General features: G+C 44.1%; 1 protein-coding gene across 1 annotated transcript; it reads left to right on the top strand.

Moving 5' to 3' along the window:
• Positions 1 to 53371: 53371 nt before the first annotated feature.
• On the top strand, positions 53372 to 112317 carry LOC311322112 (cadherin-18-like; the record flags this gene model as incomplete). Its single annotated transcript, XM_084454135.1, has 11 exons — positions 53372 to 53605; positions 64332 to 64626; positions 69014 to 69133; positions 85166 to 85333; positions 86155 to 86342; positions 86584 to 86837; positions 88481 to 88617; positions 94681 to 94802; positions 97277 to 97394; positions 107975 to 108226; positions 111812 to 112317. The coding sequence occupies 11 exons, from the start codon at positions 53372 to 53374 to the stop codon at positions 112315 to 112317; spliced, it is 2394 nt and encodes a 797-aa protein (XP_084310261.1).
• Positions 112318 to 144179: the final 31862 nt, after the last annotated feature.

The following is a 144179-nucleotide window of genomic DNA, read 5'->3' as shown; positions in this document are numbered from 1 at the left end:
TGCTACTCTTTTGTGGTAATGAAGGAGTGGAAATTAGATATTTTCTTCATGAATATGAATACTATATGAAATGTTTTAAGTGCCATTCATTTTATGTGCATCATACAGTATTTAATTCCTGGAGCTCTAAACTGTGTGTGAAAAGTAGAAAGGCCCCTCAGCACTTCCTTTCAAGTCTGGAAATTCAGAAAACCACACAAATGACTCTGCTCTTATAGTCTGGAAAAGATGTGATTGTGTACCAGTCAGTTTTTCGCTTGCATTGTGGCAACTCTAAGCAGATGCAGTTATGCTGTTCCTGCATTTGTGAAATGTCCGACCGTTTGCAACTAAATCAAAGGATTTCATGTACATTTAGATACTGTACAGTGTAGTATGATGTGATTTATTTTGACGATAGTGTTGCAATGTTTCATTCTCCCATTTTCTCATTCCAAGAGACGCTTGTTCCATCTAGAGTGCGTTATTCAAAGCGCATGCTAGGCTAACAAAGGTGGAATTTGAAAGCACAGCCGCGTGAAGCATCGTAGAGCTGGGCTTCGTTAACTCGTGCTATCCAGGAATAATCATGCCTTCTCAAGCATGAGCCGCAAAGCGTGTAACCAAACAATTATTTCAGAAGTAGAGAGCTCAGCAGTCAGTTGTACAACGATTCCCCAGACTCCCCACCCAAGGGCATGGCTTATGGATGTACGGACGTACGGTATATGACCCTAGCCATACTGTATCGCTGATCTATCCAAACATGTTCAAATGACCTAAATAAGAGTTATCTGTTCTATTGTTGTGAAATACAATGACTATAACTAATGATGATTGCACCCACAATAAACCTAACCTTTATACTAACCTATGAGAATCCTATAATTTAGAACGGGCACCTCAAGAGCTACTAAACACCTCAAGCTCTGGACTTGGATGGGATTTAGAAAGTAGACGGGCCCCAAGGGAGAATAGACTTGACTTTTGCTGAGACGCCGAGTATAGTTTTTTATGTACAAAACAAAATGTACTTGGCAATGGAAAAAATGAAATGTGGCTAGTGCCCGCCGGTGGTGGGCTCCGGTACATGTGTGATGAACTAACAAACCAATCAACTGACCAACCAATCTGAAGTCCCGTCCACTCGATTTCAGCGGGTGTGGGACAACGAACTAGAGGCAGCAAGGCATGGTGGGAAACTCCCTGACATCTGACAGATCTGCACGGTCATCATTTTCAGTAGATGTGAATCACAGAGACTTAACACTTAACACCTAGCTTACCTCACAGGGATAGCTGATGACTTCTAAATGGCGTTTAAAAGTCAATGCAACATGCTACCCCTCATCAATTTGGAATAAAATGCTATAATGGTTGACCTACTGTAAACAAACACAAAAAAAGAGATAAGAATTAGCTTCATGTGTGGAGACATGATTATTTTGAGGTTCTCCACAATAAATTCCCTTCCCCCTCATGACCTGTTTATGAGAAAATAAATGCATACATTAAATGAACCTTATACTTAATTGGGGTGCACTATTACAGCCATAGATAAAAGAGAAACATAACCACATCTCCACATGCTTTCATCATAGAAAACAAGATAGCGTCCCTCATATTGTAACCTTGTTACACATAATTTGACTTTGCTATTTTTCATAAGCATGTTTTTTTTTTGAAAGAGGAGCGAGACCCTTAATTGTGTGCATTTGTTTACTTCGTGGTATAGTGATGAGGCATGTGGACGAAGGAGAAACTCAGCATGGTGCATCGTCGTACAGTAATTCCCTGGGGAACTCAAATCAAACATTTTGTTCGCCTACCCTGATATCTGCCCCCTTGAACGTTTCCTCTCTCTCTCTCTCCCTCTCTTTGTCTCTCTCTCTCTGTCTCTCTCACTCTCGGTCTCTCTCTGTCTCTCTTTCTCTCTGTCTCTCTCTCTGTCTCTATCTCTCTCTGTCTGTCTCTCTCTCTCTCTGTAGCCTTATCGTCTCTCCATCCAGCTCTCTCACTCCCCTTTTCTCAAAAACGATGTATCCCATTACCTATCTCACCGTCTCCACCTATATTCTCTTACCCCTCCCACCCAACTCTCTTTCATCCTACTGCATCCTGAAACATTGTCATCTGTGTTGCTGTGGTCATAGATCCGCATGGCCAGCAAGGGGTTGGTCGTAGTGGAGCTGTGTGCTCCATGTCAATAAGCCCTCGGCTCAGCGGAGGGCCGAGGCTCACAGCACACCCGGTCCGATCGCGCCGCCCGCCCCGGCCACAGAAAACCCTAGCAGCTGATGTCAATAGGGTCTCTGACTCACTCTGCCGCCATGTCTGCCTGCGCGCGTTCACCAGTATCGAGTGTGTTCGATGATCGATGCCTGGCTCGGACCACTGGCTCCTCAATAAAATGAAGTCACTAGACGGCGACCGAACGACGACAAGTGGGAGGGTCATCTTTGGATCAAACGCACTGGGATCGTATTGTTTGTGATGTGACAATCGGAGGCTTTTTTTTGTCCTTGCAGAACTGTGTAGAGTGCAGATACCACTGCAAGGGAGGATATGGGATCGATACAGGCCGCTGGATGGCTCCCATTACCTTAACAAGAGAATGATGAGTGGGATCATCCACTTTGCCACTCTTCCCCACTGAGGTCGTGGCCAGGCCCTGTTCTCTCATCCTTCACAGTGTTTTTCCATTGGCCCTAACCCTCCTGGAAGCTAAATTCTCCTAGCGATCCCAGTGGGATGTTGATTGCGGTAGGTGTTCACCTGGAACTAAAAACACTGCTTGGTTGACTCACGTCCCTGCTTTGCAACATCCAAACATTGGCATTCGATTGCTTATTTTGATTCACTTACCGCTGTGAGGTCAACATGCACATAATTCAGCATTTTGAACAACCGGTTGTCTAAAGTAGTGCTGTGTTGTGACTGCCTGCTTGAATTAGTTTTGATTTGACTTAACAGTCCTAAAAGCAAACTTAATTGATAGAAGTGGAAGGATTGCTGGGGATAGATTCTGCAGTACCATTAGTATTAGAAGGAGAGTGGAACTCCAATGGGAGGAGTGGGTACCATTTGATTAACTCCTGTGTAAAAGCTGCACTTATGGGTTATTGTGCTGTATGTTAGTATGTTTTTCTTCCACTTGTGGGAATCACATTTAGGGAATGTCTGAAAAATGCTACTGGTTACACCACGGTAGGTCCTGAGGGTTAAGAGGCTTTCTGGTTTACTTTGCTAATCCCAGTGGTACGTCCCCATACTGTACATGCAATGAATGTTAGTGTGTGGTTCTGATACTGAATTAAAGATTGGGGCTGGGGAAAATTTAATTATTCAGAATCTTAATTTATCTCAGAGGTAATTAGCACTGTAGCATTTTGACCTTGGCAGAGGTGTTGTCATGCAACTAATGCGTAGCGGCCTTAGCTGAAAAGCACGCTCCCTTTTGGAAACTACGGATTAAGGACAGACATGCCTGTGTTTCTCACACAAAGTACCTGAAGTAAGGAGTGAGACACATTCAGCATGGTCAAATGCTAGAAAAACTGGGGCTGCATCAGCAACATTATTCTGTTGGTATTCACTCTTGTTTTGAGTTGCTTGGTGGATTGGATGATTGCACTCTCCCACAGTAATAAGGGAAAAACAACACATATTGGCCATTTTTACACTTCATTCATTTTGCACTGTCAGGGACCTCAGTAGTGTGTGGAAGTAAACGTCCACGCCTGCAGACATACAGTCTTGGCGGCAGCGGCGGTATAAAACATATAACCCGCAACCATGAGGGGCAGTAAAGCACTGCTACAGTGAGGCTACTAGACTTGTCTGACAAACGGTTGCCGTTGCTTACACTAATGTAGGCTATGTTTCTCAGTTTGACCGGTCTGAATTGCGAACTGCTCTTTTGGATTAGCTACAGCAGAGACAGTAGCCGACATAAAATTGGTTATTTAAAGGGCTATCATTTTACCAACTGATCGGACTTCATTCTCATTATTTAAATTCAAAACCGGAAACTCAGAAATCCCACATTTTCAACTCCTATTTTCAACGATGCAGTCACAGTAATACAGTAGTCACTAATTCATTTTGACTAATTCGATTCAAAGCACATGCTACCATGACTGCCGAGGTGGCTCAATTGATAGTGTTACAGACTTCTAATTTGAGGGTTGCACGTTCGATTCCACATCCCTGCTGTCGGAAGGACATGGAAAGGATTCTACATACTTAAGAAGACATTCTTTTATTTGTAGTAGGAGAGGTAGATTATCAGCATTTATTACCAGCCTCAATTGATGCTCGCGTGAGGACTCTTTTCATTTTCCATTCATCCAACTTTGTGTGCACAGCGGTCCATATAGCCTACTTTAACCAACAAATACACTTCCCTCTCCATTTGCGTTAAATGCCTGGTGCGCATTTTAAATAACGTAGGCTACACTTGCCAACACACATGTGCTCCTGCGTCTCTCCCTGAGTTCTCTGGAACTGATCGCCGCAGCCCTTGCCTACACGCACACTAACAACACTCACACAGTCGGTAACACATCTCATATCCAGGACCAGTCATTTTAAGGACAGGCATGCCCGCGCAGGGGTATTGCGATATGCAGAGTGCACCCACTAAGAGCCAGTTTCGTAAATTAGCCTGATCCCTGTGTCCACGTCTATTCCCTGTGTTGATGTGGATGGTGCTTGTGTACACTGTGAATAGCTAGCTAGCTAGCTAGCTAGCATCCTAGCGTTAGCTACAGTAGCGTTAGAATACGAACTATGCTAGCTAGCTAATGCCAACAGTAGCTATAAGAACAGTAGCTAATGCTAGCTAATAATAATGACAGTAAGAATGTAAGCTAGTTAATAATAATGACAGTAAGAATATGAGCTAGTTTGCTAGCTAGTAGTGTTGTTCGCTAGTTGCTTGTAAAACGTTGTTGTTTGCTAGTTTCGCCAGCTAGTTTTGCACTCGGTGTTGTCTCACCAAAGTTGTTTGACCGACCCAAACCACCCTCAAAAACGCTCGCAAATGTATACCCCTCTTCTATCACTTGTTCCAAAAATCTAAAAAATTTAGAGTTTAACATTTTTTTTGTATGATTTTTCACTGTGCCCACCCACATCCATTGTATGACCAAAACGGTGGTAGAGCAATTATCAGACTTTCTCAAAAGTGCTCGTTTTGTCAACTTTTTGATCTGAACCATTGTATATGATCATAACTCTAGACTCAGACAGCGAGCGACTTAGGCAACAGTGGTCGCTCTGGTTGCATGCATCGCATAACCAGCTCCCTGGCAGCCAAGAGCTGCAGACACCGGGGGGGCGGGTCATTCATGTGTCACTCACATTATTGAAGATGTATTCTACTGCCATTCTGAGGTAACCTGATCTGCTATTGGTTGCTTTTTCGGCGATGTCGCTGCTAATTTGCATAAAGTTGAACTCTGCCCAACTTCAAATCTACGCTCAGATCGCTGGCATCGCGTTGCTCACTGCCGCCGAGGCGTCCGTCGCCCTATGTCACCATATGTAACCCTTGAACTTGAACTTGAACGTAGCCTCAACCAGAACCTTTCCCACTAGAGCAACATGACCAAATTGTGTGTAATGTTCATTTGGTTTTCAGAGCTATAACACATGGGCCTGATTTCTTCCCATCAGTAGCAATTTAATGTGTCGATCGTATGTTGAACTAGGAGGTGAAAGCTTGTTTAGAAAAACAGTTTATTGAGAGTATGTCTTTCCCCCTAGCAGTGGCATGACCAATCATGGCAGTGTGTAGGAAATTGAGATTCCCTGTGATTGGACCAGTCTAATATATAGTAGAGTACAGGAGAGGGAAATTACTTAAAATAAATTATTCTGAAGATTAGGGCACTATAGGGTAACCAGCAACTCCCCTGAAACAAGATTCAAGTGACCCATCCTCCCACAATGTGGTGAAATTAAGTATGAAATTAATTTTCTGTCCATAGTATATGTGAAGGTTAAAGAGATCTGAAGATGAGGGGGAAAAAAAATGTGACTGGAAAAATGTGGACATTTCATATGTGGCTCCTCACATGCAGGTGTGTATTGGAATATTAATGGTAAGAAGGCTTAATGCTATTGTTACGCAATTCCAACAAACAGATGCTTCACACAGATGGATCACACCTAGACCCCGTTTAGACTTGGTTTTAGAATGCATTTTGGATGATCAGATCACAAGTAGACAGCGATAAATACAAGTGTAAACGACCACCAAATGCATTGTGAAACGTTTACTCAAACCACTTGCCGAGGTGGTCTGGGACACATTTGATCATATATCTTTAGTAGCCTAAACGCTAACGTATCCTGATGCGTCTCCAACAAAGACGTAACAGGAAAACACATCATCAATGCAGGATATTTCTCCTTTTTCACCTTATCCTTCACTCTTTTGCAAGTTGTAAATGACTTTGTCTTATCAATCAAAATAGTTGGAATAGTGCTACAGTATTATGTACATTAGTTCTACAAACATCTTTGGTTGCTTTCATGCAGACTTTTGCATCTGCAAAAAAATAAAAATAATCTGACCGAAGTCAAACCGACTGGTTATTGATTTGTTTACATGAAACAGCAGTGTGACATGCACGCAGGCAGGAGTGAGTGAGTTACTATGGTTACTATTATGAACACAAGTGGTCAGCTGGACACATTTGGTGATGCATAATACATACAGGTGTAAACAGCAGTGTGTCTCGGTGTCCACTTGTGATCTGATCGTCCAAAATGCATTCTAAAACCAAGTCTAAACAGGGTCCTACTCTTTCATTGTGATTTGATAAGATGATTTGATAAGAAACCGGTTGATATCATGCAAGTTACAGTAGGCTCTTTATCAAGCAAAGCGAGATCTTTAACTGGCTATAAAACGCATCACAAAAACACTCTCTTGAACAGTGTTTACAGTCACCTTGAAGCAATGGAAACGCAAGTCACAAGTGTCATCCGTTCTCCTTTCCAAGGGGAATTTACGGCATATGCACTTTAGAGTTAATTTTAAGATTATTTTTTTTGTTTTTAAATCTTTAATGGTCTCGCCCCGCCTTACCTCTCTGAGCTGCTTCATCCCTACGCTCCTACTCGGTGCCTCAGGTCAGCTGATCAGCTGCTCCTGGAGGTACCGAGGTCAAAGCAGAAGATCAGAGGGGATAGAGCCTTTTCAGTTGCTCCCAAATTATGGAACGACCTACCTTTGCACATTAGACAGGCCTCCTCACTGTCCGTTTTTAAAACGAGTCTTATAACCCATTTTTATTCCTTGGCTTTCAACCCAGCATGAGACTTTGCTATTGTTTTATTTGTTCTTATTGTTTTTATTGTTTCATTGTTTTTTATTTATTGTTTGTTTGTTTTTAAGATTACTTATGTACAGAACTTTGTTTGAGCTATGGTTGTTTTTAAAGTGCTCGATACATAAAGTTGAGTTGAGATGTCACGCGGCGATGCTCTCTCACTCCAACCATTGTGATGTTGGCGAAGGTGGTAGCATGAGTGTTGTGAGCACACAGACATTATAAATGTTCTAATAATCCACCCCCTGCGGTCGCAGGTCTCTGAGAATAACTGTAACTGATGTCCAGAGGTTACCCGAGCAGTCTGGTGTGACTGTCCCGAGATCAATTAATGTGTGAGGTGAGGAGTCAATGGCTTCAGTGAGAGGAGGAAGTGGTGCAATTAAAGCCGTGAGGCAGCATGCCATCTTACATCCTCAGTTGATTTATTACCAATTAAAGCGAATGGACTTAGCCTTGGCGAGATTGTCGGTTACACTGACTCCATCGGATCTTCATCAGGAGTAATTGTGCTTTGAGGTGGGAAAGGGGAGAGGGTCGTTGGCCATTTTAGTTGAGAGCATGCAGGAACTCGATCCAGGATAAAGATAGTGAAATAGATGAAATAGCTATATAACTATAGTACTAACTCAATGTTGGTGTGTTTGTCAATTAAAAAGAAAAAGAAGAATATTGCCAGGGCCCTGGGTGTAAGAGGCAAGCAGCCAGCATGGAAATAATGTTTCTACAAGGCATTGCCATATGGATACAATGAATTACCACCAGTAATGCAGTTCTAAGCTGTCATAAGCAGCACCGTTTACAGTAGGAATGGAGATGAGGATGTGTCTAAATGCTTTATGATTCACTGCTGCCCTCTGCTTTTGAAGGGAGTGACAAGGGGAATCTTTTTGTGTGTCAAACAAGACACTTACTGTACCTCATGGTCGACGTTTGTTGTTCCCAAGTAGACCACATAAACCATATGGCTGGAGAAGGTTGGGGGAATTGATGGAGCCAGAAGGTTTTTATAGGTCAAGATTCACAACCTGCCATCCCCATATCACTTTTCAGGGTGAAGGTGTTGTCGCTTAGACTGGACTGGGGCCTATTAATTTACACTACTTCACAGGGATGCTTTACAGAGGAGGAATGTTGCCAATAATCCTGATGTGTTGTAAATTCACTGGGTTTCCATGTGCATCTTGGAGCAGGGTAAATTCCTCTTGGAGATGGGTAAATGGAACATATCATAGTGTTTGCATGTTACAGTATGTGAAGGCAATATTCATTGATGTCCAACTTGACAAATGTCTTACATTATCTGAAATGGGTAATAATTCATTTCTGAATAAGGGCAACATTGTCCAGAGTGCATGACCCATATCTTTGCTCAGAAAAAATAATTTCAAAACCTCTTATCAAAGTCCTTTTTATTCATGTACCATGCCTGTGTTGCCAAGTGTCTGGATTCTAGGGGGGTGCCCAAATACAGATAGGTTATTCGGAAAGGCACATATATGGAAACAGATTTTTTTTTTCTACCCAAAGTTACTCATTATTATTCGGAGGGGAAAATAGCATGCGTGGTGTCAGCATTAGCCTATCGTTGATGTTGATGAGTGAATCACAGCTGATGCTGCTGAGACAACTGGCAATGCCTACAGCGAGGCAGTAAAAGAGGACACATTTTCACTCCTCCATTGTCAGATGTTGAAAGAAGTTGAAAGGTCAAGCAGCAAGTTTTTTAATTCAGCTAATGTTAGCTGGTCTACGTTTTGGTAGGTATGGATTTGAACGCGCGTTCCACCGGTAGACTTTATATCCATTGCAGTAACGTTATGGGGAAAAACATGCTTAAGCCATAATGTAATGTTATTGTCAACTAGACAATAACTTCAAAAAATTGTTTACCTGTACAGTCTGAGACGAAATATGGCTTGTAGATCTTTACTGTGTAGTACTGCTGCCTCCTTTCTCGTAGTACAGCTGCTAAGTTTTAAAACAGCGTTGCACATTTAGCAGCGCACTTCGTTCAAGTCCAAACTCCATTTTGATCGCTTCATGTTGTCTTAACTCTGAGAGCAAAGTTGCTAGTCATGTGACAGCTAGAATCTGAAATGGTAGCACAGCGGCATCTACTGATGTATTTGACAGTTGTTTTCCATCACATCCCAGCTGAGTTATCCTGATATCAGACAGAATTTTCAACTCGTTCACTTCATTGAGAACTTCAATTTAGAATCTATAAACCTTTAGTGGGCGGACTCGAAAGTAGAAATATATTTCAGAACTAATTATATGCCAATTATAAATCAATTTCATGCTTTGAATGCTCAAAATGCATTGCTAATGAATATTAAGTTATCAGAAAATACGATTCAACACAACTTCCAGTATAAACCATACCCACTTCCGGTTTCTATCTGAATACAAATATGAATACAGATAATTATGCTGATTGAACAGATACAGATAATGACTTCTCGGCACACCCCTACTGGATACACCAGTACAACCTTCCACTATAAGGAAGGTTGTTTGAATGTAGCCTTTGCACAACTCATGTTGTTAATTAATGGACTGCGGTTCACCGGCAGGTGATCTGCTGTTTTAAAGGAAAAAGTACCGTTCATTTACTGTGTTATCTTTAGTCTCTTTGCATGTGATTAGCAGAAAAAACAACAACATTGGTCTACTTCCAGACCATCAGGATGTACTGTCAGATCTGACGATGCAGTTCCTCTCATGGGGGTGAACTATTTGCCATTTTTCAAGCACACCAATGCAAACAACTGGGTTGCTTTATTTGTCAGCTCAGGATTTGCCAGTTGTGTTTTCGGTTAAGACTCTTAAACTGCCAATCCAGTTTCTATTTAATAATGTTTGATGGTGGCATGTCCATCTCCATGCAAGGATTATGGCCTATGGTTGTCATATCCAATTGCAACTGTAAACCGAAACAGAAAGAACATCACAATGAATATTTATGTCTATTACATAACACAAGAACACACACACCTACTGTACATGGACCTGCAAGAAATACCTTTTTTAAAACCTAAAACTAAAGTTAATGCACAAATTATAGGAGTCACTGGGACAATCAGGATTTGTGTTGCTGTCTTTTAACTGTGTTGATTGTCTGTATGTGTGCTGTCTTCTTTTTTTTGGCATTCCTTGGCATTCCTTTTCAGTGAGTGAGTGAGAGAGAGAGAGAGAGAGAGAGAGACAGAGGGAGACAGAGAGAGACAGAGAGAGAGTGAGTGAGTGAGAGACAGAGAGTGACTGAGTGAGTGAATGGCTGTTTACTATCAACAGTATCTCTAGCTCTAACACATCTCTCACTCGTGTGTGGTGGTGTGAAACATCATTATCAGAATGCAAGATCCTGATTTAGAAACTATGCATTTTCACTAAAATCAAAGTGATTTGGAAAGTATGAAATAGCAGGCTGGTATTGCAGGAGGTTTTTAGATGGCAGTCTGTCCACCAAGCCCTCACCATAACCATCACTTTGATAACCTGTTTTTTTTTTTTTACTCCTCTATATCCAACCATATACATACAGTACATACATACCATAATGTCAAAACATCTCACTAGGGTCACGTAAATCCAGTGAATTATCTTGACCTTAACAGATGGGAGACCTGTGTTGGAACAACTTCACATAATGTAACAGGAAAGCACCATAATGTGGGGTGAGCACAGTGCAAAGTTCCTGGTTTGCTGAAGATAGCTCCCATTTTCATTCGCGCAGATGCGTTGCCACCCAACATGCGCATGGTCTCAAATCCAGATGAGCTATTCCCTGCGTCACTGCTCGGGCCATGTAGTCAGATTTAGGAGGAGGACTTCACACTTTGGCTGAGGACCAAATCCTCCAGGACCAGGCAGAGGAGGAGATCCACTCAGATATGATTTAATATCCACTCATGCAAATGGCTTCCGTGGCATCGACCTAAGTGTGTGCATGTGCATATGTGCGTCTTTGAGGGTGTGTGTCTGTGCATATTCATGTGGGTGCATATTTGTCTTTGTGTGTATGGGTACACACTTGTGCATATATCAGCGACTTGAAGTATTTTCACAGGTGTGGTAGAAGCCCCATGTTTGTACCATTATGCTCTATGAGCATTCATACATAAACATTTTCTAACAAATACAAAGCCAACTGAAAGGCCTCCAAAGGTGGCAGCAAGGATTCTTCAGCCTTTCTTGGATCTGGGGGTGACATTATATGTTTACCATGGGAAATTCATCAACTGAGCATGAAAAGAAAAGGCAGATTGCCCAACTTTGCTTGATTAAATCCCTGACAGAGAGTCAACATACCACACTACATGTGCATCAAAAAAAAAAAATAGGAGGCTGGCTGAGGTGGTCTGGAATTGGGTTTTATCTGTCTTTTTTTTTTAATGTGATTTGAAGTATCAAATAATGCCATGTTATAGTGAAATTGTATAAAAATTCCCTCTGCACTTTCAAGTGACACAGAGTTGGCATTTCACAGTCGATCTGTAGCTATGTGGCATGCTCACAGGAACTTTTACTTTCTGGGCAGCAAATTATGCCATACATATCTGCCATCTGCTAGGAACGGCAGCAGAAGGGTCTAGAAAGAGTCTTATTTTGGATCCTGAGGGGAAATAATTCAATTCTAAATTCCTTTCTGACAGAATGTATAGAAATTCTCTCAGGCATGTATCAGCGAGGCCCAAGGAGTGGGCGATGTTGTTCCAGGCAGGGCAACTAATCTGCCAGCGCCTGTAGAGAGTCTGGCCCCACTTGGAGGTGCCGATGCTGGGGGACGGCTGCAGGCACCTCAGCCACCCCAGGTCCTTGTGACAGAAGATCTCTGTGTGCCAGGTGGACAAGCTTATTGTCTGGCTGCCTTATCTCTACTTGGCCATTCCTTTGGATGACCATTGGGACTGACAGCCGGAGCCTTGTCACAGGAAGACATGCCTGCAGTTCTCTTGAATGACGGTTACGTATTGTAACTCTAGTTCTAACTCTAGTTCTATGAGTGGAGCGGAGCCCCCACTGGGCTAGCTCCTATTGTGAAACCTAGCCAGCTACATTGACTGAAGAACAAAAAACCATACATGCTGTGTCCAACCAGGTCTAGTGCACCACTGTATAAGCGGGCTTCGCCTGCACATCTGCTCCGAATGGGAGTCTGGTACTGTATACTCATACGCCACTCCCTGGAAGGCAAAACGCAGATACATCCGATGCCGAGGAGTTATTGGCATGTGGAAGTAAGCGCCTTTCAGGTCTATGCTGGTGCAAAAATATTCTAGCATGTGCCGCACCGTAAACATGTGGAACTTCAATTTTGCCACCACCCTGTTGAGAAGGTGGAGGTCCAAAATTGGTCTCACGCCTACCGTCTTCTTTGGCACGAGAAAATAGCTGTAATAATATCCCTCGTTCCTCCGTTCCAACAGGACCACAGTCACCGTTCCTTTCGATAAAAGCTCCGCAATCTCTGCTGACAGAGCTGCGGCTTAATCGGGACGCGGTATCACCGTCTCCACAACGCCCCAGAAGGGCAGAGGGGAGCAGTGAAACTGAACGGAATAACCTTATGTCAGAACACGCTGTAGCCAGCTCTCCAGGAGGCACTTCTCCTGCCAGACTGCTAAGATCCTGGCCTCAGATCGAGGAATCTTCCGTAATCTAACTTGGCCCTGCATGGAAACATTCCCACCGCCGCTCTCACGAGTGTGGTGTGTAAGGCAAAGGACAGTCACGCACCCCTGTGCACCGTCAGTAGGTGCGTCTCTGAGCCTGTGTGTGGGCAGCCGGCGCACCGGTGGGGACTGGACACTCTGGGCTGGCTGGGTAGGGAGAGGCGGTGGTTGGAGCGCCGTGCCTGCACGAAATAGAAGAGATATGCAATCAGGGATAATCCTAGCACAAAAGAGTGCAGGCATAATGCAAGGGCTTCTGTGCTGGGGATCTAGACACACCGTCTATAAAGGCCCTCCTGTGTGGCTGAGAGCAGCATGTCTGCTGAGTTTACACCAGGATGTATTAATCAGTGATGTACTGTGGTGAAATCCACATCTGGTCAGACAATGTGGCTCGAGTATGGGCAGCCAAGCTAGTGGACCCACGGGGGTTGAACTGACTGGACATCTCATTGCATTATTAGAGTGCACAGTGCTTGTCGAGTTAATCCCCCCCGTCTAGGGATACAATGGTATGAACAACAGAGGACTCGTTTGAAATGATAACTGTCCATTCTGTACGGAGGATTATTGAAGCAATATAATTATGCACTAGGGGAAAATGCACATTGAAGCCGAGGTGTACTCAGGGGCGGCGCGTGCACTTGGCATACAAGGCAATTGCCTAGGGCGCCGAGGCACTAGGGGCACACAAATCTCCGCTAGCCCCCCCCCCCCTGCTCAACAACTTGCAGGGGTGCAGTATCGTTATTTTGCCTCTAGGTCGGCCAATCGCCTTCCATCGGGCCTGGGTGTACTATGCTCCTATAGATTTAGGAGGCCATATTTTGCTTGTAGCACAGGAATGTCCTCTTGGTCATTTTTGTGAGCAGGCTTTGATCAATAGTCTGGCAATCCCCCCCTCCCCGCCTCAATGTCCAGGTATCCAGTACTTTAAGGGGCAGATGTACTAACATGTTAGCGCCCCATAATTTTGTTGCAACGTTTGCCTAAAAACATGGTACTGTATATTCAAACAGACAGCACAGCACATGGCCAAATTACTGGGTCAGAGGCAAAAAGCACTTCTTCGCATTTGCGGTTTTATTTCACAGAACAGACACACACATTTGTGGGCTACTCTTTAGGTACTGTATGTCTGATATGCATGGTGCACACCAGAAAGAGAGCGTGCCTGAGATGCCTTTCCTCCACCGGGGGTCGTAGTCCCAGACCACCTCCCCAGGCTGAAAGCATAATGCTATGTCACAAATCACTAGACTGCATACATACAAGTCACTTACCATGCGTACATCACGGTTTGAGGGCAGTAACATGCGCTGATTGCGCCAATTTTGGGTTGCCATAATGTAAAGGCAGATTTCAAAGTAGTGTCAAAAATGCACAGCGCCAAATTCAAATCCCAACTGTCACCCTTAACATTCAGAATCATATGTCTCTCTCTCTGTCTGTCTGTCTGTCTATCTGACAATTGCCGGTTGTAGTCCAAGGATCGACAAGATTTGGGTTATGATTGCTAACAACGATGTATCTTATTGCTGGACCTCGCACAATGAAATATCACTGTTGCACCATAGGATTTTGGGTAGTACATGTGGAAATAATTCAGAATACTGTCAAAATTCCGTTTTCAAGATAAAATTCTGAAAAATGTCACACTACATTACCATTTCATGAACATTTTGACATTTATTTCATGAGCATTAGAGATGTATAAATCAAGAACACAGTAGCTGCATATAGTACTGTTAACAGTAAAACATTTTGATTCACTGTGGGTTCAATTTTTTATATTTCAAAAATCTGGGAGGATTGTTTGTGGAGGACAGACGGAAGATGCAGTGTAGCAAATATGTAAATTGCCCAAAAAATATAGGAGGAGATAGGTTTAATTAGTTTTACAGTTTTTGAGAAAAACAGAGTGATGGACTTCATAATTCCAGCCACCTTATTTCTACTCACTTGGGCCTACATTTTGGTGGTGTTTGCAAAGTGATAGCCCATACATCCAATTTTTTATGAATTTCAAAGTTTGAAACTTTAGGACTCAGGACTATTCCCCCATGCCAGTTGAGGACTTTTGGCATAGGACTGGACCTACAGTATGTGCAACATTTGGTGATTTTTCATGCATGGGAAGGCAGATTTCCTAGGAAGAATCAGATTCAGAAGAATATTGACAAATACAAGCAGGACCAGCAGCTGAGCTGCCAAGCCCCTAACAAGGAAATCCCTTAATGTGATCTTTTCCCTAAGATGATAAAGAGGGATTACTGAAATAATTAACAGCAACCCAAGAAGAAGTGGTTGATCCTGGGCTTGTTCTCTGTTGCCTCACACAAGTCACTGCCAGCAAGGGTGATTTATCAACACTGTTTGCCAGAACGTTGGGGCTCCTAAGTCAACACGGTCTGCTTCTGTGCTGAGAAAGAGAATATCCCACATTATACACCTTAATGAGGTAAGAGATTAAGACATTTGCCTCAAATCAAGAAGGCTCTATTAGGAAAAGGATTCAAAATTACTTATCTCACTCTCTACCTTCCAGTGCAGGTTTGGGGTAGAGCATGATTGAGTGCTTTGTTGATTATGCCTTACTGCTCACATTAAAGGACCATACCGGTTTAAATATGATTCGATCTCCTTAAATTAGTCACCCAATGTATATCATATTACCACAATAAATTTTCCAAAGCAAAGCTCACGTTAAAAGATATTTACATTTTCACGTTTTACTTACTTTTCAAAAGTTGAACGTGATGGCTTTCAAACATATTTTTAAATTGTTCTCTCGTTGCGCTGACCAACTCGCCCCAGTTAGTTTAAAGTAATTTTCAGTAGTTTTTATCTTTTATTATTTTTGTTTGAATCCTTTGAACTCCTGCGCTATATTCTCTAATCCACCTACGCTAGATTCTCTATCCAGCGTTCCTAGCAACGGCTACCATGTAAACAGGAAGAAGACAGACCGTTGGCGCTGGCTGCACAAAGAGGGTTAAAACGAAAATAATAACAGCTGAAAATTATTTGAAACTAACCAGGGCGAGACTGTCAGTGCAATGAGGGAACAATTTAAAAATATGTTTTAAAGACATCATGTTCAACTTTTGAAATGTAAGTAAAACGTGAAAATGCATGTATCTTTTAACGTGAGCTTTACTTCGGGAAATGGATTGCGGTAATGTGATATACGTTGGGTGACTAGTTTTAGGAGATCAAATCATATTTAGACCGGCATGGTCCTTGAAGACATTATTGCTATTTTGATGCTAGAAAATACCAGTAAATGGCCACACCTAAATTGTAGGTAAACAGAACAGTTAACCAGTCATATTTTTGTACTCAAATTATAAATTCAGTTGTGGATTTAGGATACTGTTAGGTACAGTTTATCAGATCAAGGCATGGCATCTCTGTATTGTCACTACGGGCTACCATGTCCTTATAAGTCCTTTTTACAAAAAAGAGAACCACCTTTGTTTTAATGGAAGAGTGGTAGTGGACAGACAGGCAACATGCTCTATCTCAGGACTGGATGACAGACGATAGGATTCATCCCTGCATCAATATAAACCTGTGGGATGAAAGATCCCCACCTTCCCAGGTCACGACGTGGCCCCACTTCAAAGCTGCCCTCGATAGCAGAGGAGTTCACGGCTAAGATATTTTGCTTTCTTGAATTGGATGTTCCTCAGAGGACTATTTAAAGCCATCTGTCTGGAATGCTGGATTTCCTCTGACTCAAATCCCCCTGGAGGTAATGTGCGTGTCAAACAGTGAGGCCTCACCCTGACCTCGTCTGAGAAGTATGTTTCCTTAGCAAACTTGAGTGGAGATGTATGACCCCCCATCTTTCAGGGAATCATTGGTTCAAGATGATGAGAGGCGTTAGATGGTTTTCCTCAGAGCCAAAAAGCAGCTATTGACCTTATGAAGTGTGACATTGATTACATATGATTGAATGTGTATAGCCTTTGAGAGAGACTCACTTTGTTTCTCGGAAAAGTAATCTTTAGAACTTGAAAGCTAAAAATGAAGAAGGAATGGAAGGGTCTCTAGAAAGGAACTGATGCCTACTAGTTGACCAAGAGGCCAAATTCGACCTTTGTTGACTTGACCCACTAACAGAGCCTGATAAGGTGAGAAGCTTATCCCCCGGGGTTCCTCAGTCGTACTGTACCGTGGCAGCTGTTGGTTTTCTTTACCAACAGACATTGACATGCCTGATCTCTGCCAGTCAGACACATAAGTAGGACAGGGACGGGTTGTTCATTAGGGCAATATGGGCAACGCACCACCATAGGGAAAAGAGAGATTTTTTTTTACGCTAATACAGTAGCTTCTCGTTTATCCTGCTTCTGTCCAATCAGTGTCAAGTTGTGTTCTGTTGAGTACTGCCCCTTTTGGATGATTTCAGTCTGGTTGAAAATCGTCCAGCTTGTTTTCACTGACTTGAAACCATTGAGACGTGAAATCATTATTTTTCGTACTTTATTTTATGTATTTTTTTTACATGTAAATGTAATAAGTAGCCCCCCTCCCCCCCACCACCAAAGGATTTGGCAGGAACCACCACACTGAAGTAGGATTACCTGATATGCTCCTGAGTCTCAATCCCAGCTCTTTCTCTCAAAGATTACAGCAGAAGACAACCACAAGCAGGACTGGGAAAAATTACATGTTCAAACTGCCTCTGAAACGTTTGCATTCAGATTCCTAAAAAGCAAATGTATTCCTAAAGAGCATGCCAAATATATATTTTTGAAATAGCAGGTGGCTCTAAAATATTATTTATTTAGCTAATATTTCCTTCATTTGATAATGAGTTTAGCCCATGGTAGGTTGTAGTGAAGAGGGTTGTTCCTTACTGTAGATAATGGCAGAAATAAAGCAACCCCATCCAGGGCATATATATATATATATATATATATATACATTCTTATGTTAAAATCTGCAGGACCCAGAGCCATTTCCTTTTAATGGCCTGGCTTTTGTGGGAGTGAACATAATGAGTGCCACCTCAAGGCTCAAGAGTAGGAACCCATTGTGTGGGAGAGAGAAACTGAAGTGAGGCCCACATGCACACCCATCTCTCTGCTTCCACAGTTCTCTTTTTTTTATTAAGTGATCATCAGTATGGCTTTAGAACCAACAGGTCCACCTCAATGGCAGTGATGGAACTAGTAGAGGAGATTTCCACTGCAATTGACAATAAAGAATACACTGTGGGGGTGTTTATAGATCTAAAAAAAAAAAATGCATTTGACACCATTGGTCATGAGCTACTAATGAAGGAACTGGAGAGATATGGTATTAGAGGGATAGCACACTTATGTCTAAGAAGTTACCTTGAAGATGGATATCCGTACATGCAAATGAACAATGATAAATCAGAATAGTTGAAAGTGACATGTGGAGTTTCACAAGGTTCTTTGCTAGGCCCCAAACTATTTATGCTGTATATAAATGACATTTGTTAAGAGTCTAAATTGTTAAAATATGCTTTATTTTCTGATGATACAAACTTATTCTGCTCCGGGAAATTTTGGAACAGCTTCTGAATACAGTGGGAAGGGAGCTAAATGCATTTAAGGCATGGTTTGATATTTAAAAGTTATCTTTGAATTGAAGTAAAACACAATTTATTGTATTTGGCAATCTGCAAATCAAGAAATAAGTCACAATTAGGATCAATGATGTAGAAATAGAAATAGTATATGAAAATAAATGTATGGGTGTGATCAATGATCATAAATTATGGTGTAAACCTCACATAAACAATGTAAAAACAAAATGTTTTCAAAGTATAGCAATATTATATAAAACAAAAGAAATCTTGAATCAAAATCCACTATATATGTTACGGTCAATGTGAGAAAACGGGGAATGTGAGCTTTTCCCGGTTATTGCGCAGGAGAAACATGTGCGTTTCTCACATCTCCCGGGTAATGTGCACATTCCCCGACCTTGCGGGAGATGTGAGAAATTGGTTAGTATTTCTCACATCTCCCGTACGGTCGGAGATTGTGCACATTAACCGGGAAATGCTTACAATTCCCGACCTTTCGGTAAATCTAGGAAAGCGCAACCGTATGCAAAACTTCTGCGCAGCCGGGTGGTGGGAGAGGGCTTATGTGACGCCTCAGAGGGCATGCACCATAAGAGGCACCCACGGTTGTTGGGCTAACGTTACTGGCGCACACTTGTGAGAGATTTTTCGTCTTTTCGTCTGTCTTACACTATCACCAGTGTAACTGTAGGGGAGGACCGGGACGAATGAAACACTTTTTGGTTTGATCAGATTTACACAGAAATTATTAAAGAGGGAGATTACATTTTTTGATGACAAACAACTTGTACATGTCCTTTACTAACCTATTAGTTGTAAGTTTCGTTCTGTGGTGTAACAGATCAATTCAAGACGGCCGAGAACAGAAGATGTGCATTGTTTCTCTTGTCCCTGCCGTGCGGGGCGAGTGAAACAGGAGTGGGACGAGTGAAACAGTGAGATTGTTTTGCTTATTGTGTTGCGTAGCCTCGCGGCTTGTAGGATAATTATCTTAACTTTCAACACATGTATAATAAGACCCAATTTAATGTTTCCATTAATGCAATTGATGCTATGTATTTGAAAACCATGGGCAAAATGTCAAGCGCCTCTTGTTCTAAGCGCACGAGCCCTCTCCCACCACCCGGCTGCGCAGAGGTTTTGCATACGGTTGGACTTTGCTAGATTTACCGCAAGGTCGGGAATTGTAAGCATTTCCGGTTAATGTGCACAATCCCCGACCTTGCGGGAGATGTGAGAAATACTAGCCAATTTCTCACATCTCCCGCAAGGTCGGGGAATGTGCACATTACCCGGGAGATGTGAGAAACGCACATGTTTCTCCTGCGCAATAACCGGGAAAAGCTCACATTCCCCGTTTTCTCACATTGACCGTAACATATATACGGTGCTGTTCCATGCATTACATGTTGTGTGGAGGTATGGGGTAGCACATACAAAACAAACACTAATTCAAGAGCCATATTAATTATTAATCGAGCAGATTACTATGAACCAACCAATGCAATATTTATAAATGTACATGCTTTAAAATTTTGGGATCTAGTTGATCTTCAGACTGCACTGATGATGTATAAAGCTCAAAACAGCCAACTTCCTAACGGCATTCAAAGGTTCAAAATGAGAGAGAGAGACAATATGAACTTAGATGAATGGGTACGCGTCAAAAATTCTAGGGTAAGAACTAGGGATGGGCATCAATGATCGAAGATCGATAATTGATTTATAAGGATTTTGGTCAATCACAAAAAAATGTGCTCGATAATCATTAATAAATTCAGTGGAAATTAGTTTGTCTACGTTCTGTGTGAGAAATGTTTTTGTTGAATTAGTCGGCTACGCGATGACGCAACAGGTTCCCGAAGTAACGGTATAGTTGATGCATATTAATAATTAGCCAGTCCAGCAGCAGCAGAACAGCCTAGCCATGTTGAAGACGAAGCGGGCAAAACGAAGTTTGGCGTGGGATCATTTTTATATTTAACAGGCAACACGGATTAGAGGATTGTTATTGGATTGAAGTGTCTAGTTTGAATGCCGTTTTGAGTGCAATCTCGTCAGCATGCGTGGACAGCCTAATGTAGGCGTTATCAGAACACCAGAAATAAAGCTATTTTCAAGGAAACATGCTTCATTTGTTATTTCTGCCATAGGCGTTGTTTTAATGGGAAAAAAAAGCTTATCAATTAATCGATAGTTGATTGTTAATTCTTTCAATTATCGAAAAATACATTTTGATCTTTTTCCCATCACTAGTAAGAACAAATACCAACTACCGACACCCACGCGTGTCGGGGTGCGGCGCGGTTAAAGGGTGTGCTATTTTTGTGTCCAGTATTGAGAGAAACTTCCTGTCACCAGTAGGTGGCGCTCTAAGCGTGACTTAATACCGACGCATAGATGTGTTCAGGACGGTACCTTGATGAAGTGTCAGAAATGTTGTGTAAATCGGACAATGTATGTAGGAGTTATGATGACTTCCTGCTTGACCTGTAGGCGGCGCTATAAGTATGACTCAATACTGACCTACAGATGTGTTCAGGATGCGACCTTCATCAAGTGTGAGCAATTTGGGGTAAATTGGATAATGTATGTAGGAGTTATGAGGACTTCTTGTAAGCAGTAGGTGGCGCTATAAGTACAACTCAATGCTGATGCACAGATGTGTTCAGGATGCGACCCTCATCAACCCTGAGCAATTTGGAGTAAATCGGATAACATATGTAGGAGTTATGAGGACTTCCTGTTTCACCAGTAGGTGACGCAGTAGGTATGACGCAATATTGACTTACAGATGTGTTCAAGATGCAACCTTCATCAAGCATTAGCAATTTGGAGTAAATCAGATAACGTATGTAGGAATTATGAGTACTTCCTGTTTCACCAGTAGGTGGCACTGTAAGTCTGACTCAATACTGACTTACAGATGTGTTCAAGATGCGACCTTCATCAAGCATGAGCAATTTGGAGTAAATCTGATAACGTATGTAGGAGTTATGAGGACTTCCTGTTACACCAATAGGTGGCGCTATAAGTATGACACAATACTGACACATTGATGTGTTCAGGACAGAACCTTCATGAAGCGTGAGAAATATCGGACAAATCGGATAATGTATGTAAGAGTTATGAGGACTTCCTGTTTTATGGCGAAATGTCACAATTTTTGATAACTTTTGAAGACTTAAGATGAAGCTGACTGAATATGAAGTTGATCGGATGAAATCTGTAGGAGGAGTTTGTTAAAGTACGAACCATAGAAATGGTCAAAACAAGGAAAAAATGGCACATTAAGAGCAAAATGGCTGACTTCTTGTTGGATGTTGGGTATAGCTCCAAGAGCCATTTTAGTGTGTCTCGATGAACTACATATGCCCACTGAATTTCGTTCGCCTACATCAAACTGAAAGGTCGGGCTCGCCATTTTAAAGTTTCCAGGGGGCGCTCTTGAGCCGTTTTGCAACGCCCATTTCCGTTACCCATGAAATATCAAATTTTTCACCGGGACTGACGTATCTGCAAAGTTTCATGCGTTTTCATCGATGTTTAGGCTGCCAAAAAGGCATTTGTTTGGGGAGAAGAAGGAGAAGGTAGGAGAAGGGAGAATAATAATCCTTACAATTTCAATAGGCCCTCGCACCGCCAGTGCTCGGGCCCTAAATATAATTGCATATCTGTTAAAGGGGTAAGATTATTGAATAGCTGTGACAAAGAACTAAGAATGTGTAGCTCAATTTTTTCTTTTTTTTTTTTCTTTTTTTTTTTAAACATGATTAGTAAGTATAAAACTGAGGCATGAGTAGCATGGTGTATGAACGCTGTATTGTATTGTGCATGGAATGTGACGGTAATATGCATATTTGGGTATGTGTGTTTTTTGTTTAGTTTTTTTGCTTGTTTTGTTGTTTGTTTCTCTTTCTTGCAATGTTCTATTTTTTGGTATAACCCAAACTAGTAGTATCACCCCTATGCATCCATGACTGTCTGTGTACACATCCGTTTGGGAGTATAACCAAGGCTTTAGTCACAGAGGACGATTGAAACAAGACTACTACTTGAAAGCCACTTACTGTAGGTGTTAGCTTCAGACAATGTATGCTTGTCACTGCATAATTTACCAAATTGTCCATGACAAGTGTGCTGTTAAAGAAAAAGTATTTCTGAATCGAATTAATTGGCATAGTATGCTGATATCATAAACAGTCATATTTATTTAACTGATGCCTGTGACCTACCTCTGACTATGATCAGGGTGTTTCGAAAATATATTCCAAGCTGATCCACAAACCTATTTCCATTCTTCCAGATTTGATAGACACAGCTGAAGACAATGGACTACTTGAGTGGTACAATGGCTGACTACTTGAGTGGTACAGGGAGATTAATTAGACTAATTAGACTAATTAGTCACATGGATGGTGTTCACGCTGTACAAATGTAATTGTTTAATAAATGCAGAAATTGCATTTGTTACTTTTATTCTAGTGAAAAATAACAATTTAAAGCAGTCATTATTTGTTATACAGTTCACTTCATTTACACTATTACACTTAGTATGACTGAGTTAGAAAATTATTTGGAGAGAAAAAATAAATGTGGATGAGTAACATGCTATGTCTGTTTAGATAATAGCATAAGATGTGAGTAAGTAGTATTTGCTTTTAACTGGCGCCCCTCAAACAATCAATGTCCATTCATTGCGGTTTTGTGTCAAGTTTCAATACCAATGAAACTGTAGATATGCTGTTTGGAGAAATAGCCTTCCAACAAGACTGATGTGCATTGGCAACAGACAGACATGACCCTGTACTCAAAAACAAAAGTAGATTCATGCAGCAGAGGCAAACTGTTTATTGGAAACCATTTCATTCTGGGGCAATTCCAAAGAACCTGTCCACTGAAAAAGAAATGGTAAACACAAATGACAAAAGGCGTCAAGGAAAACCAAAGTCGGACTCATGGGGATGTGAGACGTCATCAGACATGTAGTCTCTCGGAAAGCTTTTATTACGGGGTGATTCACTGGCTTTGTGGTTACTTTCCTTGGCCCGATCCCCCAAAGTCCCGACTTAGATTTCATCTGCAGGCATGTCACTCGGGCTCACTATTGATTGCCTCAGTGATCCAAAGGGCACAGTGAATCACCAGCTGTCCCTCTGTGATAACAATAAACAAACCTAACATTTGAGCCTGGCTCCAATTTGATTGATTATGAATTTAGAATGACCTGTCCTGGTAATTTGATGACATGCATACAGTATCCTTGTAATCCCCTTCTTGTAGCTCTAGAGATTATATACAGTATAGCTTGATATTCTCATGTTAAGGGGGTGTCTGGCTCCTTTAGGGGCCGTGTCCACATAGCGCCTCTGAGCGCCTGCGCCTTTTACAATTGTTTTCCAATGAGGAGAGAGTGTTGGCGGCCGCCTATAGAAAAGTGCAGCACCCAGCGTCTTTTTCCGAGCGCTCCAACTGTTTTTGTGCGGAGCGCTCCGAGCTCTCGATTTCAAAGACAAGAAGCTCACCGGGGGGGTAATTGGTGTCCGTTGGTGTTCGGACATCAAATTCGCTGCAAACTATGAATCCTGTAGGGTTTTATTGATAATTTTATGAAATCCATTGACTTGTATTGACACGACCGTTGTAGATGTGTAGATCAATCCGCAGAGGGGATTCAGGAAGCAGAACTACTTATGGTAGCTATTGTTATTGTTTATGTTGCTAGGCTACCTAGTTTGCGGAGGTTTACACACGTATGTGCTTCGACTAAATAGTTATATGCTAAATATTTAAAAAAGCCTTTCCAGATGAACTAGAATCTTACTTTATGGCAAATTATATGTCAGAACGCCAACTAACACCTCGGTGAGTTTCTTGTCTTTGAAATTGAGAGTTTAACATGTTTTTTGAATGATTTTTCAAGGTGCCCACCCACATCCATTTTATGACCAAAACGGTGGTAGAGCAATTATCAGACTTTCTCAAAAGTGCTAGTTTTGTCAACTTTTTGATCTGAACCATTGTATATGATCATAAGTAACCTTAAAACAGGGCTAAACATGATTTTCCCTTTACTACTCCTTTAAGGTGTCATGCGAAGAGCACTTCCATGATATGAGCATCCTGCAAGGTCACTACACTCCACCATTATTCTAGTAGCTTGAAAACCATGACAACCATTTCTGTCTGGTTTAGTCATATATGACAGCCGCTTGTAATTTGGTCCTCAACTAGGCCAAGGTCATTTTTCAAATTTTTGACAGATTATTAATGTGCAGATTGTAAGATTGAAGTCTCATACATTGAAATCTGAACATAGTTGAAGAAGGTATGCTTATTTGCTAGTACTGCTAAATCAACTTAGCTGAGAAATCCCCCTCCAAAGTACAGGAACATTTTTACACCTCTGACTGCCAGGTAATGGGCGTGAACAATAGCTTGGTAACCCCGCCCCCTGCCATTCCCTCACTGGACGATCTGTCATTTTCTGTCAGAGTGGCTGTCAACTTGGGGTATTATCTGTTAGAGCGGCTGTCAACTTGGGGTATAGTCTGACAGAGCCAAGTGGGGTGCTCTCTCACTGATGACCCCACACTCTTTGAGTCAGTATTAATCTTGTTCTCAACTGCATTCACAACACAATATAATATGAAGTTCAAATTTCATGTTTTTTTTGTCACATACATGATATAAAATGCAAGCATAAGTAGTAAAGTGTAAAAAAAAAAGTAAGGAAAAGGCAACAGTCTAAGTGTTAAAGTGTACAGAGTCAGTTGTCTGTTGTATAGACAAGGTGCATATTGTTCATTGTGATCAAGTGTACAACATAGTAATCATAACAGTCCCCAGCTCAATACTCAAGGTAATAACAACAGTACTCGACTCAGTATTCAATATTCTAACAATGCAGTATGTGCAAGAGTGCGCAAGTCTGTGCAAGAGAACAAGCAATGCTTCAGTAAACAGAAAAAGGCTGTGGCAGGGGTGTGCCTTTCTCCTGCAGTGCTGTCCTGATGATCTGCAGTGAATCTACAAACAGACAGTCTTGTTCTGAGCTGCTGTGGAGTTTGGCGGGGGACATGTGACGTCTCGTCCCTTATCAGAACAGAACTCTCTGATCTTGTCAAAGAGATACATCTGTCTGGCCATGTCCAGTCCGTGTGGGGCTTGCACAAGAATACCTTCTTTGGGGGGCAGGACATCAGGCTTGCGCAGCAGCTGGAACTCGACTCCTTGTGCATCATGGTGTTCCCTGGCCACAACCATGCCAGGTCTCTGAGCATCAAAACTGCAATAGAATAGAAGGAAGAAAGTACATTAAAATATTGCCCACAGTACTGGCACTCCATATAGATAAAATACTACCAGAACGTGTTGATTAAATAGACTAGCTAATGCATGAGCCGGTCACCTCTTCTGATATGATGGGGTACCACCTCGAGGGCCACAGCTTTTAGAGAAGCGGGGTTCCCGTGTCCCGCTTCATTGTGGTGAACGGCCATGGGGTAGTTTAAGTTGTTCATGTGGATTGTAGTTTTGTGTTCGCCGAGTCTTTCTTTGAATCTTCTTTTTGTTCTACCTATGTAAAAATGACCACATCGGCATTCAAGACGATAAACTATGTGTGAAGTACTGCAGTTAGCGAAGTGTTTGATCTTGTAGGATTTATTAGAAAATATGTCTATAAAAGTGTCAGTTTTGATGTTGTCACAGTGGCAACAGTGTCCGCAAGGTTTGCGCAGCCAGGGGGTCTTTGGTGGAAGGTAGCTGTGGGCCAGTTTATCCTGCAGGGTGGGGGCTCTCCTGTAAGCAAAGGCGGATGGGTGGGGGAACAGTTGTTCTAGAGATGGATCGCTCTGTATTATGTTCCAATTTCGCTTAATGATGTTTTGGATCTGGGTGAGTTGCTTACTGTAGGTTGACACAAAGTAGACGTTGGAGCTCTGTGATGGTTTTGCTTTGCTGTCAAATTCCTCTTCTTGGTCGCAGATGCACCAGAGCCACCAAAATTGGACAAATGGGATATTTGTAATCAGGTGAGGGGGGTGAAAACTGTTTGCGTGCAGAATAGTGTTACGGTCTGTAGGCTTACGAAAGACGGTAGCGTGCAGGTCTCCTGGAAGTGATTTTGTGATTTTAAGATCTAAAAAGTTGATCTTGCTTTAACTGTATTCTAGAGAAAGCTTCACACTATCGTTGGCAGAGTTAAAGCTACTATGGAACTCCTTGAGATTTTCTAAATCACCGTTGTAAAAAAAAGATCAGATTATTCTCTCTCGGTGGGGGTTTGAGGGTCCCAGAATGAACTTCTCCTCCCATAGTCCCAAAAAGAGGCATGCAGAATTCACTCCAAAGGGAGCACCCATGCCAGTGCCACGTTTTTATCTGAACAACTTGTCCTGGAATACAAAAACATTATTATTAAGGGTCCATTCGATTAGCCTTAATAATAAATTGTTGGGTGGGTGGTTCTCTGTTCTAAATTGTAAAAAGTGCTTGGCTGCATCAATACCTTCCTCATGTTTGATATTACTGTAGAAGGACGCCACATCCATGGTAACCATGTATCCATCACCGATGTTTTGGATCTCATTGATTTTCCTTAGGACGTGTGTGGTATCCTGGATGGAAGATGGAAGGGCAGAGACGAATGGTTTGATGAAATAGTGCTCTCTGGTTAATAAACCTTTACCTTTATTGGAAGACGGTGTGCCTTAGTTTTTTATCACTTTTTTTTTTCTAACTCCCTGGATTACTTGTTCGCATTATACTTCTACCCAGCCCACTTTAGAGCACCCGCCTCCAACTAAGCCACCTTGGACCCATGCAGCACTTCTTTCCCTCCTTTGTTTCATTGATTCTCTAATATGATATTTGAGTGAATCATATAACAAAGTACAGTAAGCACTTAGCAGAACAGGCTCATAGAAAATGCCGCAAGGCAGAGGTGGGGAAACAGAAAGCAGAGAGCCAAAGGTAAAAAAATTGGTAGGGTTGGCTGGATGGGGACAGCTGACGACACAGTGGAAAGGAGCTAGTCATGGGGATGCAGCGGGCCTTTCCAGGAGCCATAGGGTGGACTTTTGGCCGAGGACGAGGGGGGGGGGAGTGCTCCGGGGCCTGCTACAGCGTGGCCTGCAGGAGACAGGGGGAGTCCACAGGACCTGTATAGAGTATAAGAGGGAGAGACACTAGGGGGAGGACAGGGTTAGTGGCTGTACTGGACATCCACAGCAGACACGGGGGTATCTATCGGAATCAGGGTGGTCTGCGGGTGACAGTGGAGCATCACAGATATTAAACATACATAGATCTGACTGACAACCATACCCATCAGTACATAGAGTAGCATCACTGTTGGGCTGGGGGTTTGCCTGTGTGTCTATTGCATGTGGATAGATGGAGACCTTGGCAAAAAGGGTCAGTTGCCTGAGGTGGTGCCAGAGGTGACAGCATGCCAAGGTTTACAATTCAATGTTAACCTGCCTAGCATTTACAGTTTGCAATATACACTGACCACTTTCCTATTAAGAAAACCACATTCCATGAGAATTGCCGGCGGCATTTCTTTTATTACACGCTGAATATTGATTTAAGTCAAAACTATTAACACCCAAACCCACACACGCACACAAACATCATTTCTATGACAGCTCACATTTCCTGGTTGCTAGAAAATGCTTGCCTTAACTCCCTGATGTCAACCAATGTTTAGAAGTCGCAGAGTGGTCTTCTATTGAGTAATGCTCTAATACTGACAGTATCTTCTTCTTCTTCTTGAACTCCTTTTTGTTTTTGCTTGCACTAGCACTGATTTTTCAAGTCTTCACTGATTGGAGATAATCAAGAATATATATATATATACTCACTGGAGGATATGAAGAGAAATGGAGTGTGTGTGGGGGGGGGGGGTCATCCCAGGAGAAATAACTGGTATTCCTCTAGCCTGTAGATACTCTGATCAAGGTTAACACAGATTTTCTGAGGGGGGATAATGGTGTCCTGATGAGTGACCTCTGACCTGCAGTAAAGCCTTGAGGTAGAACGAGTGCTTCAGAGTCTGCCTCATTATTGCACATTAGAAAGATATTCAAGGTCATTTCAAAACATGACTGTGAATCTGCATCTCTGTGATGCAGCATCCTGCTCTCCATTTTTAAGAGTAGCCGTGAAATGCCTGTGCAATGGAGAAAGGCATTTAAACTTTATGAATGTGTTTCTAGACATAATGTATTTGATGCATTTGTAAATGTTTTAAGGAGACACATGTCGTGTAATAAAATAACAAATGCTTTGCAAGGTCGGGGGTGGAGAAGGTAGGGCTAAAATAATTTGTGATCTATGGGTTGCAGGTTTGAAAAAAAGCCATACATTAAGCAACCCTTTTTGATCTATAAACCCTACCCCTCTAAAAATATATTTTTTGTGCTAACCCATAACCCTAACCACTGAAGTTGAATGACTTACCTTAACCGTATCTGAATTGCACAAGCTGGAAAATGTGTGCACATGGTAATGCATTTCTGAGTGTAGTAAAGCTTTGCTTTTGACCAGGAAAGCCTTTTGATAAAGCATTTGTATAGTGGTATATTGTATAGTGGTAAATTGTACTGTCTTATCACATTGGAATTAGCCCGTTCATTACAAAGACTGTAGTGTCAGTGCTTGCCAGTCGTACAAAGCTGTGGCAATACACAGGGAAGCATTTTCTTAGATGAGTTGCTAACAAGTATCATCTTCAGGGGTTGGATTTTGGTAAACACCTTGCATTCTAACGGAATAATCCTTCCTGGGTAATATAAAAGATCATAAATATTGTTTTTGTTTTTGTTCACTCCTATTAGACTCAAAACACATTAATTTCCGTTTTGACTGGGTAAACCAATCAGCGGTTGTTTAAAAGAGATTGGATTTTTTTTTTTTTACACTTTGCAAAGATTCATACGCCCTGACCCACTTCTATAATTGTACCTCTTGTTTTCATTATCCAGTGTTCCATCATTCATTGGGAGTGCAGAAGCTCGATTAGGAGTTATCACTCTTGCCTCTGTAGTCACATTGCTTCCTGTATTTACCCATCCCTCAGAATAGCACCAAAGCAACATTGCATGATATTGTTCTTATTTTATGAAAATGGGGGGTGGGGGGGTTACATGTTAAATACATTTCAACTCAAGACAGGTTATGGTTTTCGGCTTCTCTGGCCTGAAGGTGAAAAAAGCCATCTTTGTATGCCTCTTGTCCTATCTATGCTATCTGCTGCTCTACCTCACAAGCTACCGTATAGAAGCGAATGCACTGCTTAAAAAAGGCTAAGCCATGTGAATCAGATGTCTCCCCAAATCATGTGCTTTTGCCAGGACCCAGCTTTACAATTTTCTTTCCAATCAAATCTTATCATGATAGCTAGCTAAGTTTCCAAAGCTATGTTGTTAGTAGGGCTGGGTATCATTTCAAAAATTACGATACCAGTACCAATACCAGTACCCTTAAAGTGATACCGATACCAATTTAATACTTCAATCGATACTTTGAATCTCTTTTTTACATTTTTTCCATTCCATAACCATCATGTGAATGGAAGCATTCAGTTGTGTAAAATACCATCAATCCTCCCACATTCAAATAATTTTTACAAGAATACATTTTGAAAGTGTTTAAGTATCAAACTGCATTTATTACAATATAACTACTGACAGTGACTACACATTTTTAAGTCATCCGTGACCTTACAGCTAATGTGAACGGTGTGTCAAGGCTGCTGCTGGGGGTGGCAACATCAGCAGTAGCAGTTGTGGTGGTAGTAGGCCTAGGGTGGTCTTAACATTAAGCATAACATTAGTTAATAACATTAGCCTCTTTTGATAAAGATCGTGCTAAGTTTGTCCATGTACAGTAGGTTATGTTGCTGGCTGGCATGACTCAGCTTTGGACACAGTTGTCATATTTTACAATTCATGATTATACTTCTTCATAATGCAATTGTCTTACATTTAGTTGTGCTGTAAGCCACATATTTCAATGCTACATGCACTCTGTTGTGGCCTCCTTCATCACCAGTTTTGCTGTGATGAAAGTTATTAGTTTAATTTACCCCACCGTGCTCGGTTTTGAATGCGACATAGTAGTAGTTTTATTAGGCCTATATATACTTTATTGATATACATTTTCAGGGCTCTCTAAATTGCAAGAAAGTGCAGTTATATATAATCAAAACTCCAAAATCTGGCACCACCCCACTCTGCACCCCCCTTGGCTTACCTAGGTTCGTTACTCACCGACCATCACTGTCTCTAATCCACCGTTTGTGAGACCTATCTGCCCACAAACCGAAACCAAAAAAAAAGCATCCACTTTCTTGTTAAACCAAAAAAAAAGGCCAGTCTTTGAGTGCTGCGAATTCATACTTGACACAAGATCCTCTCCAATTGGGATGCAATAGGTGAACATAGACTGCAGAAAAACAACTATTTGTTTTCAAGTCTGAGCAGCCATTTGAGTTTCCTGCAGTGGAGCCCAAGGGTATCTGGATTCACAGTAGCCTATTTTACACAGGCGGAACAATAGTGTATGTGTTTTAAATGGAAGACTTGATGGCCGTCCAGCAGACATAAATTAGACGGGTTACACGAGGCAAACGCATTCTTTATTCTGGCCTGCCGATGTGTGTCTCAGCACCGCTGGAGACTGCTGCGTTTGCCATTTGTCTGTGTCCCCAGCATGTCCCACACACACACCCACCCGAAACCAGTAGCTTGAAATGAGATTCACTCAACTGCATAATCTCAGTTCTGCTTAGCTGTGATTAATTGGCCAAATGTTTCTCATGGAGAGGACCTACCACAGCAGCCATCACACACGCATACATTTTTTATACCTCATGGTCACACGAGTTTAGCCTATGCACACTGTTTAAATAACAAAATGGCGACAAGTTTGATTCCGTCGTGGTCATGTCTTGAGTTAGACCTGTCTAATATGCCGTGTCGCTTAGGGCTCTCCTGCAATTAGCCACTTTGGTGAAATGATATACAGTACAGAGTTGTCATTAGATGGCAGTCAGGGATATGGACATCATGCAGAGAAATGGCCTGTAGATCAATACACACAGATTCCTCAAAGAGCCCGAGAGACAGCCACAAGCCATTATAGAGCAGTGTTCTCCACAGTTTTTCCTGTCAGATATGACTGGAGCTTGACTGACAGCTTTCTGACCCTCATCAATATACCATCAATGAGCTCCATTCACTATCTGTCAGAATGGGAACCTGTACATGAACCATGCATTATGCAGAGAGAGACAGAAAATGATAGGTTCGGTTTAAGTCCTATTGATGAAAATACGCCAAACCAAGTAAAACAGTGCTACTCTGAGAGTGTCCTCAGAGTAGAGAGGGTTTGACGTACGAAAAAGGATAAATAATAGTCAAATTATTTTAAATAACCAGGCCAGGTCCAGCCTGGCTTATGTGTGTGGCTGGCTTGTTTCTGTACAGGACTGGTAGGACGGAAGCTAATCATGCCACTGAAATAGCTGTGAATTTAAATGACATGAAATAATGTCTGATAAATTAAGATGGGTCTTGTCGTCTAGACACATCAGTTCCAAAACTTAAGCAACAGCATTTGTTTAGTTACATATAGACTAGAGGAGTTTCACTCAGCATAGACGGTAATCTCTAAGTATGTCCCGTGTGGGAGTCCACTACTCTACTTGTGGAATTTAGATAAGGTATAAAAAGGCAGTGAAAGGATGAGCGTGTGGAGGTTTGGGGTATAGTCCAATAAAGTCATCCCCACCGGGTCTTGAACCCCGGTCTCCCAGGTGGGTGCCCAATGCTCTGACCACTACTCTACTTGTGCAGTGGAGATCGGCAGGTTGGTTTTGGTGTCCTTCTTCCAGTCCCTAGTGTGGGTTAGGGTTAGAATTGGGACAGGATCTGACCTATAAGGCAAGATGTAAAGGCTGGAGTGAAAGGATGAACATGTGGAGGTTTAGGGTATAGTCCCATAAAGTCATCCCCACCGGGTCTTGAATCCCGGTCTGGGAGTTAAATGCTCTGACCACTACTCTACTTGTGCAGTGGAGATCGACGGGTGGATTTTGTTGTCCTTCTTGTTTTTTGTGTGCTGGGAATACTGCCTTTTGTGGTGCCAACAGAGAGATGCAGGCCAACATTGTCAGGAATAAGGGAGGGAGGGAGTGATAACCAGACAAACACTATACTAGCTGCGCGGCTGGCCAGACACGCACAAAAAGAGAGGACTCGGCCCTAGGTAAAAGACGGCGGAGAAGCGATACGCTGAAGAGCCGGTGGTGTCTTTGATGCTTCTCTGTCTCTCGACGGCAGTTTTCTCCATGCCTCTCGTCTCGGCGCCAGCCTCCTCGGCTCTCCCGGGTCTAATCTGTCTCCTCGTTGGGCGGCCTCTTTACTTTATAGGCCTCCAGCCCCTTCCACCCCACTCGCTTTTCACGTCCTCTACTCACTTCCCCTCTTCTTGTCTGCCTAATTGATGGTCGGACACTTCGGAGTAGCCCTCCCTCCCTCCTTCTCTCCGACGTGCCGCAGTCCTGAAGGGCCTCTTTCTCTCCGCTGCCCATCTTCCCTCCTTCCACCCCTCCACCCTTCTCTTTCACACCCCTCTATTCATTATTCATGAAGTTTCCCTTTGCATCCAGGGGAGAGGGAGTGAAGAGCTGAATTCAGAGGTGGACTCCGCGGCTAGCCTTAGGGTGCCTGTGTGTGTGTGTGTGTGTGTGTGTGTGTGTGTGTGTGTGTGTGTGTGTGTGTGTGTGTGTGCGTGCGTGTGTGTGTGTGTGTGCGTGTGTGTGTGTGTGTGTGTGTGTGCGTGCGTGCATGCGTGTGAGTGAGAATACAAAGGGAATAGAGAGACAATGAGGTAATATACAAAAAGTACAACAGAAAGATGTGTAGAGATATGAAGGAATAACAGATGGAGAGAGGGTGAGAGAGAGAGGGTGAGAAAGAGAGAGAGTGTGAGAGAGAGGGTGAGAAAGAGAAGGAGAGAGAGAGAGAGGGCGGGAAAGAGAGAGGGTGAGAAATAGAGAGAGAGAGAGGTATTGTGAAAGACAGAGAGGTTGGCGTAAGCCTGACAGACACGAATTTAGCTCCAAATCGACCAATCAGGACTCCTTCTCGTGGAGCTGCTGCAGTGAGAGAGCCGTAGTCAGGCAGGACTGGAGGATGGCTCATTGAGAGCGTGCGCGCACACACACACAGTCATCCCATTGCGTGCACACACACACACACACTACAGAGGGAGGGAGAGAGCGTGAGAGAGAGAGAGAGAGAAAGAGAGTAGGCTCTCCACTAGCTGAGCTCTGAGCACTGCCCTGGAAAGACCGATGGGGTAGATAGAGAGAGAGAGAGAAAGAGAGAGAGAGAGAAAAAATGAGGAATGCACAGAAAGTCCTGCATCCTCTTCACACGCCGAGAGCTGTCATGTCCGCTAAAGGATTTCGCATCAGGTATGGACTTACTTAAAGTTTCTGATGCTGCTGGTTTTGTGTCGTCGTGAGTGTGTGACTTAGAGCTTGTGAATGCATTGTGTGTATATCTATGTTTTTTGCTTATGCTTGTGCGTTCATACAGTATGTGTGGGTATGAGGGACGAAAAGGAAAAGGAGAAAAAAGAGAGGGGTGTGTGTGTGGGGGGGGGAGATGGGGGGGGGCGTCATGCAGTGCTTCTCTGGAGTCATTTTTGGTGCTAATGAGTGTACCTGCAGCTTGCTGGCATCTTCTGCTACCCCCGTGGCGAGCAGTCCCTAATCCTCGGTAGAGTTAGGAATGGGTTGCTGCTGCGGGGGGGGGGGGTTGAGGGGGGGGGGGGGGGCGCTGTAAGCGGGGGATATCTGATCTATCTGAGGCATGTTATCCCAGGCAGACATGCGCTGCAGGAAACGGGAGTCCACCCATTGATTCCATCCTTTTATTAGCTGAGGTCTTTTCTCCGCATCCGATTCCGTCTCTCGACAGGGGCCGGGAGGCAAGAAAAGCCAGACCTGACCCTGCTGACAGTGTGTCATAGGATTAGGGAGACAGACCCTTACAGTTTCTGTAATGTTATAGAAAGCTGCTCTGCTGTGGGACAGAACAGATTATCCTGAAGCCTCAGGGTTCATTTTTATGATTTGTTTCTGGCTAGAAGGGACGGTCCGAGTGTGATGTATCTCCTCATCATGGGACTCTGTGGCTAAAATACACGTTTTCTGCTTCGTGATCATCTGTTAGATAATCAAATAACACGTTTGAATTATGCCCTTAATTGCTGTTGTTTTGCTGCTGAATATCTCACCCACCGTTACAAAAATAACACGTGTGTGCCACAATGGAGACTCAATTCATCTCGCCACTTGAACAGAGCTCTTTTTAAAGCATTTCTATTGGAATATGCTGTGCTGTAAATTACAGTGCATCAATCTAGATCGGCTCTCCTGCTACAAATGCTAAATGCGTGCTAGACATTCAGAGCACAATGATAAGTGACCTACCTGCATCATGCTCATCTTAAGGGGGGTGACCCCTTTTCTTTAGAAAGTGTCCATGGGAGACAATACTTTCTGGAGACTGAATTACCTTTTACTTCTTCAAATGTTTCCTAGCTGCCTGTGTGTGTGTGTGTGTGTGTGTGTGTGTGTGTGTGTGTGTGTGTGTGTGTGTGTGTGTGTGTGTGTGCGTGTGGCTTCATGTACATATGTATGTGTGTGTGTGTGTGTGTGTGTGTATGTGTGTGTGTGTGTGTGTGTGTGTGTGTGTGTTTGTTTGTGTGGGCATATGTGTGTCTTTGTGTGTGTGTCTGTGTGTGTGCGTGGCTTCATGTACATGTGTGTGTGTTTGTTTGTGTGGGCATATGTGTGTGTGTGTGTGTGTGTGTGTGTGTGTGTGTGTGTGTTGAAAATCCCAGGACCTCAAGGGTCTTTTTTATTGGCCACACAGTGACAGTGAATTATAAATATGTATACACGCATGAGGGGCGAACACAGCACACAACACACACATGCTTTCTTCGGGTGTAGTCAGAGGAAATTGTTCCCTGCATTTATCACATCCAAGCAGGGGCAGCCAGGAGCAGTAGGCAACCGTCATTAATGGCGCCCGGAGACCAAGTCCAAGTGCTCAGTCCAAGTCCTGGTCAGAGACAGGACTGAAGAGCATCTGTTCTTCTGCATGCTTTTCGTATTTGGTTCTTTGGGAGGAAACCCTTGGAAACTCGGGCAGAACGTGCAAATGCCACACAGAATGGTCCAGAGACCTTGCTATGAGGCGACAGGACTAGGTCTCCCGCGTGTGAGAGATTCCGGGGTTCAGTGTCTTGTACAAGGACACTTCGGCACAAGTCTCTCCGTGCTTGCCATGTGAGTGCGGTATCTTTTCCCTGACCGTAGCATAGAGAGCAGTCTGTTTCCTGGGTGGCTGGGGTCTCTCAGGAAACTGCTGGCCTCGGTCTTGCATCTCCTAGTGTACTGTAGATGTCCTTGAGGTGGGGGAGTGACCCCCCCAAGGTCACTTGCAATCCTGAGAGCTGCTGCTTCCGCACCAGGTGGTGATATTCCCAATCAGGATGCTCTCAATCGTGCATGAGAAGCTCCGTTGAATCTGGTGGGACGCTCTGGATTTCCTGAGGTGTCTGAGGTGGTACAGTCTCTGATATGCTTTCCTCACCACAGTGTCTATGTGTGTTGAACATGTCCGGTTCTTGGTGATCTGGATCCCAAGGTACTTGAAGCTGTCCTCTCTCTCAACAGGGGTCCTGTTGATTATTAGGGGGGTGTAGTTCCTCTCCTGCTTCCTCCCAAACTCCACCAGCATCTACTTTGTCTTGCTGACGTTCAGATGGAGGTTGTTTTCCTGACACCACTGGTCAAGGAGCCTCACCTCCTCCAGGTAGGCCCTCTCATCGTTGTTGGAGATCATGCCTATCAATGCTGTGTCGTCGGCAGACTTGACAATCGTATTGGAGTCAAAGGTGGCTGTACAGTCATGCGTGTACAGGGATTACAGTAGTGGGGACAGAACAGAACTGGGGTGGCTGTAGCTCAGTTGGTAGAGCGGGTCGTTGAATGATCGAAGGGTCAGCGGTTCGAATCCCAGCTCCGACTGTCCACATGTCGAAGTGTCCTTGAGCAAGACACCTAACCCCAAATTGCTGTGAGCCCAATGAGCAGGTTAGCACCTTGCATGGCAGCTGCCGCCATTGGTGTGTGAATGTGTGTGTGAATGGGTGAATGAGAGGCCATTGTAAAGCGCTTTGAGTGCCGCTAAGGTGGAAAAGCACTATATAAGTACAGTCCATTTACCATTTACCCCTGGAGGGTTTCCGTGTTGAGGGTGAGGGAGAATGAGGCGTGGTTGCCTACCTTCAGCACCTGGGGTCTGTCTGACAGGAAGTCCAAGATCCACTTGTAGAGTGCATCGCTTTGCCCCAGGACCCTGAGCTTGGTGTCGAGTCTGGGTGAGGTTATAGTGTTGAAAGTTGAACTGTAGTCAATGAACAGCAGTCTCACATAACCCGACACGTTCCCCTTACTCTTGTCTAAATAGGATAGGGTAGTGTGGACGATGTGAGCTATCGCATACTCTGTTGATCTGTTGGGTCTGTATGAAAACTTTAAAAGGTCCAGTGTGCTGGGCAGTGATGAGCAGATGTGTTCCTTGACCAGCTTCTCAAAGCACTTCATCACCACGGAGGTGAGAGCTATTGGGCGGTAGTCACTGAGGCAGGCTGGTCTTGGCTTCTTGAGTACAAGGATGATGGAGGACTTCTTGAAGTATCTGGAGACAATGGACTGGGCCAGGGACAGGTTGAATATCACTGTGAACACAGGAGCCAGTTGGTCGGTGCACACCTTCAGGACCCGCTCTGCGATACTGTCCGCTCCTGCGGTTTCCTGGTGTTGACCAGTTTAAACACCCTTCTGACATTGTGTTCAGAGTGAGTGAGTGCTCTCTCTTCTCTTCTGTTCTCCTCCAGCTCAGGTGCAATTGCCATCCGGCCGCTGTGGGTCTCAAAGCGTGCATAGAAAGTGCTGAGGCTGTTCGCGAGAGCAGCATCTACACCTCCTGAGGAGAATGGATATCCCTTATATTCTTTTTCATATTGGGTTCTTGGGAGGAAACCCTTGCGAACAATGGGAGAACATGCAAACTCTGCACAGAAAGACCCGGGAAACCTTCTTGATGTGAGGCGAAGTATTGCGCCACCATGCTGCACATGAGCGATTTTTAGGGTTCGGTGCCCATTGAGGCAGTGGTTGTACTCTCTTTTATACACATTATCCTCGTATCCTGAATCGGAGATTTCAAAAGCTTGTCATGTGAAGACCAGCAGTGCACCAGCTTTCAACTTCTTTTCAAGGCAATTGAAGAGTGCAGCGCAGTGATCTGTGGTGTGGAGTCCAAATACTTTTTCAAATAATTTCCATTACTTATCTGTGCTTGATTAGGGGCCGGGCAGCTCAGCTGCTGGTCCCTCTTATGCTGTTTTCACACCGGGCACAAATTTTTCCGGCCGCGCGGCGAGTTTACATAGAAAGTCAATACAATTTGCGCGAACTGGGCGGCGGATTCGTGCGGCAACCCATTGGATCCCGCAGCGAGATTGGGGCAAACTGGGCGGCGCAAATTTTCTCGCCGCGCTTGGTGTGAACGCAGCATTATATCTTCTTCTTCTTCTTCTTCTTCTTCTTCTTCCTAGGAAGTCTAACTTCACTGCATGAAATATAAATAAATATAATAAATAAATACAGTATCTTGAATTCTGTCCTCATCCCGTCCCCCTCAAATTATTGCTCTCATACTGTATGAAAATAAATACACTAACCACAATCCTATAGTGCAACAGCGTTAACTCCAGCAATCAGAGACGCTGCTGTTGGCAACCCCACCCAACCCCCACCTAGGACTACGTCCGGACAAATTGATTGAGCCACTGATTGAGCACAGCCATAGTTACTCTGGAATTAGGAAGACAGGCCAAAAAATATTTCAAACCCCAGCCAGTTTGTCACGCATGAAGCAGATTTTATTCCAAATCCAAAAAAACGCCAAGCACCCTGCGACAGGAGGAAAAAGAGAATATTCCGTCAGTATGGCCGTTATAGAAAGTGTGGAGTAGCTATCTCTGGTACGTCTCACCATGACTATGTGTTTTCTCCCCCTTCGGTCTCATCCAGCTCCCTTTTATCCCGGGGCTCCTCAGCCACAGATTAGAAGCAGGTGTGTGGTTGCAGGTCTTCCCCTCTGATGGGGAAAGTGGTGCAGGTGTGTTCACCTGCAGCCACATACATACATACATACATACATACATACATACATACATACATACATACATACATACATACATACATACATACATACATACATACATGAAGGCTGCCACATGCCTCGTGTGATTTATTTTTATTTTTTTACATTCTATTGTAATTTAGGTTTTATTAGAAGATCAAGCAAAGGCCAAACTGCCTGCTTCTCACTTTGCTCAACAAGAACATGACCTTCCCTTGGTGTCTATGATTGTAAATTCAACCCTGGGTGATGCATAATAAACATGCTAATGCCTACTCAGGCATTGTACTGTTTGGATTTCAGACAGATGATTTTAAAGACTTTTTTAAAAGAAGATTTAAATAATTAGGGTCCGGGCAGAGACCCTTATGTATTTGTCATTTGTCTCATTCCTCTTCCTCCCCAAAACGCCTGGCCCCAATCTAGTGCTGCGCAGACGCTATAATTGTATTTATGATGTATCTCCTTCTTTCTCGTCCTCTACTACTTCCTCTTGCTGCTCAAAATGCCCTTTCTGCACACTTCCCTATAGGTTAATTTTGCTTAGTGATTAGCCTTTATGCACAGTTAGGGGCTTGGATTGTTCTTGAAATGTACAATGGAACCAATGGGTTGTTCCCAACCATGCAAACCCCAGCCTCCTAACATTCCAGGTGGACTCGAGTAAATAAAATAATTGAATATGAGCATACTGTATATAAAGAAACTGAAAGCATTTAAAATAGAAATTCGACCCAGGTCTGGTAATCACTTGTCAACTCCAAGATGATGCTCCATCATCATTTCTCATTCTGTGTCTTTGCAAATGTAATGAATGCAGCATAGGTGCAGAACCATCAACTATGACAAAAATAGCAGAAACAGAGCTGGATCCCCCATCATGTCAAGGTGACCTTTTGCAGGTCGTAAAATTGAATCCAAGATCCATGGATTAGGGCGATTTCTATTTCTCCAGCGCCTCCTCTGGCATTTCAGACTCCCCTTGAGTTGAGATTTAGGAATGCACTGCAATTTTCTACATTTGTAAAGAAAAAAAAAGCTGTTTTAATCATTCATGTTTTGACAACAACAATAATAGGAAAATATGGCCAGCCAGTCATTATCAAAAAAATAAGAGCCCGACAGTGTGTTTGGAACTCAGACTCTTTGTAATCCTCATTATTGTATACATTTTCACTACGGTCCTGCAATTCATTCTGTTATTTTGTACAATGGAGGTTCAGAAAGTGCTGAGCAAGGGGGGGGCATTCCAGGGTTGTGGTATCATGTCCATGTCGATGTCAATCACCTTCTGCCAGATATTAAATTACAGACTAATTATTCAAACTATCCCACTAAAGGTCACCATGCACTCTGTAATTAGGGGTGTTCAGGGGTTAAATTGGGCCGGGGCTATCCGGGGCTCAGCCCCGGCACATAGGTTCCCAAACGTCATCAGTCAGAGCTCAACCCCGGCACATCTATCATCAATATTTACTTTATTTTTAAATTTTTTCTCGGTCTTTATTGTCTTTATTTGAATGATTTTTCAAGATGCCCATCCACATCCATTATATGACCAAAACGGTGGTAGAGCAATTATCAACTTTCTCGAAAATGCTATCTTTGCCAACGTTTTTGTTACGGCTCGCATGCCCTCGCCTCCACAACCGCCTCCCTCTCTCCCCTCTGGGCCCGCTGCGCGCTCGGGGCGTCCTACGCGCTCTACCGCACGTCGCATCGGCCCGGGCATACAACGCTCTGACTCTCCGGAGTTTCCCCCCACTGCCGGGCGTTCCCCGTCTCCGGCCAGCTCCGCGGACTCGGCAGTCTCCTCCCTCTCCGGTGACGAAGAGTCGGATCCCGACATGCCCAGCACATCGGCCCGTGCGCAAAGACAAGAACGGCGCGCTCGTCTCCGACGATGACGCGGGCGCGGCTCTACTCACCGGTTTCCAATTATCATCACCACACCTGTCCCTCGTTCTGCAATCACCTTCAACCTCTACAAGAACCTGGTCTACACTCTACTCATCGCCAGATCTTACCATAAACTCTTGTGGTAAAGTATAGCCTAGCCTACAATCTCCTTACCCGTATTTTGTAGTGTTTTTTCCCGTTCCCCGTTTGTGATTACTCTCACTCACCCTGCCTCCCCTCCTCATCTCTCCAGTTCCTGCCTGACCCACGCCTGTACGATTACCCCGCTCCTGCCTGACCATCGCCTGTACGACAACCCCGCTCCTGCCTGACCATCGCCTGTACGACAACCCCGCTCCTGCCTGACCATCGCCTGTACGACAACCCCGCTCCTGCCTGACCATCGCCTGTACGACTACCACGCTCCTGCCTGACCATCGGCTGTACGACTACCACATCCCCCTTTGTGATCTTATTAAATCGCCCCTCCGGGCTTTACCGTTCCTTGCCTCCTCCTTTCCTGTTGCGCCTGGGTCCCAAACCGAACTCTAACAGTAAGATCTGGCCAGTTTTGACCCAGCCAACATGGAGGAGAGACCTGCACCTCCCGGACCACTCCAAGCCCTCCAACAGACCCAAGCTGAGCAACTGCCGCAGGTATCCGGCCAACAGCAAGCCCAGGACGAGCGACTGAGGGGACTCGCTACTCTGGTCAGCACCCTGTCCGACCAGGTCACCGCGCTCAGTGCCCGCCTGGCTCCGTTCCTGAACCCCACCGCTCCACCAAACCGGGAGCCCCACCTCGCCTCCCCGGCCCCCTACGACGGGACATTCACCCTCTGCCGGGAGTTCCTCATGCAGTGTGAGTACGTGTTTGATCTCCAGCCAAGCATGTACTCCACTGCGTCAGCTCGCATAGCCTACATCGCTAACCTAACCACGGGACGGGCTCGCCGCTGGGTCATGGCGGGTCGCGAAGGCGCAGCTGCCTACATGCAGGACTACACAGCCTTCGTGGCAGAATTCAGGACTGTGTTCGACCACGACGTCCACGGACAGGACGCGGACGCTGCTCTCTCCGCCCTCACCCAGGGTTCCAGCTCAGTAGCGGACTACGCCACGGAGTTCCGCATCCTCGCTGCCCGTTGCTCCTGGAACGAGTCTGCCCTGTACAGCGCCTTCCGACGGGGCCTGGGGGACGCCATGAAGGACAGCCTGACTGGAGGAGACAGACCAGCGACCCTGAACCAACTCGTCTCCCTCTCCATAGCCATAGACGAGCGCCACCGGGAACGCAGACGCGAGCGGGCGCACCAACACCACAGCGCACCCAGACCGTCTCCGCCTCCCTCTGCCGGTCTCTCTCGGCCTGCCCCGGCCTCCCTCGCCCCCCCAAACACCGCTGGAGAGGAACCCATGCAACTGGGTTGGACCCGACTGACCCCTGCAGAGCGTGAGCACCGGGAACAGAACGGACTGTGCATATACTGCGCTAGCCCAGCGCACGCCGTCGACTCCTGTTCCTCTGCACCTCCCAGGACGGCAAAAAGAGTAGGCTCACTCGCCAGGGGGTACCGAGTAAGCCGGCTCATCCATCCCCAATCCCGGACCCGTGCCGCCAGGTCCACTGTCACCCTCGCCTGGCAGGGGCACACGCTCTCCGTCCCTGCTCTCATCGACTCCGGTGCTGACGAGAGCTTCGTGGACGTCCCGTTCGCCCACAAAGCGGCGCTCCCTATCTCCCCTCTGGAGAGGCCCCTCTCGGCCTTCGCTCTGGATGGCCATCCCATGGGTCCCATTACTCACCGGACCCTGCCCCTCACCCTCACAGCCTCGGGAAACCACGTGGAGAACATCCGCCCCTTCGTCATCCACTCTCCCGACGCTCCGTTCATCCTAGGAAGGCCCTGGCTGGAACTCCATACCCCTCATGTCTGCTGGAGCTCGGGGCACATCCTCAGCTGGAGCACCGCCTGCCACGCCCGCTGCCTCCGAGCTGCTCAGACCTCCACTCTGGTTGACCGACCCCGTCCCGCTCCTCCGGACCTCTCCACGGTCCCTTCGATGTACCACGACCTTGGGGAGGCCTTCAGTAAGGAGCGCGCCCGCACACTCCCCCCTCATCGACCCTACGACTGCGCCATCGAGCTCCACCCTGGCGTCCCTCTTCCAGCCAGTCGTCTCTACAACCTCTCCCTCCCGGAGAAAGCAGCCATGGACACCTACATCTCCGAGTGCTTGGCCGAGGGTCTCATCCGACCATCTCGATCCCAGGTGGCAGCGGGGTTCTTCTTCGTTAAGAAGAAGGGAGGAGATCTGAGGCCGTGGATCGACTACAGGCTGCTCAATAACATCACGGTCAAGAATAAGTATCCACTCCCCCTCATGAGCTCCAACTTCGAACCCCTCATCGGTGCCACCATCTTCACCAAGTTGGATCTCAGGAACGCTTATCACCTGGTGCGTATCCGTGAAGGGGACGAATGGAAGACCGCCTTCAAGACCTCCCGTGGCCACTACGAGTACCTCGTCATGCCCTTCGGCCTCACCAACGCCCCCGCCGTCTTCCAGGCGCTGATGAACGACGTGCTCAGGGACATGCTGGACGTCTTTGTGGTCCTTTACCTGGACGACATCCTGGTATTCTCCAGGAGCGCTGAGGAGCACGTCCAGCATGTCCGCATGGTCATCCAGCGTCTCCGGGAGAACCGCCTGTATATCAAGGCGGAGAAGTGCACTTTTCACTCCTCGTCAGTGGAGTTCCTGGGGCTCATTGTGGAGGGAGGCCTGACGCGACCCGACCCCCGCAAGATCAAGACCGTGGTCGAATGGCCTCCACCCACGACCCAGAGGCAACTTCAGAGCTTCCTTGGCTTCGCTAACTTTTACCGCCGTTTCATACGGGACTACAGCCGGGTAGCAGCTCCCCTCACCCACCTCACCTCATCCCTGCGTCCATTCGTCTGGACACCGGCTGCCAGCGCTGCCTTCTCCGCGCTCAAGGAGTGCTTCACCACCGCCCCGGTCCTTCTCCATCCTGACCCCTCCAGGCAGTTCGTGGTCGAGGTGGACGCATCAGACACAGGCATCGGTGCTGTTCTGTCCCAGCGGTCAGTGGAGGACCAGAAGTTGCACCCCTGTGCCTTCCTCTCCCGCCGGTTCACCCCAGCTGAGGTGAATTACGACATCGGGAACAGGGAGTTGTTGGCGGTGGTGGGGGCCTTGGAGGAGTGGCGCCACTGGCTTGAGGGCGCCGAACACACCACCCTCGTCTGGTCAGACCATAAGAACCTGACCTTCATCCGGGCGGCCAAGCGCCTCAACTCCCGCCAGGCGCGGTGGTCCCAGTTCCTCGGGAGGTTTGATTTTACCCTCACCTTCCGGCCCGGCTCCCGCAACGCCAAGGCCGACGCGCTGTCCCGCCTCCACGCGCCCGAGGCGCCCCCCGCGGAGCCTGAGACCATCCTGCCGGTCTCACGTGTCATAGGGGTGGTCACCATGAACATCGAGGCAGTGGTGAGGCAGGCCCAACGCGCCCAACCCAGTCCGGCCAACGTTCCTCCTCGCCGGCTCTTCGTGCCTGACTCGGTCCGGTCCCGGGTGCTCCAGTGGGGCCATGCCAGCCGGTTTGCGTGCCATCCCGGGGTTCACCGCACCCTCTCCTTCCTGAGCCGACGGTTCTGGTGGCCCTCCATGAGGTCCGACGTCCGGGAGTTTGTGGTCGCCTGTCCCGTCTGCTCCCGCAGCAAGGCGTCCCACCAGCCCCCGGCTGGCCTCCTGCGTCCTCTCCCGGTCCCCAGCTGTCCCTGGTCCCACATCGCCCTGGACTTCATCACCGGTCTTCCCCCCTCCAGGGGCAACACGGTCATCCTCACCGTGGTGGACCGGTTCTCCAAGGCGGTCCATCTGGTGGCGCTCCCCAAGCTCCCGTCCTCTGCGGAGACAGCTGAGCTCCTCGTCCAGCATGTCTACCGGCTCCACGGTCTCCCCGGAGACATTGTCTCGGACCGTGGGCCTCAATTCACCTCCCAGGTCTGGAGGGCCTTCTGCAAGGAGATCGGCGCCACCATCAGCCTCTCCTCTGGCTACCACCCGCAGACCAACGGCCAGGCCGAACGGGCCAACCAGAGCCTGGAGTCCGCTCTTCGCTGTGTGTCGGCTCTCCACCCCACCTCCTGGAGCAAGGACCTACCCTGGGTCGAATACTCCCTCAATGCCCTGACCAGCGCTGCCACTGGCAGGTCTCCGTTCGAGTCATCCCTCGGGTACCAGCCCCCGCTGTTCTCTCTCCAGGAGTCGGAGGCCTCCGTCCCCTCCGTCCAGGCCCACCTCAGCCGCTGTCGCCGTGTCTGGAGGGAGGTCCGCAGGGCCCTGCTCCGCTCCAACGAGCGCTCCTGCCGCGGGGCCAACCGCCGCCGCACTCCTGCTCCGGCGTATCGGCCCGGTCAACGTGTCTACCTCTCTACCGCTGATCTTCCGCTCCAGGTCCCCTCCAGGAAGATGGCTCCGCGCTTCGTTGGTCCCTTCGAGATCGACCGTGTCCTGAACCCAGCTGCGGTACGCCTTAAGCTCCCTGCTTCCATGCGGGTACACCCTGTGTTCCACGTGTCCAAGGTCAAGCCTGTCTCCTCGAGTCCCCTCATGCCTTCTGCCCCGGCTCCTCCGCCTCCCCAGATGGTCGACGGGCATCCCCAGTGGACGGTTCGGCGGCTGCTGAAGGTGCGCCGCCGGGGTCGGGGTTTCCAATACCTGGCGGATTGGGAGGGGTACGGCCCCGAGGAGTGCAGCTGGATCTCCAGGCAGCTCATTATGGACCCGTCTCTCCTCCGGGACTTCTACCGGGCCCATCCTGACGCCCCCGGTCGGTCGCCAGGTGGCTCCCCTCGGGGGGGGGGGTCCTGTTATGGCTCGCATGCCCTCGCCTCCACAACCGCCTCCCTCTCTCCCCTCTGGGCCCGCTGCGCGCTCGGGGCGTCCTACGCGCTCTACCGCACGTCGCATCGGCCCGGGCATACAACGCTCTGACTCTCCGGAGTTTCCCCCCACTGCCGGGCGTTCCCCGTCTCTGGCCAGCTCCGCGGACTCGGCAGTCTCCTCCCTCTCCGGTGACGAAGAGTCGGATCCCGACATGCCCAGCACATCGGCCCGTGCGCAAAGACAAGAACGGCGCGCTCGTCTCCGACGATGACGCGGGCGCGGCTCTACTCACCGGTTTCCAATTATCATCACCACACCTGTCCCTCGTTCTGCAATCACCTTCAACCTCTACAAGAACCTGGTCTACACTCTACTCATCACCAGATCTTACCATAAACTCTTGTGGTAAAGTATAGCCTAGCCTACAATCTCCTTACCCGTATTTTGTAGTGTTTTTTCCCGTTCCCTGTTTGTGATTACTCTCACTCACCCTGCCTCCCCTCCTCATCTCTCCAGTTCCTGCCTGACCCACGCCTGTACGATTACCCCGCTCCTGCCTGACCATCGCCTGTACGACAACCCCGCTCCTGCCTGACCATCGCCTGTACGACAACCCCGCTCCTGCCTGACCATCGCCTGTACGACAACCCCGCTCCTGCCTGACCATCGCCTGTACGACAACCCCGCTCCTGCCTGACCATCGCCTGTACGACTACCACGCTCCTGCCTGACCATCGGCTGTACGACTACCACATCCCCCTTTGTGATCTTATTAAATCGCCCCTCCGGGCTTTACCGTTCCTTGCCTCCTCCTTTCCTGTTGCGCCTGGGTCCCAAACCGAACTCTAACAGTTTTGATCTGAATCTACAGTATGATCTCAAGTAACCCTAAAACAGGGCTAAACATGCATTTTCCCTTTACTATTCCTTTAAGTATATATACAGTATGCATACTTCGCAATATGCAATAAAAGAATGAATGCATTAGTAGACAGAAGAAATACAGAGAAATATGATTGGTAATATGCAGTATGAATATTTCATGTGGCATCAGGGGAACGGATCTCTCTCTCTCTCTTGCTCTCTCTCTCCCTCCCTCTGTCTGTCTTTTGAGTGTTTGCTCAGAGACCTCCCTTTCTTTTTAAAGAGCTTTTAAGAGGGAACAATCATCATGTACAGTAATCTATGCAGGGGACCCGAGGGCTGCCCCCACCCCCACATAATCTTCATTTATTCATCCTCATATCGCTGGCGGTAGATAAGACATGTCTTCCGGAGGCTTCGACACTTCCTTTAACCAGGAAGCACCTGGGTCGTATTCACCTGGGTTCATCCTTTCCTCGGTTTTGCCCCTCGCCCTTCCTCTGTGTGAGGTTGAAGCAGAAACAGTCATTACCGTGTGCCATGCCCTTTTCATGCATCTGCACACTCTCCAACAAGATAGCTGTTAAGACTACAGTAGGGTACAAAGACACGTCATGCAGTGTAACATCATAACAGATAGAGGGAGTCAGTTAGTAGGTCAGTCAGTCAGTCAGTCAGTCAGTCAGCCAGTCAGTAAGTCAGTTATTCAGCCAGCCAGTCAGCCAGTCAGCCAGTCAGTCAGTCAGTCAGTCAGTCAGTCAGTCAGCCAGCCAGCCAGTCAGTCAGTCAGTCAGTAATTTACCAGAGTTGAAGTGCAAAGAGGAACCCTGCCATGTTCCACTGATAAAACATCAGTGTGCAGAGTGTCTAGCTGTCAGGGTCTCCTCGCCCTTCACTTGCCGCGACGAGATGAGAGAATGTGAGATGAGGTGCTAATTGGGCCGCTCCAACACGGGGGGAAAGAGAAAAAAAACGGGGCGGGGGGAGTCAATAGAGCGTCCCTATCGATTCAGACATAGTCAGCCGTGCGTTGTCCACCTCTTCTTCCGCCACTCTGCCCGCTGTCTCCTCCTCCTCCTCGCGACTGCCCCTTGCTTGCCCTGTATATCACCTGGAGTGAGGAGGCATATTGAACTGTTGCCACGCCCACACCTCCCAGTTAAGTCTCTGTAGGCACTTAAAAAGACAAGCGGCTAGGGGCCGGCGGAATCTAACAGCTCTCTATCACCTCACCTACAGCATCTTCAGCTCTCTCCACGCTCTCTCTCGCTCTCTCTCTCTCTCAGGAATCCACTTGGCAGCGGGCAGACTTATCTGTGAATGAAATGCTAATGTGGACTACGGCCTCGGCTCTGCTTTGAGGATTGGGATCGCATAGTAGGGGGGCCTTCTGTCCTCAGTAAAAACCTAGCCACTCAACATTTTGCATGTGTAAAATGGTGTCGGCTGCCAAACTCCAGCAGCTTCACCCTAACTCGAAGCTTCCTCGAACATAAGAAGAATTCAGCACTGCAGGTAATATGAATACATTACTGCCCGGCAGGCGCCCAGTTTGTTGTTCTCTCTCTCTCTCTCTGTTTTTTTATCAGGTGGATAATCTAGGCATTATCACCAGCAGTGTTACATTAATTGCTTTACAATGGGCCCAGTGTTCTCTAGAATGTCGTCTTTGTTGTTTGTCTTTTTTACCTGGCATGCGGTGCAGCTGCATTATAATAATGACTCCCTTCTACATTACGCACCAATGAGTGTGAAAGAGAGAGAGACGGGGGGTGATGAGGGATAATGATGAGGGTGGAACGTAAGTAGTACATTTTTCCCCACAGTGGCCAGCAGATGGGTGCTGTCTGCTTCATCCTGGCACTCCTACTGTGTGATGGTAACTCAAGAATTCAGCCATTAAACACACAGCAGATGGGACATTTCCCATCTTCTGCTCTGTGCTCATTAAGAAGCCACAGAACCTATAGGAAGAAGGGTCTAAAAATCCAAGGGATGTTTTCTGACACCTTCCCCAGTCCTAGATATGACTAAACCTGTCTAACATGGCACGTTAACACAAAGGAATGGAGGACCTCTCTATGTCATGGAAAGACAGGACGTCGTGCATGCGAAGAGGCAGGTAATCAAAGCTGACTCGGAATCGGCATAGATGGTGGGCAAAGAGTGGCAGAGGAACGAGGCGTTGACTTTAGTAGAGGTAGTGGGGGCGAAAAGACTGGTGGGACGGGGTTGAGTGACACGGTGTCCTGCCCGTGAGTCAGTGGGAGTCATTACCGCAACGGGCCTAATTACCTTGCAGGCCTAATCTGTGTTTAAAACCTGCTGCTGCCTCCCTTTAATTACTCACAAATGTTGGTGGAGAGATGAGAGAGAGAATGAGAGAGAGAGAGAGAGAGAGAGAGAGAGAGAGAGAGATGGGGGAGTCATGAGAGACAGACTGTGTAAATGAGTGAGTAATTGCATGAGTGAGTAAGTGAGTGAGTGAGCGAGTGAGTGAGCGAATGAGCGAGTGAGCGAGCGAGCTTATAACTAATTATAGCCCCAGACTGTTGATGTTCATACAGTATCTATTATTCTTCGTACAGTGTTTACACAGAACTGTTGACATTGCTTGCGGGTGGAGTCTATTTCAACTAAGCATTTCCTAATTTGTAAACCTAGTAAAACAACCAAAAAGTAAGGTTCACCTGATGAAAGGTCTCAGTACCGAAACGTTGGTCCCAATAAATTGTTTGACTACAAGTGAAAAGGACACTGTTGACCTACTAAACAACAAAATATTTGTTCCCTAATTTGTAAACCAACATCTCAGTTTAGATATGTTCTTATTCTTACAGCCTGTAGACTGAGAATACAATGAATTTCACTCTTGAAGCTATCCCTAGAAAAGAAACTGAAAGATATGTTTTCTCAGATTTCAATTTGACAGGGAACAGTCATCTGTAGAGTAGTTTATAATTTTTTAATTATGCTGATATGTTTTCTGTCAACTGTACCTCATAATGTATAGTAGGTGGTATATTTCTATAACATAGGCCTATAGATTTATTCCATGTTTGGTAGGCTATAAGGATGTTTTTCAATACTGGATCAATCAATACTGGAAGTAATTCTGGTCACATTCTATGCATGCATTATAATACTACTACTATATACTACTATAATACTATACAGTCAGGATTTTGACCACACCATAGCACTGAGACTGCTCTTGTTAAGGTATCCAATGACATCCATTTAAACACAGACAATGACAGAATTGTATTACTGGATCTCAGCGCTGCATTTGACATGGTTGACCACAAAATATTACTAGGCCAACTGGAAAACTGGCTGGGAATTTCTGGCACAGTGCTAGACTGGTTTGAATCCTACTTGAAGGACAGGGACTACTTTGTGTCTATCGGCAATTACAAATCTGAGCGGACAAAAATGACCTGTGGAGTTCCCCAAGGCTCAATTCTGGGGCCTTTTCTTTTCAACATTCACATGTTCCCACTAGCTCAAATTATGGAAAACAACAAAATATGTTACCATAGCTACACAGACGAAACAAATTTATATCACCATATCACCAGGGGACTATAATCCCATACAAGCACTGAGTAAGTGAATTGAACAAATCAATGATTGGATGTGCCAGAACTTTCTTCAACTAAACAAAAATAAAACTGAAGTAATTGTCTTTGGAGAAAGTAGAAAAAGTCAGCGCTCAGCTTCAATCAGTAATGCTAAAAACCACAAACAAAGCCAGAGATATTGGTGTAGTCATGGACTCAGACCTGAATTTCAACAGTCACATTAAGACAACTACAAAGTCAGCCTACTATCTCCTGAAGAATATATCAAGGATTAAATGATTTATGTCTCAGCAGGATCTGGAAAAACTTGTCCATGCGCTTATCTTCAGTAGACTCGACTACTGCAACGGTGTGTTTACAGGTCTGTCTAAAAAATCGATCAGGCAGCTGCAGCTGATTCAGAACGCTGCTGCTCGAGTCCTCACTAAGACTAAGAAAGTGGATCACATCACTCCAGCTCTGAGGTCTTTACACTGTCAATTATTTTCCTGTCTGTCAAATAATTGACTTTAAAATACTGCTGTTGGTTTGTAAAGCACTGAATGCTTTAGGGCCAAAATATATTTCTGATCTGCTGCTACGTTTTGAACCATCCAGATCTCTGAGGTCGTCTGGCACAGGTCTGCTTTCTGTCCCCAGAGTTAAAACAAAACATTGATATGTGGAACAAACTTCCATAAAACTGCAGGTCTGCTGCATCTCTCAGTTCTTTTAAATCAAGACTGAAGACTTTTCTTTTTGCCTGCTTTTTATTAAATCAAATAATTATTAATTTGTACAGTGCGCTGTAACTTTTATTCTTGTATTTTATTTTTCCTGCATTTGGTTTTAAATGTCCTTTTATAATTATTATTTGTTTTCATTTTGTTTTATATTACCTTTTATAGTGTGATTCTTGCACTTTGTCTTGATGCTTTTAATATCTCATGTAAATCACTTTGAATTGCCTTCTTGCTGAAATGTGTTATACAAATAAACTTGCCTTGCCTTGCCTATAACAAACAAACAAACAGTTGACTTAACAAAGTTAAATGAAGTGTATCTGCAGCATGTTACACATTTTGTATAAATTGCATGCTGAGGACATGAGCACAAAGGGGGCTTTGCACTCAATATTCTGTGCTGCAATGAGGTTGCATGGAAACCAACATTGCATGGTATCGGTTAAACTCTGTAGGTGCTACTTTAGGTTGTCAGCCTTCATCAGCCTGCATTGAAAATCCAGGAACAATTATATTGGTGTGAGATGTGTATGAATATTCATTAAAGCCCTCTGGTTCTCTATATACGTAGCCTACTGTAACTTACGTTCTGTGAATCTGGTTTCAGTCTATGGAGGCATGTGTATGAATAGAATTAATTGACAAAAGTGTGCACGTTCCACTAATCTCACAGTGGCATATTCTTTTTCCTTTTTTCCTTCCACAACCATTCTCTCTCCCCTTGCCCTCAAATGACTTGCTTTCTATCCACTCCCTGCTTATAGCCTATATGTTTGACAAAATCAGACCTCAGAACTGACCATACAATGGATGGAAATTGTTTGTGTTCTTACATTTTGTACTTTGCTTCGATTCTCTCTCTCTCTCTCTCTCTCTCTCTGTCTGTCTCTCTCTCTCTCTCTCCCCCCCCCCCTCTCTCTCTCCCCATCTGGCAGTGGGGGAAGATTAGTGGTACAACAATGTGTTTGACCCACTCACACTCCATTCCTTATCTGCCATTTGACATCGGCAGATGGCTGATGCTGTGAAATCTCATGCAGGGTGTTCAGTTGGGAGAGGGCAAAAACAAAATATCAGCCATGAATGGCACTCAACAGGGCCCCCCCCCCCCCCACACACACACACCCATTTACCTTCACCTTTCTCTCTCTCTCTCTCTCTCTCTCTCTCTCTCCCTATCCTGTACTTACCTATTCACTTGTATTTGCACCATTAAACTCAAACTGATAAAGGTAGATTGTCAAACATTTCTTCATGCAACATTTGTGATATGCAGACTACACTTAGCAGACAGCCCTGCAGTGAGTGCAGTCTGCCTTCCTAATGACAAAGCCGGCTGCTGCTGGTTGATTTCATGGGTGTCTGAGACTTGTTTTATTTACGATCAGCATGACAATCAGACATTTAGAGCACAGACGGAAAAGCAACCCTGGATCAAGATGTCAAACTTCAGGGAACATAACAACTAAACTGACTTCAATGCAGTCTGCCTACAGGTGGATGAACCGCCAGACGAGCGTGATGTCTTACATGTAGCCTATTACCTGTGACGAGGGGGGATCCTGTCACAGATTAGAGGTGTTGAATATTTTGTTCGCATAACCCTTGCTGCCCTAATCCACAATTATGATGTTTGTCTTGCCTCTCAGTGTTTAGACTGGCACCAGGGATCACAAACATCCTGTTTGAGTGAATCACCCATAACAACAGCTGAGCTGCCTAATTTGCATTTAGAGAATTCCAATACATGGGGATTAGTCAGGGACTCCTTTGAGTCCTTTTTTTTTTTTTAAAGGGATTCTGTGATTATTCACCAAAGTGCGTTACAGTTGTGACTGTATTAAACTTCACGGCACCGTTTTCACAAACTGTCACGTAGAATTGTAATGATAAACAGCTAGCTGTTTGCTTTTGATGTCTGTTGGTCTCTGTATTTAATGAAAGAAGAAATTTAAGAACGGAACTTAGGAAGATGTTGTTGGATGAGGCCCAGTGTCTACTCCTCTAGACTTCTTTCTTCTTGTTAGAACATCCTTGTCCTTGCCTCTGTGTGTTATGCATTTTTATGGGTTCCAATTTGTTTCAAAGGAAGTTACATCAACAGGCATCACATTAATCTTGCCCCCCCCTTCTGTCTCTCTATTTCTCTCTTTCTGTTCCTTTATCTCTCCTTTAGGAAACACAAAATGGTGATCAGAATCAACTCCAGTCTCTGGTAAAACAATCTGCAAGTCATCCTTCACCTGTTGTTCCCTCGTGACCTTGGATGTTCCACGATGTAAACGGACCTGGCCTGTTTCCATATTCAACAGCTGTAGGCCATGAACCTTAGAGGATCTACCCAGACCAGCCCTTCTTTGGTTTGGATTTAGCGCTGCCGCCCCCCTCCCCCCCACCGCCCCCACCCTCGAGGCTGCAGCGGTGGCTAGTGCTGGTGGTGGAGGCGGCGGAGGGAGGACCTTCATGCACCCAGACGTGGGGATTTATTTACAAACGCACACTCCACCATGAGGATATCCACCACCTCCTGCCTCTGTCACCTCCTGGTGTGCCTCTGCTTCGTCCAGAGGTGCTCAGGAGCCGGCCACCTCGCCAGACCAGCCAAGGTGCCAGCCAAGAACCAGACCAAACTGGCAAATGGCGAGACGGAGGTGCACCACAGGCCTAAGAGGGGCTGGATCTGGAATCAATTCTTTGTTTTAGAAGAACACATGGGACCTGAAGCTCAATATGTGGGAAAGGTATTTGATTGTCTCTTACTTTGTGCAAATCACTCTTAGCTCAATAGTTTTTCCTCTCTGTGTTCATGTCTGGTGAAACAGTGTTATGGCAGGAAGAGGTTTGTTTGAGAAGGGAGATTGCCCTGTTGGTAGTCGAGGTGTTCCAAATCTCACTTATGTATGATTTATTCAGGTTAATTACGGGCAGCTCTACTGTAGCATAGTGGACCATGTTGTAATGCGGAACTAGCTTTCTACAGTACCTTGAAGCAAAAGCCCAAGCATAAAACCCCGTGTTCTGACACAAATTGGACAACAGTACACTTGGGGCCCAGAACGACTGGTTAGGTTACAGTTTGAATAAGTTATTAATGCATTACCTCTGAGCTCTGGGCTATCATTTCAGCATGATTGATGTCCTAGAGAGGAAGAGGAACTGGAGTTATCAGTGGTCTCTTGCACTCAGAGGGAGCGAGAAAGTGTCCCAGCAAGTCAGGTCTGCGGTAGCGGCGGTGGCAGTGGTGGCACTGAATCGATGGATCCAACCCCCTCCCGCGGGAAACCGGTTAAGTCTTCTGCTTGCAGATTGCCCGCCTGTCCCCTTATCTCTTGAAATGTGGAAATGTATTTCTCCGCTGCAGTGATCATTATTCTAGACACTCAGGCATAGGCTAATCCCTTCCGACTGGAGGTGGATCACTTCTCTGACTGTGTATACGTCTGTATTTCAACAAGAGTGACTCGAAATGTTGAAGAAAAAAAAGTTGAGAGGAACAACAACAACAAATAGAGGAAGGTGGAAGAGGAGTGAGAAAACATATGGTCCAATATCCGTTAAAAAATATATATATAAACTTGGGGGGTGCCCCGGTAGCTCAATGGGCTGGGGCGCTTACCATGTAAAGGCTAGTCCTTTCTGCAGCGGCAGGGTTCGAATCCGACCCATGCCCTTTGCTGCATGTCTTCCCCTCTCTCTCTCTCCCACCTTTCCTGTCTATCACCGACACTGTCCTATCCCTAATAAAGCAGAAATGCGTTAAAAAATATCATTAAAAAAAAATACTATAAACTTACTATCATGACAGCAAAGGGTGGAATGGCTTAATCACAGACAGCCTTGACAGAGCGGGGAAGAGGAAAAACATCCTTAAAGGTGTTATTTATTGATGAAACATGACGTTACTGTAACATGATTAGATGCATGGGGTGAGGGCTGGTGGGGGTGGCTGTTGTGATGAAAGCAATTGCTTAAAATAAAAACAAACCAGCTAATCCACGGGATGATAACACAGCCCTAAGAAGAAACATACACATTATTAAGGAATCGATTTGACACGCACGTTTAGAGAAAATATGAAGTCTCCTGACGGTTAGCGTAAAACATTTAATTATGTGAGCTGGGATTGGTGTACCATGTCCTAATGTCCTAATGTCAGCAGATGGAGTGACCCTTAATTAAGCTCAGACAGAGAGGGATTAATTATTTCACATTGCCTAACTACATTGTTTCCCTCACGATAGTGCTTGATTAAAAACTGTGGCTGCTAACAAGGTTTAGTCACACACCAGGAAGCGGAAGCAGTCAGGACAGAAGAATGCCTCCTGGGAATAAGCGGAAGGGGCCAATCTGTCAAACCCCCTGTGGTATCCCACATAATCCCCGCTGACACCCCTCTGGGGACTGATGCGTTTGGGAAATGACAGGTTTGAGTGAGTGAGAAGCAGATTCAAGGCGGGGGGACAGGTCTTGTGTTGACAGAGGGCACAAGTGTGAATGAGGACACAGGTGTGAATGTCTGCATGTCACTCAGAACCATTGCACAATGCTTTCAAAGTTTTGCTTGTCACATGCTACTGTACGTCATACAGGGCAATGAGCAGTGAAATGTGTTTTTCGCTAGCTCCTAAGTGTGCTCAACAATCAAAAATTATAGAGCACAGAAATGCAACATACATAAAATCATGTGCAAAATATTAAATATATACATGAATGGAATGGAATGAGCTGAAAGAACAGATTGAATTGTGCAGTTGTTAAATAGAGAAAGTTAATTTGCATAAATATATCTCCGTTTGAATACATTTTGATTAAAAAATAGTCCATCAAATATCAATATCAAATATCAATCAAGCTGCAGTTAGGTTGTTTTAAGTAGAAGAACATTCACTCTTCTTAACATAATCAAAACAACCCAACTGCTATTTGATTGATACTGATATTTGATTAAAAAAATGATGTATCAAAATGTATCAAAACATATATCTGTTTAATTAACTTTTCCAGTATATTATGTATAGTTTGATAATCTCAGATGACAATGACTGACTGTGTGACAGAGCTAGCTCATACCAGTGGTCAGTTTTGAAGTGTTCCTGACTTTCCAGTTGGTTTGATGTTGGTAGGTGCAGTGGGGGTTGTTAACAAGTAGCTGGTGGGGTAGAATAGCCTATACTAGATTTATTCAAGTTGCTGACTGATTTGAATTGCAATTAGATGTCCTTCCGGTCACTTCCAGTGAAGAAGAACAATTCTAGGTTTTGTTGAGTTCTCAAAGTTAATAATGAACTACTAAGAGGAGTAGATTTTTGTAATTCAGACAATGGCAAGTTCCTTGATTTCACCTAGGAAGGTATTGTGAACTAGCCTCAAATGGAGAATTCCCAGATGGTTATGTGAAGCAAACCATCTGGCACGTGAGGTTAGTTGTGAGCAGCTTTTGATAGATTGGGTGCTTAAATCTAGTCTAAGAGGAATCGTCCTGCATGTCTTATCCTATGTTCATTTGTAGAGCAAAATACCAGCCTCTCGAAAGGTGCCCAAATGTTTTATTCATACAGCTATAAGTGGATTGTGCTGTGACAGAATCAGGCAACTGTCTTGTATGGTCGAACGGCGGTAAAAGTGCAGTTTACTTAAATTGCTTTTCTACCACACATTACAAAATAGGATCTGAGTGCAGGCTGACTTCCAAATGATCATTACCCATTGAGTGGTAATTTAGAATGAAATAAAATGCACCCTCACAGTTCATGTTAGTGTGTGTTTGTTACAGCGATAACAGAAAAAAACACAGAATTGTTCATGTAATCAACATCCAGCCACTGTTAAGTGATCAAGCATCAATCTATATGGTATAGAGGCACAGCTAAGGAATGCCTACAAGTAAAAGTAGTAAAAGATGATGTAGCTTGGGCATGTGTGCATGCGTGCGAGTGTGTGTGCATGTGTCTGTCAGCATTTGTTTGTGGGTGCTGTAACGTCCCGAGTCGGGATAACCAGGTGGAGCACAGCAAACAATGTCTAGGCAGGTAACGGTTAAGTGTCTCGGCACATTTAACAGCAAACAAGTTTTCAAAAGCCAAACTGAAAAGATCTTCGGTCACGGGGTTGGTTTTCCCAGGACTTCGGCACATGTTACGCACAGGGTTTCCACTCCGACTTCCACAGGCGACAGGGAAACAAACATTAATCACGGCACCAAAAATGAGTGTCAGGCAACAATGCATACGGTTCACGACTCACTGAATCCAAAGACTACTGAGAGCTTCCCCAGTAGGGCCTTTAGCTGCTTGCAGGCTCATTAGCCGATTGGGTGCAGCCGCTGCGCATTCCTTTCCGGCCTGATTGGGGAATGTAGAGCAGCTGGGGAGCAGCATTGTCCAAGGTGCTGACGGGGACTGAGCTGTCTGGTGGCTGCCTCTTCACCCCTGTGACGCTGTCCGTGGTGCTGAACTGGCCTTTTACGCACAGTGCGGCCAGGTTTGTCACATGGAGGATGTCACAGTGCTAGACCTGGTCCAGGGCGATATCCTACAGATAACACCCTGTTACTCTCAATGCAATTTACCTATGAATGTGCTACAGACAAAACCGTTTTGTTACTCACCAAAGTAAACACATCGTTGGAAGGTCGCTACAGTTTGTAGTCCCCCACCTTTCAAATAAAAGGCAAATTTGTACACTTAAATGGCTAATATCTGCAGTGCATCGACTGTCGTCTTCTGCATCTGCGATGATGCATTACATTACATTACATTATTTACATGTTTTATATTTATATATTTTAAAATGTGCCATAGTTAATAACTCAGCGTAAATATTCTCCCGCTAATCAGATACCTCAACGCGAGTCTCTCAACACCATTTAATTATATATATTATATTATAACAACTGCGAGAAAGCGCGAGACCTGCCAGTGTAGCAGATCCCTTTTTGCTCACTCTGCGTTGTGTTGAGTTTGTTCAATTAATGAGGTACACCGGGGCTGAAGGTCGACTCAATGGAGTTTATTCTTCTTCACCATCTTTCACAAACATTGAGAAAGCAGATCAGTCACAGTCTCAATCTCTCATTCTTCAGCTTTGAGTCTATGCGCTCACTGAACAAATATGCAATAATAAACTATATATGAACTAGACTAAGATAAATAGCTAGCTAGTGATTCAACCAAACATACCTTTCACAAACATGGGGAAAGCAGATCAGTCACAGTCTCAATCTCTCATTCTTCTAAAAAAAAAAGAAAAAAAAAGACACGATACACCATGAAATATTGTGTTAACAAGGCGACATTGCCATACTTCAACCAGAGCACGTTAAACATGAACCCATCCCACAAAGTCAGTGCGCGCAAAACCCCACCGAAGCTAACCGTTAGCAACTACGTAAAAATAAAAATTAGAATTAACTAAAATTTCTAAAATTAGAATTGTCAGATTATTCTACAATAGAGGCTAGATCAACAGGTTCATAAACACATTACATAATGTTACAATCCGTGTGTCACTAAAGCATACATTCAAATTAAAGCTAAAAAATAATGAAATAAGAGAGAGCATTTGCAGACGTGACTCACCAGCTTTGAGCCTACGCGCTCACTAGCTGTGTTCGGAATCGCTCCCTATTCACTATATAGTGCACTATATAGGGCGTCAGCTATTTTGTTTGTAGTGTCCGAATTCTCCACAGAATCCCTACATAGTCCACTATTTATTACCCACAATTAACCTTGATTTGCAGGGAACAGTGCATGTACCCTACATTTTCTCCGTTCCCTAGGTAGTTCACTACATGATGAACCCTATATAGGGAATAGGGAGTGAGGGAACAAGGGAGCGATTCCGAACACAGCTACTGAAGCTAGACCAGGAGGTGTAACACCATATAAATTCCCCAGGGGAAAAAAAGAAAGGTATGCTATAAACTAATAAAGTGGGAACCAATTAACAGAACAAATTTTGGAGAAGTTAACAATAAAAAAAAAGGTTTCAGAGAGAATAAAGAAACAAAAGAAAATACATTTTAGCTTGGCTACACCAGCAGCTCACTCAAATACCCTCGACCACTTCGTCAACTGAGATCCTGCGAAAGCAAGCCTATAATCTTTAAATTGTTTAAGTCAATAAAATGCGCCTATATGAAAAGCGAATGAGCACGAACGGCCGGACATAATTTAAATGTAAATACAATAGCTTCACGTTTGGCGGGTTGGGTGCGGGGGCGGGTCTCTAAATTTTAGAAGATAATTACGTCGGGTGGGTGGCAGGGGGATGATTAATGAGTGCGGATTCAGGTGCGCTCAAACTCCATCCGCGCATCTCTAGCACTTAACCCATCCCGTCGTCCTTTCCTTAAGGGCAGCCAGGACCAGACATTGGTAGCGTGCATGGAACGCACCCTAGGGACCAACCAAGTGCTCCTGTCTGTCTTCGTCAGGGACGGACAGCATTAACAATCTGTTCATCTGCATGTTTTTCATATTGAGTTCTTTGGGAGGAAACACTTGTGAACATGGGGAGAACATGCAAACTCCATACAGAAAAGGCCCAATACCTTCTTGTTGTGAGGCAACAGTACTACTGTGCCACCGTGCCGCACATGAACGATTTTGGGTTTCAGAGAATTGCTCAAGGACACTTAGATGGCACTGATGGGAGCTGGGATCAAACTAGAGTGGGAATACCAACATCAACACAGGCGAGGGAAATGACTGTTGATTGCATCAAGTGTGATCATTCAGCAATCACCCCAGGCCCCAATTCAAGAACCACAACTGACCAAAGATAAATGTAATTGATACTTTGGTCTGTTGCCCGGTTATTTGCCATCCCACACCTGTGACTTGTGCCTGTAGTTTAAGATGTTATGTTAGAGGCACACAGACACATCCCATTTACATTTCAAGCTTTAGAGCACACTGCAGAATCATGATGTTTCCCAAAGTTGATTTGCTGGTGTTTTAATTTCTGTATCATTAAACCAGAACTTGAGATGAGTGGTGACGCTATGAAATGACTGTCAGGACTGATTCCCAGACTCTAATAATCTAATTACTGTACTTCAAGAAGTCAACCATCCTAGCTCCCCCCATCCCCCCTGCCCTTCCCCCGCAAAAGTCAAAATAGAGGACAGCCATTAGGGTGGATCACTGTAATGTCACGCCCTTGCCTCCGTCCAATCTCCAAATGTGCAGCCATTAGCTGCGTGCTTCATCATCAAGGTGCCGTTGACTGTGACTGTTGCAAATCAAGTGCGCTCAGGAGGATTTGATTGGTGTGTGTGTGTGGGGGGGAGGAGCGTGGCCGAAATGCGCTGATAATCAGACAATCAAGCACCCCCACATAAAAAGTGATTAAGTCCTCTTGAGCGAAGAATAAGAGCTTGGATTTAATCAAAGATGAACCCCCTTGATAATTACAAATATGAGGCCCTGGCACTGATGATCAGACCACCCCTATTCAGGCCACCTTCTCCCTCACCTCTCCTTCCCTTTCTTATCGTCATCTCTCATTCCATACATCCTCCTCCCTTCCCCTAGACTCCTCCCTTCCTGATTGATGAAATAAGTACCCCTTACACGTGCATAGAGTGTACATAGGCACACACACGCACATACACACACACTCACTCACTCCAATCACATCACCAAGGTGCCTTTAACGTTTTCAGCAATAAAGTTCATGGCAAGTCAAGCAGAGGTTTGATCCCTACCAAGATAATTATCACTGACATTTTGCCTGCTAAATGCAGCCAGTGAATGTCAGCTACTGTAGCATCGATATCGTCACATACTGAGAAAAACAAGATCATCAGTCCAGATAATTAAAACCCAATGAGTGGACCACTCATCGTTAAGAGCGGACATAAGAGAAAGCAGATAGTCGTTTAACTGGCTGTGCCCGAGGCTGTTAAATGAAATTGAGCTGGGGTTTCTCTGGATATACTTTAGCACTATTCCCGGCCACTGAATGACTTCAAGGCCCCAGATTCTTTTGATCCCTTTAAACTCTGGAGCAAAGCATAACGTGCAGATTGGCAGGAGCCACACGCCAGTCATCAATCCGCCTGGCCCTTAATAAACTCACCATAGATAGACAGAGAGAGACAGAGAGGGAGAGAGAAAGAGAGATGGGTAAGGTAGGAAAATGTAAGAGTAGGAGAGAGATAAGCAAAATTGCCCTCTTTGACGCCCAATGGAGGAGAAAGGAGCCCTTCTGTGCTGTATGTCTTCATGGGTGGAAGAAAAAAAACAAACCAAAGGTCATCAAGGTCACCTGCTCTCCCACTGTGGCCAATTACGACACGCTTCATCTAATGGTGTTATGCTCGTCTTCATGGGAGCGTTCTGCGCCAGAGACAATTTGTAGTTTCCTTTTCTTTCTTTTCAAAGAGGACTGGCCCACAAAAGCCCCCTATGGGGCCATTGCTGCAGTTCCTTCCCTGATCCCTGTGATTCCCACACACAGTGGTGATGTGCTTTAAAGCCCTTATCAGTCACGTTCCGTGGATTAACCAAATTGACACAAATTACGTCCAATAAGTGGTCCTGATTTTGGCGAAGTCCTTAAATATTCTGTGTGATCATCGTTAATGAACTATAAATAAAAGATAATCTGGACTGAAGTAAAATAGAACCGTCTGAATTGGAAAAATGGAGCCATGTCTGAAGTATTCTGTGACAGTATGCGCACCGATTGCACCATAGGGCGAATTAACTCATACTGTCAGTTTTGTGTTTCATTTCTTCTTTGAGGTTAGGAGATGCTGAGGTTTATATTATATTCAAGATCTGCACAAATACTGTAGCAACTGCTGCTACTACAAAGCATATCAACACTAGCCATCTGATTGGACGTTATGACCCTTATGTCATGGGTGCCGTTCACAGGTGACCTGACGAAGCCATAGCCCTTTATTTGATGTCAGTGTAATCACCCGCAACCTGTTTACATTTTTATCTCCTGCAGCTTTGGGTTGGCCGGCAATAGTGTCCCATGCATCAGTGACTCACACTTTACTGAACATGCACAGGTGTTTTTTGAGCATTCCTCAACTTCCCCAGTCTTTTGTTGCCTCCGTCCCAATTGTTTTGAAATGCTGTTTGATGTTGCCATCAAATTCAGAATAAGCATATATTTAGAAAAAACAATGAAGTTGATAAGGTAAAACATTAATTATATTGTCTTTGTACTGATTTTAATTGAAATTATGTCAAAAAAGGATTAGCATATCATCACATTCTGTTTTATGCAACGTTCCAACTTCTTTGAATCGGGATTTGTAGCTCTCACCAAAGGAGTCAATTGTTAAATTAGCACTGACTGCAGGCTAAATGAAATTTATGTGCCTGTGTCGAGGGGTGCTCCTTTGGACATGAGTGTAAAGTGGTTCCATCAGAGTCTGCCTCTGAACCGTGGAGGGTCGTCTTTATTAGCCACACGGTTACACACACACACATTAGCCACACGTTAGTGAGAGGCATTCATCCAAGCTGTACTCCTCCAGGGGCAGCAGGCTGCCTCATAAGTGGCGCCCGGGGACCAAGTCCAAGTGCTCAGTCCAAGTCCTGGTCAGGGACAGGACTGAAGATCATCTGTTCGTATTGGGTTCTTAGGAGAAAGCCCTTGCGAATATGGGGAGAACATGCCCAGCAAAAGGCCTAGGACCTTCTTGCTGCATGTGAGCAGTTTGCGGTTCAGTGTCTTGCTCAAGGACACTTCAGTACTCTGTCGGGGATCGAACCTGGGACCTTCCAATCCCCAGCCGGACACTCTACCTCACAGGCTACGTGCCGCCCCATAAATGACATGGTAAGGAAATAACTATGTTAGAGTATGTTTAGAGTGCTCTATTGCTTCAAAGTTATTACAGTGTTAAAAGTTGAGTTCATCTGGTGGATTGTACTGGACACTTTTTTTGATTGGAGGATCAGTGCTGTCTGGTTGAAAGTGCCTTTTCCATTGAGTTTTCCTCTTCTATGGACTGGAGTGGAGGGTCCTCCATTTCAGTATTAATCCAGGTGTGCTCTGCACCACCATTGGGTAAGATACTGTAGCATATTTGATTGTGTGTGATTTTTCATGGAAGAGATCCATATCACCTTAATCCTGATACTGATTAAGATCTGAATTAAAATATGCCTAATCATAGGCTTGATGTCTACCCCAGAAAAAGCCGTTTTCTCTCATCAAGAGGTAAGCTTGCAATCAGCGGATCAGATTTTTAAATTAGTGATTAATTTGCTAGTAGCAGTTTGATTAGATTTGGCCCCGGCACCTTTCCCTGATGATCTTAATGCTGGGAATCGAATTAGGGGGGTAGGGGATGAGCTTCCTCAAATGCTGAACAGGAATTAAGGTCAGTGTTTATTCACACCAGGCACTGTTCTGTATTTTTTGTCTAACTGAGATAAAGGCACTGTTCTGTATTTTTTTTCTAACTGAGATGATAATTTTGATCGGTATTCAATAGTCTGCTATTGCCTGTGCAAATCAGTTGACAAAATGGGCTGTGACCCTAAAACGGCCATAGGGAGACTGTCCTCGTGCACCAGCCTTTGTCAATACATTATACTGTTAACAGCTAAAACCACATCCTGCAGTTGTGTCACGCAGGCAGGCTAATCCATGTGATCAGTGGTTGGACACATCTGCAATTGATAAGGAAGATGATGAATTGTGTCTGTGAATATGAAAGTAGTTTGTATCACCCCTTGATCAGCATATTAATACATGGATATATAGTATGAATGATTACGTTCAAGTTTTACTTTGGAAGTATGCACATTGTACGATATAGTTAATTGTGTTTTGTCTGAAATCTCTCTGCAAATCAAAGTTTTTTCATGTTTTAGTCATTGTAATGAAAACATATCCTTAAAATGTCGCGCCCTTGTTCAGGAATGCAAAGGTTTTAACTAGAACTCTGCAGAGAGACTGGCATGAAAGACAATACAGCAGGTATCAATTATGGCTGAACAAGAGTTTCCTTATGCTTCTCACACTCTTATTAGACGCAGCACTTCCGTGAGACTGGACGGAACTGGACTTTCACTAAAACCAAAAACGTTTATCTCATATGACAACATGTGACTTGCAGTAAAGCTTGAGTATAAAATGTTTAAATATTTTATCTCAAAACCAGTTTGAATCTTTTGTTCAGTAATGGATGAGACATTCTACAGCCCCTTTTGTAAATCTGTCCATGCATAACAGAGGTGATTAGATGACTACTTCCTGTGCAGAGTATAGATCCCACCTGAGATCTGGAGGCATTGTCTCTTGTTGAGGTTGTGCACAACTTTGGTGCAGAACAATGAGGTTTGATACCACGCATCGTGCGGTCACTCAGATGGCTCTTCCGATGAAGGAGGAGCTCAAGGGGGAGATGGGCAGGGTGATTGTGATTAGAGCAGGTGTGTCTAACGTGTTCCATGATGTTAAATGATATCTGGTTTCTCCTTTCAGCTTCACTCCAACTCAGACAAAGGGGACGGATCAGTCAGGTACATTCTGAGTGGAGACGGCGCTGGGAATATATTCATCATCGACGAAGTGACAGGAGACATTCACGCCACCAAGAGTCTGGATCGGGAAAGAAAATCACACTATGTCCTGCACGCACAAGCCCTCGACCGCTACACTGAAGAGGCCCTGGAACCAAAGTCGGAATTCATCATCAAAGTCCAAGACATCAATGACAACGCCCCCACATTTCCAGATGGACCCTTTGCAGCTACTGTGCCTGAGATGTCTGCACTGGGTAAGGACAGCCTCCATGTAATATCTGTGATGCAGTTCCAATGATGGACTAATGTCTTGGTTAAAGTTAAGACTTGGTAGTGATTGGTTTGGTATTCCATTTAGTATATATAAGATTGGCATCACTGATCCACAAAAGGATTACGCGGCTTTTGCAGCGGAAAAACTTGTGCAAATGAGAGAAAAAAATAGCATCCAATCCACAAAGCACACGCAAAGGGTGAAAATGATTGCAAACAGCACCAATGAGCAAATGGCTCCACGGCTGCACCAGGCTCATTTGAATGTATGTAAATTAGGTACTTCGGTGCAAAATTGCCCCAAATAAGCCTTGCGTCTGATCCACAAACACCATGAGCTCACACACACTGTTAGAGAAGTGCAAATACCGCTTTTGAAAAGCTGGTATTAACTGCAGCAGTCAGCTCACACTCTCTCCTTCTGTTTCTCCTCAGAACTTGTGAAGTTGGAATGATATTGAATTGATATTGGATGATGGATGATATATGATCCAATCCTGTGTCCTAAAATATGGAGAAAAGCTTGAAACACTGGGGAGAGATCCGACTATATCCAAGATCTTGTATCTATATACAAGAACAAATTGCATTCAGCTGGTGTTAAGTGCAAGGGGCTGACATGCCTGAGCTCTCCAGGGATCATGGCAGCAGTTATTGTAGCCAGACGAAGGCACCGTCATGCCAGGCGTGTGCAAGCACGCGTACATGGCTAATTGCAATCATGGGTGCAAATTGCACACAGTTAGCAAATTTGTGGGCATGTTTGCCCGGGCATATCATTAGAGCAAAGTTTTTTGTGGATATTGTGCTAAACTGCAGCAGATTGCCGTTGCGATTGCTGTGCAAAATATCGAGCTATTAGCGGGAGCAATCCATTATTTGTGGATTTGGGTCATAGACTTCCACTTTAAATGTTGTATTTTGGAGGTCTTAGATTCTCAAAGAAGGAATTGTATCCTTGAGTGTCTCAGTGCCCTTGTGGTTAGTGTGTCTGCCCCGATATTGGCATCATCATCATCATCATCATCAAGGGGCGGCTGTAGCTCAGTTGGTAGAGCAGGTCGTTCAGTGATCGAAGGGTCAGTGGTTCGAATCCCAGCTCCGACTGTCCACATGTCGAAGTTTCCTTGAGCAAGACACCTAACCCCAAATTGCTCCCAATGAGCAGGTTAGCACCTTGCATGGCAGCTACCGTGAATGGGTGAATGAGAGGCCATTGTAAAGCGCTTTGAGTGCCGCTAAGGTGGAAAAGCGCTATATAAATGCGGTCCATTTACCATCATCAAGGTTTGGATTGGGATTGGGCAGATTTCTGGGATGGTCGCTTGGGTGGCTGATCTCTGGGATCATTAAATCACTATTAAATCAATAACATGTAAGGAACAACAGGAAAGAAAAATAGAATTATTGGCCTCAGTTTATCTTATTTTAGATAAATTAATGCCACTATTACAGGAACACAAACCCTTGATTCCATTTTACGGTCATCATCCGCAGGAAATCTCGCCTGAGGCACATGATCATGGGCCTTGGTTTTGACCGCCTTTCTTGGTTCAGAGAATTCCTTGAAATTTTAAAACATGTCTAAAAGAACATTTTATAAACAGCCCTATCAGCAGTATACATATAGTATGGAGGATGAACAGACAGCAATCACTTGGTGTATGTAAACATCTGAAGACCTGCAGTCAATATATGCCTTGATGCCCTCATGGATATTCATAAACAGAGACTTATGCCTCAGTTTGAGCTTTGTCTGTCAGTATGTGTGAGGAATGTGCCCCAAGTGCTGAACATGTATGAATCCCCTTTGAGGCAATGTTGCATAAAATACATGCTCAGCAAGAGCAATAGAAATGGATGCTTAATGGGTAAAAAGTAATGTTTTGATGGTGTTGTCTCTGCAACTTTCCTTCCTACTATATCCACTGCATGTTGCTGAAATGTTCATGAGATAATTATTGGGTCATGTAGTCATTTAACTGTTTGAGTTTTATTCAATACCAGACAGTAACTATTGACTGTGCAGTTCAAATGGATACTACTTTGACAAGAGTGCTGTAACTGGAAGGGCTCCGATGTCTGGTTTGATCCAGGAGGTTCATCTATTTCACAGCCTGTTCTACATGATCATGTTGCATTTCAAACTTGTTCAAACCCTTGTTCGCTGTAAATTTCACCGCTGGTCGTACACAAAGAATCAATCAATATTGATGACCCAAGGCGGGGAATCAGGGATGCCAAGAAGAAAATAATTACCTTCTCTCCCTCCCTCTCCTTTAGCTCATGTCCATTAAAGCCAATCCTCTTTGGCGGTAGCGTCTGTGGCGTCAAATCGTCTGTAACAATCAACTGTCCTCACACTCTAGAGCACTAATCCCCCAGCATTTGTCAATACTGGTGCTCTCCAGCACAGGAAGGAGCTGTCTGAGAGCGTGGTAGCTAATTGGCCGTGATGTTCTTTTTTCCTGTCTAAATTGATTAGCTGGGCACGTGCCAGGTGCTTCTGCATTGGTGTTTTTGAACTATCCCAATTCAACTGCAGAATTACATTTTTGAGTGCCGAATGAAAGGGGTATCAATTTTCTGTCTCACTTGGGCTGGAAAGGTTGAAAATGGACACCCAAGAGGTGTGCGTCTTGTAGTGTGATTTAGTCCAATACATGGATGGTGAAAATCACTGTGAGGAATATTGCAAAACTATAGAAATGTATCTGGAATTTGTGGAGTATGCAGTGGAGAGCAAAAAGTAAAAAATATTCTTCTTCATGGCTCCATATTGAAGGTGGAACACACATTTTCAATTCCACTCCTGTCCTCAATCTAAACCATCTCTTGAGTGATGAATGAGCTCTCCGATAGATGCTGTCACCCATCATAAAATACAGATCAATGTGACCACAGATGACCTGGCAAGATAAAAGCAATTTTGCATGCAATGGAGTGGATTTACATTGCTCAATTCCTATTACATCAAAAGTGGATTGTAAGATGGCGTTTTACGGAGGGCTTTACAGTCCTCTTTCCTCCGGTTACTGTAGGATTTCCACTTGTGTCCATGGAGAAACTCACCAGTGTGCCTAGGAGCATTTCCGCTGCTCCTCTTGTAAAAGTGTACATAGTACACTTGTACTCCGTTTAGAACATCAAAAGCCTACAATATACTGTATGTTAGTCAAAAAAAGCTGACGTTGCAGCAAATGTTTTAATGTTCGAGCTCAGACAGTGTGGGAGCCTTTTTTTTTCTTCTTTTTTCTTTTTACATTTTATTCAAAGAAGCTGCAAATAAAACCCTCCCAATCCATCAAGGTTGGAATGCTGAGGTTGATTGTTGTATGACACATCATTCCATTCCATTCACATTTCATTTGTACGGTTGAATATTTGCTTGAAACTTGTCAGAGAGGATGAGTCAAGACATTCCTGGCAGTCCACTAAAATGTAATTTACGTAAGTCCCACAGTTTGAGAAAAACACAGCTATCCATTCAGAGTTAAACTTGAGAGCAAATCCTGTGGATATGTTGCGGAATGTTCATGCAGAAGTGGGTATATACATATTTTTACTTTCCACTGAGAAAAAAAAACAGAATAAAGGGAGTCTGGTCTCTGTAATATTATTTATCTAAGCCCAAACTGCATTGTGGTCACAGCAATAAGACAGCATAAGACAGCTGAGATAGATGGATTGAAGCCGATGGAAGGTAATGAAAGTGAACGGGGGACAATCTTGGAGTAAGAATAAGAAGAGATATGTGACTTGGGTTTGAAGAAGAAAAGATGGCACCTACCTTATAGTATGAGTTAAAGCACAAGTGAAAAAAGATGTCCCATGAATAAACATTCCCTCATTTATACACATTCATCCCATTTTAAAGGGGTATTGTGCTATTTTGGACATTAAGCCCTATTTGTGGTCTGTTTACCATGAACCTGAAACATAGAGACCATAATTTCACAGATCATTCCAGTATTGAGCTAGCTGCAGGTTTTATGCAGGCTCTCACTGGGCTACAATGGAAGTCAATGGGACATATGTAAATGCACTGGAAAAAACTATGATAAATGTGCTTTTCCAAGATGGGAAGCACAGGGTGAAATCTTACCAGTCTCAGTATGCTCTCCTGTGAAATGTATCACAATCCAAATGTTTTTACATGTTTGGCATGACTTGGACATCCATCTTCTTTTGTGTTTGCTCAGACTGATCGTAGTTTAGAAGTGCTCACTTGCGCACTGAGCAGATCAGTCTGCGCGTAACTGAGCAACCCGTTAAGTGCGTTCTACGCTCTGAGCGAAGCTGAGCCGCTCAGTTACTTAACGCACCCACTGTTGACTCTGAATAATAATTTGCCTCTGATGTTTTCAGGTACTTCGGTGTTCCAAGTCACTGCAACTGATGCTGATGACCCCACCTATGGAAATAGTGCCAGAGTGGTCTACAGTATTCTTCAAGGGCAGCCATACTTCTCTGTTGATCCCAAAACCGGTAGGACATAAATGTACACATAATTGCCTTGTACACTGGAACAATGTGGATATCCTTGCGATAGTGATAATCAAAGGTAGAATTTCTTATGATGGTTGTGAGTTTTGTGTACTATGCAGTTATGCATCATGTTATTTAGGCATGTTTATGATCCGTTTACCACATTTTACGACAAAGGTTACTCCGACAACTCACTTTCTGGCTTTATTATCATGGCCTCTCTGTGGTCATTTAAACTAACAACATTATGGCAATGGAGCACAACATTGTTTAGCAACCTGGTCTAGTCTGTCTGAGCTTGAAATATCTCTTCTCTCTGTCGCAGGAAGCATTTCTGCAGATGCTATTACACAACCATTGTTTTTCTGAGAGGTTTTTAATGGTTTTACTGTCCACAAAAATAATATTTTGTTTTGAGAGCGTCATACAGGATTCTATCAAAAGTTAATGGGTTTGTCAAAGTGCATTGTGTGTGTGTGTGTGTGTGTGTGTGTGTGTGTGTGTGTGTGTGTGTGTGTGTGTGTGTGTGTGTGCGTGCACGTGTGTGTGCGTGCGTGAATTCATGTAGCCTACTGCAAGTGTGCGTCCATATATATGTACAGTATTGTGTGTGTTTGTAGTGTACATGCCTATTGTTTCTTGTGGTACGGAGTGAAACGTATTTCACAATAAGAGATCTTGATGTAGTCAAGTTTTGGTCCCCACTACTAACAAATGTGCTAAAAAGATGACTGAGATGAACTGATGAAAGTTGACACGAGAACTCTTACAACGCTATTTCAAGAGAAAACACTATTCCACTGATGCAGCAACTGCGTGTGCTGTAGTCTAGACACTAGGGAATACCTTGTTGCGATGGAGTGGAAAATATCCCTATTATATGGAAGATCCCTTGTTGAAACCTGCAGAAATCAGTTATGGGGGTGCTAAATGTGTCATTGTTGTTCTGCGTCCCGTGGTACGGTATGGCCATTTTCCTCTCCATATGCAGCAGTGAGCACATGGTCATATAAGATGGGTTCCCTAACTTCGGCTGACTCTGCATCTTGTTTGCATTGTAAATCAGCATGGTGTAACATGGAGAGAGAAGGAGCAGGGTGTGATGGAGGGGCTACTGCTCTCTCTCTCTCTCTCTCTCTCTCTCCTCCCTCCCTCTGCACAGCAGTATTCCACTTAGCATATTAATGCACACTAATCTACTCTTTTTTCATGCCATCAACCCCCTTTCACTACGCACGCACACACGCACACACACACTGTCATGGAATGACTGGCCTCAACACTTTCAGGTTTCAGCCCTTTGTTGTTTTGTTTGTTCTTTTGTGCCTATTGGTTCGCCGTCCTCTACCTTTTGCTATTCCAAACACCCCTATCCTCTACTTTTTGCTATTCCAAACACCCCCTGCCGTGGCTTTATCATTATAACAGGAAGACATCTCCAGGGGAACACACACCCCAGACTTTGTCTGGCCTAGTGTGACCTTCCATTGTTCTATTGTCCCTACCAGACACCTATTCAAGATTTACCGCCCTTTCTAATATCACATGCCTGAACTCTTGACCATTGTTGATGACGTCTTCCATTTATTATGACGTGTAAGGATGGGTGAGCCAATCAGATCTCTAGCAACGTCATATCCTTGTATTGCTTGAATATAAGGCCACGCAACGCCACCCTGTTTCATTTCTGTTGGATGACCCACTCTGTGTTTGGTCCTGAAGTCCTTTTGCAATCGTATGTTTTCCTAATAAATCAGACTGAACCTTTTTGAGCGAACCTTGGCAAATCCTTTTTACTTTTGATAGCTAGATCAAATTTAATTCCATTACAATACACACACACACACACGCACACACACACACACACACACACACACACACACTTCAAGTTCAAGTAGGTTTATTTGTGTGTATGTACAGAACAGTACACAGTCCAGGTAATGTATAATGAAATGTGTACTTGAGAGCTTTTTCTCACATGGACAGTGTCATTAAAAAACAAAATACATGTACAAGTAGCAGCAAAAAAAAGCCTTTTCCAGTAATATCAGTGGTGGGGGGGGGGGGGGGGACCTCCCAGCTTGCCGGAATAAACTGTCTTTGAGCCTGGAGGTGTGAGACCTGATGCTATGCAAGCGTGGGGAGAGGACACATACACAAAAACGAGGACACATACACAAAAACACACACATGCCATCACAAGTTCAAACTCCTAAGGACAAGCTGCATAAAAACACAGTATGTTGTCTTAAAAGCTTTTGGCCCACTACCGTGTGCAAACACCACACCGCTTTGAAGATAACAAAATGGCCAATCCTTCTTCTCCATGTATGGCTGGCTGCCCTGCCACAACTGTGGTGCTACTGTGGCCAAGCCTTAAATGTTATTGTTATACTAAGGACATTCTGCTATTGTTGTTGTTGTTTTCTTTGACTTTGTGACAGAAACCTGTGATAGCTTGATGAATCAGAGAATCTCCCCCAGGTCCTGTCAGGTGCAGTGAGCTGAGGTCAGACCAGAATAGTGGATATGCACTGCAGATAGAATGGGGTCCCGGATGCTCTAACCTAGACCATTCCTGACGGAGTCTCTAGAGGACTGACTTCAATTCAACCCAAATACCCAGACGGGGCTTAAAAAGAAGCATTGATCAGATGTGTACGGCCTAGAGATTGATCTGAGAGTGAGCTCTTTCTACCATCTCCACGGTCTTCTCCATAGTCAAGGATGTTTAAAGTTGAAAACAGAAAGATAAAGAACAAACATTTCTCTAGGAGGTTAAAGGCTGCCACACACCACAGACAAAATGTTATGTTAATATTATTAGGCTGTACTAGTGGGACTACATTGAAATAATACCATGGCCTGGGTGAATACTCTTTTCTGATTGACCAGCAGGTGTGCTTTAAAACCATATAATGCACACGTAGTTCGGCTGAAGTTTAATCACCGATCTAACTTAATGCGCTATCAAGCTGATATTATAGCAACATTAAAGAGTGGCAGCTTTGACAGTAACCTAAACTAGCTAATCCCATATCCTGCTGTACCTGCTGTATTGCTAGTTAGTCATGAATTATGTGGCCAGTTGTCAAATCTATTTGCCAACAAACTGTTTATAATAGCCAGACACCTCACTGGCGCTTAATCAAAACTATTTTTCTTCACATCGTGGTATATCACTGTCAGTCGTAGGCTACCATCACATTCATTACGGGGACAGGATATTGCCTGATAAGTGAAAGATATAGCTACCACGCATATTGAACGTGGAAAGAAGTCATTGATCTGGCAGGTATTTCACCCTTTGCAAGTGCTTTGTGAATAGCAAGGTTTATTTTGGGGTTATTTGCATAGCGTATAGGTATAGCGGCAGAACCTGCGCAATCCCTTTGTGAATTCACCCCATAGTTTATTAGTAGTTGGTATTAAGAAGTAGTTCGTATTAAGAAAAGTAAAATAAGAGAATAAAGCAGGACTGAACCCAATGTCAAACTCGCTCCCACGCCATTTACTACAGTCATACAGTATGTACAGTTATTGCAGAAATACAACACCAATACAATACAATAACAATTAAACAAGAACAAGAGTACAGCACAGAGTCTCTGAGGAAAAAACGTTTTCGCCTTTCTTCCGACTGGATTTGGCAAAAGTTTTGTTACTCTGATTGACTGAAGGAGTTAATCTGTCAAGGCAGGTACTCCCGCCCACTGAAATCGTTGGAGATAGGGGGAAGGCCAGAGTGATCTGCAGAAACAGAATTTGATCTTGCTACTGTAGATCAGGATGGTCTCACGAGGCTAGCAATATTCAGCTTCTAGCTAACTTTACTGTGTGTGCAACTTCTTTGCTGCATCTTCATCAGTTTTCTTTATAAAATGTGAGTCTTTGCAATTAGAAACCTGTCTTTTTCCATGCTTCCAATTATTTGCCGGAGTCATAAACCTCACTTGCATCTTTCAAGTTGACATAAATGTTTTGTTTCCATGGTGATAGACCAATTTAACCAAATGCTTTTAGCTACAGTAAACATAGGTGTCAGACTGTATTTCATACCAGCACCTCTAATTACAGTGCTCCAAGTTGTTATGAGGCACACACTATGAGCATTGCTGTCTTTACCATGGATGCTGAATCACAGTGGACAGGTGTGTTACTATTATGGAAGCCTATATAACCAGTTCTTAGCAGACCTCTGCCAGCTTCTTACCTGAGTTGGTGATGGCATTTTCTAGATAAATATAATCTCCGCCTCAACAGAAATATCTATGTTGCAATGCACTTGATATTCCTGCTAATAGCTTAAAACACTTTGTGAGAGAGATTGCTTGTGAGAGAGTATATGTACTCTTAGGATAGTTCATGTCAGGGACAGGGAGTTTGAACTAACAAAGTTTGTGTTGATAATATTAAATGGAAAATTAGTTATTTTTTCTTAGTTAAGAACTACACAAACTCTTCATGGGCAATAAGATGCTACCTTGAGTTTGAAAAGAGTCGTAATTTTGTTAATTCTTTGAGGATGTAAAAGATGGGAAGCAGGAAGACCCACTCACTGCCCAAGGGAAATAGAGAAATAGAAACATGAATCAATTCACTAGAGAGAATAGAAATTGAAGAGCTACTTTCCCAAGTTCCACCCCCTGGCCGATTTTGATTTAATTGCACAGGGGGACAATAGAATAGTTGTTTGCAAGATTATTCCGGTCATTACGCTAATAGCTCAATTACACAGGAAGAACAAAATAGTCCACATTATCATTCATGAACAGAGTTTCAGTAAAGCGCAATTTTATGCCACATGGTGATTGTTCGGTGAAGATGGGAAGACATTGAAGGCGACCGTAAAACATCCATCTCAATCCTGGGTTACAGCAACAAGCAGTCCATCCAGTCCCCTCTCAGTCATTGCCTACTCAGACTAAGCAGGCCATGCTTGTCCATCTCCTCTCCCTCTCTTTCTCTCTCTTCCTCTCTCATTGTCCATCTCTCTCTCTCTCTCTCTCTCTCTCTCTCTTCTCTCTCTCTCTCTCTCTCTCATGCTATTAAGTGTAATGATGTAAAATACAGTAGTGAACAAACATCATCATGTTTATCTGTTGGCCTTTGAAACTTGGTATGAAAGCCTTGTGAAATGGCATAAGATAACACTGACTAACAATGTATCAGAGTAACATTATATCATATTCTCATTTTGTAACAGAGCGGGTGAAATTGACTTACTTGATAACATGATTTGCAAATCTCAAAATTGCAAGCTGGCTCTTTTCAGTGCCTCAGCAAAGGGGAGGATGACAACATTTATCATATTCTTCATAGCAGGGTCACACCAACCCCAACCCATCACTTGCCAGTATCTATCATTATCCCAGAGAGGTAGCAAGGGATGTCCTCTGGGTCTCTTAGTCTGACGATCCAACCCTATTCACCCCGCCCCTCCCCCAACCGCACCTAGCCCCCATTCCTTTTTAAGTAGGCTAATGTCTCTGCTGATCTGGGATTTGGAAGTGTTTCGACTCCTATTGAAGGAGCTGACACAGATCAGGATGTCTTTCTCAGAGAATGGATTAAGTCATTCCCCAAGCCAGGATCCGCTTAAATGCTGTCACTTGTCAGCCACTCGGAATGCTCTTTTACTTTACTGGGTGTGTAGCTTAAGTATGCTCTCAGTAGGTGGTTGGAAGTGCTTCATGAATCATATTGAAATATCTTATTTTTTAAATGTCTGCATTCAAACACTTTGGCACCTTACATAAGATTACACATGAATTATGTTTGGAAGTTTCTGAAAAAGCCAATCTTGTCATCTGCTCCTTCATACTGTATGTTTATTTCACAGAGACGAAAAACCTACAGATACAGACCCTGCAGTTCAGGATACGTGCTCCTCACTATATGAGACATGAACAGATTAATGTACTGTTTGTGTCAAAACAGATTTGTCCACATGTTTAATGCATTAAACATGTCTTTCTCAAGCATTTTGGTTTAGGAGGCACATATGAAGACAAGAGTGCTCTGTATGGACCACAGAAACCAGAGCCCTGAAGCAGATGGTAGAAGAGAGCCTTTGTAATCTCCTATAATCCTTTTTGTTCACCCTGGAGATTGTCCTCCTTTAGAAGTTTCCAGCCAGACAAAGAGGTGGATAGTGCGATGTTATCAACTCTAATAGACTGGGGGGTTGAGGGAGAGGCTAACCACTTCACTCTGTCAAATGGACCCGGGACCCAGCTCTTTCTCAATGATTTTCTAAATTAACGGGCTTGGTCCATTGAGAGCTGGCCCAAGACTATCAGTGGATGTTAGCACTGGAGGAATTCAGGCAAGAGGCTTGAGGAGAGAGTCTGTGTGTCAAAATGTCACGATACTGTACCAGGTTTTATACGCAAAGTCTTTGGACTCTTTATAAGTGATAGGTTTGAGAGAGCAGAAAGATGTTCCTTGAAACAATGTTTGAATTGGTCTTATATCCCAGTCAAGGTGTCTGTAAATGTGAATGGGTTTTCTTCTCATGATCACTTTAATGCATCTCTCCATGGGCTTCGTAAGTCATGAAAACAGATTTGCTTGGTGTATAAGCAGGTTTAGTATACTGCAGCAAATGTTACACAACACATATCCGCACTCTAAATCAGTAAAGGCAATTGCCATCTTCCAGTCCTACCAGGGATGTAGGGCCCAAATTTAACTGGAACGATATTGGTCAATATCAGCCTGACCATGAGTATCACCTCTCCGGAGTAATCATAAAATAATGTTTTAGGACATCAGGATTATTCCTCCAAAGTTTAGTATTCTTTAATATTACACTAAACTTTTCTCAAATTTAAACCATTCAGCAAAATCGTTCATGTTCTCTTGTTGTGTACCACAGGCTGTACAGACCATCATTCATAGTTACCATCAGTGTGTGCTCCCAGTAACTTATGTTTTGTAGCCTGTCTCTAGTGATTGTCCTGATGAGAATGGAGAGATGAGAAATGTTGAGATCACCCGAGTAGACTGACAATTCATATTCCACATATAGGTGGAAAAAAGTGCAAAATATCACAAGACAAGACATTTCATTTTTCATGGTGTGTTCACTGTTCCTGTGCAATATGCAATGAGTGATTGCTGGGGAGCGATGTGCCTCAATCAGTTAAGCAAGGGGGAAGAGACTTGAAAGGCCACATCATCTGTCTTTGTATTGTTTTAATGGAAAGTGTGTCTGTCTCTGCCAGAGTATGTTTCCTTAGAACCCCGGGTTAAGTATACTGTAGCTAGGACTCCTGTTAATTACCTGCATCTTTCAATAGCTTTCTGCACACACTCCAATACATTTACAGAATATATCTAGCAAATATGAAATATCAGAGGAATATGAACACCAGATGTTTCAAAGAAATTAACAGAAAAGAGTAGCTTTACATGCTGGCTACTCGATTTCTTTTCTCTTTTTTCCTTCTACTCATTGCTACCTTTTGAAAGGTTACATACCTTCACATTAACTTGAATGCCTCACAAGACACCCATGTATTGTAGTGTTAGGATGAACCCGGTTAGCAGCTGGATTGACAGCAAAGAGGCGGTGTGGTATGGTGCAACCAAGAAGGTGTTTTATTCACCCACACTCCAGGTCCTACCCACCGCAGCCCAGGCAGATGAATACTTGCAGCCTTAGGGTGCGTGCACACTATGGGTATTTTTAATAGGCGCTGCGGATTTCGGCAGCTTATTTTCCATTCAAAGCTATGGGAAAAGATCAAAATGCGGGCGGATATTGAAATGCGCTGCACATTTGCGCTGTGCGCTGGCCAGAGCGGATTCCTGAAGTTGAAAATAGTTAAACTTTTTGAGAAATCCGCTATGACGTGGAGCGTATTTTTATCAGACGACCAATCATGACAGAGGTGGGATAGCAGGCACGGAGGATATCGTGAACCCATAATCGAGTCTGACCAACTCTCTCCTCTTCAGCCTCTAAATAGGCTACAGCCAGAGCAATCTTTCTACTTTTAAGACATGACAGTAAAAGCCAAAAAGTTGCGAAGTGCAAGTAAATAATGTAACGGTTGGTTACAAGATAAAACGTAAGGTACAATGTATTGAACTTGGCTAGAGTCAAGAAGGTTGTTATGGAAACGAAACGCGCTTCGGGAGAGCCGCATCTTAAATTCAACACAAAATCCGCTCTGGGTAACTTATCCGCTACATAAAAAATCTGCAGTGTGCACACAGCCGTATATACCCTGCCACAGGTAATTAGCCTGGATGCTACCATCTATAGGGTTACACAAATACCATTCTCCAAATTAAACATACTGTCACTGTCACAAATACATAATCCAAAATATATACATAATCAAAGCAGATACATAAATGTTGCTCTTCACCAATCAGTACGGCAACATATAAACAATATATATATACATTACGTTCATGATGACAACACCCCCTCTGCTATTCCATCACATGGTCCCTCCCGGAACTATTTAAAGGTGCTCGGACATCCGGCGGAACTCTTTTGCCTGAACACCTGGCAGACACAAGATAGCTCAGGTAAGCGTTTGCATTAGTGATGGCGAGATTAAGCTTATTGAAGACTTGAAGCTTTCCAGCCAAATGGTTCACAAAAGGGTTAATTTCTCGAGGCTTCATGCGCTCACCAACCCCCTGCTGGTCAAAAACTGTAAAACAGGCAGATGTGTTCGTAGTCATTTTAACTGTAAGTGATACTCTCAAACCTGTGTTGCCACAGTTTGGGCATGGGAATAATGACTGCCAGGGACAAGAATAAATTAATTTTCATTTAACTTGGCATTTTCTCTTGTGAGCACAAGATAAATCATTCAAACCATTTGTTTTTGTCTCCCCTTATCAACAGGTTTGTGCTTGTTAATAAATAGTGCGCATAATATAAACTCATAATGACTGGGACAATTGTGTTTTCAACTGTGGCAGTGCTAACAAGGAAGACGAAAATCTAAAATGTATTGCTCTAAAATATTGCACCTGCTCATGCCCAATCGAGGCATTTTACCAAACAATATGGTTGTTTAACATTTTGTTTGGCTCCACAGGTGGAGCCACCATTGCCCATGCAGAGCAGCCAACCCTGCAGGACGAGACAAACAGTCACACAAACCACATACCCAGCCAACCGACATTCAATAAAAAGCTTTAAGCCATATTTAAGCTTAGATTGTGTGCAATTATTAATGCTGTACAAAACTGCTGCAAACCTTTCAATTAATCCATCAGTGCCTAACACAATGTGCAAATTGTGCAAAGGATTGGTAACAAAGTTCCCCTTTGTTACATGTAGTGTATGTATAGGGCGTGAGGCTGTCAATCAATCAATCAATCAATCAAAGCTTTATTTGTATAGCGCATTTCATACCCAGAGGCAACACAATGCGCTTTACAGAGAACAAGGGAGGTGGGCATTCGACCCACCTCTACTGTACATATTCCAGAGGGAAGCAAAAAAACAGTAATCACCAGGGGGCCAGATAAGTGAGCTGTAAAAATTCTTCCCTGACCCCTCTCAACATGGCGATCGAGCAAGCTCCTGGAGTATGTTTGTCTACCGGCTAAGCACATTTATAAAGCAGTACATTACATTAAATTATATTTCAGAGTAAGAGAGGCTAAAAAAGCATCATAGGAGAGACATGGCAAATACTTGTGTGTGTTTGCTATGGCCCAGGCCTAAAGCCGGAAGTGGGCTGGTGTATGTCTGTGTGTACGTGTGTGTGTTAACTAAATGCTACGACATCCACAGCAGACATGGGGGTATCTATCGGACTCCGGGAGGTCTGCTGGTGACAGTCGGGCATCCACTGGACCTGGTTAGAAGATATGAGGGAGAGAGAGAGGCACTAGGGAGAGGGAAGGCAAAACAGGGTTAGTAGCACACAGAGCCATAAAAGCAACATATATTAAAACAGGCAACCTGGAGCAAGTTCCTGGAATATATTTGTCTAACGGCTAAGAACATTTATAGAGCAATAAATTACATTAAATTACATTTTCAGAGCAAGAAAGGCTAAGCATCAGGCCCAGGCCTAAGCCGGATGTGGACTGATGTGTGTATGTGTGTCTGTGTTAACTAAATACTACGACATCCACAGCTGACACGGGGGTATCTATCGGACTCAGGGAGGTCTGCGGGCGACAGTGGGGCATCCACTGGACCTGGTTAGAAGGTAGGAGGGAGAGAGAGAGGCACTAGGGGAGGCAGAAAACAGTTAGTAGCACGCTGAGCCATTGAAGCAACACAGCTGTCTGAACAGAACAAGCCTGTTTCAGGGTAACCAGCTTCTGTACACTACTTGATATACATACAGTGCATAGCAGGATATACACCAATGTATACAGAGGATTCACAGGTAGGTTTGAGGCTGCCTTTCTGTGTCTCAAGGTCCTGGCTAGTGATTGTAGGCTAGGCCGAAAAGGTACGTCTTGAGATCTCGCTTTGTTGTTTCGTTGTTTCGGCCCTTCTTAGGCACTCCGGCAGGGTGTTCCAGAGGTTGGGGGCATAGAAACTAAAAGCTGCCTCTGTGTTTCTTGGTCCTGGCTTTTGGAACTGTTAAAAGTTCAGTACCTGAGGATCTGAGTGGTCTGTTGGGCATGTACCTAACAAGCATGTCTGAAATGTATTCTGGTGAGTGACTGGAGAGATTTATAGACTAGTAATAGTATTTTAAAGTCTATTCTAGAGTTGACAGGTAACCAGTGTAGCGATTTTAAGGCTGGTGTGATGTGTGCCCTTCGTCTAGTCTTAGTGAGGACTCGTGCTGCAGCATTCTGTATCATTTGTAGCTTAGAGATTGCTTTCTTTGGTAGGCCTGATAATAGAGCATTGCAGTAGTCCAGCCTGCTTGTGATGAAAGCATGCATTAATCTTTCGGTGTCAGCCTGAGAGAGAAAGGGTTGCACCTTGGCAATGTTCCTTAGGTGGTAAAAAGATGTCTTTGTAATATTCTTGATGTGGTTTTCGAAATTAAGATCTGAGTCAAGGCCCACATGCCTGCTTCCCTCCTTTGTACCACTTTCGCATGACCTCCTTTTCTGATGGGAATCTCTTTGTGCGTGTCTAGCCTCGATAGTCACAGATTGACCTGCACAGCATGAAAACCAACATGTGTTTAATGTCACCAGTCAGCAGGCGAGTTTCATAGACAGGGGGTGGACTGGACAACTTTTAACCCCCTGTCATGTCCCAATATAACAGATATGTAACCTAATACTATTGGCTGTCTTGTTCTTTGACCCACTTCCAATTAGTATTCTGCCCAAGGCAGGTGGATTAGTCTTTGCCTACAAAGTCCCAAAGAGAATGAGAAAAATTGTTGGTAAGAAAATAGCCTCAATTGTCAAAACAGGAAATTGGGTCTTGATAGAATCAAGATCCTGCTTTGTTTACTTTTGTACAGTGTCACAGTGACATACACAAGTGGAGACACGCATAGCTGGGTGCTTGGCTGACATCTCGGAGTGGATGACGACACATCACCTCAAGCTCAATCTGGACAAGACTGAGCTGCTGTTCCTCCCAGGAAAGGGCTGCCCGCACCGGGACCTGGCCATCACCATTGAAGACACAGTGGTGACACAGACTCAGACTGCGAAGAATCTGGGTGTGACCCTGAACGACCAATTGTCGTTCTACGCACATATCACATCCGTCACACGCTCCTGCAGATTCATGCTCTACAACATCAGGAGGATTTGCCCTTTCCTCACTGATGGAACGGCACAGGTGCTCATCCCGCAAGGACTACTGCAACTCCCTCCTTGCTGGGGCCCTGTCACTCCGAGGCCCCTGTGATCGATCGACACGATCACGGCTCTTCTCTGTCCTGGCCTCGAAGTGGTGGAACGAACTGCCCACTGATGTCAGGACAGCAGAGTCGCTGCCCATCTTTTGTCGCAGGCTCAAAACTCATCTCTTCAAGAAGTACTACAACATTCCTCCCTCTTTAGCACCCCCTATTGTATTTTCAATTGCTATTCTTGCACTTTGCCTTCAGCACTAGATTATGCTCTTAGTCACTTGTTTTAGAAAAGAGATGCACTTGTGAGTTCTGGCAAGTAGTAGTACATTGGCATTTCCTACGTTAAATGCAATTATTGTTAGTCGCTTTGGATAAAAGCGTCTGCTAAATGACTGTAATGTAATGTAATGTAACATACACTAGAATAGGATAGATTCATTTTGGATGAACAGTGAGCAACAAGACTAGTAATGAAAAATATAATTATCTAGAGGCTGTCTTCTAGATTGTTGTCAATAGTCCTGATGATGGCGCTATAGCAACTGTCTAAAGATTAAAACTTGATTGCACTGAATACACTATCGGAATTACAAACTCATCATTACTAGACTCACGTCCATGTATTTCAAAATGCGAAAACTATGGCAGTGAAAAACAATCGGAGTCTTGTAATGATGAGTTTGTAATTCCGATTGTGTATTCAGCCTGTTATTTCGACTATTTTGGTTCTTGAAGTGGTGTTCTTATAGTGAACTTTTAACATTGGAGTCAACAGGCACTTCCGCATTCTCCCAACCCATTATGTCAGACTTGATCAATATGGCAGCTGCGTGATTGAAGCAAATTGACACCCCAATTGCTACACTGCATCTTCAGTGTCTTCCCAAAACAATCTTCACATATTTTTGAAATGTAAAAAATTGAGCCCACAGCACATTAAAATGTTTCACTGTAAACAGTACTGTATGCAGCTACTTCAAATACTCGCTCAATAAATCTCCAATGTAGTGGGGGCAAAAGACAACATTTTCATGACATGGTAGATGTAGTGTGAAATGTTTCAGAATTTTATCTCAAAAACTGAATTTTTGACATCTGTCCTCATTTTGTCCCCTCAAACTACTGCTGTTCATACAGGAAAAACTACACTATCCACAATCAGAGACACTGTTCTTGGCCACCCCGCCCCAATAGCAGATCCTAGGACTACAACTGGCTAAATTGAGTGAGAGGAGACCTGTGCCATTGATTTTTGATTGGTTTCCACTTGTCTTGTTAGTCTGTGTATATATAGCCTACATGTTGCTCCCTTCTGTTCTCTGTCCATTATTTATACTTTCTTTATCCATTATGTATTCATACTGTAGCTGTGCATTGCCCCTGGTGTTGTCCTGTGCCAACTTGTACGTCTGTAAGCTTGTAAGCTTTGTCTTTTGTTATCCACTTGTTGAGTGTACAGTATACCTTGGTTTTATTGTTTAGTCTTTGGTTTAGTTTTTTGCCCCTCGTGGTGCCTTTATTTTAAAGGTGCTCAGTTAAAAAAAATTGGCCACTAGATGGGGTAGTGGTGCAGCGTGTTAGATATAAACAAGTGGGTGCTTTTCACTCCATATATGGATATGCACCCTCACACACCACCCCCCCCCCCCCCCCCCCCCCCCCCCCCCCGCATATTCGCTAGTCAGTTGAAATAGGAAGGGCCCTCTATGTAGCTGTAAAAAGGAAAACAGCTTGAAACAGACTTTCTATCATGACTGCAATGGGCCCAGCATTGCAACTACAGTTGAAAAACAGGTCCGACATCGATCAATTATCCATTGTTCCTGATTTATCAGCTAAATACGTGGCTAACATTATACAAACACATGGCTAAGTCAGACGATTTTTCATTTCATTTCAAACCTTTAGTTATGCTCGAGAGGCACTGAGGTTGCCCTCATTTACATTGACGACGAGCGAACAAAACATAAACCACAACAGCAACAACAAAAGGACAGACACACAGGAAGGTATATAAAAACAGTAACTAAATGGATAAACTCAATATAAAAATAGTAAAAAAAAATGTACAATGGTGCATAATCATGGACTTGAACTTTAAAAATGATGGCATTGAGTCCAGTTTTAAAAAGCGTTGGAGGGCATTCCAGGAGTGAGGGGCATTAAAAGAAAAAGCAGATTTGCCAATCCTAAATTTGTGTGGGAGTAAGCGATGAGTAGTCAAGGAACCAAATGTGGTTCCGGAGCCAGAGTTTCCTGTCCCTTGTACTAGCACAACAAAAGGACTGCACTTTGCTGCGATCAAACTTGTGACACTTCAGTAACAAGCAAAGGACGTTTACAGCCCCCTACTGACATGGATTAAACATACAGTATAATTGTGCAACATCATCATGTGCTATCAAATGTAGGCTACTGTTTGTTTGCCATATACAGTAGATGTGTTTTGTGTTTCTGTTTTTGAGACAGAGGCATTCCAATGACTACCACCGAATCATTTCAGCACCTTATTTTCATTTTGTTGGAAATATTGTCCGAGGCTAGTCGGCACTTCCTCACACTTCTTCTTACATGTTCTGGTTCTCCCGCAAGCAAAAGATAGACACATAGTTAAGGGAAGAAACAGGAATAAATTGACCATTTGTTTGGAAAAAATGAATGATTGTCTCTCAAATGTTCTCTTTTCATGCCAAAGGTAAACAACTCCTATCTCTTGGATTCAATCTGAAATTGACATTTTTCACCAGCCAGATGAAATCCTACGATGTGACCCCTGATGTTTTCCATGACCTTATCATTGAACGCTCAGGCACAGAAGCAAAGTCTATTTCGGTCTCCTGATAATGCTTTTCCATCACTGTGGTGATCCTACTCTTCTTGGTGTTGTTGTTATAGAGGGAGGGTTCATAAGTTCATCAGAACACAAGTTCACCGTCTGCTTGAGGTTTTGCCGTTGGGGGAATAAAGACAGATTTAGAATGAGAACTCAGAAGACCAGCAGCTATATCAAATCAGTCTCCTTTATGTGGATTGGGTTGGTTAGACGATAGGGTTGCCCTTGCTAATATTATATATATAGCAAATTAATCAGGTTAACTCTGCAGGGTTGTTAAAGTATCTTCTTACTGCATGTGTTGTGATTGGCAATAATAATGTTGAGTTTCCCTGGCCAGTCCACACTGTTTATAAATTACAGTATACAATACTGTTAGGAGGCACATGTTTGTCTACACCAACCCTGCGGATTTAACTGGGTTAATTTGCTAATATAGATATATAAAGAAAATATTGGTATATGTAACATATTGGTATATATCACTGTGATAAGTTTACTTTGTAGCATAGTCCTGGTGTCTAATGTGCAGAGTTTTTACCCTCTGGACGTTCATGGCTATGTTTCTGGTATTATTGTAGTCATAAACATGATGGAATGGGTGCCTTGGAAAGTTGCATTCCCCTTTGCGCCAAGGTTGCTTAGTGATTTGAGCTATAATGAAAAGTGGAGAAAGGCTAACCTTGACAATGAAAGACTGGGTGAATCAAGAATAAAAGGATACTGGAGGAACCTACTGTATTTTTATGTTATTAGTCTTGTATATGAACTGTCAAACTCTACGACCCTTTGATTTAAAAAATAAAATAAAAAAAAAGTATCAGAATTTGGTCCTAGACAGTAATAATATATCAGTTTAACTTCAGAACATTGTTGTTTCCTACAAGGAGTCGTTTACTCTTTTATTATTGGTCCAGGTACTGCATGTGGCTGGTGCAGATACTCCCACTTGTCCATCATTTCCTTTGTGGTTTTCTAACACTTCTTTAGGTACAATGTCTATCAGAAAACAAAAGCAACACAAAGTTGATCATTTGAGTGACATTGAATTTGCATTGTAATGAACTCAACATTCACCGTATTACACCTACACTACATACACACGTACAGTGTGCAATTACAAACTGTGCCACTGCTTAATTGAAGTGTAACTGGGAGTTTTAACAGTGTATTATACAACAGTTGTTACACAGAACTTGCAAATGCAATTACACTGTATTAATGACTGCAGTTCAATGGGGGTTTTTCCCAACTACATTAACTGGACAGCTGCTTCAACAGTCTCACCAAGCTTTAGAGTTAACTGGGATAGGACAGCCAGTTGAAATCCCTGTTTCAGCCCTCATTTGATAAGATTGGGAACTAACTGTGTCTGCTCCGTCTTTGGAGAAAAAAAAACAACAACCTCACATCTCTACTCTCCTCCTGCAGGAGTCATCAGAACCGCCCTGGCTGAAATGGACCGGGAAGCGAAAGAGCACTATGCTGTAGTAATTCAAGCCAAAGACATGGCAGGGCAGGTTGGAGGACTCTCTGGGTCGACCACCATCAACATCACCCTGACAGACGTCAACGACAACCCGCCCAAGTTCCCGCAAAGTAGGTCCACGCCAGCCCCTTTATCACTCCTGTTTACTTGATTCTCAGCTACCATTTCCTTTCATGAACTTTGGTTCCATACACTTTCTTAATTGTTTCTGAGAAATCGTTACGTTACTGTAGATGCTAGGGTGCGTCCATTGTTGGAATAATTTTGTTCTGTACCAAATCTCCTGTACAGACCTGACTAAGTATGATATCAATCTGAGACTATTTTAAAGGGGATAATTACATATGATGAATTCTCATCCATGAAAAACCCATGATGAACTCTACATTAATATGGATTCTGCTTTATTATGCAATGACTCATCAGCTTAATAGCATTCCTAGACTCTATTTTTGAATAATTAACTTTGGATAATTAAGACAGGAGTTAGACAGCCATGCATCAAGCAAAATCATCTATCTATCTATCTATCTATCTATCTATCTATCTATCTATCTATCTATCTATCTATCTATCTATCTATCTATCACATAGTGAATTATTTTCTATTTTAACCCCATAGTGCAGTGATGATATTGCATATTTATATGTTTTGTCTCTAAAATGCTATATTGTTTATACTGTGCTCAAGCGGGAGACATTGTTATTAGGCCACAGCCAAATTGTTAAAATCTACACGATCCAATTGCCAACAAACTCGTCAGCATGGAATGCTAATTCAAGCCTTGTAACGTACTTCAAAGAATGTTCTCAGTAGGGGTGCAAATATGCAGCATGAAAATTAGACTGCTGTACTCGAGCAAAGAGTTTGCTTAATTGAAATACTCTGCCCTTTCTGAATGCTTTTTCTCCCTCAATATTTCCTCCACAGAAAACTACCAGCTGTATGTCCCAGAGTCAGCACAGGTTGGTAAACCAGTGGGTAAAATCAAAGCCAATGATGCGGATGTTGGCGTCAACGCAGAGATCAAATACAGCATCATCAACTCTGAGGGGGCTGCCATGTTCTCCATCTCCAACGAGAAAGACACCAGAGAAGGAGTTTTCAGCCTGAAAAAGGTAAACCGCATTGACTATACTTTCCCTCTGTTTTAACAATGTATATTATGTATTTGATGTACAGTATTTATGAAAAAAACATGCATCTTCTTGGTAATGTCTTAAAGCAGGGTTTGATATCATGAGACAGGAGTTCAGAAGTAGTATTTTGACATCACATTTGTTAACTGTATGTTTACCCTTAGTCCCATGGTTAACCCTATAATGTATGTTTTTTTCTGGAACACTCTCCCCTGAACAGCCACTGAACTATGAGAGGAAGAAGACCTACACTCTTCACATTGAGGCAGTGAATACGAAACCAGACCCCCGCTTTTCCTACTCTGGGCCTTTCAAAGACACCGCTACCCTTAAAATCACGGTAGGAGACGTGGACGAGCCGCCTGTCTTCTCAATGGATTATTACATCATGGATGTGTACGAGAACGCAAGGACCGGCACGGAAGTGGGGCAGGTAACAGCCCGGGACCCTGACAGCAGAAATAGTCCAGTCAGGTAGGATTTTGCCACCTTCTCATTGGTCGTTTCGCAGAAATGTGTGTGTGTGTGTGTGTGTGTGGTATTCATTTTCACATTGCAAAAGTGAAGAGGGAACTGCTTCCAACTCCCTTCAGAGGTGCACTGCCCTTCGTGCACATCGATAAGTAACAATCTAAAGGTCTTATTACATGATATAGGATCTTGGTTTTGTTAAATGCTTTTCTGTGTTGAGCCCAGGGAATTCCTGAATAGGCGTTAGGCACCGAGCCCCAGTCTCTCTTCTTGTTATTGAGGCCATATCTCTTTCCGCCCTGTTTCCAAAAACCTGGCTCTTCCAGCAACCCCATGTATCAAATGATACGGTATAATTTATAAGAGGTGAAGGAAAGAAAAAAGTCAAATAAATGGTTGATTCACATAAGAATCTTAAGATATCAACTTTTTGTTAACAAAAAGAAATCTACATATGAAAGAGTATTACAGCCCTCCCGGTGGGATTCCTCCCCTCCGTCCATTCCTACTGATCCCACTATATGTTCATCACAGACAGCAGAAGCAGAACACAATGGAAAGTGCTTGGATGACATCCTTTTGAACTAAGGAAAAAAAAACTTAACAATGCAAGCACACGGCTGTTCCTTGTGTTGGCGTCGGAATGTAGTAGACACTGATTACTTCCTCTTTTTGATCAATGGTGCTTCTTGCTTTCTTTCACTCGTGCTCTGAGACTGAGAGAGGTTCAGTGGATGCGGGCCAGGTTGAACTGACATTTTCAGTTGATGCTCTTTAAGTGACTCGTTCTGGAGAGCCAGGCAAGGTGATTAGTCTTTACTTCCCTCAAAGAAGCTAGAGTTGGCACTCATTACACTTCCATGAGACAACTCTGTTGACACCTTCACAATAATGCACAGCGATGGGTAAAATGTGCTTCAGACATTCCGCTCTTTGAATTTTGCCTCAGATCTCAGTGTGCCAATGTGTCTCTACTATGGCTAATAAGTTTACTTTGTCAATGATGTGCATCACCTTTTTTACCACTGGAGCTGGATAATTTACTCCAGCCTCATTACACTGGGCATTTCATGTGGTCTTTTTGTCTCGCTGTTTGTTTTTGTTTTCAATTATTTTTACAGTTATCGTTACACCTGAGTAGTGAGACGTCTGTACTTCCTCTTAGTACTGGAACCTTACCGCACCTCACTTTCCAGTTGAAAAGCCTTTGTGCTCATATAAGTCTGAGCATGTAATAAACTGTGACAGCACTGCTGCAGTGAGCGCCTGCTACAATTGTAAGCAAGCTATGCTACAATTAATTTATTACATCAAATGAAGGCAATAGCTTTATTGTGCTTCTGCCTTTCCAACTGCAATTAATTTTTTTTCCATAATAATACAAATTGCAAATTAAATTCACAACAGAGTTAGAAGTGTGAAGTAGGTTAATGAGAGATATATTAGCAAGTACACAAGTCATACATTCAATCATAACAAATGTATCAGAACCTGTCTTAGTATTCAAGAGTTGTTGTTTTTTTAAATCTGCTATCAGTGGAATTATTCTGTTTGAGTAGAAAGCCTTTAGTATGGTCTATTTTGCTTTTCATTGCTTTTCACTCAGCCCAGTGTGTAACTCTAAATGAGACTCCGCTTTAAAATAGGTACTCCATGAACAGCAGTGAGGCTGGAGTGAGGTACTTCATAATCGACGAGGAGAGTGGAGTCATAAGGACAACTCAAGCCCTGGACAGAGAGGACATACCCTGGCACAACATCACTGTGATGGCCTCGGAGGTTGGTAGGTACCCAGGTTATCCTCCTTAGAAGTGTGTGTGTGTGTGTGTGTGTGTGTGTGTGTGTGTGTGTGTGTGTGTGTGTGTGTGTGTGTGTGTGTGTGTGTGTGTGTGTGCGTGTGGTGTGGTGTGGTGTGTGGTGTGTGTGTGTGTGTGTGTGTGTGTGTGTGTGTGTGTGTGTTTGCTTGAAAATAATCAATGAGAAATCGAGATAAATGTTCATGACTGCTGTACTGAATGTACTTGTCTGCAGTGGAATTGGGGACTACTGTTTTTTTTAACAACATATTCAGAATGATTAGGTAGTTATATTACAATGAATAAAACAATTGAGGCAGAAGTAGACCCATATGTGAGGATTTTGAATGGGTCCAACTTCAGGAGAATGGATGTGTTGACAGGGAAGGTGTTAGACATGTAACAGGTATGAATTCAAACCACTGAACCTCTGCATGGGAACCCAACGATCTAACCACTAGATCAAAGACGCAATCTCCTAGGTTTCACAGTGGTTTGTACTGTATGTGGGCTTCTCAGTTGCATGCAGGCCTACTTAACAGTGACATTGATGTGAAGGTATCACGGTGAAGACAGCTCTGAAGCAAAGGCTTACCTGCAATGGACAATACTATTACTGTATAGAATTATATTAAGCAGTCTCATAATGGTTAAGCTGTAATACAACAATGTTTAACACCATTTAACATGCAATGTCACAACACAAAAGTAGGATTTGTCTGATTTATAGAATTATTATACATACAGTATGAATTCTGTTGGCAGAAGTCAAGCACAAACAAGTTAATTTTCATTTTTTACAGTAGATTAAAATACTGTACGGTATGAGCCGTGATGATTAAATTAAACGTTTGTTTCCTCAGTGCTGAAGAGAGAGTTGAAAAGTTGAACAAGCACTCCATACGTTAAAGTTTACAATTGTTTTTTCACCCACTCAGTCAGTTGTTGTTCTTCTCAGATAGTTTGCAAGGAGAAAAAGATGTACAGTACCCTGAACAGATGTGATTCCCAGGGACTTTAAACCTGAGTTTCCAGGACAATATTCTCAAGGTCTGGGCAGCAGTTGGGCTGGTAAGCAGGGATATCTTATCACGAGCATGGCTCCCAATCACCAGTAGATCACCATAAGACCTTGTACTGTATCTGTTTAGATCAACCTCCATACCCCCGTATGCTAAACCTTTGTTGAGTCATAAGAATCAAAATGCACACGTAAAAACAATATGATTAGAAAAGTGAATGATAAAATAAAAGAAAAATACATAAACATACATGATAAAAGAAAAATACATTCATATAGAGAAGACAACTCAAGTTATATACAGTATGCATGCGTAGTTCTCTAATATCCCTATAATATCAGGAGAGATGGTATTTTTTAGAATGTATTTCCTTATATTAATTATTGAATAATGTATTATTATTGAATAATTATATAATAATCAATGAATGAATCAAATGTGTCTCAATGTTTTGTCTCAATTTTATATGCTTAATACTATGCAGGGAATTAATTAAATCAATTCAGGCTCCAATGACTTTTGGAGAAGAATTCCTATCAGGTAATTTGACTAATTTGTTATCACAATTAGGCAAATCCCTCACCAACTGCAAGTAGAGCTGCATACAAATGTCTTTATCATGTTGCTTCTCTTTAGAGCCCCATTTTAAACCCTCAAAGTCAACTCGCTAAGCCGTGAGGCAATAACAGTTCACATAGATGGCCCGACATTAATTTACTTGAAACAATATTGGAATTCTACATAACATGGTGCGGGTGCGTCGCATGAAAGTTATTTGGCACTATTTTCATTATCGTAACTGCAAACAGACATCCTGGTTCCCATACAATATAATGGTACATGCTTAGATACTGAAAATGTCCCCCTTATATTCAAAGATATAATAGCATGTTTTAATATTCATAGAGTTTATTGTTTTTTTGCCATGTATGATTATACAGGGATCAACAGCACTTCATGTCATATTACATGACATCTAATGTCCATAGCACCTTAAATGTTCGATAAACAGGTAAAGCATACAGTAAGAAGCTTTGTTTGGAAGGCCACTATCATAAATATTTTGTAGCTAAATGCGAGCCTTATTGCTCATTGTCTTAGTGGAGTTTTGATTATTTACCTTATACAAGAGCACTTTCCCTTCTGGGCCACCGTACTACACCAGTAGAGTACTATACTTCTCCCTTAACCCATAATGCTAAGTGTAGGGTGAAGAGTTTTTAGCCTGGTTATTTTCAGGCAGAGAGTGGCACATTTACACCTACTCAGTGGCGTGCACAGACATTTTGGGGGGCAGATGCTCAGTGAAAAATGAGGGCACCTTGCGTGGCAAGATGTTGACGAATTCTGAGAATGACAAATTCTACCAACATTGGTTGTGTGGTGGTCATCATTACGTTAAATCCATTAATTGATTATGAGTAGCGTCTAGATTGTTAAGCAGGTGGGCAGTTGGCTAATTTAGGCTCAGCTGTTTGGCGCTGTATGAGACTTACTTCACAACAGAGACAAATAAATGCAAGTTATAGTTTGGCAACTGAGGCTTAGGGAGCAAACAATACACTTGTTTCGTTTATGTGTTAACTGGCTGGTTAACTGTCATCACTCGGGCACTCTGGATGGGGGAAGGGCAATGGCAGTAGTAGCGCGCCTCCGTTTGTGTCCGCTTTTTGTGTTTACCATTGACAAAGGAAGAGAGGGAGGGGAGGGGCACGGGTGTGCCGCAGGCATGTGTGTGTGTGCGGGGGGGGGGGCTGGCAAAATTACAACGCATTTTGGGGCATAATTATTACACGCTTTTAATCGAGAATTAATCAATGTCACCATGGGCCACATACAGTAGGCCTACACTGTAAATAATAATAATAATAATAATAATAATAAAAGTAACTTTCAAAAGGGCACTTGCCTTGTCCAGAGGGCAAAGGGCAGGTACTCTAGCACCACCTCGAGTCTATCTGTGCACATCCCTGCACCTACTGGATCATAAGCAGCCACAACTGGCATAGTAGATTCATCCTTCAGTGCAAGGTGCTGGAGAATTGCTCAGGTGATCATAGGAGCCAAAATGATCCATCACAACAACAAGAAAACTACAGCAACTAAACATCACAGCAAATCTGCATCTGAGTGTGTTAACCTCGTTCTTACGGCTTGGCTCCACTCCAGCCGTCAGCGTCAACCATCAGACGCTAAGGAAATGAATCGATTGTAATTAATGGCATCCACTCCACTGCAGCCGTTGCGTTCAATGCCAGCGTCCAACCAGGGCCGGCCCTAGGATTCTGGTGGCCCTAAGAAAGATTTGTTTTGGTGGCCCGCCAAAACACTTGCCAAAAAGATCCTGTCTCGAAGTTACACTTTGCGTTGTGACTGTGATATCAAACCACCAGCCTACAACGCTCGTTTTAGATACAATACCACACAGACTATCAGGTGTAGCCGTGGAAACTCATCTCTTTACAAGACTCTCAGTCCCGTGAATCTCGCCGCGAGACGAGTGAAATAATTTTAACTGAACACAACTTCTAGGTAGCGGAGTCGGTCCTCTGACAGGGTAAAAGCTGCCAATCGTCCCTCTGTGTAATTCGAGATATCCCCTATGCACCTGTGACTGTGCGCTTTTGTGCCAAGTCTCTGGTGCGTTTTAAAGTGATGATGAGTTCCCTGTGGACCACACCATCGTTCTCCACGAGGGGAGGTATAGCTAAAGTAGCCTATAAGCTAGATTCAAAAGGAGATTTGGAGCTCCAGAGTTTACAGATTGACTCATTGATGTTATGAGGATCCCCAGCTATTAGCATTGGGTTTAAATCCGGAAAATTACCGAATAGGGGCTTTTGCTTTTGGAAATCCTCCGCCACCGTCTAGAGTAACCAACTGAGCAGCCTTTTCACTTTCTTTCGCGAACGGTCTTTGCAAACTATTTTACAACTTCTCGCCTTTTCCGTATCCTATTACAAAAACGCACTCATCAGTCCGACTCCAACACTTCCACACCCCTACCAGCAAAAACGAGTGCTCTGGAGAACTGTTTTAATAACTGCACCATAGCTGGAAATGTTCAAATAAACACGAACCACCCGAATTATGCCTATATAGGCTTATGTGAACAAGGCCAACCCAAATAACCGAGATAGCCTATGTTGCCTGGCAAACATTTAGTTCAGAACTATATAGCCTATTTTTAGCCTAAGATTATTTAAATACTAAAATGATAAGAATGATCGGTAAATAAATGATTGAATGTTAGGCTACTACTGTGTGTTTTTTGGGAATATATATATGTAGTAACCGTTGTAGAAAAGAAATTGACCACTCGAGGCAGTGGGTTACACTGGATTTTACAACAGCTATGGGGGTTTTAGGCCCAACGCGATAGCCTCTCGTGGTCAATTGCTTAAATGAATGACACTTGAGATTATATTCCTTTAGGCTGTGTGCACACTGCCGATATTTTATCTAGCGGATAAGTTACCCAGAGCGGATTTTGTGTTGAAAAAGAGATGCGGCTCTCGTGAAGTGTATTTCGTTTCCATAACAACATTCTTGACTCTATCCAAGTTCGATACATTGTAGGCTACCTTACGTTTTATCTTGTAACCAACCATTACATTATTTACTTGCACTTCGCAACTTTTTGGCTTTGACTGTCATGTCAAAAAGTATAAAGATTGCTCTAGCTGTAGCCTATTTAGAGGCTGAAGAGGAGAGAGTTGGTCAGACTCGATTATGGGTTCACGGTTCACGGATCCTCTGTGCCTGCTATCCCACCTCCGTCATGATTGGTCGTCTGATGAAAATACGCTCCACGTCATAGCGGATTTCTCAAAAAGTTGAACTATTTTCAACTTCAGGAATCCGCTCTGGCCAGCGCACAGCGCAAATGCGCAGCACATTTTAATATCCGCCCGCATTTTGATCATTTCCCATAGATTTGAATGGAAAATAAGCTGCCGAAATCCACAGCGCATATTAAAAATACCCATCGTGTGCACGCAGCCTTAGAATGGCTACTTTTTTTTTGCATATAGTATCAGTGTTTATAACATTATCTAACTATGAAAACAGCCTCTCAGTGCCAAGCTGCAATTCATCATAGTTTACAGTATAGTCGCATGCGGATTGATTGCACCTGTGACTGTATGTAGCACTCACCTCACGCGCTGAGCACAATAACAGCATTTCGCCCAGGCCCCCAGGATCCTAAATCTAAAGTGAAGCCCTATTGAACCGCGCCATCTTTGAAAAAAACGCGTTACTGATACCTTTGACATGCACAGTCAAAGGTATCAATGACGCGTTCTTGTAGTCCACGAACAAATTGCATTCATGGCTCTCCCCGCTCTGAGTTAGCGATGAAAAGGGTTTCGTCAAATATATCCGTTGGAAAACATATTTTTTATCCAGGCATCTTAGTTTTAACAGTATAATTGTGACTGAACATGTTTTGTTTGCTATTTGCTATTGAAAAATGTTTTCTAACGGATATATTTAACGAAAGTAGATTAATAAGCAAGCCGCTTTTCATCGCTAACTCAGAGCGGGGAGAGCCATGAACGCAATCTGTTCGTGGACTACAAGAACGCGTCATCGATACCTTTGACTGTCAAAGGTATCAGTGACGCGTTTTTTTCAAAGATGGCGCAGTTCAACAGGGCTTCACTTTTTCGAGCAGTCAGTGAATGGAGTGACTCTATCCAGTTCTATTATTACATCCATGATTTCGCCACACGTTTGAGCAACTTGAATTTCGCATTGTAGGCTTGCCTGCCGGCGCCATTTACAAGAAATTATTTTGCGGGCCAGACTACATTCTATTTTTGACATCGTCGTGGGCCAGATAGAGGGGTGGGGCGGGCTGGAAATGGCCCGCGGGCCGGGAGTTTGAGACCCCTGGTTTAGAGCATGTTTCAAGGACGTCACAACACTGATGAATTCTCCTGTATCTTTGTGACTCCTTGCATGCAATCAATTAATTACTGTTGTATTCATGTGTTTTTCCATTTTCTCCTGTTTTTATTCCAGATAACCCTAGCCTTGTCAGTCATGTTTCTGTTACTGTTCAAGTCTTGGACATCAATGACAATCCCCCTGAAATAGCCACAGACGAAGAGGTCATTGTTTGTGAGAGCTCCAGGCCTGGACAGGTGAGCATCCACTATTCTTCTAGAACGATCATTAACACGCACGCACGCACACTCATACACTCAGTTGTACACCTCAGATAGAAGGTGCTATATTAGTGTAGATTATCTCACATTGTCTCTTCCCAGCTGTCCTGATGCATGTAAGCATTATGCAGTGAACTGTTTCCCACAGCAGTTTTGGTTGCTCAGAGAAACAAGCAGAGAGAGGGAGATGAAGGAAGGGAGAGAGAGAGAGAGAGAGAGATAGAGAGAGATAGAGACAGAGAGAGAGAGAGAGAGGGTGGGAGGGAGAGGAAGTGAGTAAGTAAGTAGCCTTGATGCCCTATGGCCTAGTGGGCCATAGGGCAGGAGCCTATCTCCTGTTTCTGTAGCGTGAGGCAGCTTGATGTACAAGTACAGCCCCTGGACATGACGCTAGTATGTTGCAGGGACTTAACCCAATCCAACTCTTTGATGCTGAGTGGCAAGCAGGGAGGCATCGTGTACCATTTTTATAGCCTTTGGTATGACTTGGCCGGGGACTCACAACTCACAACCTCCCAGTCTCAGGGCGGACACTCAAGGCCACTGAGGGGAAGTGAGAGAGAGTGTTAATCATCACTCTTTCAAAATGATTGTCTGAGCTTGATCAAACTAACAGATCATTCTGACTTGCTTTTGGTAGTTTATGATTCATTTGAATTAAGAAGGCTGCCAAGATAGACAGCAATCAGGTTGGGTTTTGAGGGGTGAAAGTGTGAGACGTGGGTTGGGGCACTGGCTCATGGATCTTAAGGGATGGTTTTGATGATCATGGCATGTCAATGCAATAGACCTTTCTGATTCAGGCAAGTTCCGAGCCAACCCCCCCCTAGTTACTGTTGCTATGCCCCACAAGCTTTGGTGAAGTTAATAAAATGGCCACTTAACAGCACATACCTGATGATTCTCTCAATGATTCCTGACAATATTGATGTATGTTATTTCCCAAACGCCACTGAGAGTTCTACAGAAAGGCCTGAACTATTTTACCCAAGGATATATCCATGAGATTAGGATTTCGGACGGAGCAGGTGACAACATACAAGTTGATGTTAGGTGTTGGCGATCTATGCGGAAGATACATACGCCTCACAAACTCCAGATTGAAATTCATCAGGACAAAATTGTGAAGTCTAACTGCACATGTAAAGCAGGGTGAGTAAGTAAGTGGCATCCATTCTTGGAAAATAAACCTGTAAGAATGATCTATTAACTACTAGCTATGGGCTAATTAGCTACTGTACATCAAGCACCTAACGTTACTAGCTTTGTAGCTTTTTGTGTCGGCAATGCTGTAAACTGATGTGTGGAGGGAGGTGTGGAGTATCATACAGCTTGTTTTCTTATAACATTATGGTACAGCAGCCTGCAGGCCGGTTTTCTGTATGTTTTAAGAACCATTTTCTTCAAACAAATGTGTAATCTATGAACACAACGCGGGACAAGCTTTGTTTGTGGGACATCAGAGGCGTGGTCTTAAGAAATCAGGCAACCTTATTGGTTATTATTCTCCGTGTGATTGTCAGGTCGGGAAAGGTCTATTAGATCAGAATGTCTGGATCCCAATGGAAAATGCTATTCATCAAGGTCATATAAAGTGATCCAAATGTCTTCAAAGCTTTCAGCAATCCACACATTATGATCCAAACAATCGATCTGAATAAATTCATGAAAAGAAATACTACCATAATCGTAATTCATACACATTGTGTACCCAGTCCATTTGGGGTATAAGCAGAATGGATTTAACCAGCACTCCTTGACAATCCAATGTCACAGATGCCCCAGCATGGCAGTGTAAGTGCCAGGCTACAGTAGTCAAACTGTGAGGGCGCCACACAGATCTCTCATGCCGCGTCAAGCCTCCCCACCACGGCGGTATGTCTGGCCAGTAGAGCTGGTTTTCAGCCTCCGACCAATGAAAGGTAACAGGCTGACAAAATTGTCGGGGTGGGGGCTCGCCATGAGAGTCATCCTTGTCCCGCCTTTCATGCCAACTCCCTGTGGCTCCCCGGCCCAGCCCTCCCATTCTCTCAGCAATCCTCATCCCTCTTTTTTTCTGCCACACAGAGAAGGTAGTGGATATAGATAATAGTACGTCTGTTACTGCGGGTAGAGATCTATTTCAAAAGAGAGTCGTTTCCAATTAATGGGAAAACATTTATCCAGACTAGCCATGCTTTACCCTTCGTGTGATGAGCATGACAATTTATCTGTGGGTATTTTTGACACAGTCAAATGTTTCTTGGCAGTGACTTTCATAATTGGCTAAGTGTTGAGGTCTGACGTTTTGTTTCGGCTTTCTTAGCTATACTGTACGTGTATGTTCTGTATATTGCTAGTGATTAGAACATTCATCATGCATTGTGTTGGTGGTGAACAGTTTCACCTATAGGCACAGTTGTCTTCAGGCTATTGATTGATCTTCCTATGTTTCTTCTTGTGAACAATAGGTGATCCAGACTATCAGTGCAGTGGATAAGGATGATTTTGCAAACGGACAGCGATTCTCCTTCGCCTTGCCGGATGGTATACCAGTTAATCCCAACTTTACCCTCAAGGACAATGAAGGTAATTACTGCATTCGGTATGTTTGTGTGCATTTCTTATGAGTTTATTGTGCGCTCTGCCCTTCAGGCATAATTCTCCACCAGTGCATTGACGCTCAAATGATGAACACCATGGTATGGTTCCCACATACCTCCCAGCTGTAATTACAACAATGTGGACCATCGACTGCACTTTCCCAGGCTTTGTTGACATGTGGGGACACGCTTGTCTACGCTGTTTGTTCTTCCGCAGGTTTTTCATAAATGGCTCGGGACGCACAGGGTTTGGCATGTTGGGCCGTTGTGTTGTCAAATGGATTACCTGCTCACTCCCTCTTCTTCCCCCCTCTCTCTCCTCGCCTGCCTTATTGTGTACTGGCAAAGGCCAGTGGCGGGCGTTACCATGGCAACTGGCCATGATCTCAGGTGGATACCTCTAGCCCCCTAGGTTGGTCTCAGCCTGCAATCACCGGGTCTTAACAGCTCTCAGTCCGAAGAGCCAATGACAGCCCAGGGAGGGAGAGTTTCGCCGCACTCCTCTCGGATGGATTTCAGGGAAAGAATCGCCAGAGTAAGAGAGAGAGGGGAAATCAATGGGATAATAGAAACCCTTAGTCCTGCAGTCCTGCACCACCAACCTCAACTTGCCCACTTCCCCCTTTGTGTCGGTACAAAGATGTCGTACTTCTCCTAGTTCCTCCCTTCACTGCTCTCTGCCCACCAACCCAGTTCTGACTGACTGTTTAGTCACGTGCTACATGTAAGATTGTCCTTGTTTCTTCATATGTGTATTAGCAAATTAACCAGGTTAAATCTGCAGGATTGGCGCGGTGAACGTGCGTCAAAGCATTTCCTTATGGTATATTGTTTTTGTGATGATATTCCATGTTGGAGAAATGGGCAACACGTGAAAATGAGCATCCATTTAGTTTGTTAATACTTTTATATAGGCTTTTTTCCTATTCGAAACCAAATTGTTTACTACATACTTCTAAATGTGTCACCAAGCTTGCGTAATGTGCACCTGTTGAGCATGCACTGTTACGCTTGAGTAGTTAGGGTTAAGGTTAGGGCTAGGTTTACTACAACAAAAAGCACTACAGTAGCACAACAAAAAGGATAAACGTGAAACTATAGTGTGACGCTGTATTTTAACTTGCGCCAACAAACAGCACTTACTCCAACAAACAACATTAACACAACAAAGATTATTGACATAGTCTACTGTGTATCCTACGGTAGCTTTACCTGCTGCTATTCCAAGGAGTCAGTCCTGTCAGTCTTTCACCAAGCAACAAGGAAGTAAAGAGTGGACAAACTACCCAGCCTGAGGACCTGGTGGCAATTAGAGGATATGTCACTTGGGTGAACTTGGGTGAGAGAGAGAGAGAATAAATCAATCATAAATGAGTCACCCATCAGACACACTTGGGGGCAATTCCATGCAGTCTCTTCTTCTCCAACTGGTACATTCAGAGCATGTTGCAATGCTTAAAACCAAGGGCCGTCTTTCAAACAGATGAACTGCCACTGTGTATGCGATGGGTTCCCAGCGCTCTGTGAGGTAGAAAGGGTAAGGTAGATCCATGCACGTACTGTTGACTGCTGTGTTTGATAGCGCACAATCCCTCCTCAATAGGAATGCCCCTTTCATCCCTGCTGCTCTGCAGGAGAGTACGTGCCAGTCCTCTAATACCTTCTCTCTGTTGTGGAGGTACTGATGAAACTCCGTTGTCACACACACACACACACACACACACACACACACACATACAAACAAAACAATCCTGAATGTTACAAAACAGGCAAAGTGATACGTTGTGAATAGTGTTATCTATGTTTGTTTGTTTCTCTTTCTCTCTTTTTATACCCCCCCCCCCTCCACACACACACACAGACTCTCTTACTCTCGTTTTGGCTGACTTAACATTTGCAAGTTTGAAAACAGCCATTAAGTAAAGCATTAGAGCTACTTCAGAAGCCCATTCTGCTGTCTGCTGGTAACTGTGTCTGAATCACTAAAAGCTATTACCTGCATTTTAATTCCATTGCCAGCTATTCCCAAGAGTCTGGTGAGGAGTAGTTATGGCTCTATTTCAAACGATCAAATCAAAAAGCCATTTTTCAGGCGGTTATTAGAGTTGTGGCAAGTGTGTTGATGCAGACAACAGACGAAAGCTTCTCGACTGGCAGTTCATTCTCCCTCCTCTCCCACGTCCATGAGAATTAATAAGGCGTCACTCCCTTAGATCCTGCTCCACAAACCGTTTCACTGTTGCAGAAGCCGGGCGTTCAAAGAGAGTGGAGCTAGGTAGGGGTTTTGTCAGACAAATCACAAACGGGAATGACGTTGTCCATTTTACTATTAGTATTCTTCTAGACTGAATTGTGCCCTGATTCCCATGTCTTGTCCCCCATCATTGTTGATGACATTTTCTTTTTACCTAATAGATGATTGGGGGCTATGATCTACCCATATATTTAAATAGGTTGACTGCTTTCGATGGCATATTTCCCACATCAAGACAAACCTTTTAATGTTAATGCTAAAAAGCTTGGTTTGATGTCGAAATTTCAGACTTTGCTGTCAATATTTGACTTTAAAATTTGCTTTTAGATCACTCAGTCTGCACTTCCTGTTATACAACAGATAGTTCCGACTGCGTGTTGTGATTGGTCGAGAGGCATTCTGAACTGTACTGATATTCTAATGGTTAAATCACCTGTAAAAGTATCACTGCGCCACAAACTGTGCACTTTTGATTTTTACAATTTAACGTTACAAAGTTGCAGCTGTCATTCTGTGACTGTCAAAACAATGAGAAAATATGGAGAGGGTAGCGTATAATGAGGAGTTCCAAAAGAACCAAAATAGTCAAAATAACAGGCTGAATACACTATCGGGATTACAAACTCATCATTACCAGAGTCCGATTATTTTTCACTGCCATAGTTTTCGCGTTTGGAAATACATGGAAGTGAATGAGTCATAGTTAGCTGTCAGCTGCATCAATTTCCATGTTTTTCCATGAGTCTGGTAATGATGAGTTTGTAATTCCGATAGTGTATTCAGACTGTTATTTTGACTATTTTGGTTCTTGAAGTGTTTGTGAAGTGAACCTTTGAGAACCGATTCTCCCAACCAATTACGTCAGACTTGACCAATATGGCTGCTGTGTGAATAAAGCGAATTGCATACCTGTAGATGGTTGACAAACTGACTACCAGCAGATTTCAGCAGCCCATGAAAGAGTTCATTGTAGCTCTTGCAGTTGATGACCCGAATGCTACATTCTTGTGGGACTATATGACGATGGTCAGCATCCTACTCTGCTTCACAAGAGCGCAGCGTGATGGATCATGGGATATCCACCTATATGCCTTGAAACGTATACTGAAGAACGCTAAATTTCCTCCTACAGGGATTAGTAAAGTTAATATCTATCGATCATGTTAACTCCAGGAAAACAACTTCCTAGTAAAGCACAGTGATCAGGTTTCAGCAGACCAAAGTACGGAATGGCTAAATGCTACAGGAAAAAACTGTGGAGGCTTAGTAGGTGTCAACAGAATAGTATCTGCACTCTTCCTGGGTGTGTGTGACTGTGTGGGAGAGATACTGGGTTTGGGACCGTCCCGTTGAAGAGGTCTGGGCCGCATTTCCCAGTTACGATGTACCTTGGTGATCTACGACGCTTCTTAAAGTATACCTTGGCGAAGGGACAGTTTTTCCTACAAGTGTTTCCCAGACTATCCCTTAGTGGGCGTTTTAAGATGCATCGTAAGGTACATCATAAGGCACTGTACATCGTTAGTGGAGCTGTCCCTTGTTGATGACGTTTTCAAGCGTTCTCATAATCATTTTGATTTTACCCCAATCTAATCTTAACAAAATATAAAATAAAGAGCATTAATTGGGACATATAAGCCTAGTCTGGGACTTGGGAGCTAAATGGGTGACTGATTTTGTTCAGCCGGTGTTCTGAAAAGTTGGCATATACCTTCTCAGGATGACCTACCACCCATTATGTTATGTTCAATTCATGGGTAGCATGTCCTGTCAGGTAGGAAATGTTGATAAGCATTAGAAATGTCCTCCATGACAGGATACGCTACCCATAAATTAAACACAATATTGTTGTAATGCAGCCATGATGTATATACGAAGCACGAGTTGGCTGTGACACACTAAATAGAAGGGGACCTTAATTAATTACATGTGTCTACCCTACTATCGGTCTAGAAGGCCTCATTGGATTAATTAATTTGCGTGGTGTAGCCTACAGACAGCCAGAAAAGCCATGTCATCAAATTGCTCCTTTACATAAGAAAATGTTGCTCCTTTAAATAATACATAGTTGTATTTATATTATAGATAGTCCCTATATTTTATTTGTCTCAATACAATTTTAAAAGACAACATTCCTCTGATGTGTTATGTAGGTTACAAAAACATTGTTTTCATCATTAAATGTCATAAAGTTTATTGTACACTAATGATGTAATTTGTGCTGGTAGGGTAGATAGATGTGCGCTGTATTGCAACTCTCCTTTTAAAAAAATATAATTTTGCTCTAGTCGGGCTAAAACTATAATGGGATGAATGGAACACATCGCTAAGGGACAGGTTACGATGGATTCAGACCGCCCTTAGGAAAGTATCCCTTAAGCAAGATATACCTTAGCTAAGGAGGCTCTGGGAAACGTGCATCAGCTCAAGGGAGAGTTTACGATGTACCTTCAGAAGGTACATCGTAAGCTCGATTTACGATGTACCTTCAGACGCGCTGTTTCCCAGATCCTTCTTAGCAAGGTATACCTTAGCCTAAGAAGGCTCTAGGAAACGATGCGCCAACTAGAGGGAGAGTTTGCGACATATCTTACGATGCACGTAGCGCTACGATGGCTCTGGGAAACATGGCCCTGCTCAGGGCAGGAAAGAAGCTCTTATCAGAGCAGGAAAGAAGCCTGCTTCATGGCAACCCATGGTTAACCTATGGTTTCCTCCAACCTAGGGCTGGAATATTTTTTCAATTGGCCAAACAGAGAAAATATTCCTTTTCATGTGAACAGCTCTGTCTCTGTAACTCTCTGTCTCCCATTTATGACCACAGTCAAATGGGGCCCTTCGCCATTAAGAGCTAAGTGCCCCGGGCCCCAAAACACACCTCACATCTTCCCCTTCCCTCCGGTATGTGAAAGAGACTGAATGTAGGTCAGTCCATTATTTTATGTCCTGCCAGGTTGGTCAAGCTATAAGGGCTTACTGTATGTACCCTAACATCCTGAGTGCATTCCAGCACTAGCATACAGTAAGTCGTTGAAACCAACCATGAATCACCACAACCATGCTACAGTTAAAATGTACGTCTTGCCAATGTCGGCCTGAAATCATAACATCACATTTTATTCAAAACATCTGAAAAGCATCAGCTCATAGGCGGATTTCTTCTAATCTGTGCTCTTATTTCGAATGTTTCAGATAGGTCAGCCCCACTGCCTGTTCCAGCAACTAAATACAACCGGCGTGAAAGAGACACCTAACGCCATGTTCAGACTGGATGCAAAAGCAATGCGAAGCGTCAATTCTCACGTGAGCAGGAGCATGGCTGTTCACACCAGAAGTGCATTTCTTTGCACCAGTCACCAAGCGATTCTGCTGCTCTGCACTGTATTCACACACGTTCACTCGCAGAAAATATAGACCAGACACTGAAACCATCGCTGCAGTAAGCAAGCTGGCGCGACACAGCCAGCGTGAACACGGTCCGGTGTAACCAGTTGCTCATGACCTACAGTAACCAGCACTAGAGGGGGAGAGACGCTCACTCTTCAAACTGTCACTTTTCTTCATATCCAATTAGCCAATTAGCAAATGCTCTCCATACAATATACATTGGGCCAACGTCGGCAAAGACATAGGCGCTATTTGTAGCACTTGAGCTGTGCTCTTGTGCCTATGACCTGATAGAACACGATAGAATCACAAGTGTTGTGTAGAATGTTTCTTTCTGATATGCTTTCTGACACCTTGCATCAAATTAATTACACACTTACATCACATGCCTGAAAAATAACATGTCACATTTGAAAACTGCACTCATGCATACGTTGACATTCATTACATACTCATTATTGATTTTTCAAGCTTAGTAAAATGCCATATTGAGACACCCCTTATCGCTGTTTACCGAATACATTACCAAGGCAGCACAACATAATCTGACCTGAGAACAAGAGAAGAGTCTGAAGTCATATAGTGAATGCACATATCTATCATGTTGTTTTTTGGGTCGGTAACTAATGAGAGACAGGAAAGTTTACAGTAGGAGTCTAGATTTGAGCTTGTGCAGTGGACACAAAAGTGTGACAAAGACACAAGTTAATGCCTGACAAAGGTCAAATGACTGAAACGTTACAAAAAAGTAACAAAAAAAGGCAGTGCGCAGAAACCTTTTTTTTTTTTAAAGACACAAGTTAAACTAGAGAGGGACAGTATAGTATGTTATGTGATGACAGGAACTAAAAATTCCTACATCAACTGAGCAAGTCGCCAATTGCCAATGATTAATGTGTCAATGTTGAAACTTGAATGTTTAATAACATTTAATTAAAAACCATCAATCAAATCTGTGCTTTGCTGACTGCTGCCAATTCAGTTTGTGCCAGCTAAAAAGTCTCTTCATTTTATTTTCACACATCATCACAGTTGAGGATTGTGACTTGTGAGGAGTCTCACTCTGAGGGATAATGCTTCAGCAATTCAGGTTGGCAGTGGAGAAATGAAGTGATTTGCCAGTGAGTGGCTCCTATGGGCTTAACGAACATAACGCTGTGGGAACTCCCAAACGTGCCCAGCTTCACAGCCTCATCACACAGACACATACTGTACACACATGCACACACACACATGCAGTACACTGTAGATAAACAGAAATACACACTAATATGTGCAGTGCACACACACATAATGTAGATAAACAGAAAACACATAATAATATGCACAGTGCACACACACACGCACACAACATTGACTCTGTTCCCTAACAGAAACTTCAGCACATGAGAAATGAAGCTGCAGTGAGAGTATACTGTAGCATCAACCTAAATCAATGGAGAGTAGATATGAATAATTGCTAGCTGGGCTGTAAAATAGATCCTTATTGGAAGCCTCAACATTGGTGACTTTAAAATACAAACCATCTTTCATGAATGGTATTCGTCTAAAGGAATTATTTACAATGCTCCCAGGAAAAGAGAAAAGCTCCCAGCAATGCGGGTAGACCACGACATGGTGACCTGGATCACCGGCAGGCCACAGTATGTCCGACTGCACTGATGTGGTGATAAGCAACACTGGCGCCCCACAAGGAACAGTTATGTCACCTTTCCTGTTCACCCACTACACGTCTGACTTGTGTGCCACATCCAGGAGTTCTCAGACAACTCTATTGTGGGGATCTATCAGTTCAGATGAAGAGGAGGAGTACAGGGATGTGGTCGGGAGATTCGTTGAATGGTCTAAAGAGAACCAGCTCCAGATCAACATTAGCAAGACCAAGGAGCTTGTAGCAGACTTCATTAGGAACAAGAGGCCCCTGACCCCGATCCAGGGGGAGGAAATTGAGATGGTGGACACAACAATTTCCTAGGAGTGCACTTGAACAACAAACTGGACTGGAGGGACAACACTGAAGCCCTCTATAGGAAAGGACAGAGCAGACTAGAAGCCCTAAAGGCCGACAGAGGAGCCGGTCGATAGGCAATGGGCAGGCGAGACATCGTAGCAGGTTGGTTGGGCACCAACACAAACAGACTAGCTTACCGGAGGGTCGAGGATGACGAAAACCACAGATGGCGTTGTTGGACGACAGAGGTGGCCATAACCCCATCGGGGCTCCGGCAGGGGAGCCAGTCATCATTACTTAATTCCAGCCAGCAACTCTGGTAGCTCTCACGAAGGGACGTAGTGGAGCTCTCAGGCAAGCAGGCTGACCCCATCCCGCCTCCACAAACGTCTCCAGGTCAGGCATAGCCGGGGGAAGACAAAGCGTAGACTTGGAGATTGACCCGTAGCAGATGGAGCTCCAGAGAGGCAGCCCTGTCGCAGCCACAGCCTCTGGGAGGGGAACGATGAGATGATGAGCAGCTTCTTCCAGCTTTGGGGGATTGCGGTCGAAAGACCCGGGCCCGGGATCACTGGATGATGAGCCACTAGCATACGGGGCTTCTGAGGCTTAGTCGTCTTCGGCCTCAGAAAAAAAAATCCTTCTCCTACCTCTTCATCAGATGGGGGAAGGGACAGTATCAGCGCAGGCTTCTGAAGCAGAACACGACATCTTCACCCCCATCTGAGCTGCCCTCCACGGGTACAGGATCTTCATTCCCCAGCGGCGGCGGCAGGCAGTCGAAGAAGTTCGCCCGGGAAAGACTCTCCAGAGGCTCAAGTTGAATGCAGGTCTGGCAGTCAGGAGATGGCACCAGACCCGCCTTGGCGTGCTGCAGCCCCATGCAGCGGAAGCAGAGTGGATGCCCCACGTCTCTATAGAGGGCTCCGCAACTGCAGAACTTCTCAGGCAGACTAGGCAGCATCGGCTGGGGCGCACTGAGGGACACCGCCGGCTCCATGGTGAATCGCTGGCTAGTCATATGGCTAGAAGGCTTCTCAGTCTTCTTGCAAGCTGAAAGTTTCTAGGAGCAAATGTGCGGGCGAGGCCCGCTTATACAGTTTTGCGCCGGACCTAGTTGGGCACAGGTGTGTGTATGTTTTTTTTTCTTCAGTCAATGTAGCTGGCTAGGGTTTCTCAAGCCAATAGGAGCTTTTCCTGTGGGGTGGAGCTCCACAAAATAGAACAAGCTGTTGATGAAGGTCAGCTCTGTCGTGGGGAAACAACAGGACAGCCTGGGAGCTGTGGTGGAGAGGAGGATGTGACCAAATTGAAGTCTATCCTGGACAACACCTCCTCTCCCCTCTATGACAAGCTGTGTCAGATGGGCAACACCTTCAGCCACAGGCTCATCCCACATAGTTGCAAAACAGAATGGTTCAGGCGTTCCTTTGTGCCAGCGGCCGTCAGACTCTATAACAGTGCCTGAGCGTTTCTGTGTTGTGGTGTGCATGTATATGAGTATGACTATACAATCTGTATGTATGTATTCTATATTGTACATGCCGTAACATATGTATGTATGTATGTATGTATGTATGTATGTATGTTCCTTGTTCTCTTTTATGTTTATTCACTACTATCTATATTATGCTTTTCTAACTTTTGCTGTAATTTCCTACTGCCGAAACCAAATTTCCTCCTACAGGGATTTTCATTCAGTTCATATCTACTGTATCTATCTATCTTATTCTTACCCACAGTCTTTTTCTCCAAACCCCTGTGTATTGTGTGAGCTGTCACAAAGATTGTGACTCGTCTTTTTCGTTGTATGCTGCTTTCTCTCTTAAGATAGTGGATGATTACAGAGATACTTTCTATGGGATGCTAATTAAGCTTATGTGATCCTCCACACACCCACACATGTGATGTTACCATGGTGTGATTGTCCATCAAGTCAGACCATCAAGCCTGTCTCGTGTTCGTTTAAGGAGCCATTGTTGCCATGGGGTCTAGGCTTGCTATGGAGAAATAAAGGCTCTTATCTTGAATACCTAACAATCCACGCTCTGCCCAGTTACAGCGTGTTGTGTACAGTACATGTATGTCCCTAACAGGTATTTGCTGAACTAACAACGTACATGAATTGTTGCTACTGCTGCACACGTGTTGCCCTAGAAAAGAGCCTGGATGTTGGAAAACACTCAGACAACGTGATTCTGAATGTTGACTTCGCAGCAGGTGTTTTGTCATGTGTACGTGCCATCATTCCCTCTGTCGATAATTCTAATTATTCAGCGATGGAGCTCAGATTGGAGTGGGAGGTGAGCTCTCAGTGCAGAGGTTTGGTACTACAGCACTCCAAAAGTGTTCTTACAGACTCATTCAAAACTGATAATATCAGTTATCTAAACTAATAGCAGATGCATACTGCACAAAATAGCTTATATGATGCTTATGGTGATATGATACGATGACTAACCTACGCTTCATTGCTCTGATTGGCTATAGGTCTATCCAATGTCGTCCAGAGGCATTTTGATCCACATCCGTTGATAACTACCCTTGAAAATTGAAAATAAACATTTCCAGACCCTTCGCATTTTCATGAATTGGGTCTGGTGAAGCCAGGCTAGGGAAGGCAAACAAGACATACAAAGGGTGTTTCTGTTTGCCTTCCTGTACATAATACAGAGAGAAAGAGACAGAAGGATAAAAATAAATAAAAATAAAAACATTTGCCAACTAGACAGAACAGCCTTGATCACATGGTTATGAGTCGGTATGTCTCCATTCAAGTAAAAACAGTGTTTCCTTAATATAGCCATTAAAAGTCCATCTGTTGTAATGAGTTGCTAAGCATAAGTCCATAAGCATAGCAGACAGAGCGCAGTGAGAAGCACAGAGGGCCAGCCGCTCCAGCACGTAAACGATCCGACTCGACCGCCAAAGAGGCCGATTGACCCTAACGAGGTGGCCGTTCTCTCGTTCGCAGACAGCACGGCGAGCATCATTGCCAGACGGCGGCGCTTCAGCCGGCTGTCCCAGGAGCTGTACGAGCTGTCCGTGGTGGTGTGGGACGGCGGCGAGCCCTCGATGAGCGGCACCAGCACCCTCACCCTGAGGGTGTGTCCGTGCCAGCACGGCGGGAGGGCGAGGACTTGCCAGGGCGAGGCGTTCCTCTCCTCGGCGGGCCTCAGCACGGGAGCACTCATCGCCATTCTGCTGTGCATCGTCATCTTGCTGGGTAGGTCTGGGTGCCGGAGAGGGGGGTCGATAGGGGCAGGGTGAGGGGCATGCTGGGTAGTCTGGGGGCTGGTTGGGGGGAGAACTGTGGGGGAGGGGGCATATTGATTGGTAGCGCTGGAATCATGGTGACACCAATCAGTAATAATTTTCGCTTTCTTTGCTCCCACCCAACCTGGCCCCGCCCATCTAACCTGGGATAACGTCTCTCTTTGCTGCCAGACAGGCCTGCATTGAAACATTAACATTAGCTTAACGTTACATCATGCAAGTGGAAGATATTTTGGACCGTGCACTGTTAGAAGTTTGTTTGCATTCTATTGAGGAATTGAAAGATCTCCAGAGTTTGTTTTTGAAATATATACTTGCTTCTCATTGCTGCTACAACCTTCCGCTGTTCCAACTTTGACCCCTGGACCCGCCCTCGGACAACCAGCTAGGGCGACGAAGTGGCACAGACTCTATTGCAATATGTAGCATGCGGAGCATAGTGTGATTCAACGTAATATTTGAGTCTGCAGAGAGACTAGCCAGGACAGGAAAGGCGATCATGGGTGCTCACTGCCAAATGGAAACAACCAGTCCTCTGGTACAAACAGAAGAGCGGTATGACATGGGTAGAACGAGAGCATGCATAATTAGTAACACCAACACACACACGCGCGCCCTCCGTAATTGTCGACGAGCATCGGTGTGTGAAGGTGATGCATATTCATGTCGTTGGTCGCTCTGCGTCACGCCGGGGCTGTGCGATTCGCTGTGGAGGGCAACGAAAGGCCATCGTCGCCTCAGTTGTTTGGAAACGAGCAAGCGACAGCTTCTGTATGACTAATCGCTGTCGACAGGAGACAGAGACCGACAAGAATGTGAGTAATAGAGAGAGAGAGAGAGAAAGAGAGAGAGAGAGAGAGAGGGGATATATAGAGCGTGAGAGGGAGCGAGAGGTGGGAGACAGTCTTTCGAGGGACAGTGTATGAGAAAGAGAGAGAGAGAGAGAAAGGAGGGGGAATAGAGTAAGAGGTGTAGATAGAGAGGGAGAGGAGAAGGGAGGGATACACTGTATAGAGAGTGAGGGGCGGGAGATGGAGAATGAGTGTGTGTGTGTGTGTGTGTGTGTGTGTGTGTGTGTGTGTGTGTGTGTGTGTGTGTGTGTGTGTGTGTGTGTGTGAGAGAGAGAGACAGAGAGACAGAGACAGAGAGAGAGAAAGGAAGACAGATTGAAAGGAGCATTTGGACACCTGTTTACAGTTTGTAGTGAAGACAGGCTGGTGTGGATGATAAGGTGATGACCGAAGTGTGAAAGAAGTCTTTTCCGGCATCCATGAGAGACAGACAGACAGACAGAGAGAGAGAGAGAGAGAGAGAGAGAGAAGAGAGAGAGAGAGAGCGAGAGAGATCATTAGCCATAGTAATACGAGCAAGAACGTGGTTTGATGAAAAGACAGACTTTCGAGGAAGATAACCTTGTAAAGAACACATGCCTCTCTTTCCTTTTGCTCTCTCTCTCTCTCTCTCTCTCTCTCTCTCTCTCTCTCTCTCTTTCTCTCTCTGTCTCTCTCTCTCTTTCTCTCTCTGTCTCTCGCTTTGTCACCAGTGAGTCAGATGATAAAGGTGCCTCTCCCTCCACACCACTCAAGGGGCTTAATCAGATGAGATGAGAAAGCTCTCACCTTGCATGTGTTAGAATGTGGCTCATCCTAAGAGAGCCTGACTAACACAGACTGCCTCCTCTCTAAATATAGACGTTTGGTGTTAAATATGCCCTGCCTTAAATCATTTCTCTACCTTTTTTTTTTTTTAAGTGTAGTAACCACAGATTAACGGTCTCAGGTTCAGGTGACTTTATTTATACCCGTAGGTAGATTTGTATTGCAGCAAAAGAGTCAGTCATCGTACTTTTAACACATTTCGAAACAACAGACAGTAAACAAACATAAAACATAAAAAGTGCTCAAGGCTCCTCTCTCTCCCTAATCACTAAACCTAATAAATGATTAGGGAGAGAGAGGAGCCTTGAGTCTTTCAGAAAGGATTCGATTTTGCAATGCTACTCTCCCCAATTCCTATTTTCAAAATGTTACTCCCCCAGAAAGGCCTCTTTATTAATGAAGCATGTTGATCTCATTTAGTGGTTACATTGATCAAAGTCAGTCACACTTCATAATAACAATCAGTTATTGACATTCATAAGCTATTAATATAGAATTAACTAATTGTGACTAAACCATTTTTATACATTTGTTAATGATTACTAAATCATAAACAAACTACATTTGTGTAATATTTACAAATGCTTTCTACATTATTTATAATACATTATCAACATTGTTTGTACTTGATTTGTTCATCATTATATAATGTAATTGAATGTGTACGAACACATTCATAAATTATTTTACAAAAATATTCTTTGATCAAAGCTACATGTATTGTATTTTTCCCTTACATGTTTAATAAATGATTTGTGAAACATTTAGTAAGATTCTTTAAATCATGTTCAAATCAAGTATGATGTTGATAATGTGTTAGAAATAATGTATAAATCATGTGTAAATGCAAATTTTGCAAATTTACTGTAGTTATACATGATTGAATAATCATTTACGATTGTATACAAATGGTTTGTTCATGAATAGTTCATTATCTACTAATATCTTATAAATGTCCTATAACTGATTGTTATTATAAAGTGTTTCCTGAAAGGCTTACTCGCCTTCCATTGGGTTGAATAGATGACCATATTAACATCATGTACACTGGTCATCATTATCACATAAGCAGAAAGCGCATTAGCTCCAGTAGCTAGTTCATGTCTACATCACATACAGTACAGTGCATACTTTCTCTAACAACTCATTCACCTTGAGATATAGCTTAAGTATGTCATTTGACAACATGACTGATAATCTATATGCCACATCTGGTTGGAATGTGGACGCATTTGAAGAGTGTGGAGTGTCTTTGAAAACTGTGAGTGCATTTGAAGCATACATGTTCACAAAGGACCACAAATGCTTCTGGGAATAGTCTCAGTGGTAGGTGTTGTTGTTACAGTGTGCCATATTATCTGCCTTCCAAGCACCATATTGTATTTTGGCTCAATGTGATATTAAATCCGCTCTAGAGACGATAATGAGAGGACTCTCATCATCCTTCCAGCTTGCATTCAAAGAGTCAGCATTCGAACCAAAGTAATGACGGCTAATGTGTGTTATTGATTTACAGTTCTTCATCGACTGACTAGCTTTAGAGCCCTAATGGAAAATATGATATATTTGCTCATAAAAAAGAGTCCATGTTTGTTCGCCTTTCATTTTGTTTGGCATTTCACGAACCGCAATGTGTTAATCCATTATGAGTGACAAATTAACAAACAGCGTCGCGGCACACACAGAGAACAGCATTAGTGCACAATCAGGCTGTGAGACATTGTACAACCGTGTACAACTGTGCTCTAATGATAGGATGTTGTCTAACTAAGCGTTTTGTTGATGTAACTTTCATTACTGTTTGTTTACCAGCCGTAAACCAGCCCCCTGACAATTCCCGCACTCCAACACACTCTCTCTCTCTCTCTCTCTTGCAGCCATCGTGGTTCTCTTCATCACTCTGAGGCGGAGCAAGAAGGAGCCTCTCATTATCTCGGAGGAGGATGTTCGCGAGAACGTGGTCACCTACGACGACGAGGGCGGCGGCGAAGAGGACACTGAAGCCTTCGACATCATTGCCCTGCGCAACCCCGCCGCCGCCGAGCTCAAGTTCCGGCGGGACGTGCGTCCGGAGGCCAGGCGCGGCATGAGTGGCGGCGGTGGGCCAACGCAGGGGCGCCACAGCCCCTCCCTGGAGCTGGACCAGGTTGACGTGCAGGACTTCATCAAACAGAGACTGGTGGAGGCCGACATGGACGCCAGCGTGCCGCCATACGACTCCCTCCAGACGTATGCCTACGAGGGCCAGGGCTCGCCCACGGGCTCCATCAGCTCGCTGGAGTCCCCCGGAGCGCACTCGGAACAGGATTATACTTACCTGGATGACTGGGGGCCCGAGTTCCAGAAACTGGCAGAACTCTATGGAGAAGTGGAGTCGGCCTAACCTAGCCTAACTCAAGTGTTGGGCCGCTGTCGGACTGGGGGGGGTCGTGGGGGGGCGGGGGGGGGTTCGTTCTCTTCACTCTCTCTTTTCCTCATTTTGTGAACAATAAGGACAGAGATGCTTTCAAACTGTTCCAGTTGCTCCACACTTTTACTGTTTAAAATTTGATTCCCCGTTTTTTCATTTGTCCTTTTGAATCATGGGTCGTCCACATGGAGGAAGTGAATTATCCGATTTTGGGAGGGGAAATACAAGGATAACGGAAAAAGGAAAATCATATTTTCCCCGATGTATATTTTTTATTGCTGAATAAAGTCCTGAATTCCACATGACTGGAATATATGTGATAAAAAGTCTACTTCTTTTTTTCTGAGAAAAGATACACACATTAAATGTTATTTCTCAGCAGGACATTAGCCGGAAGCTACAATGATTCCTCAGCTTTTCATGATTAGATGCATCACAAATGTGAAATAGAACCACCCATAACACACTTTCATGACATCAAGAGTCAAAGTATGTTCAAATATGATGCAGTACTGGGCTCATTTTAATTGCGTCCATCCATGACAACAATCATACAAATCTGCCATGTCATCCCATAGTATATCCACCCACAGTGAGGTGGCACGGCATGAATGATGGAAAGACAACATGACTCATGTGAATGCTAGATTTAATTTGGATATCTAAAAATTAATAAAGAGTAAAACGTTTTGCCGAGGTTCGATCCAACCGTTCAAAGACTGGTTCTTTATTCCAAAAATACATACAGTTGCAACTGGGCTCTTGAATGAACACAAAAACAGTGCTTCACCCAAGAACTGAAGAATTCTCTTTTGCACGGTCTTATATTCAAAGCTACGCCCGGATCTGACGTTTATATGATCTGATTATTTTGACTGGCGTGCGAGTTGTTGACGGGGGGGGGGGGGGGGGGGGGGTTTACGGACTATTTGGATTCGCGAAAGAATTGTTGACGGGGGGGCGGACCTTTGCTCTTAAATTTGGGACCTTTGGACTTAAATTCGGGACCTTTGGTCATGAGGGGGGGTTCATTCAATCCACCCGATCCCCCCCCCCTGGCTACAGGCCTGTTTACACATAATCAACAATGGCGAACTGACAAGGTCGAAAGTTCAACAAGTGGTACAATAGAGACACCCTTTAGGGTTTGATTTAGCCGTTTGTTAGATAAGATAAACAAGGCACAGAGCTTCAAAGGAGCACAGATAATAGTTTACACAAGGATGAAACATTTCATTAGGACCACAGTTTAACCCTAGTTAATTTTTCTATTACACTGAAGCTAGCGCCAGACTGAGGAAGAATTTAAACAGTTTTCGGTGGGATATTTCAAGCATGCAGTGCAGGCCTGTGCCCCCGCCTATCTCCAGCGTAGTCATGTTCGGCTGGGCCCCTGGGTCTAAGCTGCTGCTGGAACACTGGGGGCCTGGAGAGGTTGATGAATACTTCAGACCCTATGTTTGCTGCTCTCTCTCAGTCCCTCTCTCTCTCTCTCTCTCATTTGTTGTCTCTCACTTGCTCTCTCTCTCTCTCTCTCTCTCTCTCTCTCTCTCACACACACATACCCACTTTCTTTCTTTCTTAGGACAACAGCCAGACTGAGGTGAGGCCCTCTTGACTTCTCACGTATTATGGGACTGTTCCACAGCTGAGAGGAGCAGGATGAAATACCAAAGCCTGTGGCGTGACAGGGCCTCAAAGCGAGCGACCAGTCATCAAAACGTTGTCCTCAGTTGCTTTTTAATCATGTTTTACAAATGAATGAAAATGAACTGAAAGAATAATTAAAGCAAAGCAGAGACACGACAACCAGAGCACCGGACATCAGATAGCATTGAGACAATGCATGAACTCCAGTAGGATACTAAAGTGGACTCTCTTCTATGAGCTTATGTTTGTGATGCGTTAGGGTGTGTGTGTGTGTGTGTGTGTGTGTGTGACCATGTGTACATGTTGGTGGCTGTACATGCGTCATTCTGTGTGCACCCCAATGCATCGCAGTCTACCGCAAATACAAATGATTTGCCACTTCTAATTGATCTAGTCGCACAATTAGAAAATGTCATCATATGTAATTAACAATTCTATTTAAACTGGGGGTAATACCCATGGACATAGACTTGGCAGTAACATACAGTATATAATCAACATTAGCCGTGTTTCCATAAAAAGTAATGCAAATTTAAACTTTTGAAAGTTCACTAAAAATAAAAAATGAGAATCTTGTGTGTTTCCATTAACTGTTTTGAGCGAATTAACTAAGCTACATAAAGCATGATTTCGTCAGAAGATGACGAAATGTGAACAGGCGGGCTCTTTAAAAATCCCTGAGCTGAGGTAAACAAACCAGGAGCTGGTCTCTTTAAACATCAGTTAGCTGAACAAACCTGAGGAGAGAAAATGGAGAGCAGTTTTCTGGAATTGCTTGCACTTGGGCAAGTTGTAATTGTGCTTGCTCAGCTAGCTTTGACGTTGAATGTTGTGCTTGGACAAAGACGAAACAAAATTATTATGTACGCAGCGGCAGCAAGGGTGAGGAGACGGCCCCAACGCGCGCCATACACTTGGGAACGAAAGTGCACACAGCAGTTCTGGGAGGTCACCGTGGAGAGACATTTCACAGCCAGCCTTTGGCTACAACATTTCCGTCTGTCCAAGCACATGTTTGAGCTGCTGTGAGATAATATAATATAATTTGAACTTAGATTTGGTTTTACCACCAGCACTGCTTCGTGACATTTCTCGTTTCTCAGACATGTACCGCTGCTTCAGACTCTTCCACTTGTTGCACAAAATGGGCCAGGGCTTGTTAAATCCTTTGGTGAGCATTTCCTTTCTTAAATCCTGGTAGATTGTTGCATTCCTTTGTTGTTTGCCATCTAAAATGGCTGTTACGTTTTTTTTGTGGATGAGGCCGAGGAATTGTTTTATCTCCTCAGCGGTCTACACGTACCTAGTGTCCGACATGTTTGTTTTGGTTTCAGCAAGCGCATATCCGGGAAGACTCGGGAAGGTCACGTGAGTTGAATGTTCGCTATGTCAGAGTTTTATTCAGTAAATCTGTTTACATTTAAAAATTTTCGCATTAGATTCGCAAATGGCAAAAACCACCTCAAGCGAGCGTACAAACTTTTTAGTGAATTAGAGAAAGTTTATTCGAATTTTGCCGTTTCCATAAAATGTGATGCAAATTTCTAATGCGATAGATGCTTCAAAATGCGCATAAAGGCTTTATGGAAGCGCACCTATTGTTTCCAAATAGAGACCATCGGCTACATTATCAGCCCCTGACACTCTGGCCTATGTCAGATTAATTTATGATGTGATATGATGATGTTCAAGACCCTAAACAAGGGAAAAACAGTACATGACTGGCAAACTATCTCCCAGCAATTAGTCACATGTTGAAACGGTTACATCATCAGGAAGCACTATGGGATAAATACTATTTCAGTGTATTTTATATATTGATTTTAATGAAATCCGCCAAGAAGAGCAATTCCTAAAACTATCACGCTGCTATGGAATTTGAAATGGTGATCATGTTCCCTGGAGGAACAGCAATGACATCCAGTAGTTTGCTTTCAGTTTCCCACCCCTGGATACTACCTTCTATTCTTAGCGACAAAGCTAATTAGGGCCCGAGCACTGGCGGTGAGAGGCCCTATTGAAATTGTAAGGATTATTATTATTCTCCTACCTTCTTCTTCTCCCCAAACAAATGCCTTTTTGGCAGCCTAAACATCGATGAAAACGGATGAAACTTTGCAGATACGTCAGTCCTGGTGAAAAATGTGATATTTCATGGGTGACGGAAATGGGCGTGGCAAAACGGCTCAAGAGCGCCCCCTGGAAAGGTTTAAATGGCGAGCCCCACCTTTCAGTTTGATGTAGGCGAACGAAATTCGGTGGGCATATGTAGTTCATCGAACACACTAAAATGTCTCTTGGACTTATACCCAACATCCAACAGGAAGTCAGCCATTTTGCTCTTAATGTGCCATTTTGTCCTTGTTTTTACCATTTCCATGCCTCATACTTTAACAAACTCCTCCTACAGATTTCATCCGATCAACTTCATCTTAAGACCTTTGTGATCCAAAAAAAAAAAAGAAGTTTTTTCACCAAACACCCTTGCCGTGGCTCCCCGCCAAATTTTGACATTTCACCATAAAACACGAAGTCCTCATAACTCCTCCATACATTATCCAATTTGTCTGATATTTCTCACGCTTCATGAAGGTTCTGTCCTGAACACATCTATGTGTCAGTATTGCGTCATACTTATAGCGCCACCTATTGGTGAAACAGGAAGTCCTCAAAACTCCTACATACATTATCCGATTTGCACCAAATTGCTGATGCTTCAGCTTTGCTTTAATCCTTTAATTTTGCCACATTTGATATTCCATAGTATGCGGAGGTGATGGCCATGATGTCTGCGGACCCGTGGCCCATCCCTCAATGGCCGGATGCGCTGTCCCAGGTGGAGGGTTCAATTTGCATGCCTCTGGCGCAAATCTGGACTCTCTCCGGCGGTGATCAGTACTTTCCGAGTGCGCGAGCAGTCTCCACTGCTACGGTTTACTCCGGCCCTTTTTCTTCAGTCAACGTAGTTAGCTACGATTGGCTAAGCCAATAAGGAGCTTGCCATGTGAGGCTTCGCTCCACTCATAGAACTAGGGTTACAATGCTTAACCGCTGTTTTATCGCAAAACACAAATTTACATGGAAAAAGAAAGTGCGGACCAAAACACCGGAGCAACCTTCATGGCGCCTGAGCAGTCTTGCCAATGGCACAGTAATACATAGAACGGTAAAGAGGCTTTACCCGTGGTATATTATGATTATACAGCGACTCTTATACAGCGACTCTTAACCAATCAGATTACGGGGTTGGAACTACTCTTTGTACTCAATACTTTAGGTTTGCAGAAACACGCTCAACATGATGTGTAATGTGATGTACAGTAGGTTTCATTTTGGGTGAGCCAAATTGTGCCTTGTTACATGCAGAAGTAAGAGACAGTACTATGCATACTAATGAAATATGTGATTGATTGATTGATTGATTGATTGATTTTATGGATATAGAAGACAATGAATCTAAGTGGTAACATGTAAAAGTCAGAACTCCTGTTTCCAACATGGTCTCTGATGTCATAAAAACTGGATAGACAGTTCAGTAACACAAAGCATCCATAAAATCCTCTAAAACAATAAGCAACAAAACTCCAAAGATAACCATAATATAAAAACAACAGACTTTGTGATATAAGCCATGAAAAAGAGTGTTGACTTTCGTTGTCTTTTATCATCGTCCTTATTCAGCTCTGTGTTGTGTTTTGATTTCAATAAAATATGGCACCCAATGTCTCACAAAATATCACACAGTCCAGTGTCCCTTTTCCAGGTGTATTCCAAATGAATCTCTCCAACATGGGATTTGAGCAACAATCAAAAGCTGTTTATTACAGAAGGTTATAGCATACCAAAAGACGATGGCATATAGTCTAATGTCAGCTTGCCTGTCTGTACTGTATGGCTGTCTGGCCCAAATCAAAGCATCTGAGCTCGAGCACGGTTCTTATGGTTCGGGGGCATTCCACCCCCCCGCTATTTTCCTCAATCCCCCCTAGATTATACGTGAACACGCAAAATCATAATGATCAAGAGAAATGTTGACTTCCAAAACCTAAACCTGAACAGCCATTATGCAGAAAGAAAAAGAATCAAACCTGGAAACATGCCTAAGCTAAAACAGGTTACTGTCTAAACCATAACATAATCATACATTCCTCTCACATGATTACAATTCTGAAGCAAAGCAAAAATATTTATCTTATCAGATCACTTCATGTATTGCTGTGTGAATTTCTGCTGTGAAAGGAAAATTACTCCGCGTCCCCGACCCAGAGATTAAAAAAAATAACTTTTTTAACAAAGTACACTTCACAATACCCCTGTCTCCGTTTTAATGAGTATATCTCAAGTGCAACCTGGAGTTTTATTCACAGTGTAACAATGACCCACACACTTCACAATTACATCAGCTTCCTTCTCCCTAACCAGCAAGCTGTGAATGGAGGATGAAATGGTTAGTGTATGTGGGGTGAAGGTTCAAGTGTCCCGTCTTGGTCGTCGACGTCTCCACCTGGAGTAGTTAAGTCTTCCCTGCTGAACTCCAGCACATGTGGCCACCGTGTCCCAAGTCAGCCCGGAAGTCCTTCTCTCCAACTCCACCTGTTAGCACAGAAAAACACAAGAAAACTGCGACAGCATTATGCATTCCACTCTCTGATTGTGAGAGCATGTCTCCTATTTCTCTTTCTCTCAGACCATATAAAGAGGTTCTTATTTATCTTTTTATAGAAGAGCCACTGTCGACTCCAGACTTGACCTTTTGGAAGGTTCGTTCTAAACTGCCTACGGTCCTATCACCCATTCTCTCTAGCCCTTTAGCAGCGCTAAAGTCATCCGAACAGTGGGAGCAAATTGGAACATTACCGTGTAATTCCCCAAGTTTGCTCTCTTCACCCTCGAGTAGGCCCCCATACCTAAACCGTATGGATCTTTAGCTCAAGGGCCCTGCTCGAACAACAGCTGCCACGACTGCCCCTAGTTTTGGGGTGCCAAGACTGACGCTATCCTACCACAATGTTGTTAGTCTGGAGTGTTTGGCTCTACAAGTTATCCAATCTATTGGTGTACATTTACTCTGAGACATACTCATCTTAATCTGTCAGGTAGCACGACCGCCTTGCATATGAATGAAAAATCGTACTTGGTTTAGGTTAGATTTCAAGAACACGCTGAGTGGTCGGTCAAGCTGGTTTCAAACAAAGACAATAGTTTTATTCTATGTTACGATTTGCAAACCGGATTCTGAACAGGAAGTGTATCCTAGCAAGAGTACTGGGTCTCAGTCGTGCAGACTCTTTTATAACATCGTATAGAGGAGGTGACGTGCACTCATAGACAAAGGGTACAGGGGAGTGATATCACAGACCAAATTTTCGTTCTAAACAGAGGGATTCTCTGGGAACTGATGAAGAGGCAGTTTCACAGAGGTTGTAAAACAATAAACTGAGAGAAACTCAGAATGACTGAAAACCGCTGGTGTTCAGGTTTCAGGGCACTGAACATGGTGGACGCGTCTGCCTGCTTGTGAAGGTGACCGGTTCCATTTTCAGAAGCCCATAATCATTTTTGTCTTTTGCCCAGATTGGCAACTCTGCAAGGTCAGGTTTGTTTACCCGACTCATTCATTTGACTTTCCCTTGTTGGAAATGAAGGGATGAATTGATTTGTTAACAGGTCAAGACCCAGTAGAGCTCCCTCTACCAGTCCCACCCACACAGAGGTCGTGAGAGACACAGGTCCCAATTCCAGCAGGAATGGCCTGGTTTTTCTCACCCAAATAGGCTCCCCCCCTGCACCATGCATGCCTTGCTTTCACTCTCATTTTGATGTCTGTTCCCTCTAGAGAGCGATGAGGAGTGACTGTAGCCACCCCTCCCTCGCATCAAGGAGGAACTATGTTTTGGCGTCCGTTCAAGGTGGTTGCTACATACATGCCTTCTGGCTTTTGTAACAGGATGGCCTAGGATGCAGAGCGGTGGCATCTACTGATGATGGGGAGCCGTGTATGAAGTTGGAACAGCTGTTCTTTCCTCTATTTACAGTTCTTTCTCCAATGGCCTCTGCTCCCACAAAAATGACAGCGCTCTCGTTTGTCATCCCTAGCTCTGAAACTCTGAGACTCTGAGCTCTGGGATCTGTGGAGCTCTGGCTTTCTCCTCTACTCTCCTGACCTTGGTGGTGATTGCTTTAGTTAGAGTGTCACCGATCAACAGGTGTCTGGCCTGAGCCATGTTCACATCACCTACATCGCGTGGATGTTTTACACTAGCCGACCAGCATTCAAGATTGCCCTCTGCACCGACAGTACCACCCCAGATCGTAGGGGGCGCAAGTTCCAAGCAGCTGGTGGCAGTGCTTTACAATTACGATCCCTCCTCCCCCTAGGAGGGGGCGGAAACCCGGGCTGGTCGTCCAGCCTCTCGTCATCACTGTCTTCATCTGACGGAATTGTCAGCCCCGCCCCAGTCAGTGGGGCAGGCACTCTTTGGTAAGATGAGACAGACCTCGGACCCATCATTGACGGTGTTCTATCTCCTCCTCCGACTCCCCTCCCTAAGCCTACTCTGCTCTCGCTGATAGTCAAGCGACTGGCTACTGTAGTTTTGACTCTTGTACTGTTGTAGGGGAGGGGCTGAGTCGGGGAGTGAGAGAGAACGGCTCCAGCACTCCGCTGAAGCAGATAAGGTTTGGGACACACAGAGTATGATTTTATCACAGTGACCTAACCAACATCACTTCCCTATAATGTATATGTGACAGCGGCTGGTGATTTGGTCCGCAACTCGGCAAACCCCGAAATGCGCTAGAGGGCAAAATATATAAAAAAACGTTTTTTTTCGTTTTTTGTTTTTTGGTGTATTACCAAAGTTGAAGTTGTGAAGAACCTACTTACTATAACAGACAACAGTTTTAGGTTCACGAAATACGTTTAATTAGTCTGCAAACTAAGCTCGTTTTTAGCTGATTCCGAGCCGGGCTTGGGGGCGGGCAGATCGATTAGCATGATTTGTTTTCATTGGCTATTGCTTCCGGGTTCTCCGCCCCCCACCCTTCCCAAACAACACGCCGGCTGTTTACATTCAGTTCCAAGTTTAACCATGCATGCTACAGCTTTTGCTAAAGAGAAGACGGGGATGGCATCCAGGACATGGAAAGAGTTTTAAGAGCAGCTAAAACTCCAGCAGAGCAGGACTCGTTCGTACACGGAGTTTATTCTTGATGACCTGTGATACAGAGATGACTGTATCAACAAAGCAAGCTGCTACCGAGCGAACGCGAACGACGTAGCAGATTCACACCACCGCCAAGCATTCTGCTTTGCTTTGGGGTAAGCTGATCTTTATACTATCTGTGCTGTTTATATTACATTAACGTTAGTCGTTTAGCAGAAGCTCCTTTCTAAACAAGTGACTAAGTCTAGCTAGCATAACAAAGGCTAGCTAGCTAACGTTAGCCAACATGCTAGTTAGCTGAGCTAGCCCTTTGTTCCTAAACTAGCCAGCGTGGCAGCTAATATCGAGATAGGTAGCTATATTATAGAGAGAAACAGAATGAGAGAGCATGAGAGGTATGGTAGTCTGACACCTTTTTCTTTGTTTTGGTTACAGGATGAGCAAAAACCAGCTCCAGCTTGTAAGGAATTGCAGCTCTCCCTTCATACCAGCCAGCAAGAAGATCACTATGCACTACAGCTTTGATTTTGCACAACAGGTGAGAATACGTTCATCCTATCATGCATTAGCTAGTCTATTTAATCAACACATTCTGGTACTATTTTATCTATATGGAGTGCCAGTACTGTGGGCAATAGTTTAATGTATTTTCCTCCTTCTATTCTATTGCAGTTTTGATGCTGAGAGACCTGGCATGGTTGTGGCCAGAGAACACTGTGATGCACCGGCACCGGCGCAAGCCTGATGTCCTGCCCCCCAGAGAAGGTCTTCTTGTGCAAGCCCCACCCGGACTGGACATGGCCAGACAGACGTATCTCTTTGACAAGATCAGAGAGTTCTGTTCTGATGAGGGACGAGACGTCACATGTCCCCCGCCAAACTCCACAGCAGCTCAGAACAAGCAAATGCTTACAATTCCCGACCTTGCGGTAAATCTAGGAAAGCGCAACCGTATGCAAAACTTCTGCGCAGCCGGGTGGTGGGAGAGGGCTTATGTGACGCCTCAAAGGGCGTGCACCATAAGAGGCACCCACGGTAGTTGGGCTAACGTTACTGGCACACACCTGTGAGAGATTTTTCGTCTTTTCGTCTGTCTTTCGGCTAGCTAACGTGTAGGGTTCCTTTGGAGGTTCCCACCTTCCTGTTGTTGCAATGTTCCTTTTGCGTTTGTTAACTTGATCACCAGTGTATCCTCCTAATACTACTTACACTGTGTGCAGCATAGGCTATATTAGGCTACTGTACAAGGTAGACCACAGACTGTTATTAACTGTAGGGGAGGACCGGGACGAATGAAACACTTTTTGGTTTGATCAGATTTACACAGAAATTAATAAAGATGGAGATTACATTTTTTGATGACAAACAACTTGTACATGTCCTTTACTAACCTATTAGTTGTAAGTTTCGTTCTGTGGTGTAACAGTTCAATTCAAGACGGCCGAGAACAGAAGATGTGCATTGGTTCTCTTGTCCCTGCCGTGCGGGGCGAGTGAAACAGATGAGTGGGACGAGTGAAACAGTGAGATTGTTTTGCTTATTGTGTTGCGTAGCCTCGCGGCTTGTAGGCTAATTATCTTAACTTTCAACACATGTATAATTAGACCCAATTTAATGTTTCCATTAATGCAATTGATGCTATGTATTCGAAAACCATGGGCAAAATGTCAAGCGCCTCTCGTTCTAAGCGCACGAGCCCTCTCCCACCACCCGGCTGCACAGAGGTTTTGCATACGGTTGGACTTTGCTAGATTTACCGCAAGGTCGGGAATTGTAAGCATTTCCCGGTTAATGTGCACAATCCCCGACCTTGCGGGAGATGTGAGAAATACTAACCAAAAAACCCGGGAGATGTGAGAAACGCACATGTTTCTCCTACATTCCCCGCGAGGTCGGGGAATGTGCGCAATAACCGGGAAAAGCTCACATTCCCCGTTTTCTCACATTGACCATAACACATACATACATACACATCTAGCTTCTGTATGCAACATTAAACATAAATCACAAAATCATCCAGACCCCATGGGTCTTCTTTTAACACTAACACATCATCCACCCTATTTCATGTGGACGGACCCCAGGACGGAACCCTGCGGGTCTTCTTTAAGGAAGGATAAACATGTCATCCACCCTCTTTCATGTGGACGGAACCCCAGGACGGAACCCGGCGGGTCTTCTTTAAGGAAGGATAAACACGTCCTCCACCCTCTTTCATGTGGACGGAACCCCAGGACGGAACCCGGAAGTTCTTCCTTAAGGAAATGTTCCTAAAAGGCTACACATCATCATCCACCCTATCTCATGTGGACGGAACCCCAGAGCGGAAACCCTGCGGGTCTTCTTTAAGGAAATGTTCCCTAAAGCCTAAACATATAGGGGAAGACAAAGCAATGCAAGCACCTTTGCAGATACCTTGGCATTACAAACATAAGACATGTAGCTACATACATTCGCATCCATATCCAGCACTGTTTTGTTTTACGTGTTGAGAGACTGTGTGGTATAGTTGAGATTTACTGATTCTGATGCACTCCGAACACAGCTATGGTCTGCTGGATTGAATTGAATTATTATTGAATTATTGTCTGATAATGGATTGCTGTACTAGTGTTACTTTTGTACTGACTTATATTATGCTAGTATACTGCATTAACTGTGTCCCTGTATTGGTATGTAGCTGATATCCAGCAGACCATAGCTGTGTTCGGAATCGCTCCCTATTCACTATATAGTGCACTATATAGGGCGTCAGACATTTTGTTTGTAGTGTCCGAATTCCGAACAGCTCATGTTTTCGTTTCTTTTATTACAGGGCACGCCCCAGACAGGTGTTGCCCATTAAGTGATTGCACACCTGTGTATATAAGCCCACACGCAGTTCGTGTTTACTATATCCTGATGAAGGCTCACGCCGAAACGTCGATATATTTGTTTTAGTCTCGTAATAAATTGCTTGCATCGGACCTGCCAGAGTGTGCGGCGTCTCCTCTCTTCTAGTCTATATGTTTACTGCCTGCCTGCACCGCAGACAGTAGGTGTGCGTTTTCCTCTCCTCTCCTCACAGAATGTACCAACCATGGAATGTCATCCTTATCTCATAAGTCTATGGAAGGGAGACACAGTTTCTTACAGAAAACTCGAGCAGACAGCCACACTCAGGGGTCAATCATCATAATTAGAAACAGCTAACAGGATCAGGTTAAACCAATACATTTCTCTAAAAATACAGCTATTTTCCTCAAGAGGTTTATGTTTGAATTGATACTGTATGTTGATTACTGAATAAAATTCCTCAGTATAGAAGCACTCTGTCAGAACATCGACCTAAAGTTCTTAGATAAGCCGTATTACAGTATATTTCACCAGCACTGCAGGTTTGTTAGAAGAAATATGCCATTGCGTTTTTTGTTTTGTCAGGAGTAGCAGAATAGACGATCTAGCAAAATGCATTCTTAGGAGGTCAGTGCCAGTTATGATGCCTCAGTTATGGCCTCCATTTTGGAAATGATTTCCCTATGCGCCAACACTAGATATTGGGGTTGGGGGCACCAGATTTTCACTAAAAGTTACATATTTCTGATAGCAGAGCTAGTAACAATTATGTTCCAATCATGCATGTTTTGCAGTAATACCAGCAGGAGAACTCCAAATTGAAGTTCTCCGACCAGAGTAAACTATCTTGGGAGTTCACAATCTAATATATTCACAATTAGGTTACTTCGGTGTGTACCCATACATCTATATGCCCAACAAATTATTGTCAAACAAACTGACACTTGGTCCCTGTGCAGAGGACCTGTAGTGTGTGTGTGTGTGTGTGTGCGCGTGTGTCCAAGCTGAAACAGGGTTGTGTAACTTAAGGCCTCAAGAGTAAATTATTGAAAGGCCTTTTATGCCATTTAAGGTCAGATAATTCTCTGGAGGACTGGAAGCTTGCAGCTATTATGATACATAGTTAATGTAATATGAGATTGGAGGGCCTGTCTTTGCATACTGTGAATTTTTATGACTTCAAAGTATCTGAAGGTGAAATTAAACTTCAAAGGGTAGCCCCCTTCCAAAACCAACACCCCATCCTTAAAACATGTGCCAACATTTCTGAAGACAGACATGCAAAGAGTGTGAACAATCGGTCAAAAAGTGGGGCGAGACTTCACACCAATTATAATGTATTTCTAACACCCTACCGCAAAAAAATAAAAAATCAGCCATAACATGCAACAAATTAATATATGACTTTCAGAATCTCAAATTAAGTTCCTGAGTACTTGGGGTACCTGGGGTTACAGGTAAAAAAAAACCTGATGACAGAGCAACTAAAAGGAAGAGAGACCCGGCCCGGTGGAAGCCCGGGGTCCTCGTCTGGAGCCAGGCCCAGATGGAGGGCCCGCCTGCGAGTGCTTGGTGGCCAGGCTTACCACGGAGCCCGGCCGGGCCTAGCCCGAACAAGCAACGTGGCAACACCATGTGAAGGCGGGGGCCACCAACGGACCGGCCCCGGGCGGCAAAGGCTGGCTCTGGGGACATGGAACGTGACCTCGCTGGAGGGGAAGGAGCCGGAGCTTGTGAGGGAGGTGGAGCGATACCAATTACACCTGGTGGGGCTAACCTCCACTCACAGCACCGGCGCCGGAACCAAACTCCTGGATAGGGGTTGGACCCTGTTCTTCTCCGGAGTTGCTCACGGTATGAGGTGCAAGGCAGGTGTGGCTATACTAGCTAGCCCCCAGCTGAGCGCCTCTGTGCTGGAGTTCACCCCAGTGGACTAGAGGGTCGCCTCCCTGCGCCTTAGGACTGTGGGGGGGGGGGGGAACTCTGACTGTGGTTTGTGCTTATGCACCGAACAGCAGTTCAGAGTACTCGGCCTTCCTGCAGACCCTAAGTGGAGTCCTATTTGGGGCTCCTGCAGGGAACTCCACTGTCCTATTGGGGGACTTCAATGCACACGTGTGCAATGATGGAGAAACTTGGAGGGGCATGATTAGGAGGCATGGCCACCACGATCTGAACCCGAGTGGTGTGTTGTTGTTGGACTTCTGTGCTAGTCACGGTTTGTCCATAACAAACACCATGTTCGAACACAAGGATGCCCACAAGTACACCTGGCATCAGTACACCTTAGGCCGAAGGTCGATGATCGATTTCGTTATCGTATCATCTGATCTGAGGCCATATGTTTTGGACACTCGGGTAAAGAGAGGGGCAGAGCTGTCCACTGATCACCATCTGGTGGTGAGCTGGTTTCGATGGCGGGGGAAGCTTCTGGACCGACCTGGAAAACCCAAGCGTGTAGTGAGGGTGAACTGGGAACGTCTGGAGGAAGAGCCTGTCCAGAGAGATTTCAATTGCCATCTCCGGCGGAGCTTCTCAGGCATCACTGTGGAGGCTGGGGACATCGAGCATGAGTGGTCAGTGTTCAAAGCCTCCATTGCTGAAGCTGCGGCTGGGAGCTGTGGCCTGAGGGCCATAGGTACCTCAAGGGGCGGTAACCCTAGGACACCGTGGTGGACAGCAGTGGTCAGGGAAGCCGTCCGACTGAAGAAGGAGGCCTTCCAGGATATGTTAGCCCGGGAGACCCCAGAAGCAGTTGCAGGGTATCGACTGGCCCGGAGGGCTGCGGCTTTGGCCATGACCAAGGCAAAGCAGCGGGTGTGGGAGGAGTTCAGAGAAACCATGGAGAAGGACTTTCGGTCGGCACCAAAGTGTTTCTGGAAGACCATCAGACACCTCAGGAAGGGAAAGCTGGGGACCATCCAAGCTGTATACAGCAAGGAGGGGACACTGCTGACCTCAACTGAGGAGGTTGTTGAGCGTTGGAAGGAGCACTTTGAGGAACTCCTGAACCTGACTAATCCACCCTCTACGATCGAGGCAGAGCCGGAAGATGATGGGGGGTCGTCAATTTCCTTGGAGGAGGTCAAAGAGGTAGTCAAACAACTCAACAGTGGCAAAGCCCCAGGGACTGATGAGATCCATCCAGAAATGCTGAAGGCGCTGGGTGTTGAGGGGCTGTCTTGGTTGACACACCTCTTTAACATTGCATGGAAGTCTGGGTTAGTGCCAAAGGAGTGGCAGACTGGGGTGGTGGTCCCAATATTCAAAAAAGGGGACCAGAGGGTGTGTGCCAATTATAGAGGCATCACATTACTCAGCCTCCCAGGGAAAGTGTACTCCAAGGTGCTGGAAAGGAGGGTCCGGCCGATAGTCGAACCTCAGATCGAAGAGGAACAATGCGGATTTCGTCCTGGTCGTGGAACCACCGACCAGCTCTTCGCTCTCGCGAGGATCTTGGAGAGGGTTTGGGAGTTTGCCCAACCTCTCTACATGTGTTTTGTGGACTTGGAGAAGGCTTACGACCGGGTCCCTCGAGAGGTCTTGTGGAGGGTTATGCGGGAGTATGGGGTGAAGGGGTCCCTACTCAGGCCATCCAATCCCTGTACACCCAGAGCGAGAGCTGTGTCCGGGTCCTCGGCAGTAAGTCCTCTTCCTTTCCGGTGGGGGTTGGCCTCCGCCAGGGCTGCGCTTTGTCACAAATCCTGTTTGTGATTTTCATGGACAGGATATCGAGGCGTAGCCGTGGGGAGGTGGGTTTGCAGTTCGGTGAGCTGGGGATCGCGTCACTGCTATTTGCAGATGATGTGGTCTTGATGGCATCATCTGCCTGCGACCTCCAGCACTCTCTGGATAGGTTCGCAACTGAGTGTGAAGCGGCTGGGATGAGAATCAGCACTTCTAAGGCTAAAGCTCTGAGGCCATGGTTCTCAGCAGGAAACCGGTGGCCTGTCCGCTCCGAGTAGGAAATGAGTCCTTACCCCAAGTGAGGGGTGAGTGAGTGAGGGAACCATGGAGAGGGAGTTTGGCTGGAGAATCGGAGCAGCTGGTGCGGTTCTGCAGTCGCTTTACCGCACTGTTGTGACGAAAAGAGAGCTGAGCCAAAAGGCAAAGCTCTCGATCTACCGGTCTATCTTCATCCCCACCCTCACCTATGGTCATGAAGGATGGGTCATGACCGAAAGAACGAGATCACGGATACAAGCGGCCAAAATGAGTTTTCTCCGGAGGGTGGCTGGGGTCTCCCTGAGAGATCGGGTGAGAAGTTCAGTCATCCGGGAGAGACTCGGAGTAGAGCCGCTGCTCCTTTGCGTCGAAAGGAGCCAGTTGAGGTGGTTCAGGCAACTAGTGATGATGCCTCCTGGGCGCCTCCCTAGGGAGGTGTTCCAGGCATGTCCAGCTGGGAGGAGGCCGCGGGGTAGACCCAGGACTAGGTGGCGGGACTACATCTCCGCACTGGTCTGTGAGCGGCTAAAGATTCCCCAGGCAGAGCTGGTTGATGCTGCTAGGGAAAGGGATGTCTGGGGCCCCCTGCTGGAGCTGCTGCCGGATGAAGATGGATGGATGGTCCTGAGTACTTCAGTCAGTGGGATTGATGACCTGAAACAGCCCACTAAACTTGCACAGCTCTTATCAGCTGTACACTTCAAAAGCAGCGGGTGACTAATTTCAACCACTGCACCATTCTCTGGAACCTTGCCATCAATATGAGGTATAGCTTAAAGTAACTTATTCATTCAAGACATCATAAGGTTCAAAACGAAAATGCCAGTGAGGTAATTTTAATATAACATTGCGGAGAACACATCCCGGAGTGAGTTAAATAAATAGTGGGACTTAATTTGTTCCCAGGATGATGTCAAAAACGCCAGTAGGACCTACAAGGAATGGCAATAGAAATGTAATAATGAGCAACTTTAAATTTAAATGAAGCCTTAAAGACATATTTCAATAGCATGATACCGGATCAATTTGATTCAACTTCATTTGATTTTACTTGCTTTTTTTCACTGCACTTTCCACCAAAATATTATCCCCTTAATGCAACTGGTCATCATAGCAACGCTGCATGACGTCATATAGAGTGGGTTTTCTCATTTCCCGTGCCTCCTCCCGCTACTCAAGAGCAATCACAAATAAATATCACAAATTCTGTACTGTACAAACACAAATAAAAAAACAGCTTTCCTAGATCAATCAGTCTTGTATTGACTAAGATATTCCCTGGATTTTTTTTTTCCATGGATAGGTTGAGCGTAAAGGTTTTACGTTCATGACAAATCTCTTCCTTGTTTCACTGCTGCGCTGTCGCGGGAGTCTCCCAAACTAAATAAATACCACACATATGAACACAAAACTTTTCACAAAGCTAGATCAATCTTGTATTAACTACGATATCCGCGGGAAAAAATACTTTTTGACATCTGACCAGTCAACCGGTAGTGTTTACACAACCTTGCTACAGCCTGCTTAGAACATCTACGGAGCAAGTCTGAAAAATGTAATACTTCTCAACATGCCTTTTGCGCGGTGGAAAGCCCAAGAAGAGTAAGTACGTTTTGGTGCGGTCGAAATGGGCCATTGGTCCCTCACTCTAGGACTACTCCATTACACCTACCTCAATTCGATCAAGAGTCAATTTTCAGACACCTGGCTCTCAAAACCAATGAGCATATGAGCTTGACTTTATGAAAATGAATAATTAATCTCAGCCTGTTGGAAGTCTCCCACTCTATATTTGTTTACATGCACAGATTATGTATATTTTAATAATTCAGAATGAAATAAACCATAAAGCTTGTTTCATTTTCAGGAGGATGATTTGCTCATACGTATATCTACACACGGATAAGAGTTTCAGGTCATTTTAGTTACAATCAAAACAACTAATGAAAAAAGCAAGAGAAGCACATGCTGATGTTCTTAACGTTCTTAGCTCATTACCTGTTTCCTTTTTCCTATCTTAAACTCACTAATAGAAGCATTAAATCCCCATATTCAGTGCATTAACAATAATTTAAATGTTTTATTATATATATATTTTATTTTAATTCTAACTTGAAATAATGAGAAGTGTTCCCCTGTCCATTGATGATGGCATTCTCTCTCACGTTCATCCCTGACAGCCCTGTCTGCCTAGACAGGTGCACTCATTTGTTTTAAAAAATAATTAGAAATTAAGAGGATAATGAGCTCTTTGGGGAGACACTAGTGAGCGTTGGGAACAGTTAAAAAAAACTGAAATACCATCAAACATGGGGCAGAATATCAAGTATTTTTGATTGATTCACCTCCATGACATGCATGTGAAGCCAAGGTAGTTCGGAGACACGCTCTGCTGATGAGGAACCACCACAGTCACTAACTCTGCAAAGGTATACGAAAGACTGAGAAAAACGTTTCTGACGTTGGTTGCTGGAGTGGCTCTAGTGGGGGGCTGTGAATCTTGGCCACCTCTCGTGTCACCCCAATTTGCAGGACAAAGCAGAAGAAGAACCTAGTGGCACTACAACAAGCAGAATTACTTTTTACTGTATCTTGCTCATTCCATTTCATCCAATCATCAAGTCCTCTTGTTAAATAAATTACTTATACAGGCCACTCAGTCTGTCATGTCAGATGTGAAGCTAATGGCTAATAGGCCTATTCAATCCTCCATCCACTGACTGACGAGCTGACATCAGCCTAGATAGACATAGGCCTACACCAGTTTCCAGAGGACCATCCTCCAATACTTATTGCACCTCAGAATGACACATTTTTCCTCCAACCAGAGCATAGGATTGATTACATGTTGTCTACTCAGAGCAAGGTCATGGCGCATTGAGAACTAGATTCCTCCCTTGTCAGATATTCTACTCAGCTGAGAGCTCACATACAGTAGCCTACTGTTAGAGCTGGCATGTCCTATGTGGGAATCAGGCAGGTTAGCTTAGAGATATTGTTTTTGTTCCAGGGACATGATCTTGTCTCTGCAAAATTGCTGGAAAGATTGCTGACTCATAGAAGGGAGAGCAAGTTTAAAGTTAGCCAGGCAGCAGGAGTTCATTTTGGCCATTGATAGAACTGTTCAACATATTAGACTATAGTGTTCATGAGGGAGGGCTTTACCCTCCATCTTGTGGTCGCTTCTTGTGGGTTCACATTGATCATTTATGGGAGCACATTGTAACAGAAAATCCCAAAATCCTAATGAGTTTGAGTTTGTTTGAGTTTGAGTTTAATAATTTGGAATCACAATCTTTACAAATTGAATGTGCAGAATATACAAAATACAGAGATGCATAAAACACATATGTAAACACATATAAAAACATAAATATCATATGATATTAGAGAGAGTTATAAAGCCTGATGCCGCAGGGGATGGTGGAGTTTCTCAGTCTGTTTGTTCTAGTTTGTGTGAGCGACAACTGACTGCTGTTTCTAAGAAGCCAGCCAGACCTTTCTCCCTTGCTAGGAGGGAGGATGCTGTGGAGTGGATGGGGAGGCTGGTGCATGTCTTTGATCAGCCTTACAGTAGCTTCCTCTCTTCTAGTCTGGAGCTCAGGGAGATGCAGAGGAGTGTAAGTGAACCTGGTCATTATTCTGATAGCCCTTTTCTGAACTCTGTCCATGGTGTGGCGTTGTTTTGCTGTACAGCCCACCAGGACCACACTCCCATATTCCAGAAATGGTCGGATCAGTGTATTATAGATCTCAACCAGGTCTTCTTCAGGAAGCCCATTTCTAGACATAACAGTCAAGAAGTGTAGTCGTTTGGAAGCCTTTTTCAAAGCCTCTTCGATGTGAGTGTCACAACTGAGTTGGTTGTCCAGGTGGAACCCCAGGTATTTAGTGCTTGTGACAACAGGAACAACCTAGCCATCGAGGATCAGAGGGGGTGGCTGGGGAGGGTTCTTGGCGAAACATACTCTCAGCTCCACAGACTTCCTTCCATTGAGGAGCATGTTGGTTGCTGCAGCCCACTCCTCGAGTTGCTTTGCTTCCCTTTCCATTGAGGTGTCATTTTCAATATTGGAGAGTCTAATGGAGACTACACAGAGTAATAATGTCAGAGAGACAAAGGAAGGCCTGCTGTTGCTGTGGTGGTCTTGACAACTCTTCCATGCACAAAATATGATTAATTTATTCATACAGTACTTTAAACCACTTCTCTAGTGTGGGAGCAAGTGTTGCAGTCACTCAACTATCTAACTAAACTAGTTAGCTACACTGCTACCAAGCTGAACTGGCATACAAGCACAGGCAGTTGTGTACTTTTGACCAGGGTGGCTCAATCTTATGCTATTATTGTTTAGCCTGGCATCAGATGGGGTACAGCTATGGCCAGTGTAGAATTACGGTACAGGCTAGTTCCCATGAACGTAGAGGCCATTTAGGGGGAGAAAATTGTGATGGTGGACTCATACATTAAGGACTCATAAGTTCCTGGAAGTAAACCTGAACAACAAACTGTAGGCTACTGGACGGACAACACTGAAGCCCTCTATAGGAAAAGAAGAGGAGAGCAGACTGTTCTTCCTTAGGAGGCTCAGGTCCTTTGATGTGTGTAGCAGGTTGCTGTGGATGTTCTACCAGTCTGTTGTAGCCAGCACACTGTTCTTTGCTGTGGCCTGCTGGGGAGGCAACACTAGGTCTTATCTGGGGATACAAACAAACTGAACAAGCTGGTGAGGAAGGCCAGCTCTGTCGTGGGACAACAACTGGACATTTTTTTGTAATTTTTTTCTGATTTTCTTTTGTAATTTAATTCTATCTATTATGTATATTATCTATGTATATTCTCTATTGCACTGTACTTTTTTCCTACTGCTGCTGTACTTTTTCCACTGCTGAAATCAAATTTCCCCCATGTGGATTATTAAAGTATCTTATTTTATCTATCTTATCTCTCCTTAATGGCAGAAATTGACCTGCAACTAACTCGATTATCACATACACACTCCTACAGTACGTTCCGCAGAACACCGACAAGTGCAGTGTCAACTCTAGATTTAGCCCATTGTGTCACCCCAAAATAACTTCTGGACCAAACTGGCCACCACCTGTAAAATATTCTGGACCTGCCACTGGTTGGCTGATGATGCTTTCCAACATTTCCTACGGTATAGATGAGTGTGATGCTGTTTTTGTAGTGCTGAGTTGTGTATAGCTCTCTTTAGCGTTGTGTTAGCATAACATTATAGTGTTTAGGCCAGAGGTTGTGTATGTTTTTGTTTTTGTTTGTAATGTATACAGTAGTATGTTCTTCTGTATTGTTGTGTAGTAAACCTATCGCTTACATCAGATAGTAAAGGATACCTCTGGAAGTGCCCACCATGTTAGCTGCTTTGTTAATGTCGTAGACTTAAAGGATACATCTTTGTAGTGTTGTGCTTGAAAAGCAGAAGACATACCTAGTAGAATGCCTGCAGGGAGAAACATCAGCATTCTATAGGTAAGGCAGAGAGTCTCCAACATAATGAATGTTTGCGATTATGTATATTTGTGTGTCACTCTGGGACTTATTATTGCCTACTGACATAGAGATAAGAGGACAGGAGAGGCCTTGAGGGATGTTCTTTGCCAGTGCAGTCCACATTTCCTTTGGCGTTTATGTGTTTAGGAGAAGAAGCATGGCCCAGCACACATATGCCATCTCTACTCTGGGAGCCACCACTCTGCATTCATAATCAGCATGAAGCCCCCAAGATCAAAGTCAAACACACACAGAGATTAGGAGGGACGGACGAACAATCGAATGGTCTGAAATGGAGCATTGATGGAGAGGTGAAGGGACCGGAAAGGGAAAATGTCAAGGTAATAAACAGTTCCCTCACATTTTTGGTTTGTTGTGGTGCTGAACTAATTACATGGAAAGTTCTTTAAGTGCAGTATAATGCATACATTTATGCATATAATGCTTTTTGGTGAAACATTTTTAGTGAGCAAAAATGTTGACTTTTTTTCTCCCAGGGGTGAATAGTCATGGTGGTGTATCAGATCGCTTCCATTAACATGTACAGTATGTACTGTATGTTCTGCATATTTTTCAGGCCGCTCTCTGCTCCAATATCCACTCTCAGGGGGAATGTTTTTGGCAGAGTAAGTACAGTACGTGAAAAACATTGCAAATGCATTGACATCTTGCCCCACTTCCACGCAGAAGCACATTTCTCATGCTTTCACAGCTGCTGCCTGATAGCATGACAAAGTCCCAGCTGGGTATCCTAATTTCACTGGAGAATTGATTTAATATGATGCTTTAGAGAAAATAAACAAATGCACAGGGAGCACTTTATTATCACTTCCCCTGTATTCCCTGGGATAGTCTCATGTTTTTTTCTGACAAAAACATGAGTTTCTAAATTCTTTTAAGACACTTTCCAGATCAACCCTGGTTCTCCAATTATAAAACTACAGCTGTACAAGAATGTCCATTAGGAACTGGTGCAGCACAGAGATCCCTCAGGAAAGATGAGGACTGGTTGGCAGCAAAAATACAATTTTTGCTCTCTTGTTTACTAGCTCCTGTAGCTCCTGAGAAATAATAAACAGAGAAACTGACAATAACTATTGGAGTGATAGTAGGGAGCAGGAACAAATGCACATTATAGAATAAAGAAGCACACCTTCAATATATTCCAAGCCTGCCAATAGGCATTTGTTACCAGAACCTTTGTAAAAGGCAATTCAATCATTTTAGGTCAAAAGGTTGATATAAATACCCATACATTTAAAATACTTAAGATGGAAAAATATCATATATTGAAGCAATATCTTATGAGAGGGTGTGGTATATGGCCTACTGTATATACCATGGATTGTGCTGGGGTCATAGGCACGAGGCGCAGCCGAGTGCCGTCGACCAGCACAACCCATGGTATATTGGTCATATACCACAACCCTTAAGTGAGTTATTGCTTTCATACAATGGTTACATCATCAGGGATAAATACCTACTATTTCAGTGTCTTAATACTGATTTTATTTTACTCCGCCAAGAAAGGTAGTTCCTAAAACTATCACGTTCCTATGGAGTTTCAAAACGACAAACAATGAGCCCTAGCAACCAAAACTAATATTCCTGACCAGCCTAGCTAGCCATGAACGAAGTATAGCCTACCTTTGCTGTGCAACTGCGAGTTGCAAAAGTGGCGATGATAAACCAGAGTGGTAGGCTACAGGACAGATAGAACAACTCAAAATTGACATTGAATGTTTAAATTTTTCTTGAGGAGAAACCTTAATATAACCAAAAGACGGCAGTAATAATTGGTGCAGTAATATTTCACATAGAACAGTAAAGAGGCTTAGTTTATGCTTTATCGTGAATATACAACGGCTCTTAACCAATCAGATTGCACGGTCGGAACTAACCGTTGTATATATGTAGTTTTGTTTTTAACCCCCCACCCCACCACCCCCACCCCACATAGTTACATAGTTCCACATGTTTCAATATGACTACATGGTTCAATACATTAGCTGGGACATACAATTCTTATACATCTCTACCTAGTCTCTTTTTACAATAGGGTTTACAGTTAGGGTTAGGGTTTACAGACAGGTTTGGAAATGGAAATGCATTGGAAAACAGTTCACCTGGCTGGGTATAGCATAATGTAGCAGAAGAGCTATCCTGCAGATGCATACTGATGAAACTATGACTATACTTGTCTTCCAGAGTATTCCATCTTGCTGGGAATATTCCCAACATTTTCTCCAATGTTTGATGCTGTTCCATATGTGCAGCAGGAGGTTGTAGCTCTACTCATCTCATTCTCTGGCAGGTTCTGGAAAACATTTTAAAACAGAGGTCCATGTGCTTTTTAATAGGTTTATTCCACCTAAAAGAGTATGTGTTATACTGTACTTTAGATATTTTGTGCTACAGCTGAGAGAGTTTGTTGTCAAACCTTCTGCTGGGGGAGTATTCGATGAATAAAACATGCTAAGATTGGCTACAGAAAACACTTCCTGAAATTCCAAGGCACTTGCTATTGTTTGAATTGCTAATGCATTGCAAAAGTTAAAATAGGCACCAATGTGTTTCGGCTCACAGGCCTTTATCAGGGTTCAGAAGTGCAGGAAAAAGTGGTTGTGCACAAATTGCCATACCAAAATTACATAGAATTGACACACACACACACACACACACACACACACGCATGACAATCACAATCAGCATGGGGTATACATACAGTACAGCATACAAATTTACAAGAAGTCTAAGTCGTTGTTCAAGCCTGTAAATTCTGCTTTTCACGTACAAGCTGTTAACTTAAAGCTCCAAAATGTTTTATTTGCTGGATAAGAACTTGATAGCTGTAACGTATGGCGATGCATAATCTAAGCGTGTTGGGGCCGCTGTTCTTCCTCTTATATATCAACGATATGAAGTCTGCCTGTTCATGCGACCTCCTGCTATATGCAGACGATTCGCCGCTGTTGGTCGCTGATAAAAATTATCTCAGTGGTTGAGAGCAGTCTGAGCAGGGAGCTAGAGAAAGTCAGTATATGGCTTTCCGATAATCGACTATCTCTTCATGTCGGGAAGACAGAATCAATCCTTTTTGGTACCTCAAAAAAGTTGAAAAATCACCCATGCTTTGAGGTGCAGTTAGGCAAGACAGTAATTAGTGACAAACCAGGTGTGAACTACCTTGGATGCGCAATAGACAACACACTATCAGGAGAAAACATGTCAAGTAAAGATGTAACAAAAACAAACCAGCGCATCAGATTCCTGGCCAGACAGCTAAGAGCTCTAGCAGGGGCCCTGGTTCAGTGCCACTTTGATTACGCTTGTTTGACTTGGTATGACAGCGCCCCCTGCAGGCTAAAAACCAGTGGTACTGAAGCTTCCCTCTCGCACCCACCTGGACCAGTCCCATTTCAACAGCCTAGGATGGCATAAGGTGGGGTCAAGAGTCTCTATGCTAAAACTTTGCTTGGTCCATAAGATAACACAGGGAGATATTCCTCAATACTTGATCAATTATTTCAGCCTCGTGAGAAACAATCATAACTATGGAACCAGAGGAAAAGAAACAAACATAGTTCCCTATAGATTCAATCTCATTACTTATGGCAAATTATCTTTCCATTACTCAGCTGCAGGACTGTGGAACAGTCTGCCTGTCCGCATCAAACAGGCCACTAGGCTAACTAGCTTTAAGAAGGCAGTACGAACAAGGTTATCTGCCTAGGAAGAGGAAGGTAGGGCCTGAGCCCATAGCCGTTTATCACGAGTAGATCATTGTTTGTGTTTAGTATGTTTCTTATAGTGTGTTATACTTAATCAATAAGGTACGAGAGGCAGTACTTTGTTGTGAATAATGTACAGGCCCGACGCATAGCGGAGGGCTGGCAAACCCTTGAACTGTACATTATTCACAACAAAGTACTGCTTCAAGTACCTTATTGCTAACCCTAACCCTAAAAAAACAAACAATATATGCAATAAATAGGTCCAGTGGAGTCATAATTATCTGTACAGAAAATATAGCCAACGGTGTAGTGCCTGTGGAGCAAATGCAGAATTTATTTTTATTATGAGCAAAGCCGGACCGGCGCTGAGCCCGACCACCTGAACGGCACCGTATATAAGAGAGCAGCAGCGTCATCTTGATGGACGTTTGAGACATGGCCGATGGGAATAGGCCTATATAGCTAGCGTTAGCTGAACATGGTTGAGAGAAGTTATAGTCCTGGAGCAAAGACACCACGGTCTTCAGCTAAAAAAGAGTCAGACAAAAGAAGATCACGTACACTAATAAATATTGGACTGGCTTTTACTATCTGGAGAGAGGTTGGAGCTACTTTGGGCATCAAAAGTGACTCTGAGCTCGCCTTTCTCCTCCTCGACGCGTAAGTAGCTAAATTCAGGTTCATAAGCAACGTTAGCCAGCAAGCAACGTTAGCCAGTCCCCCTAAAATGTTAGCTACCATGTATTTCTGTATTATACATATATATATATATATATATATATATATATATATATATATATATATATATATATATATATAATAGAAGACGTGTAAGGGGTGGGGTATAAATACATAGGGGAGGTGGGTGTGTTCCCAATCAGGTCAAGGGTAAAAGGTTAAACTACATTCAGTGTATGCATAAATCCATAGTCAGTGCACCAGGTGTATACCAGCCCTAAAGGGTACATAGACAAAAGTGCAAATACATTCAACACATTTAATATGCCACAATGGAAAGGTGAATGTCTATAGAGAATGTGAGTAGGAGTCCTAATAGTAAATTGTAAGAGTACACATGTTACTGTACAGTACACAGGGTTGGGAAGGTTACTTTTAAAAAGTAATCCCTTACAGTTACAAGTTACTTGTGAAAAATTGTAGTCAGTAACGTAATCCGATTACCACAATGTAAAAGTAAAGTAAGGGATTACTTTCAGTTACTTTTGGATTACTTTAAATAAAATGTACTGTGTATTTCACCAGATATAAAATGTACTGTGTATTTCACCAGAAATCCTACATTATTTATTCTTTTTCTGTGTTCTAGAGCTGACAACATAGAACAGCAGTTGCCCAGCGCCCGCCCAGTTAGAGCAAGTGTCAATGCCAAAAGGTTAGGGTGTGTGTCATCTTGCCTTGGCTAGTTAATTTCAGTCTGCAAAACACGACACTCGTTGCTAATGTAGCTAACGTTAGGTGTAAATGTCGGAGCCAGCTCTAATCTCCAGCTCTAATGCATTCTAAGCAGCTGTGATTGGCGCTATTCAGCTATACAGCTTGCCAGTGGACACACAGCCTTATATATTATGGATAAAGCACCCACTGACCAGTTAGTTATAGCTCTTGAATAATGGTGCATTCGTTTATAACTGGGAGGTGGCAAATTGCGACTTGCTACTAGGAATGATTAAATAAAACGCTGCATGAACTCGCACTTCCCTACTAACACAGTACGTAAAACTGACGGGACACATTGGTGTAATTGTGGTAACTTTGCGACGTCACCAGCAGCGGACCTAGCTGACACCTAGCTGACACTTGCCTTTTCAGTCGCAAAATAACCAAAATAGCCGTCCTCAAGGACACTGTAAGGGAACGTAGCCGCCACTGCTGCTTAAATCCGTAACTACGATGTAATTAAATAACGTGACAATGTGGTTACATCACAGTCCCAATCTGACTTTATTGGAAATGTGTCACAGTGGGTCAGAACATTTGTAAATTACTTAGGTTTTAAAATAAATTTTGAAGTCATACAGTTACAGAATTGTAATAATGAGGAGAAATCCTGCATGTCTGTTTTGTGTGTAATTTCTCATTTACAGTTAATATTAACACTAAAGATTTGCAGTCTAGGCCTAATAAAAATAATGATAAAAAATATGCCTATGAATAAACTCCTAATTTTGCAACCTAAATGTGAGCAATGAACGCTGAGCAGTGAACGTAGAATGCAAGGCATTGGGCTACTTTCTTAGGTGACACAATTGAAGAACTAGACAAACAAGTTACACACTCTGGTACAGTAGGTGGCTGTATGCACATTAAAGTTGTTTGCGATCCGCCACTAAACCCAGCGAAGAAGAAGAAGAACGAGGACGGGTTAAACTTCCGCCCCGTTTGAAACAGAAGCGATTGAGAAAGACCAACACGCTGTCTTTGTCCCCGCGACAACACAGATCCTGTAAGTATCTCAATTTCAATGTATACATTAGTATGTATACATACATACTATGTATTTTGGTATCGTCCCAGATAAAACACCAACGTTATGTGCAAGCTACCCTTTTGTAATGATTATCTATATGCAGATGCTCTCTTTCCAATGTTGGCTAACTAGCTAGCCAGCTAACGTGATTAGCCTTTTTCGGGCAATGGTGGAGTCTTCTCAAGTCTAGCAGGCTCGCGCGAGCTCCTGCACGTTCGTACTGTTTCATCGCTTGGAATAAAATGCGATAATTAGCTTACTCATTGATTTCCCATTAACCCACGACACCGTTAGTATGTGTTTGTTTTTAGGCATTCCTTTTTTTCGAAGTTAACGTTAACAGAATACTAGAAGCCCCAACAACGGAGCTAGGCTAGCTATCAGGATTTGTTATAGCAGCCATCTTGGCTCATTTGGTTACAGCAGCCATCTTGGTGGATTTCATGTTACTCTTAACTGTTGAAATGGTTGCTCATTCTGTCAAACGGGTAAAGAATTGTGTACTACGTTTTCACTCACATACAAATCCAAATTTTGCATAATAGGTACTCATGATGTGGACTACTAATAGAGGCGCTAAGACGGGAACAGGCGTGGCCAGGGGCAGTCCTGGGACAGCACCACAGGCTCTGTGAGTCTTGTTCAGTTGAATGCCCTCATGAGTATTAACAGAAGAGCACCATATACATATGCACACATACACTCTAACATGTCGCTTTCTCCTCAGCTCAGCCCAATGGTCTCTGATGGTTCTGTCTGGCCAGCCCTTAGGTGGAGAAACACCTGATCATCAATAAAGGCAGGCACACGTAAGTACAAATGCACATACGTTTCCATAGACGGGATAAACAAATGGGGATATTGATATTGAGTTAATGTTAGCGGTAGACGTGAGATTCATAAGACGCATCACTGACGCCAGTGACGCCACAATATCAGGGAAATTGAGCAATTGCTTCCCTGTAGTGCAAACTTGCAAGATTCGCTCAGTTATTAACCCTTCTTGCCTTTTTTGTTGTTGGTTTTCTCTCTCCTCCTTCCTCTCTGTGCAGTTCTCCTGTGTGCTGAGCCGCTATCCCATGTATTGCCACTGCTGACAGGGTAGAGCTCAGCCCCATGCAGAAGTGAGTGATGAGGAGAGGGAAGATCATTTTCCCGTTTTTTTTCCCTCCAGTTTTAGGAACCGTCTCAAGAATGTGTTCCCCACTTTTATGCCTTTAAATCAGGGTTGGAGTATTCCAGGTGTGTGGCCATGGCCATGAACACCAGTAGAGGAGGGAACCAAGTGTCTCATTCTCTCTCCACAGTTGTGTGGTTGTAACCCCCCACTAGCTACATATTCATTCAATCTTTATTTAACCTCGTGAATCAATTGAGAGTAAGCTCTCATTTACAATGACGTATAATCACTCTATATTTGAACTTGTACTACAGGTGAGATAATCCTTTTTAATGGTCTCTCTCATTCGCTCTCCTAGCTGTGATGTTAGAGTTGTGCAAGACTTGGGTGTTCTCCTGCTCTGAGTGCCCATTCTCCTATACCTCCCAGATCTACCTCCACAAGCACATCAAGAGGAGCCATGACAACCTCTGTCTCTGCTGAGGAACACACAGAGCATTATGAAGTAGCCAGTGCCTTGGCGAAGGTGTTTGAGCCGCAGTCATCAATGGATTAACTCCCAAGACACAAGGAAGAGAGCGCAACACACGCTATGACTCCAGTGACGAAGGTAATATAATAAAGTGCATTCAACAGTCCCAAAAGAGTACTACTTGAGTTGACTAATCTGAGCTAATTTACCTCTACTATATGTTCCAGTGCCCAGGCAGCCGGTCGGCAGAACTCAGACCAGACCAGCTATGCCAGGTGCCAGAGCCGGAAGGCCTGCTCTGCCAGTTATCAATGCAGGTATCCATGCATGTTTGTGTTGGTGAAATGTCTATGCATATTTGCACACTTACAGTTAACTCAGGACTTTAACTCAGGACTTTCGGAAGACTCATGTACTCAGTTCACTAATTCGCTCATCTCACATCTCACTACTCGGCAGTAGATGTTCATCGCCCGGGTCCTTTGAGCCAAGGCGCTGTGAGCCCAGGCCCTTCAGCCCTTCAGACGTCCAGGCACGAGCAGCATGCATCAGCGATTAGCACCCCGGCCAGACCAGGTCAGGGTCTGACATGTCTCATGTCGAGTTGATTCTTCCCCTTATGCCAGAATCACTACGCCGCCAGCACCATAGTTTCCTGCTCATCCCTTTATCCTCTGGTTTTCAGGTAGTTCTCTGATGCCATCGCCTGTGAGACCAACAGCTCCAGCAGTGTTGCCATCAAGCTCTGCAGATGCTGGTATGCTGAATTTTGTGAACTACTTCATGCTGCATGTAGGGATATACTTTGAGCTGAATATCCATTATGGGACCGTACAATTACTTATAGCCACATCTGTGTTTAATATCCAGACTTCCAGAGGATGATGTGTCAGCAGTTCTCCAGCGTCATGCAGAGTCTGAGGGAGATGGCACAGACAATGATGAGGCTGGAGCAGAGACTGTCCGGCGAGTCTGCGGACAGCTATCGGGGAGCAGTACTGGATGACCTGCACCCTGCTAAAACGGAGGAGGAGCTGCTGGTCTTGGAGGAGCAGCTGAAGGACAAGGATCACCAAAGGAAGATGGTGAGTAACTTCAGGGCAGAACTTTGTTCCTTATTTTTGCAGGGAAGTGTTAAGGAAATGTAAAAGTAAATGATTGTCTTTATGTTTTGCAGACACGATATCTGAGTTCCATTGGCGGCAAAGATCTGCCAGATGTGGTCCGGCGGGTGCTGTCAGCCATTGCCATACACAGAGTGTGGTGTGTCTACAGCGTCCATGGGAAGAGGGGGAAGAAGCCTCTGAAGAATATGACCCTCTACAATGTCATATTACGTAAGGGATTGTTCATATTTTCGCAAAATAATACATTGTCTTTGCTTCATGCCATGTGCATTGAAACCATTCCCTTTTTGGTTAAAAGGTGCAGTTATGGCCTGTAAGCCAAGCACCACTGTGACGGAGGTGTCTGCCCAGCTGCAGGAGATGCTGAAACATGCCCCTGCTCGATTCAAAAAGGTATGTGATGTCAGGCAGTTAATTTTCTCGTATCCAGTGACATGGCACGCTTCCAATGAACGTATGCGACTTGCTTTTACAGCCATTTCATTATGTCTTTAGGCATCTGCTCCAGCCCAGCTGACCTCCCCAGCCCAGCCCCTGACCGCAGCTCCAGCCCTGACCACAGTGGAGTATTCAGATGAGGATGACCTCTTCTGCCCAGACCCTCGATTCAGATGTGGGTGACCCCCAGCCCGTCTCCCTAAACCTGCCTTTCCAGCCTGCCAGGATGGATGCCTTTTTTGTAAATAGTTTTTGTAAATTTTAACCTTTTTTTTGTGGGATACAACGGTCTGTTCCCGGTCTGCCTGCCACAGAATGCGCACTGTTTCATTTTTGTTTTTAGAACTTTTGCAATTGTCAGATAATGGGTTGCTAGCCAGAGCTTGTACATGCTTTTTTTTGCTTTTCTGGCTATGCGTAATGTGACAGACCGTAAACCTCATCCTTGTAAATATCTTCATCTTCATCCGCTTATCCAGGGTCGGGTCGCGGAGGCAGCAGCTCCAGCAGGGGGCCCCAGACATCCCTTTCCCTAGCAGCATCAACCAGCTCTGCCTGGGGAATCTTTAGCCGCTCACAGGCCAGTGCGGAGATGTAGTCCCGCCACCTGGTCCTGGGTCTACCCCGCGGCCTCCTCCCAGCCGGACACGCCTGGAACACCTCCCTAGGGAGGCGCCCAGGAGGCATCCTCACTAGATGCCCGAACCACCTCAACTGGCTCCTTTCGACGCAAAGGAGCAGCGGCTCTACTCCGAGTCTCTCCCGGATGACTGAACTTCTCACCCGATCTCTCAGGGAGACCCCAGCCACCCTCCGGAGAAAACTCATTTCGGCCGCTTGTATCCGTGATCTCGTTCTTTCGGTCATGACCCATCCTTCATGACCATAGGTGAGGGTGGGGACGAAGATAGACCGGTAGATCGAGAGCTTTGCCTTTTGGCTCAGCTCTCTTTTCGTCACAACAGTGCGGTATAGCGACTGCAGAACCGCACCAGCTGCTCCGATTCTCCGGCCAAACTCCCTCTCCATGGTTCCCTCACTCGTGAACAAGACCCCCAGATACTTGAACTCCTTCACTTGGGGTAAGGACTCATTTCCTACTCGGAGCGGACAGGCCACCGGTTTCCTGCTGAGAACCATGGCCTCAGATTTAGAAGTGCTTATTCTCATCCCAGCCGCTTCACACTCAGTTGCGAACCTATCCAGAGAGTGCTGGAGGTCGCAGGCAGCTGATGCCATCAGGACCACATCATCTGCAAAAAGCAGTGACGTGATCCCCAGCTCACCGAACTGCAAACCCACCTCCCCCCGGCTACGCCTCGATATCCTGTCCATGAAAATCACA

The sequence above is a fragment of the Borostomias antarcticus genome (genome assembly GCF_949987555.1).
Source record: "Borostomias antarcticus genome assembly, chromosome: 2".
NCBI lineage: Eukaryota > Metazoa > Chordata > Actinopteri > Stomiiformes > Stomiidae > Borostomias > Borostomias antarcticus.
Note: the sequence above shows the minus strand (reverse complement) of the source record. Positions and strands in the feature narration are given on the sequence as shown.